This window comes from Pararge aegeria, chromosome 7 (assembly GCF_905163445.1).
Source record: "Pararge aegeria chromosome 7, ilParAegt1.1, whole genome shotgun sequence".
NCBI classification, from domain to species: domain Eukaryota; kingdom Metazoa; phylum Arthropoda; class Insecta; order Lepidoptera; family Nymphalidae; genus Pararge; species Pararge aegeria.
Window position 1 is genome coordinate 12,895,500 of NC_053186.1, and position 116,978 is coordinate 13,012,477.

The 116,978-nt window shown below is 35.3% G+C and overlaps 4 protein-coding genes and 1 long non-coding RNA gene across 5 annotated transcripts; 3 read left to right on the forward strand and 2 right to left on the reverse strand.

Moving 5' to 3' along the window:
- The first annotated feature begins 2,666 nt into the window (after positions 1 to 2,666).
- On the forward strand, positions 2,667 to 3,724 carry LOC120624967 (3-oxoacyl-[acyl-carrier-protein] reductase FabG-like). The gene has a single exon (XM_039891819.1). The coding sequence runs from the start codon at positions 2,811 to 2,813 to the stop codon at positions 3,555 to 3,557; it is 747 nt and encodes a 248-aa protein (XP_039747753.1). The 5' UTR covers positions 2,667 to 2,810; the 3' UTR covers positions 3,558 to 3,724.
- Positions 3,725 to 5,306: 1,582 nt separating this feature from the next.
- On the forward strand, positions 5,307 to 6,237 carry LOC120624966 (3-oxoacyl-[acyl-carrier-protein] reductase FabG-like). Its single transcript, XM_039891818.1, has one exon. It carries the CDS (start codon positions 5,325 to 5,327, stop codon positions 6,075 to 6,077), a length of 753 nt encoding a protein of 250 aa, XP_039747752.1. The 5' UTR covers positions 5,307 to 5,324; the 3' UTR covers positions 6,078 to 6,237.
- Positions 6,238 to 24,677: 18,440 nt separating this feature from the next.
- Positions 24,678 to 28,602, reverse strand: LOC120625158. Its single transcript, XR_005658786.1, has 3 exons — positions 28,323 to 28,602; positions 26,427 to 26,561; positions 24,678 to 25,638 (listed from the first exon to the last, which is right to left on the reverse strand). It is a non-coding gene; the product is annotated as an uncharacterized LOC120625158 (long non-coding RNA).
- Positions 28,603 to 29,500: 898 nt separating this feature from the next.
- On the reverse strand, positions 29,501 to 31,737 carry LOC120625210. Its single transcript, XM_039892198.1, has 6 exons — positions 31,494 to 31,737; positions 31,389 to 31,414; positions 30,967 to 31,052; positions 30,101 to 30,189; positions 29,900 to 30,023; positions 29,501 to 29,696 (listed from the first exon to the last, which is right to left on the reverse strand). Exons 1-6 carry the CDS (start codon positions 31,570 to 31,572, stop codon positions 29,546 to 29,548), a joined length of 555 nt encoding a protein of 184 aa, XP_039748132.1. The 5' UTR covers positions 31,573 to 31,737; the 3' UTR covers positions 29,501 to 29,545.
- A 1,435-nt stretch (positions 31,738 to 33,172) lies between these two features.
- On the forward strand, positions 33,173 to 88,909 carry LOC120625227. The gene is made up of 7 exons (XM_039892223.1): positions 33,173 to 33,571; positions 34,593 to 34,783; positions 57,419 to 57,529; positions 84,903 to 85,067; positions 85,539 to 85,630; positions 86,240 to 86,390; positions 87,319 to 88,909. Exons 2-7 carry the CDS (start codon positions 34,672 to 34,674, stop codon positions 87,597 to 87,599), a joined length of 912 nt encoding a protein of 303 aa, XP_039748157.1. The 5' UTR covers positions 33,173 to 33,571; positions 34,593 to 34,671; the 3' UTR covers positions 87,600 to 88,909.
- Positions 88,910 to 116,978: the final 28,069 nt, after the last annotated feature.

Here is a 116,978-nt window from a genome sequence, read left to right on the forward strand (position 1 = left end):
TGAATATATTACGAACTTTTACATTTGCTTTGTAAAAGTAATATTTTTGTTGTGAGGGGTAAATAATTACTCCATCTCACGCAATGCAGAGTGTGTAACTCTACAATAACTTGTATATAATATATAGGGTTGAAAAATATATATTATGAAAACTAGCCTGCTAACCTTGACATTGAACATAAACCATAAGCGCAGATATACTCGATTATTGTTTTTTTATTTCCTACGAAAATACACACATGGCCATCTAGCCTCCAAAGTAAGCGTTAGTTTATGTTACCCATAACATAAGTCAACTTAGTACCACCTGTCAGGTCGCCTGCCTACCCGTCTGTCTACCCATCTGCCTGCCTATTTACCATCCTGTCTGCCCACCTGCCTACCCGCCTGTCTGCCCGCCTGCCTGCCCGCCTGTCTACCCGCCTGCCTGCCCGCCTGTCTACCCACCTGCCTGCCCGCCTGTCTACCCGCCTGTCCAAATGCCTGCCTACCCGCCTGTCTTCCCACCGGTCTGCCCGCCTGCCTGCCCGAATGAAACCACGCAATAGTGGATAAATAATCTACCCACATTAAAAAAGTAATGAAAAAGCATATATTATTATTTTAGATTTCCACTTAAAATAAAACTACCCACATGATCTAGTATACTATACCTAAATTGCAGATCAAATACAATTTCTAAGAGCAAATTCAGACGGTGGAGTCACGAATCGCCCAGAGGAATTCGATTTGTTAAAGGAAGCCGGTAAAATTTCCCATTTCCGAAAATGCTTTACCCGTCAACGAGGTTTTGCTTTACAGAATTAACAAAATTTAACTGTACCGGGTACCGATTGTATGGCTTAGAGTTAGCTGTTACATCGCTTCTGCCGGCTAAGCAAGCCGACCTAAGTCGGTAACTGGATGGGTAACCGAAGTTCGGGGTTCAAAGAAGATGGAGACTGGACAAAGTAGATGGGGATGGGACAAGCTTAAAATGTTTGTACATTGACCAACTTTGGGGCTGGCGATGTGTGTACTGCCGTAGTATTTTTATATATTTATTTTATTACAATTACGTGTACCGATTTCTTCAGCGCCGGGAGCGGGGCCCAGCTAGCATACATTTTATACCAAGGAAGTTAGCTTTGACAAACTATAGCTATATTTATGCCCTGCCACGTGAAATTAGCCTATATGTTTATCCAGGGTAAAATCTATCTCCATTCTTAATTTGAGTCAAATCCATAGTTTTTACGTAAAAGAGTAACAAACATTCTTATCTCCTTATCTTTACAAACACACGTTTATATAATTAGTAGGATAGGATAGTAAAGAAGTGTAATATAAAGGAGTTTAAAAAAATTGAAGTCTTGTACAAATTTAATTTAAAAATTCTTTATTTATGTAGGCCTATATGGCGTATCATAGGCTCATAAGCGTTTCATAAGCGTTCATATTTCCGTTATTGCGTTAACTTAAAAATTAAACTAGGTGAGCACCAAACGCGCCCTGATCTAAGAAGAGCCCACAACAAATTTAACTGATAGCCTGCATCAAACATAGCCAAAAGTACTTACCATGTTCCTTAATTCGAAAGTTATTTTAAACTGACAGACTTACTGACTTAAGTAAAATCTAAGACTCCGCGTCGCTCATTTACAATTTCGCACTGTGTGCATTTTCTTATCTATCTATAACATTAAACAATCTTGTGTAATATTGTGTAATGGCAATGTATAATCATTAATTATTTATTTATAATTATCTTATCAACGTGAATTAGTTTATTTTGCTTCCTAAAAACAACTAATCATAACAACTCGAGATAGATCGAATAGTTGAAATTTATCACGCAATCCACACTAATATGTAAAAGAATAAATGGAACGTGTGAAATCGAATCCATATGAATTAATCGAATCAAACGTGGTATATATACTATCTTGACCCGTTTATTAACTTTTCCAACAAGGTGCCAACTGCTCATTTTCATACCAAACGCATAATTTGAACGTCAGTGGTCAACTGTTTAATCTGGTCTGATAAAAGATGGCTAAGACTGGATGACAACAGAAGAGACAGAAGCAACTATAGAAAAGTTTAGTGAATCGGGCAGTTTTAATCGTAGGGCATGAAACGAAAACGTCATACAAAATGCCGCCCTGTGACCTGAGGCATAGGGCCTCTTGTGTCTGTAATAAATAACATTGGCAACCATTTCGAAACACAGAAATGCTGCTTGATGCCAAGAATGAGCATGGTGTTAGTACTTCCTCGGACGATATTTGTCAGAAAAAGCTCTATTATTATTTACTAATTTACTTCCGATTAGAAATTATTACTCTTAAAAAGCGACGACTTTCTAACTGTATAATCGTAATATTGAAGATATCTTAACATTGGTAAACACATCACTTTACTTATATAGCCATTCAAGTTTACCAAGTTACCAATAGAACTTACATACAAAGTCCCTTGCAAAAGGCGTTGTTTTTGCAAGTAATTTGGAACTATAAATACACTATCCCTTCCGGGATAGTTCGGTTAAATTATAAATGTAATTAGTTACAACTTTACTGGCAGACAAATCCGGGGCCTTATATATTTATTTGTGCAATATTACCATAATAACCTACTCAATATGAACCGTGAATGTTTTCCTGATAAGCCTATTTCTACCTCAACATCCAGTATAAGTGCACTTACGTATCGATAAGGTAAGATATACCTAAGAAAAAAAAATCGCTGTTTTTCAAAGAAACTGCAGATATATAACTGCATTTGTCATTGTATACTAGTGCTAATCAACACACAGTGGTAAAAGGAAGATGAGTTTCAAGAATAAAGTAGTAATTGTAACTGGTGCCAGCTCCGGCATCGGGGCAGCAACCGCTGTGGAATTCAGTTCCCAGGGGGCAAAAGTGATTATGGTGGGTCGCAATGAGACCAAGCTGACTAAAGTGGCCTCCAAATGCTCGCATCCTCTTGTATTGCTTGCTGACATGGCCAAAGACGAAGACGTCAAACGCATTGTTGACCAAACTATCAAGAAATTTGGCCAAATAGACATCGTAGTTAACAATGCGGGACTTTCACGCAACGGTGGGCTCCTAGAAGACAACATTATGGAAGCATACGACACCATCATGAACGTCAACGTCCGTGGTCTTGTGTATCTCACATCCCTCGCAGCTCCATATCTCGCTAAAACTAAAGGTAACGTCGTCAACATATCCAGCGCTGCTGCATTTTTCACGCCACCAATAGCAGGAGCTATAAGTTATTATATCTCTAAAGCTGCTGTTTGCCACTTCGGGGCATGCGCTGCTGCAGAATTAGCACCTTACGGAATCAGAGTGAATACGGTTAGTCCGGGTCCAGTCAAGACAGATTTATTTGAGAACTGTAACATAGATATAAAATATAAAGACTTTGAGAAGCTGGTTGCCCTAGGCAGAGTGTCGGAGCCTAAGGAAATAGCGGATGTAATCCTATTTCTGGCAAGTGATAAAGCTAAAGGTATAACGGGATCTGATTTCTTGGCCGACAATGGTATGGTTATCAAACGTGGCTAAGTTACACTATATGTTTCTTAACAAGCAATACGAGAAGCGTAAAGGTTATTTGCCAATCCCATCTAAGGAATGAAGAAAAGGCCGTTTTCTTCACATTATATAATTCATCCACGTAATTAAGTGTCAGTTTATTTTTTTGGATTCAATAATTCCAATGTTCAATTAAAATATTGTTTTAAGTACTATAAAATAGCTTTTATTTCGTTTCTTTACCCTCGAGCAAATCACCTCCACATCCTTTCGTAAATAGGTCCAACACGTAGAGCTTTTGGGAGCGAATACATTTTTATGTTATGTTTTGTTACTGAAATTAATAAAACATAAAAATGAACAACAAGCGACGGTAACAAGTAAGATGGTTTTTGGGCCCTGATTCTCTACAGACAACTAAAATACTAACCAAATCGTAATTCAAATTAGTGACGTCAGTTATTATATTAAAAGGTGTCTAGTCACAAACTGCAATGCATTGTTACAATTGACGTAACATAGAGTGTTAGGACGTATTTTTAATTTTAAAAATGTTAAAACTAACTCCCACTATTCATTACATACCAATGAATACCTATTATTTATTTGTGGTTATTTACAAGCTGTGGAATACGTAAAATATTAGCACCTAGGTTATGTTTTTTGAGTTTTTTATACATGCATTGTTAGAATCTATGTTGGCTAATCATTGCCATTATTTTATTGTCTCAATAGCATTATGTATATTTATCTCTCAAAGTCTCTCTTAGAACCATATTATGTGTTGTGTCTCTTCCGTAAAATAACCTAGCACTTTGTATGTCAGTTTATATGTATATAGAAGAACTAAATACGTTACATAAATCAAATCCATTTATCACGATCAAGTTTATCATTAGACAAACAATAATCAAACTTCAAACATTCCGTAATTTACAACATTATCCTAATCGTAACATCGTAAGTAAAATTGAGTATCTCATTTTTTTTAATTTAACTATTGGTTTTAAACATTAGGTACATTTTTTGTAAAGTAAAATTTTAGCACCACAAAAACAACTAAGGTTTAACTACTCATTTTAAGACACGGAAATGAAATATTATTTTACCTTAATTCCATAACTGTAAACATGGCTGATTGAGGATTCTTACGTATGTGTAGCACCGGAATAACTGCTCAAAGTATTGAGGGTGTTGCCTACTTATTATATATGTATAATAAGGTACTACTAAAACGATACAATTCAAAACAGTTTGTGAATGAATACTAGTTCTACAGGTCAGTTGTATTCCTCAGGGTGTGTTTATTTCTTAATATGGTAAACGCACAAGCGCGTACAAAGTTCCTCTCGTATTAAATAATCTTGTTAAAGTACTCTTAATTCAGTCATTGTAAACCCATTTTTTTTTTAATAATACTGGATAGTTAGTTAGTTATTGTATAAAATAGAATACGTCACATACTGAATACACTAATTTAATGCTACTCAGAATTAGGGTCAGGTATAAGGCTTTGAAACTTATCCTACTTAGGTACTTTAAGCACTGCTAATAATTTCTTGATGTTATATCTCAAGCCCTTTACGACAAGTGCACTCACGTATCGATAAGGCTGGCTGGCTAATATGTCCCCAGGTAAATATAAACTAAACCCTATTACTTTACACTGAAGGTATATTTTACAATAAGACACATCATGTGTTATAACATATTATAACTGCATAGATATTGTACGCAGTAGTGTTTACTGAATATTATAAAATCCAGTCAATAGCGATATATTGTTGAGAATACACGATGAGTTTAAAGAATAAAGTTGTTATTATAACCGGTGCCAGCTCTGGCATAGGAGCAGCGACTGCTGTGGCGTTTAGTGCCCAGGGTGCTAACGTGGCAATGGTGGGTCGTAACGAGGCCAAGCTGACTAAAGTAGCCACCCAATGCTCCAAACCTCTTGTTTTAGCTGCAGACATGGCCAAAGATGATGACGTCAAACGCATAGTGGAGCAAACTATCAATAAGTTTGGCAAGATAGATATTTTGATAAATAACGCGGGAAAGACAGGACGTAGCAAGCTTCTCGATAATAGCATTGACATGATTAAAGCATATGACGCAATCATGAACGTCAACGTCCGTGGTCTTGTATATATCACCTCGCTTGCTGCTCCATATCTAGCTAAAACTAAAGGAAATATCGTTAATATATCGAGCACTGTTGCATTTTTTGCACCAGCAGAAGCTGGGGCGATAAATTATTATATTTCTAAAGCTGCTGTTCACCATTTTGGAGCATGTGCTGCTGCAAAATTAGCACCGCACGGAATTAGAGTTAACACGGTTAGTCCGGGTCCAGTCAAGACGGATTTATTTGAGAATAGTGGTAGAAATGCAAATTATGAAACCTTAGCAAAACTGGTCAGCCTCGGAAGGGTATCGGAGCCTGAAGAAATAGCAGATGTTATTCTTTTCCTGGCCAGTGATAAAGCTAAAGGAATTACGGGATCTGATTTCTTGGCTGACAATGGTATGTTAATAAAGCGCGGGTAAGTCTACGGCAAAGTCTCTACACACGCAAAGCGAGAAGTTATTATTCTACCATTTTCAATATTTTCTCCATGTTTGCCATTTTAAGTATTGAGATAAATTAAACCATGTAATCAATATAGAATGCTGAAATGTGATATAAATTTGGTTTGCAATCATTAAATTGGTTTTATTAATGGGTAGATTATTAACAGATCTAGTACCTGTGAAATGCTTCCCCGCGTTAGCTTGATAATTTAGCTTTACTGACTCTCTGATTAACATCCGCAAGCATGCCAGACTCAATCGATTCGATGCTTTTGCCGATTGCATCCTGATTAGATCACAAATCAATGAATCTCTGTCAATACTAACATCAACGCATATTCTGTAGCTATGAATACGGAAATATACGTAAACTTTTATATTATTCATTAGTATTGTGGTAACTATATAACTAAAGAAATAAATAGCGTGCGTTTCGCAAAAACACAAAAATGGCTACACCGATCTTTATTTTCGTTTCGTTCGCTTGAATATAATTCAGCGTAGGAGTGGTTTAAAAAAATTAAAAAACACAAAGCCATAGCCGACAAATCTTGAATATCTTTTGTATTTGGGATTTGGCACAATAGATCCATACATGCAGTTCTTTAGGTAGAACGGAGTGCACCTGCCAACCTGTTCCACCAGTATATATAATATACAAAAGGAAAAGATGACTGACAGATCTTTCAACGCACAACTCAAACCACTGGACGGAGTGGGTTGAAATTTCTGGCGTGTAGATCGATATCTTTTGTAACATAGGCGTTCTTTAATTAATGATTTTTGAAAATTCAACTTGTGAGGGTAAAATATATAAATCCAACTTCACGTAAAGCTGCTTTCTGACTTCTCCATATCTCCAATATTTCCAATGAGTATACAATCATTATATATCAACCGTTGCACATAATATAGAGTTTTCTATTTCCACTTACCCCGGTACTGAGCCGCTTGTATCCAGCGACTCCTTGCTTCTGGTTTTATGAAACTGTGTGAGATTAATAAATTCACAAATTAGCCTCCACTGAAAATTGAACCCAATGTCTTATAATAAATACAGCTAAAATTATATTCTCACTACCAAAGCACCTAAGTTAAATTATATTTATTCGAACAGTTATTTGCATTTAATGTTAAACATAGGTCGGACTTTAATTACTTTGAAAGCCATTTAAACTTAAGCGGAACTGGAATTTTCGTACTAAACGCTATTTCTCATGTTTTAGTCTGAGTTTTAAGTTGAGTCCTAAATGTCTTGTTTGTCTGTGGATTAAGTATCCAAGGTGAGGTCCAAGGACAAGAATTGTTCAGTACTGTATTTTTTCGGATCAGACGTGAAAATTACTTTACAAGAGAATTTACGAAAAACTTTACCTTTTTTTGTTACTTTTAAATTAATCAGTCTTTTTGAGCATCCGCATGATACAATTCCGGACTCTCTCAGGGAAATTCCTCTTCACCACCGACTCATTTGTGCTATGGTAATTTGTGAAATTCCTTTTCAGTCGAAAAAATATATGGTCGGTTTGAAATAATAGTAAAAAAAAGTTTTTTACTGGTTTAAACCACAAATAATCGCAAAACATGTGACGGATGTGATAGACATGTTACATATATATATTTTTCCATCATTTCGAGGAAGAAATTATTTGTTTATTTCGCCGCCTTGGACTTATGTGCAACTTTCGTCTGTTTAAATATTATATTCTGTGTCTCTTTTCATGATTTCTTTGTTATTGTTTAGTTAGAATATGGAGGGTAGAGGTAAGGAGAGTCATCTGTGTATATGAAAAAGTGTCGTCAAAATGTATTAAATTAGGATGGCGCCACATTTGCATCAGGGTAACTCTTAAAAGAAGCGCCAAATATAAATATTGTTAAGAGTAGGCTTGAAAAATAAACAAGGAAGTATGGAGATACAAGGAAGTAAGGTTATATTTACCACAATATTTTGTACAACGTAAGTTGTTGAAATTCTCAATAATTAACTACTTTAGTCGATAATGACATTAAATTTTTTAACTCGGCATACTTCAATTCATCTACGATTGCTACATTAATACCATACACTGTGCATCCACCAGCGCCATTGTGGAAGATTTTTGAACTGTTATTTAGCGCATACACTGGACACTTTTTCAACTTTTCTCCCATATAAGATGACTCTCCTTACCTCTACCCTCCATAAGTTAGAAGACGAAGATAAGGGGCTGGCTAAAAACCAGTGCTGCGCTTTTTAGTATGCAGCTATACTGAGCCAGTTTTGCCTTTGTCACACATTTTTATTTTTATTTAAACAATTTTATGATATAAATGTATCATTTTACACAAATTTTAATACGATTTTCTTTCTTTTTTTCTTTCTTTCTACTGGTAAGCGTCTTCGACTTCCGATCAAGAACTGATCTCAACAGGGAGATATAAGCTGAAGAATTCCAGCTGAATCATCAATCTTATAATATTATTTAACTTTCGGGAGGCAGAGTTCGAATCCCAACGGGCACCTTAAAAGGTACACGTTATGTGAGCAGCAATTAAAAAATAACTTACTGCAACGGTGAAAGAAAACATCGTGAGAAAACCTGCATGCCTAAGAGTTCTCCGTAATATTCTTAAAGGCATGGGGAGCCCACCAATCCGCACTAGGCCAGCGTGGTGGACTACGGCCTAAACCTTCTGGCCTTCTCATTCCCATATCAAATTACTTGAAATTTCTCGATCTCGTACGTTTTAGTAGGCGTTGTAAACTAAAGTCATTTAAAATTATTATTGTTCACAAACAGAGACGCTTTATATAAATTTTATGGCCATTTCCGTTTGTAGCCTCTCCTTTAATAACAAATTTCATGGAATTTGCGGGAATATAATACATTATTATAACCATTTCTCTAAATTGACCATTAGTGATTTTATTTTTTGGGTTTCCTTGCTAGTGATAGTACAACAATCTTTGTATACACCGTAAAAGTGAACCTCTGTCCAATGTCTACTATTTATTGTCAAAAAAAAATATTATCGAATATAAGTTAATAGTTCGGTGTATAAGAAACATCCTATATCGAGTGTCAGCTGAGCTGTGCGGCGGGGGTATCATATTCACGCGATCGTAACATAGCAGCAGAAAAAATATTCCAATAGAAAGAAGAAATTAATGTTTTATGTTAATATGCCTGGTGTGGTAAACTCAAATTATTATAAATATTGCTTAGTTCTGTAGATTAAAGGTGTGGTCGATATGATAAAAAATCACTATTTCTTGCAAAAGCGTATTGCTTAAAATTAAAATTCTTGAAAGGTAGAATTCTACGAAACTATGCCAATATTTTAATTCCTAAGTTGCCTTAAGTACATTTTAAGTTCTTTCAAGTTATAAAGAGAGAAAATTTTCACATAATTTTCCACAAAACATTCGCTTTAGCGAGCATCCGGTTTCAAAAGTTAAAGTCTCGAACAACAGTATTTAATTACAGGCACTTTGATCTTTTTAATGTAAGCGTCAGAAAATGTCTATAATCTATATAGTTATTGTTGAGTATCCAATTTTGTGCCGGGTGGTGACTGCAGATCGAAAACCGGAAAAAAATTCAAACCGGTTTCGGTCATTGACCCCGGTTTCGTTTTTTTAGCTGGCTAAACAGAGAAACCGGTTCTTATTTAATTTCACTCAATCGATCGAAAATAACCGGTTTTACTAACTTTAAGCGCGGTTTTACTTGCGCGCGCTGCTATTTAGTAGGTACGAGTTAAGTGAAGCTGCAAGACGTTTAAATGGTCATAAGTTATTACATGCACAACATTTTTCTTAAATTGCTTGCTTTTTCTTCGAAATTAGCCCAAAATCGAGTAAGTAAGTAATTTTTATTCCTAAAATTAAGCTTTTCTGCTTAAACATCTTGATTTATAAGACACAACAAGTCACAACCTACGACACAAATCTATTTACAAAGATGTATAATTTAAATCATTTTTGGTCTTTGCAGCGTAGTAGGTCTTGCACGCGTCTCGAACTAGGCTAGGCAATTGTCAAAGGGAAAACCGGCTAAATTAGTATTATCGTTATAAAATCGCTCAATTAGAATCATTATCTATAGCATTTCGGTTCGTTCAATCATTTAACCGCTCAAAAACAGAACATTATAATAAACCGTTAAACCAAAGTATCCTATGGGCATCCATAGGATACTTTAGTTCCTATGGATGAACCAAAGTTTTTGTTTGGTACATCCATAGGATACTTTGTAGCACAAAAAAAAACCGCTCTCAAAGTTACGAGCTTGTGCTATATTTTTTTGTAAATGTATAAAAAAATCTTGGTTGCGTATTATTAGCTAATAAGTTGTATTAGTTGTATAAGAGTAGAATCAAATAAACTACAGAAATATTCTGGCACCCTACGCGTTCAGGGAAAAGTGAGCAAACAAGTCGCTCCAATAACATGGTTTTGATCGAGTTTCAGCGAACTGTTTGCTTACGACATTGGAACTCTGTAACGCGGTAAGCTTTACAGCTTGTTCACATTATTCTAGTAGCAACTATATAATACTATTGTTATATGGCAGCTTGAATACGGTACCGGTTAAGTTATAAAAAAAATAAAAAAGTAAAACTTCTTTAGGCGCGACTAGGGAGTAACTTTATTTTACTTACTACACTTTGTTTTAGTTTTTTCTGACGCTTACGTCAGACGTCTGTGTAGTTTCCCCTAATTAAAAATAAAAATTTGGATTGATCGTAAGTATATGTCATATAGGCACTCCACGCTTCTTGACTTACACGCCAGCTAGTAGCAAATATCATTATCAATTAGGATTACTTAGTTCCAATATTTTCAAACGCATCAATCGTGAAAAGAAAAGTGAATAAAAATTCCAGTTTAAAAAAAAATTAAATTGCAAAGTTACAGGTACATTTTACTCTTTCATCAATAAATAATAATAAAAGTTTTACTTCAATCGCGCGTAAAGGTTACACACACACATTTTTATTTATTTTAGCATTTTATTGTGAAATAAAGGAAAACATACAATAGAACCACTTAAAATATAAAATATATACCACTAAGAATTGTGATTTAATAAAAAAAACCCCCGAAAGTACCAGCACGGAATTAGAAAATCAGAATATTACTATTATTAACAGTTTATTGATGTGATTAACACCGTTTCCTTCAATTCAGCGCTGGCAGAACTTTACTTGATTATTCAACTCGAACAGTGTAAGCGCGGCATTAGCTTAGTCGTTGCATATACTTATACGAGTATATGGAGCAAATAAGAACGATACCAACATTTAAGGCAATTTTAACTGACTTGCGGGAAAATTCGCCAGGGTTCGCAATTCAGTGCGTTTTTTAGGGTTCCGAACCCTAAGGGTAAAACGGTACCCTAATACTAAGACCTCTCTCCGCCCGTCTGTCAGACTGTCTGGCTGTCTGTCCTTCTGTCACCAGGGGTCCCATAAACCATTTTTTATTCATACTCTTTACATGCTCACTAAAAGTTAAAAACCAGAAGAAGAATAAAATAAAAACACAGACAGAAGCAGTATATAAAAGGCATCCTTATCGCTCTTTTGGTCTTGCGGAAGGCTTCGACCGTATTACTACCCTACCGACAAAGACTTGCTGCCAAGCGATCTAGCGCTCCGGTACGATCGTATAGAGTTTCATATAAACTGCCATTCCCTGACAGGTATCCGCTAACATCTTAGACTGCATCATCACACATTGTAGTGTTATAAAAACTAAAAATGTTGTCGATGTTCGACGATAATAGAAATTACTTTCGAGTACCATCTATAGTCTATTAACGTCCAACTGCTGATCCCGAGCCTACATCCTCATAGGACCGGCGTTTTTAGAGATGAACCCACAACGCTATTCCAATGTGGCTCGATCGGCATTAACGACTATTGTCACAAGCTAGGTGACTTAACGTGCTCTCCGAGTCACGGGGGTTTCCGCTAATTTCCCATCTCTGGTCTAGTACTGATACTTGTTTAACAGAAAAAACACAATAACTAGCAATTTTTGGCCCGACACGAAATTCGAACCCAGGACCGGACTAGACCGACAAGGCAGTCACAAAAGTAATGAATATGAACCATATATTATTTTAATTTCTATAACCATGAAATCTAAAACATTGAGAAGTCTTAAGTTTCTTCATAGGAACTGCTGAAACAATATTATCTACTTGGTGGCTAGAGACTTATATAAATAGTGCTTAGAATTCAGCACCTAAAATCTGGCCGCCAGTCCTAGATACTCCCCAAGTTTTCTAAAGACTCTACTTCCGTATTAGCGAAGTTGGAAGTAACTTCGACGCACTCTATAGAACAAGTTAGCGAGGTGCCAACTTCCAGAATTAACTGACTGTATATAATAGGCACTAAATACCCACTTCTTCGAAAGGAAGGTGATAGCCAAGTGCATGGGCGTACCCCATGGGGGGGCAAGTGAGATTTATTTTAGGTCAGAAAGTCCGCGGCTGTTTTGTCATACGCACTACACGAAGACTAAAGTGTATAGGATAAATACCCGTAAATCTGATTCGGCTTTATAGGTTGATTAACTTTACTTCTAATAAAAACGTAACGGGTCGAAATCTGTACGATGAAGATTCTTATGAATTTATTTTATACTGCCCTATATAACCTATAGGTATCTACATTTACGACTCCGAAAGCAAGGTCACTGCCCACTGCGCCAATCGGCTGTCAAAGTTACTTGCCGTTGTATGCATTGGTAATATTACCTACCTACATGCTACATATGTATAAAAATAAGTTCTAAACATTCTCATTAACTGAAATTGTAGTTTCTTTAAAAAAACAAACGTTAAAGACGTAGATTTTTCCAAAATCACAAATTTATCAAAAATATAAATCGGTATGCATTAAATACATGGCTTATTCATTAGCTCAAACGATAAATGCCCCGGTATAAAGTTCAAAAACTTTCTTTGTATCAAAATTTTTTTTATCGAAAATATAGAAGCTAATCTAGAAGCTCTGTAATAAGGTTATTATACTGAGGCGGCAACCTAAATTATTTTTTTATACCGCAATGATTATTTTTATGTAAGCAGCTTCCTTTTTCAGAAAACACAGTTCATTTTTTCGGCGTATTTAAATTAGGGCCTTTTGTTGGCGCTCGTGTTGCGGTCAAAGGGCAAAATGTAATCGCAAGTTGGGATCCACAAACCCAATTAGGAGTCCGGCATTTGTGGGGCGAATGTGTGAAATTACTCACTGGATTAAATACTTTAATAACAAAAGAAATTGCTTGCACGTGCAGCGAATCATGACTTTTTTATAGTAACAAAAGACGCAGAGCAAAACTTCGCAGTTAATGCAAGAAATATCTGGTGGGAGGCTTCGGCGTTGCTAGTTACCACCCGACAAAGACGTGCCGTTAAGCGATTTAGTGTTCCGGTACGATGTCGCCTAGAAACCGATTGGGGGTATCACTACCATACTCCCTAAAAGGTTAGCTAATATCTTAGACTGCATCATCACTTACCACTAGGCAATCAAGGGCTTAAATGTAGATAATAAAAAAAAAAAAAAACTGGTTGTCTGTAAAGTCGGCTTACTGACGATAGTTGAACGTGACAACATCGTAAGAAAATAATGATGGAATGGTTGCATTTTTCAAAAGAAAATTTTAATTTTATTTGTTTGATAGATATTATCGTTGCTATAAACTATTGACACCACATTCACTTTTCACTGCACTTCATCCTTGCCGAAAACATGTAAATGTATTATTGTATAGAAGCTGTCCACGCGGACGCATCGCTCACTCAAGAAGGAGAGAGACAGATGTCGAACGCGGAGGCCGGAGGCACTTCAAGCCTTGGATGGAACGCCTCAGAGCAAGGTAACGCCGAATACGTCATGTTTTTTCGTGCGTGCAGCCGGCTCCATCGAATTATAAGACGTTGTCACGTCAAAAAGAATCACGTCCTACAAATCGCCGCCCTTTGTCCGTCATAATCCCTGTAAATACACCGCCAAGCCAGCAAAGAATATGACGATCGTATTCCCCCGGAAGAGCGCTCCATGTCTACATGTTCTGCGATTTAAATAAATTCCATTCTACCCTAATGTAATTGAATAGGTTTTGATAACCTAAAACGACTTTCTAAACTAGGATCTCTAGGAAAAGAGCATTTTACCGCGATGCAGTTATAATATTTTTAACAAACTGAAACTGTAGTAAAGTAAGAGTATCACCAACCGAATTACCATAATTAAATTCGACACCAATCTAATTAACATAATAATTACGTTCGCTACCAGTCAAGTTAGCATAATCAAGTAGGTATAAGTACCGACAGATTGTTTATGTATAACTTTGTTAGTGTAGCTTTATATTGTCGATCTCTTTAAATTATGTAATCTATATTAATTATATCATAAAATACTGCGAACCAATTAATGGTCGATACGCCATTTTCAAGGTTATTTTTCACTGTAAATAATAGCATTAAATAATAATTTAAAATTTACATATAAGTGTCTCTAAATAAAGCACAGTACTCTGTAGGTTGTGCGGTTTTAGCAGCACTTTAATTTTACAACTGGTGAATGATAGAAAAATAGAAGTGGACTGTATTTATGTGTATAAATGAGAAATATTTTTCGACCCTCGCTCAAATCGGTGAATAATTAAACTGCACCAACCTTGGATAGAAGCAGGCGTTACTTTGCGGAAATCCATGATATATTATCAAAATTAAGCTTAATTTGCTATACTCCGCGAAAAAGTAAAGTCAACGATTATAAATTACACCACACAGATTCTCCTGCTTTTCGCGGAGTATAGCAAATTAAGCTTAATTTTCATAATGCACCAACCTTGTATTCACTTCACCCCAAATGAGATGAACAGCTGACGTCACGCACGGCGCTCTTACGGCTTTGCAGACTTGGCACAGCACTTTCCACTGTACCTATTTGTTTCTTGCAAGGGATGTCTCTTTCGCAACACCGAAGTATGGAAAAGCACGGCTATCCAACGACGATAAACCTTTGCATTACAACGTGAAACGTTCCACATAGAAATATCCACCGACAGCAATAACGTATTGCCGCGTATACTGTCGCAAAACAAGTTTTTTTGTTCGCTCACGCACTAAAATAAGAAGTTTGACCACACGGCTTGATGCAGTCATTTTATTTTCAAATTACCCACCAATTTATATGCAAATTGGTATTAATAATAAAAAAAGGAAATACGGATGGAATGAAGTGGTACAAATAATTTGGTTTGATTCTTTGGTTTTTTTTTTGGATTTTGTTTCATTCATCATATCAACCCATTACCGGCCAACAACGTATTATTTTCATTGCTGTAAACGCATATAACTTAGAAAAGTTAGAGGTGCGTGCCGGGATTCGAACTCGGACCCTCGAAATTGAAGTCGTATTCCTATCCACTGGGCTTTCACCGCTTCAAACGCATTAATCATAAATAATAATTAAACGCATTATTCTCTGGAATTACCTGTTGGATATATCCAACTAGTTATGCTATTAGGTATCCTGAAAAGTTTCTTATTTACTTAATATAAATATAATACAATTACTGATTCTTAGAAGAAAAACTAACAAGTCTAATAATTCTGTTAAGAAAACTTGGGATCTTCTCCATTTGTAATATAAAGTAATTTTACCCTTGCGTTTTTAGAAAAAAGGATAAGAATGGAATGTTCATATTTTCTAATATTCAATACACAAAACACCAATATATTCTAATACTAATCCAATATTCCAGAATCATTTTCCAATATTCTAAAAGGGGTGCTTCTCTCGGATTATTTATCTCGAATAATATTGGTTTTAAGTGCCCTTATCGGGACGAAGCCTATCGTAAACCGAGTGGTTTGCTTATTTTTCGTTTATTTCGATATTAACGTTCTTTCAAGGATGTCAACAATAATACTTATTGACTAATAATATGAGAGTTCGGATAAAAAGGTTGTTCATAAGAACATTATGATCATTTTTGTTGATTTCCCTGGCGCAGTCAATTTATAATTTCTAAATCTTTCCGGTCTGGTTGAAGGCTTCGGTCGTGGCTAGTTTCCACTCTACTGACGAAGATGAGCCGCAAAGTATATAAGCGTTCCAGTCGGTATGATGCCGCGTAAAAACCGATTAGGAGTATTATATACATATATATAGGGTTTAGTATAACAGCCATACCCCTTACAGGTTAGCCCCCTGCCATCTTAGACTGTATCGTCACTTACCAGGTGAGAGATTACAGTCAAGGGCTATCTTGTAGAGGGAGTAGTAAAATAAATAAAACTTGGGAGTTTAGAGCCTATACATCCCACTGATGGCCACAGTTGAGGAGACCTCTCAAAGGAGATAGGAAATTGACTCACCACGCTACTCTAATGCAGGTTGCCGGACTTAAACAGATTATTATCTCATATTACTTCATTTGCAAGATTTGAAACAAAAAAATCGAACATGGCAAGTAAAATATTGCTTGCTAAAAAACAATTCATATTGAGTATAGTGGATGGCTTAAATTCTTCAGATACCTACTGTTTACTCCGCACCCCATAATTCAACAAATTACCCTTATAAAATGTTGTGCGTCACATGAATTCATAAATTGTTTACTTCGTCGTTGAAAGAATTTCCTAGAATAGGTACGATAATAAAGGAAGCGGTGACAGCAAAGTGCTAAGAGCTTCGGCCTCCCTTTCGGGGGAAATGAGTTTGCCCGGCACGCAATTCTTACTTTGTGAGAAAGGTGAAAAGAGAAAGAAGAAGAGAAGAAGAGGTGAAAAGAAAAAGAAGGGTTGATAATGACGACAATATAAATGAAAATGAGTTGTTCATTTGTAACATCCCGCGAAACCATCTCCACGGATGTGGTAGGAGGCGTCGTAACGGATACCGAGCAGCAGAGTCCTCTAAGCTAACACTTGGACCATCTACTGCGACCATCACCTGTGTGCCCAGCGTGGTGATTGTGGTCAAGTCCGTTGGGAGCCTTTAGTGCAGCTGTGGACTGCAGGCTATTGATTGATTGGTGAATTTGTAACTTATATGTTCACGTCTCTAAGTCTGGACTGTTCTTGCCAAAATTTATCTCGGAAATCAAACGAGACTATTTTCCATGAGCAAAAATAGCATTTGTTACCAACTGTGTTGCAGATCTAGTTAGTATGCTCGACTCATGAAATCTTGATTTTTTTTTAATAATAAGTAGTTAAATACGACAATAATCGATCAAATTAGAATAATATCATAGATTATAGGTTTAAAATGAATTACGGGAGCGACATAATCACAAAGTGATAAAGCCCCCTTGAAAATAATAAAGATTTAAAAAAAAAAAGACAATACACACATCGCCACTGATGAATATTTTTATGAGTAATATACATAAATACTTAGAATATACATACAAACACCCAGACACTAAGAAATATTCACGCTCATCACACAAATGTTTTCCAGTAGTGGGAATCGAACCCACGGCCTTGGACTCAGAAAGCAGGGTCGCTGCAAACTGCGCCAATCGGCCGACAAAACTTCCAATAAAAACTGTAAGGTCCGAACCCTGTTAATATCACAATAATAGTCTAAGCTTTAAAACCTATGTAATTTGAGAAAGACCACGAGAGGGCACAATCTTATTTGAAATCCCATAAATTTACAACGGAAGATAACTGAAAAGTCATCCTTAAAATTTTTCATTGAGGTAACTTTATAATTTTTTTTAATTTTGTTACTGAATCGTTAAAAGTGGATAATGATCATTTAAGTCGAAAATGGGGTCAAGAAGTTCAAGAACAACATATCTTTATATCGCTGTGTAATCTACATATTTAGCACCACTCAGCTCCTTAAAGCATCTTTATTACAATCAATGGGGCCTGAATTTAAACGCCTCTTGTTTACTGCTCCAAAGAGTGATTAGAATTCAGTGTCAATTTTCTTAAGTGTTTACTCGTCCTTAATTCAAAATGGACTTTTTAGAAATGCGAGGAGAATCTTGCCTCTCTATACAAAAGTGTAGAGTAAGTATATATCTTCATCATCTTGAGCTGATTAGTTTCCCACTCCTGGTTACAGGACTCCCATAACATAGGAGAAAGAGGGAGATCTAGAACAGACCACCCGAGCAGTGCCTATGTGAGCAGGACCTCTTACAAGTCATCTTTATCAACCAAACCGAAGCCAAAGCCGTACAGGTGTTTTTTTTAAAACGTTTTTTTTATCTGATACTTATACGCTCAAGGACTCACCTACCTTCTTAGTCTCATAGGAAACCAAATGGGGACGAACTATGGGCATAGAGAAAATGGATTTTAACCGAATATTTAAGTATTTGATACCTTTGCAAAGCTCGGATGATTGTTTTCAGAGAAATTCAATATGTGTCCCACGCTATAATGAATTATATAGTATACGTATAAAAAACAAACTCGTTTCAACCAACAAGTGGGGCGCAAAGCTCGGAGAACCTTTGGACGTAGGTCTTAGGGTGCTGGAATGGCGACCCTAGCGTAGGTCGGCCCGCAATGATGTGGACAGGCGACATCAGGCCCAGGACCGTAAATTGTGGAACTTCCTACAAAAGATCTAAGTCCAGCAGTGGACATCAATTAGTTGAATTTATGATGATGATAAAAAAAACAAGTATAAGTAAACGTTGTTTCTACGCATTATAATAACAGATCATTACTTACTTAGTAATGAGTAGGTACTCGTAGTTTGTAAAATATATAGTTGATGTTATGGCCTTACCCATCAATCTAAACCTACCTACCCACTCAGTTCCCTTCCCTAATCGATCTAATGCTACCCACTTCAAACCAGTAATTAATTAAGAGTACTACCAAATCCGAGGGTTTCCGGGATGCCGTTTAAATACATTATTCAATTGGTAAATGACAACATGTTACCGCCGGACATTCGAGACAACTAGAATGCTCTTACTGCGTACGTTATTTTTACTGTAGGTACACTTAACACTATGTGACCAGCTATATGGTATCGAGGAAGCGCCATATAGTTACAATATTGGGAAACCGTCCTGTCACAGGACGTCTGTCTGTCCTAGTCAAATTTCACGCGATCGTATAAGTAAACTTAAGTAGAACATTTTTCTCCAAATTGTCTTATAATGTAAGCAACTTTTTAGTGTAGAGTATGTGTTTAAATGAATAAAGCAAGTGTAATAAAATAAATAACAAATAACCAAAAAAAAGACATTCTCGGTATGAAAGATTGTGTTTATAATTTTAACGATTGAAACTAAGCTTGAAGCTTAAAAGTAACGAAAAGAAACGTAAATTTCTTACAATGTAAACAACATTGTAAGAGATTTAAGGTAAAAAGACTAGTTATATCATGCTTTGAATATTAAGGTCAACTCGAAAACGACTACGATTACATCCGTTAATCTGTTTTAAACCAGGGCAGAGTTGATTCTGATAAATTTGCAAAAAGTGCCAAATAACTTCTGAGAAGCGACACAGTTACCTTTTTACGTACCAAGCATGGCACACTTGACGGTAAACAGATAGTTCCGATATAATGTCGCGTAGACAACAATAAGAGTCAGCTACTTGGATAGAATCAGGCGTTACTTTGCGGAAATCCATGATATATTATCAAAATTAAGCTTAATTTGCTATACTTAATTTCTTCAATCCTTATACTCCACACCAAACAGATCTTCGGCAATATACCCTCTACGCACGTTTCGCTCCGAAACCGGAGCATCCTCAGGAGATGTTGACTTTACAATGAATAATTGTTAAGTGTACGTTTAACAATTATTCATTGTAAAGCCAACATCTCTTGAGGATGCTCCGGTTTCGGAGCGAAACGTGCGTAGAGGGTATATTGCCGAAGATGCTTTTGATAATAAGAGTCAGCTACTACTATTTTAAACAGCATCATCATTTACCTAAGGTTGCTGTCAATGGTGCACTTGTTGCGGCATTAGAAGCCCTAAAGACGAACGCTTCTTAGAAACAGTAGATGAAAAGAAAATAAATATTATTATGGCACTTTTTATTTCCATTATACAAATAAAATAAGAACCAGTAAATTTCAGAGATACAAACATCAAAAAATGGCAGCGGGTTTCAAAACAGTAATTAAACTGACAAACGCATAAAATCTAATCAAGATAATTTTTAATAGAATATAATTATTGTAAAACTAATATAATTAATTTAAATTATGTATAATCATACATTTCTTACAAAAATATGAACTTTTGAATCGTGTTCCATTTTATTATTTATTTCTTTAATCTATCAAAATAAGACGTTACATAAATAGTTGTTACTACCTACCTCAGTAACACTTTTAGAAATAAACAAAATATATTATAAATAAGCTATAATATAATAGTATGAAAATAATAATTATTATAGTATGAAATCTAACTGGGAATCTGATCGCAGTTTAGGTTCCGCCAGTCAGATTAATTATAGCAGACTGATATCGTAATCTTTTTATTTCCAAGAATACAGTCCACTAAAAAAAAGGTTTTTTGTCTATAAAATATGTTTTTTTTTAAACTTGCTACGGAACTGTTGATCGAAAGTGCCTTGACGTATAATGATAGCTGCAGAGACTATCGCTAACACTCGCTATAGGCTGTTGCTGTACACCGAATTATTAATTTCCTTTTTTATCTAATGAAAGAAGATATAATTTATTAACACATTAACGAGGACGAATTGGTTTCGTAACGCGAATAAAAGTTGATAAAAGTAGTTGATCTCGAACTTTCCAAAAGATGTATCACACCAGTCCTACGTTGGAATTTACTTAGTGGATTACCAGATTGGATAAAAGTAAACCAAACCCTGGTAAATCTAAAGGCGCTGGCATTTTTGTGTCTCGTTTGTTTGTTTGAAGACTTTATTGCACACACTTTTTATACAAATTAAACGCAAATACAGAAGAAACTTAGAAAGTAAAATAGAGCGTGCAAAGGCGATCTTATCACTAAAGCGATCTCTTCCAGACAACCTTTGTGTTGGATACAAGTGATCTTTCGTTAATCAAACTGATGAGAACGAACATAGTTTCCAAATGTTACCAGTGTCCACAAGTAGCTACCAGCGACTGAGTCCAGTTGCTGTTACTGAACTTTTGCTCTTATAGTGTCCCGTGCCAGAAAACCTATGTCGGTAACGCAATAATTTAACTCGAGCTTCGCGTTAGTTTTCTTGAAAAAGTTGCATAAAACATACTTTTAATCTACTGTGCTATTATAAGATAGGAACTTTAAGAGTAAAAGAATGAAAAAATACTTAACTTTAGTTAAATACTTTATGGACAATCTAGACTATTTATTAACTTTAGATATTTAATTGCTAAGCGGGATATATTTAGAAATTCAGAGTCTATTCAATGAGGCAATCATATTTTGTTTCCGCTCAGTTTGAAATTGATATAACATACATAAGCTTATAGTAAAATCCAATTACAATATTAAGGATTTCATGTAGGTATGATATAAAAGCTTGGGTACGAATTGCATTGAAACTTCCCCCCTAGCTTTCGTTTTAAGTTAACGAAACTGCTTCTTTGTTGTATACCATACCCAGAAGAGCTTTGAGTGAGTCCAGAAGAGTTACCAAGGTAACCGATAATTATTTGGATTAAACAGGGTTTATCATTTGTTTCGCTCAAGCAAATTTCAGAAATCTATATCAAACCGCTGTCAGACCGATTATTGTACGTGTGCGCTTGACAAAGATCATCCCATTCTTGTTATAATTATATATATTCTAGAAAGACACGATAATATGTACTTCGTACTGTATATAACTGTGAACCTCCAATATTAATGAAAATTAAGATAAAATGTTGTATATCGATAAATAAATCAAACAAAATATTTTTCTTGTTAATACTACTATCGTTTAAAGCAGAACTTTTTTAATATGACGTATCTTGAAGACCCTAAAATAAGGTTTACAATTATTATGAAATAAGAGGTTTAACAATAATAAAGTAATGATGCTCCCTGTTTTCAGATGCTGTACCAAACTCATGGCTAAGTTGAGATCGTGGTTTGTCGTGATTAATGACCGACCACCAAAAAATCACTTATTTTCAGGATATTAACAAGAAATAAATAAGTGGTTATAAAAAATAAAACAAAGCTTGTAAACCTAACTTAAATTGAAAATAAATAAAGAAATTTACAAATCTAAGTACTCAGTAAAAGAGAATAAAATTTAATGGTCGACATACATCGATGCATTTTAACATACACTGCGCTTCATATATTACAAGATATACAATTTATATTTTAACATGAAACTTAGAAGCACAAAACATATAGCTCATACATTATATAACTAATAGGATTTGAATAAGTTAAACAATAAATAAGGACAAATATTAAGGATTTCTAAACAAAATATTTATTCCATCTTTATTACAAGTTGATTTAAAATAGATAAAGTCCTTTAGAAAATACTTAAACATATATAAAGTAGAAACTCGATCCCAGTATGGCCTATACAGATGCTGTATGACGAAATGACAAATCCATATAACTTAACAACAAATATGGCAACATTTTAATGACTAGTATTTTTTTTTGTTAACAATCATGTTTTTTTTTTTCAGTAATAAAGGGCTTTATTATTATTATTATTATTATTATTATTAAACGTGGCATGTCTGCTTGATTAATTATGTGTAGCGTTATTTCACGCCATGATATTGAAGTGTTACAAAACACTGCATAACTACTCCAACGTTATGCCAAATTTATTAATATGGTATGGGTATGGTATTTGAGTTTTACAAAAAAATAAGTTGACGACACTAACTTATACTAAACAAGTAGTCCGTTTGCGTTTGTGCAGGATTCTATAATATTTCTACTTTATCTAGCTATAAGGCAAGGGGAGTTAACCTAAGGTCTATCGGATATAGTCTCATGCATTTAGTAAAATAAGGATAGACAACAACAACATTTACCAATTTAGCGATTTATAGTATCAGAGATTACATCCGTCAGTCAAGAAAGCCTTTCGTATGAGATTCTAGAAGATTCTATTCAGTAATTTGTAAAAAGATTCTGTATTTTGAGTTACCAGCATATAGTTAATATACAACCATACTTAATAGAAAAGACACCAGGATAAGGCAGGCCTAAACTCTGATTAGGTACTTAATTTAGTAGTCCTTAATCTATTAACCTTATATTATACTTAAATAACAACTAAGAAATAATTCAGCTTAAATTTACTAGAAGGTCCTCATTTATGGCGCCTAGTGAGAGATTTACTGCATACGTTACCTAATACGATCGCATTTTAAAAGAGTTTCTATAGAATCGGATGAGCGCCATCTTGTGATCTGTTTCCCAGTACTCTAACTAGATCGCTCTCTTTCAGTTTCATTCAAATTGTAGTTAACTTTCACGTGATCTTCTAAGTAAACGTAGTTTGAAATTCTCACACTATTTTCACTAGATGGCACTTTTTCCATATCATGTAAATCATAGTTTACTTTCACGCGATCGAATAAGTAAACGTAGGTAGAAAACCTAACAATAGGCACCCAGAAGATCGTTCGTGTGAAGCAGTGCAAAGCTAGTTATAGCACAGACCAAATACGCGTGTGTAAATGCCTAACTATTTTTGCGCCGTCTAACGACCACGAGCTTTACGGACAAGTTTGAATTTTCGGGCATACACCATCAAAAAAAACACATGTAAAAATTTTTAATTTCTAGAAAGATGGTGCAGTTTTCATTACATAAAGATTATATACAAAAAAAATAACTGCCTCAGATTTTTGTTCTAGTTTGTAAAAAGTAATTATGTCTTTAAAAGTTAATTCTATGTTATAGAACATGTTCTACGGACTTTTAAGTTTAAAATCCCCCTTTTAAACTTAAAAGTTTTAAGTTTATTTCAAGTAAACTCAAAATTTGGTTATTCACTATTTAGAAGTTAGTAAAGTATTCTAAAAGTTACTACGAATAATGCCTAGAATGGTAGTCGTTTCTGCCATTTATCAAAGATTATACTACCAGCTACGTATGCTGCTAAGTATATAGTTCGCAAAAGCGTCTGTCTAGACGCCAAGGCTGTGTGTCTCCACGAGTAAAACAATCGTTATCATTGAAGTAAAACTTCTTGAGGCGCGACTAGGGAACAATTAAGATTATTCTGACGGAATCCTGAATTGATAATCAAAATTGATTATCAATTAGGATTATTTATTTCCAATATTTTTAAACGGATCAATTGTGACTAGCAAAGTAGATAAAAAACCGACAGTTTTAAAAAGAATATTTTAAATTGGAAAGTTTTTTGAAAGTCTCTAAACATACTTGTTTATAAATTTTCTTTCTTAATTATTAATAAAATTTTCTGACGATTGTGACATTCTATAATATTCAAAACTTAACCTTTAATTTTCTACTTAACAAATGAAAATATTTATAGAATGTAAAAGTGGTATTAATGAATTTTTAATAGAATATATAATGAAATAGTGAATATTAAATGAAATGGCGGAGTCCCAGGAACATTTTACTCTTTCATCAATAAATAATTATAAAAGTTTTACTTCAATGGCGCGTAAAGGTTACAACAATAATATACTAGATCATAGATGTCAGTCATCAAAAAGTATCTGTGAAAAATAAGAATACACTAACGAATTAACAGTCTATCTTCAGTAGTTGACTATAAAATAATTTTCACCAATACTCCGAAAGTGCCCGGGAAATTACGCCATCTATTGGCAATACAGTTTCCCAGAAATTTAACTAGATGGCGATCTTTCGATACCATAGAAATCGTAATTAACTTACACGCGATCAAATAAGTGAACATAGGTAGAAATCTCACACCGCCTAGTGTGAGATTTCTACCTATTTCTGTTGAATTTCTTAATAAAGTAAAGTATTTATAATAATATCCATTCAGTATTTTTAAACAATTAAAAGCTAGCGATTTAAAAACCCAAGCACTTTTTCTTCTAGATTATGCATGGGACTGCATAATACGGATCGTCGTTAACGTGTGTTCAAGTCCAGTGCGTTCGAAATCCAGTAGATATAATTAATAAAATTACTATTTGCTCAAGAGACAGCATAGTAGTTTCAAAGTAAGTAGAATATTGCAGTCAACTTCGAGTTCCTTGCGTTTTTTTTTTATCGTAGCTCATACATATAATGTGCAACAAATTCTTTAATCAATCCAATCTGAAGTCTGAAGAAGTGAAAACTCATATCTCACTTATGTACATTGCAGAGCTACATGCTCAAGTTTGGGTAAGACTACTTGTTTTGCGATCACTCTTGTAGCCAGGATAAGGATTTCTTAAAAATCCAATGATAATCATCCTCTACATAATAATAGCAACATCAGGTACAATGATGGTGCAGTTTTCATTAGCTAGTGGTGATTGGGGGCAGTACCTTGGACTTAGTTTGTCTAGATCCACATTCAGGCCCTTTTGCTTTGCAGTCTTCACAATATAACGTTGCAGTCTTAGGTCACTGAAAATAAAACATTGAAAAATTAGCATAACATACAAACTACAAAAGGGTAATCAAATAAAAAATATGTGTAGAAATATAATTGTGGAGAATTTGATATGTGTAGAAACATAAATAAATCTGTAATAACAATATGTATTAGCTATGTAGCTTGACTCGAACTAACCTTGTCATAAAATATCCAACATACCCACTTAATTCACTTTATTAGACAACAAAGCAAAGAAATACCTACCGTACATCAAACCTTAAATGTATATACTTCACTGTATACAACAGAATAGAATCCAAAATATTCAAGTATTATACTCAGATATATAAACTTAAAATGCATACGAAAATTTACAAATTCAACAGGACTTAAACGCAAGAGCAGTCTTAATATAAGACATAAAAAATGAGAAATCAGATACAATAACATTGGCATCATCAATAGCCTATAACATTCTGCTGCTGGGCTCCCAGGCTCAGGCCAGGACTAAAGGCCTCTACGTATACCCATGCTGAACAGAAGGTTTGGTCATTGCATTAGATGGTATTAGTATAGCAGTACAGAGGATGCAGCTGCCATTCTTTGTTGTGTTGTAGTCGCCTCGTACGACACCCACAGGAAGAAGAGGGGTGGTGAAAACCATATCCTTATCTGCAGTCACCACATGGCACAATGGCCCTTTTTTCCCCATAAACCATTCTGGCGTGATCGAGTAACAAACATTAATCTAATAAAAATACCTAACTAAATATGTCATAATAATCGTTTTATAGTCTTATGAAAAGAATAAACTCACCTCAACTTCATAAGCAGGCAGCAAAGGATACTCAACAGCAACATAACCAGGATTACCCCCACAGTTGTGAAGACCATGTCCATCAGATTCTCCGACATCCTTTAAGTGCAGCACCCACTTACTTTTGAAGTGGTACTGGAACAACCAACCATTTGTATAAAAAAGGTGTAAGAGCCAGTGGCAAATAATATAATCTGAGATCACATGAATTTGGTATTACACTTTTTATAATAAAATTAATTTATTATAAAAATTAAAAATTAATAAAAAAAAAAAAAACTTTGAATAACAAGGGCCAGTAGCAACTGCCAGACTCTATTAATTTATCCCTTGAATAATAGCATTATATTTTAAAAATAGATATATGAGTGATATTTGTGTAGTTTCTATTTAGATTTTTTCATCTATACTCAACCATACTAATCTTCAAAATAGGAGAAGTGCATCAGTTAGTTTATTTGTTTGTTTGTATGTTTTGTTATCTATGTTATTTTTATTATAACTACCATATTCAGTTATATATGCACATAATATATACACACACTTAGTATACTATAACAATAGTATACTATGTTTTATGTACTGCAAAATAATACCCATATAGTCCTCACGTTAACTCACCTTGAACTCTTGTACTATTAGGACCATTTTCTAATTGAATAATAAACTGTTGCTGAATTGAATGGGATTGTTAAGGTTTGAAGTCCATTGGAAGTCAGATTAATCAATTTTTATACTTGGTATTTCTTTTAAACATTTCATTTATGCAATGGTTTGTTGATCTAGTGGATTGCATGGATAGCATTCACTATGCTTCACAATTTCCCAGTTTAAGTCAAGAATTGTTATCCAGAATAGTTGTCAAGAAGCTTTCTGGACTAGACTAGATTAAGGGAGTTGGCATTACATTTCCTGCCTCAGAGAGCAGGTTTAGCTATTGGTGATTATCATTAAAGCATTCATATATCACCTTAGGTGATGGCATGTGCCAAGCAAGAAATGACATTATTTATGTTATCAAAAATAACCTCTCTGGTGTAACTGTGTAGCCTTATGGGTGACAGGTCTTTCTAAACTGACAAGCTTGAACTGCAATAGTTAATTAGTGCCTATTATGTACCCTAAAGTATGCCCTCATAGAAACCAATTAGAGGCATTGGCTTAAAAGTACTAAATCCCCTGTAAGTTAGTAAATTTTATTTGTAGCTTAAGCCCATAGTAGACGGCCGATTGGCGCAGTTTGCAGCGACCCTGCTTTCTGAGCCCAAGGCTGTGGGTTTGATTCCCACAACTGGAAAATGTTTGTGTGATGAACATGAATGTTTTTCAGTGTCTGGGTGTTTATATGTATATTCTAAGTATTTATGTATATTATTCATAAAAATATTCATCAGACGCCTTAGTACCCATAACACAAGTTACACTTACTTTGGGGCTAGATGGCGGTGTATGTATTGTCATAGTAAATAAAAAAAAAAGTATATATAGTAATGTACAAACATCAAGCTAAGCATAGGTTTCAAGTATTAGTCAATCTATGATTGAGAACAAAGTTGAGAACCTGTTTTTAGCTCATCGGTTTATTAATACAGATTTTTATCTTGGGTGGGGTTGCAGTCAAGTACTACTACGTAAGTAGTTACTAGTAGTAAGTACTACTCATAGAATATCAAAAGTTGAAAGAAATAAATATAATCTGCATAAAAGCTGTATAGAGAACAGTTTTATTTACCAGGGATAGATTAAACAATGTAAAGGGTAACCGCTACGCTCCTAAAGTTAATAAATAATATAATAACATCAGGTTACGGAAATTAAGTCAAAATTATGAAAACCTTGCAGTAAAGTAAATAAGTAAAAAATGTATGTTTTTAGTATTTTGAAACTTTTACTCACTTTATCAAAAACCATAACACTATTTAACAAATCGCGACGCTTCTTACTCGGGAACTATTAAATTCTCTCGGATTTCGGTTTCACACATGATTGATAATGAGGCACTATTTGTACTTGTGTATCTTAAAGTGTTTAATTAGATGAGTTTCAAAATTCAAATTTTTGTATTTTAATTCAAAACAAAAATTTAGCCAATTGAATATGTTCGTATTTTGCTGTCAAACTTATCGATTGTAACCATAGACAAATTTTTTCGTCGTAAAATACTTTTTATGACATAGACTATGTCTTTACTTCGTTTATATCATAACGTCATCGTAGTGTTAAATGAAATAATAGCTGCAAATATAAAAAAAATAATAGTATCAATATTTAACATGTCCATGCCATATTATTGTTGAACATTGGTGCTCTTTAGACGCGGCTGTATACATGCACTACACGCATTATAATAATAGCATCAAGATTATTATTGAATATGAAAATTGATTGTACAATAAGACATAAGTAGGTACCTATGATGCAAATAGGAATTTCTCCGAAAGGTTCAGGAATGTTAGTCAAATCATACACATACATACTGCTCCCTCCCCCTTTTTAATGGCAAACTCAGTCAGTCTTCCTTAGCATCCAAATAATATTTATCTTGACCACCTGATCCCTGAATTGAACTGAATCGTTGTGGTTATTCAAATTAACGTTTCTCCAAGTGGCCGAGGGGTCCTAGCACCTGGCTATTGGGTTATTTTAGGTTTTTAAAGGTAAAATTTTAAATTATTAAATTTATAAAATTTTATAAGTAAGTTGATCAGTCTTATTAAAAAAAAAATTATGAAAGTGATAGTTAATAGATGCATTTATTTAACATGTTTCTATTCTATTCTATTCGTAAGTTTACTGTAAAGAGGTATAGGCACCTAAGAATGGGCGCTCCGTACTAACGCATTTGTACCGATCGACCACCATCAAAAACGTTACCAAGGAATGGTAACGTCAGACAATCAACCTTATACCGTGATAAAAGGGCAAGGAGACTGGAAAAGAATGACTGTATGGCATTTGACATAACATATACAAACAGTGTAGATTGTAGAACAATATAATTATCATTGTAATGTATTTGGAAAGAGTTTGGTAAGAAGCTTTCACTCTTCGATAATGATAAATGAAACAAAGTCTGTTGGAACACCAATATATTATTCACAATAAAACAGTCCTATTTGTTAAACAACAAACACACCAGCTTCTTCAACGATTATATTGCAACTCTCTGCTTTTTGATCCGACGAAGGCGACTTTAAGGATTTTTTCAAACGACATTCTCTTTTTAATTTGGCGGCTAAAGCTTCTATATCGTTTTTCATCCGATTGTCTCTAAAATACAAATGTGTATATTAAAATCTAAGCACATATTATCAGCTTCTTGAACCCGTAATCGGTAACTCTTTGACTGGTCGTCTTCATAGCAATAGCAAACACACAATTTGACACACACAGTGGTCATTGAAATACTCTAAGTTTTTTGCCCCAACCAGTTATCAACTATTTCAAAAACTATAAGGACGGAGTATACTTACATATAATTTATACGAATGCAATAAATGCAAGATGTGCAAACGCAAACACCGACACACGTCATAAATAATATAACAGATACAGTAACCCCTTGGAATACTCTCACAACTTCCATGCGTAATTTTTCTAAAATAAAAAGTAGGTCAATAGATTATTTAGAAGCGTAATCAAATAATATATGTTAGATAGAGCTTTTCTCTCACCTTGAATGTTATATCTTTCTTGCAACGATTGTAAAAGTTTTTTCACATCAACTACACATGCGTCTAATGTTTCATTGTAGAATAAAACGCTGCAAAAAAATATGTTCATTACTACCTAGTTTAATAATTATCTATATAGCTAGATATTTTTTTACAATTTATTTATACCTAAAAAAGATATTTATTAGGTAAAACACCTTTGATTTGAAAGAAAATTTGTGAAATGCGATGCATGCAGACAATACGTATGTACCTAAACCATCCGCAAAAAAATATGATACTTAACGTGAAGCACAAGTGGCGGACCGACAGACAGCCCGTCAGAGTACTGCCTGTTCACTCACTCACATCTCTGTGTGAGTGAAAAATGAGCGTTCGGTCTGCTCTGAATATGATATTTATTTCCTACATATATAAAGTGTACATTTTGTAAAATAATATTTAATAAAACCGACTTAATAAACGTTTGGTTTGTGTCGCCTCGGTATCTTTAAATTTATTTATAAAGTCCGGTGAACATAAGAAGTGTCGGAATCGATGTCGATTACGTGAATTTAAAACTTGTAAGATAACGGGCCTTCAAGTCTAAATTGGATAAGTACTTTAGAGATTTGAATGCGCTATTACTGAAGGTCTGGGATTCTTCATAGGCCTTCAGGCCCCTCCGAGAGCCTTAGTACACGGAGGGTTACGGTACTGGTGTAAGTAGGTGTAAGATCACGGATCGCGTCATGGGTCAGCCTGTACAGGACGGAGCAATGCAGGGTACGGTAATCATTGCATAGACGCAGAAAAGGATTTGGGAGTCGTGAAGTCGGTTCTTAAAAGTCGGGCTTAATTATTTCTGAAATCTGTGAAATACTTACGCTGCTGAGGAATCACAACCACATTTGTTATCGCAGTCTTGACCAGCAATACAATCTCCAACCTCCCCACACCCAGAGCTTATTGCCTAAAATGATATGTGCATGAATAGATGTAAGCATGTCCGACTACGATTATCGAGGTCCTATGGGTAAATTCCTAGTCGGACCAAAAATTACTAGGTGTTGTTGGCGTTTTTCAACCCCATGCTTCGAATAGCATGCCAAGCCGTCGGTTCCAGTTATAATGACTTGCATCTTGACAACATTCCTTGTAGCAAACCTCGCAAACCTCTAAATCAATGTCTTAAGTGACAGAAGAAGCCAAGTGGGCACCAATAGATTGAGAATGGTTATGGTGATGATGACGAACAGATATTTATTAAATTCTTGGAAAAACTCATTAAAAATAGTCACATACTCACATTTTCCTCACCCATAGATGTTGCCTCTGATAATATAAAAACAATTTAAAAAAAAACCAATTTAATAAAGATTAAAAAAATATATTATTTCAAATTAAAACTTACTCGTATTTGAAAGTAAACAAAAAAATATCATAACCAACGTCTTACTGATACGCACGAATTTATAACGACACCCACTCATTATTTCGTTAGCGTTACGTTTCTAATACACCCTGAAATTGATTTATTTAATTCGATGTGTTTATTGTTTCGAAATTAGAATTCTGTTAACATAACTGAATTTAAGCTCAGTATAAATGCAGTGGATATGTATTTTCGCTGTTTGGGTGGCGACCAAAATAGACTGACCTCGAATTCGAATACGTTGAACAAATGACATTAGGCAATTTAATAGATAGGTACTTCATTACATGTTCAACATGATTTGTGAGTTTTTCAACGTATTTACAAGTTTTTTTCAATAAAAAATCGCTTAGAACCTATTTTTGTACTGTAAATATGAAAAGGTAGGTATATACCCTACCTTATATGAAATTTAAAGTTTTTTCAATATTATAAAAATTTTAAAAGCTACACTCTCATAATAATTGTAAATACTCGTGTTTATGTTAAATTATATTTCACGATAAAATTTCTACTACCACAACATATTTAAATTTATGCGCCTTTAATCGAAATTCATACCTCTACATTATCGATGACTCGTAGTCTATGGGTGAAAATAAACGAAATAAGCAGGTACACGAATTTTAGGGTAGTGCGGTGGCATGTCTGAATAAAAATAGGGTGATCTAGAGGCGTCAAATCTCTATAACGCTAATAATAATTATTATTACATTTATTATTATACTATGAATACAAACTCAATTTACATTTTTTGGTTGGATTTTCATTGATAACATACATTTTAATCTGTGGCTCTGTCAACACATTAAAAAGGATTCAATATAGAAAAAAAAATTAAAATGCTATTGTCGTTAAATGCCATCTGTCAGTTTCAACTCAGAAGTAGTGTTGCTAGCTATAGATCACTTCCGTTATTTAGGGTACTTATGTACTTTCAAGAATATTGCTTTACACCTTTTTTCTATATTTCACCTTGGATTTTCAATGTTAATAGTAATACAACATCACCTTTTGTATAATCTTTTACTGTCTTGTCAAATTCTGTTCTGCCGTTCTGAAAGTGAAAGCGAAACAAACAAAACAAGGAAAAAATAGAAAATGACTGTGTTGACTACATACTAGCTGTTCCTAAGGGTTAACGTAATAGCCAATTTAGGCTATTTTTTACAGTTTATATTATGGCTTAATTATGATAATATGATTTTTGTACGTAATAAAAAGTACCTATCTTTATAATGTAGATTATAAATTTTATTTAACATTATTATAGTTTTCTCAGCGCACGCCAAAATATGACGTTTACAGGCAAATGTTTCCCTAATTTGGGTTACGTTATTGTAATTTTACTAATTTCCACAATTTTTTACCATTACCGTGAAAACCGATTATTTTTCTGAGACAAAAATTAGCCTTTGCCAAAAAATTTACTGGTTGCTTGTTTTGGGTTTGAAGGATGGATACATGTACAAGCACTTTCACATTTATAATAGCATTGTATAAAGAATAATAATATATCTATATACATTTACAACATTCTTAAAGGTATATAGAAATTACATCTGGCAACATTGCTATGAAGATAGGCCCCTCTTTTCTACCTATAGATTACCTACTATCAAAAACCAGTTTATTTACCGATCACATTCGGTTTTCAGACGTCAGTTGGAAGTTGGACTTTTATTTAAGTCGCGCGGCAAAATTGTGATCGCATCGTGGTTCCCATAAGAATTCATTGTTTGCGCATTCCCATTATAGTTCTTAAAATATGGTTAAGTTACCGCTACGTGTTATTAAAATATTTATTTACAGTTATCGTAGTTTAGTGTGTTGAGCTTTGTTTTCTTTTTTTGAAAATACATAGTGTATGCGAAGGTGTGTCTGTCGTGCGAAGGTTTGAATTTCGAACCTAGTGATTGGTGCATTCGCGTGAAAACTAATGAAATGTGCAATTAATTTGTTAAAAGAGATGTTACCTGAACGTAAATTAGTTCTAAATCAGTTGTTTCATACTTGAGTGATTTGTGCCTGGCTGCGAGACGAGTTATCAAGTAAACGTGAGTAAAAGTATCAATTGAATAACTGTAACTCTGCTTTAGATATTGTAGTTTTTATGGTTGAATAAGCACTAGCAAAGTTTTCTTGTTAGAATTAAACGCACTTGACTGATATACCTACTCTCATACATTTTATAATAAAATATGTAAGAAAATCAAACCTAGTCAGGTTTATTATATACATTTTATTTACTAGTCTATCATAGAAAAATCTTATAAGTTTTTTTAAAACAAGGTAAATCTAAATAGAATCTTGTTAGCAAACCTAAGATTGTTGCACAAGGTTTTCATATTGTAAAAAAAATAAAAGCTTTTCGTCTCGAACGGTTTAGCATATTATATGCGTAGTCTTATGCAGTTTTTTAAAAGTAAGTCTAAGATTAAAAATCTGGATTTGGAATGTGGAACACTGTGGATTTTTACACAATGAAAATAAACTTCTGCATTACTCTCTGTAAGCTCAAAACATACCCATCAAGACCAATCGTAAGAGGCCTAAATCATGTGTTATAAGTTTCTAAGAAGCTAGGTTGCAGACATTCCTAAATGATTGCAAAACCAAATATGAAGTCTTTTAAACAAATTGTCCTCTCAGATCCCAAGGCAAAATGTACGCAAAAATTAACATTTGCGGGTCGGGAATATCAATACAAAAATGCATGGAATACCTACAACAACTGATGAAATTTCTGACAATCCTTGCACTATAGAACAGATAGTTTAGAACCATTGCAAAGCTCAGTTTTTTAAACAAGGAAAGGTGCTTTCTGTCAGATCTTGTTGACCCAAGTATATACGGAAAGATGTATGTGCATTGGCTATTGCAAGATTGGACCGGTAAAATCAATAAGGTTTCTAGGAAACATGAACATCTGCTATTCCCATGTTTAGAGTAAGAACCTGTAGGGAAGAAGTGTATAAGTAGAAGTGGGGCCCACCACAAGATAGTAGATCCCTGTGTTTAAATTCTGAACAATGTTTCATATAAACTGTAATTCATATGAGTTTGAAATTCTTTCAGATGTGCAGGATACTGGCAAGGAGAAACAACAGATCCTAATGTATACAAACGCCAAAGAGATAGGCTGAGTCATGCAGCCATGGCCAGCGGCAAGGTCCTTTATTCCATAGCTGTGGTGGTACTTGGCTTTATCTGCTTTGTCGTTGGAGCTGTAGCAGTGGGGTTGCCCGCTTGGGGACACTTTTATAGCTGTGAGTATTAATCATAGTCATTTCCTTTGAATTTACATCGTCATGTTCTGAACTTTTTTTAAAACATATGTTAAAAAAGTTTTTTAGGGAATATTAAGTGCTTCGTGATATCACACTGCAATCCATATATAGTAACCACAGTTAAAACCGCAGCTAGTATTATAACTTTGTATGGGAATCAATTTGATATTGAATGGTTTCTTTAACTTGTTTTGTTAATTATTTATTTGGAATCAATGCAGGGAATGTTTATTTAAAGGCATGATGCAATATAACTTGAAAGCAAGTTTTTGTTCATATATTGAATCAAACTATGATGACTCTACCCACATTGAGTAATTACTTAATATGAAGTAAAATATATATTCAATTAAAAAACGATTAAAACGACTTGAAATAACTTAGGTTTTATTCACAAATTTAAAATGGTTATTTTAAAGAAAATAATTAAATTAACAAGTTTAGGTAATAACATAGTGATTAGTGCTTACATTCTCTTTGACTTGTTTTTAATCTACTTATACTATATTCTTACATGCACTCAAACACCACTTTTTCGCATACAACTTTTGAAAAGTTATCCATACAAACTTTATCTGACTGATACCTCTGGAGTTTATTGCGTTCAGACAAATAAACTTCCTCCATGATGAACTTTTTACATTCGGGCTATTGAACACAAAAAAACAAAACAAACCCAAATGGTAGTTAGCACATTAAAAAAAACTGCATTTGTATCATAAGTACAAATAGTAAAGTCTACCTTGTCTCTATCTATTAAAGTTTAATAATTAAACAAACACGAAAATTGCGTAAGAATGATTTCATGGGACCTTTAAAATAATAACACAATCCAAAGCCAAATAACTTGTTAAAAAAATGAGGACACAAAAAACCGGACCCTACGAACGGAAGTTGGCACCCAGAAAAGTGGGGCAGGTATAGGGTTACCATAATCATTTCTAAATTTAGACTTTCCCTTTAATTAAGGTTTCAATGTATCGATTTCTCTATTTTCTTTGCAATTTTACCGGAAACTAAACCTATTATACCGCACCGCACCGCTAGTTTATATAATATACTATGTATTAATGTATGTATATGCGCCTTCGTTCGCGTAAAACTTCTGGTAAGTTTCCCATACAAACTTTCTTCCCCCTATTCCATACAATGTAACCCAACCCTCCGCGTTGTGTCACTCGGCTGTGCTATTTCTTTGTTTGCGAGATTTATTTGGCCGTAGCGCAATTTTAAATCGCGTATAATATTCCTCAAGATAGAATTTTAAAAAGATTTTTTAAAGAGAGTAGAGCCGGTTAGACACGTTGTTTGCAGCAATATGACATAAATAAGCTGATGATGATCAACATTATTGTATATTGTATTGTAGTAGTATAAATTTCGTAATTTCTTAACTGTGATTTTGCCGTCCTAGCATAGACTTTATCTTTTCTAATGATGAGTCTCTATTATTCTGAAAATAAAAAAGCGTTGAAACAAAAAAGAATTGGATATTCGCTCCAAAATTGAATAAACGCGTGCAACCTATTTTCTAGCGAACCAAGAATTCATTATTTCATAACACCCAACTGAATAAATACATTACGTTTGCTTGTGATGAAATGCGTCAATGACAATCAATTTCGAATTTATATTTTATTTTTCAAGAAATATTCGATGTTTGAAGTATATTTTTTGTCCTAATCTCAAAATATGTAATACTGTTTTTATCAAAAAACGTGAGATTTAATAAAAAATAATGCATCTGATAGCCCAAGAATTCGCTTCGATTTATTAATAAACCCTGCGGTTAATAAGTCATGCTATGATGTATCTTAATCTTTCGAATCTAAAATAACTGATGTCAGAGAGAGAGAGAAATCGGTCAAATTCGTTTAAGTATTCAATCTATCACCCTAAGTGGTAAAAGCCATGATAAAGGCTTCGGCTTCCTTTTCGGGGGAGCGGATTTTGAAATTCGCAAAGACGTGTTAGGTGACGTAGTGTAAATAAGTACAGCTCATAAAATCATTGCTGGTAAAAACAGAGAGAAAGGAATTAAAAAAAAAACTTGTTTTTTCGGTGACGCTGCTGACAAAAAATCATATTAGCTTGATAAGAGGTTATTAGAAATTCACCAGTAAAAAATGTTTAGTTTAAATATTTTATCTATTTTAGTTAAAATAATTAAAGACAAAAAAAACTCAAGATCTGTCCGCTAAAGTTCATCTAATAAGGTAACACTAATGAAAGAAGAGTCAAGTATCACGTACAATTATTTTTACCTTTCTAAAGCCCTAAACAGTTACAGAGATTAGCAGATCGGTTCATTGTGATTAATGAATTGAGTTCGATAAAAAATATTGATCGTTCAGATCTCTCTGTGCTGTAGCCCGCGTGTGCTGTTTTCATCTACTATTAACTATAAAGCGGTGATAGCCTAGTGGGTAGACTTACTTCCGGGGGCCCAGTTCGAATACCAGCTCGCACATCTAGAGTTATGTGCGTTTTAAGCGATTAAAAATAACTGGCTGCAACGGTGAACGAAAACGTCGTGAGGAAACCTGTATGCCTGAGAGTTCTCTTTCATATTCTCAAAGCTGTATGAAGTCCACCAATCGGCACTGGGCCAGCGTGGTGGACTACGGCCTTTACCTCTCATTATTGTGGGAGGAGACCCGTGCCCTGTAGTGGGCTGCTGGTGGGTTGTTGATGATGATGATGATGATTAATGCTCATATTTCTCTTCCCTACTAAAGTTATGAATGCGCAAGTTCTGCATGACAAAAATCATAAACCTGCAAAACATACTTTAACGTTTATTATATTAATAGCTTTTGCTCGCGTTGATGTAATTTTTCCATCCCTTGGGAATAATCCTTTTTTCCTTGATGTAAGGTGGTACCCTTTGGTCATGATCGGATGAGTGGTCAACGCATGAAAGCGTAACAAATGAAATCACACTCGAATTTATAATATTGGTGACAGTAGGATTTTCGTTTCTAAATACCTACAAAATATCCGGATCAATATCCGTTTAGTCTTTTTTTCTCATTGGGCCAACCAGGCTATTAATAATGGTGAAAATCATGTCAACCCTTTGCCCTGTTGCTGCGTAAAAATAGGACAAATCATCAAACAAACTATAGCTATACTCGATACAGCTAAGTGAAAGGTATAATTATGGTGGATGGCTATTTGAAATAAAGACGACAGTACAAATATATTAACGGAAACTTGATACCTATATTTGAGAGAATAAGAGTATTACATAGCTACATAACGACTTATATTACTTGATACTTATATAGGTACCAGGCCTGTTTCACTTTGCACTTTAGATACGAAATTATACCTCATCATCATCATCATCACATCAACCCCATCACAGAGCACGGGTCTCTCCACAATGAGAAAAGGTTAAAGTCGTAGTCTAACAAGCTGGCCAAGTGCTTATTGGTGGACTCCACACACCTTGGAGAACACTGACGAGAACTTTCAGGCAAGCAGGTTTCCTCACGATGTTTTCCTTCATTGTTGAAGCAAGTGATAATTTCATTATTTAAAACGCACGTAACTTAGAAAAGATAGAGTTGCGTGCTGGGATTCGACCCCGAAAGTACAGTCGAGGTCCTACCCAATTCGCTAATACCGCTTCAAACCATCCCTAATCATAACTAATTGAGTCATGGATAGATTACTCGTAATAATGCGCCTGTCTTGAAGTTGCGTTGTCACTGATGGAAGAAGACGGTCGGTACACGGGTAGCTTCCCTCTCTTTTCATGGTATGTCCTACAAGTTGGATAAAATATAAACAATATTATGTTAGCTGTCGACCGGCGAGTAATAACAGCCTGAGTTGTTCGTTAAATGGTGACGGCAGCGTTACGCGTGAGACGTTCATTCCTGCGTTGCTGTTGTGTCGGTAATCCGAATATTTCAATTTATTATCATCGCTATTCATGTTAAAGTCTAGGTCATAAAAGTCGCGGACAATTTGCAACTACAACTTAAAACTTATCACTGAGCAGTTGGAGTACTTCTGAAAACTAGTGTACTGAATACCTCAGGAATCAATAATTTCTAATCCCGTGAAAAATAGTTGTGACCAACTTATAATTGCAATAAGTTTCATGTACACTGTATGTAGTTAACCGCAAGTCTAAGTATGTCGTTAATAAAGATCCCTATTTTCTCATCCCGTATGGATGCCGTAATGATACGGAATCCTTTCATAACGCGCCTCCCATTCGCATTTGAGCCTTTTATTTTTTACCTGCGCTCACCGTTTGGGCTGTATAGAATTTTCTTGTGCTCAAAACTCACGGTGCATTTTAAAAATGTGGCTCGCCCGCCAAACGGGGCATTGACCCCGAGACCTTTGTGACAACACTATAAGATGCCACGAGCAGCTTATGGTGATTTGACTTGTTTTTGTAAATATTATTCCGGACATTAAACTCGTTTTGAGAATATAGACTTGCTTGGATTGAGTTCTTAGACAAATTGCTGTTAGATATATCCGTCACACTTATTAATTAGTTGCATTTGCACACACAATAAGATACATATATATCTAGTTATCTACTAGTTTTATTAACCTTTTTCCTTGTATTTTGGTGTGTTTTCTAATGTAAATAGCGATCAAAATAAAATCTAGTAATCTGATTTTAGGTTATCAGAAAACTCGCTAACATTTGCATCACCAGAGGGTGAAACCAACGCAATGCCTTGCTGACTTTTAAGGAATTTATTGTGTGGCACTAATGGTATTACTCTTATCTGAGAAAAAAACCAGGTGGCCCAGATCACGACTTTGTTTCTACGATGTGAGGTTAGAGAACAAGGATGGTGGTATCATTGCGTTCAAATCGTCGTAAGCACGGCTTATTCCCTGTTGCCGTGCTTTGGCAGATGGACAGATTAATCTTATCCCTTCTCAGGGAGGTAATAATCGGGAGATATTAATTAATATGTCCATCTGCCATAGCACGGCAACAGGAAATAAGAGAAGTTTATCCCCGTTTATTATTACACGTATTATTCGGATATTATTTCGCCAATGCCCCGAGCAATTGGCGAAATATAATATTAAATAAATTATTTAAATAAAGCGAAACACAAAGAGAGTAAACAATGTCGTCATGAAAAAAGTTAGATACGATTATAATAGTGATAATACGCCATTGCGGCCTAAACCCGTTGAATATATCTGAGAATCTGTCCAGCGATACGTACATAAAGTAACGTAAGAATCGTAAGCTAATCCGTCAACCCGTTTTAGCGATTTGCGAGGTAGCATCTAGCTAACTTTCTGATTGCATTGGTGGAGCAACGGCAAGGTTGCTAATTACAGTGTCTATATGACCTATTTTATTTATATAAAACTATGACCTATTTTGGAGGTTCAATAAAATTTACCCTAAACTTCACATTTTGAGGCATGGTCCTCGATTAAATTCGTTTTCAAGAAATTGACCCGAGAGAACTGCTTAGTAGGGTTCCCAAGATTTGTGTGATAATAGTAACAGTAATATAGATACAGATAATAATAATAGTAATAGCAACAGTAACTTTAGATTTTTTATTAAGTACTACCTAAGTACAGACAAAAATTGTATCCTCCGATTATATCCCCTGACAGGGGATATAGTTAACGTGTCCACCTGCTAAAGCACGGGAACATGGAATAGCAGAAGTTCACATCCGTTTATTATTACACATATATTGTTTGGATATTATAATGCTCATATGCCAATGAGTTGATAAAGCTGTGTTAGAAGTTAAATTTGAATCCTTTCCCCGGGGATATGATTGTCTCCTGCCCATGCTAGCCGTGGTGATTGACATTATTTTTGCATAGTTTAACAGTTCTATACGTTTATAGCCCGGAGAGCGACACATACAAATATATATTCATTAAATTTGTCGCAGCTATACATCGTCTTAAGGCTCGGCATTACGTTTGTTTTTCACGGCTCTTCATTTCTCACATAGATTCTCATAGTACGACTCGCCCAAATACGAAGTTAACTCTTCAAAAATAACGGTTCAAATGTTACGCTTACCGAAAAAATGTTACTGTACAATTATTATCATCGTTTCTTAGCGAAGGCCACGTTGTTTTAACGATTAAACAAACGTGAAGTTGTAAAAACGTTACACTGTTTTGGTCAATGAACAGCTATTATTTTTACCCACGACGGAACGGTGACGGTACATGCATTTGGAGTTGGACTAAGAGTGTGTGTGATTATGTTTGTGTGTACATAACATTTGCTCGAAAACTTCCGTTTCTATTTTTAATATTACCTCAGAGCTCATTCTTAAACTATAAGTTTAAGTTTCTCAGATAGTACGAGGTATACTCAAATACTGATTTTTTTTTTTTAAATATGGCCAATTAACACCAACTTATTCGCGTAGAATTACTGTTTACCCCCATTCCTGCAATATAAAAAAAAGTGTAGAACAATCCTTTCGAAGTCCGGTTTCGAAGGTATATGAAAAAGTTCGTCGGAATTATTCCAGCTTTTCCAACGGTAACGAATTGCCTAGAACAATCCTTTCAAAGTTTACCTGCTTATGTTATTGCCATAAGTCCCGTTTTCACTAAACCTAGGCATCGCCTAAATTTAAACCTAATGATTTATGTTTAAAGATGAAAAAACGTTGCTCCAACTCTTAGCTGATAACTATTGATGTATGTCTAGGAGCCACCTTAGATTCAGCTTTATTTAGGCATTGCCTTGTTCTTGTGATGATCATCGGTACTCCTATTTAGACTAGCTACTCTTCTAGGTTTCACCCGCGTTAACTATGGATCGTAAATCGTAACCAAAGGCGTAATAAAAGCCGCGCTAAATCATTTACTGTAAAAAACATTTTTTTAACGCATGCCGATAAAGCAGCACGTGAGTGGTTTTTATTTCTGGCATTTCTTGACGTTTCAAAGGGGTTTATGAATTAGGCCTACTAGAATTTTCAAATTTTTTTTGCATTAAAAAATATGCTAACATTCCAGACTGAAATCTTATCATTACTAAAATTAAATGTAACCTAAGTTACTTCTAGATAAAGACATACTTGACGTTTTAAAAGTAAATTTACTTGAAATAAATTAATTTGGAATACCTGAATATTTTTTTTTTTCCGGCCAAATGTTAGTAAATCTTATATTCGTCTTTAAGATGCAAGCTATCTATGTCCCGAATTCCATCAAGATCGGTGCAGCAAAGCCAAACATAGGTAACAAACATAGAACATTTTGCATTTACAATATTACGATGGATTATGTTATGGTTACACTGAACTTGACTGAATAAGTTTTATACTTGACTCTACTACGGGCATACAAACGATAGTAATCTACTTCTACAAGCCAAATTAGGAGCTCAATTACAATTTGCTACTAACTAATGCAACCGTGAAGCGGTTTTACCTTGTTAGTGGTTACGGCTACGGCTCCCTTTCGGGGGAGACCGAGTTCGATCCCCGGCACGCAACTTCAGTGTTTCGGAGTAATGTGCGTTTTTAATTTAAGCAATTATCATATCGCGGTGAAAGGAAACATCGTGAGGAAACTCAGTCTTAGAGGAGACACCAGCCCCATAGTGGTAGCCGGTAATGGGTTGATAACGGTGGTAAATCGATCTTTGGCATTACGAAACACATGACCCACTAACTTAAGGCGTCATTGAATTACGTTATAGTTATTGCAATTCACAAAGGCGAGCGTGATTTTCTTGTGGTAAACCGGTATCAGTAACACGAAACAATGACTGTTTGTGATGTTCTTAGTTAACTAAACGAATAAACTGATAGTCAAATTTAATTATTTCATTTTATTAGTTTACTAAGTCACTATAGATACTTCAAGTTACTTGGTAGTGAGCCAACCGGTTTCCAAATTCTGCTAAATAAGTAAGAGACTTAGACGTTGCGTTTCTTACTTATACTAACTCGAGGATGAAAAAAGCACCTTGTAGAGCTAACAGCTAACATACACGCCACGTGCTGATTATAAGAGATAATGGGTACACATAATTACCTGGTAGCGGGAATCTTGGCTCTTATAAAAAAACCCCATGTTAGCTACGCAGATTTTTCTTAATACCACCTCATCCAAAACTCTTTTACCACGCTTCTATATGCTTTGTATGGACTACTCAGTTGTTTTAACCACTGTAACCAGAAATCAGTAATAATAGTTTACAGCCTCAGAGTAGCGTTACGGGTTTATGATTAGTGCATGAACTTTCATCACTTCTTTCTATGAAACACATCTGACATTTATAAGGCTTATTTATTATAGAAAAATGTTTGAAAACCAAACTAAATAAAAAAAATATATATCCTAAGAAAAAGCATATCGTATAACTTAAATTTTTAGCCAGCCAGTCTTATTAGCACTTGAGTGTTTTTACTAATACTTCCATGCTCAAAGGTTTTGCTTGTTTGTTTGAAAACTTTATTGCACACACACATTTTATACAAAGTAAACACATACACAGAAGAAACTTAGAATATAAAATAGGGCGTGCAAAGGCGCTAAATCGATCTCTTTCAGACATCCTTTGATATTAGGAAAAACGATGGAACGGGTTGGTGCAGCAATTTAAGGTTAAAGTTATATATATGAATAAAAAAAAAATATATCCCAGTTTTGTGCATCTAAAAGCTGGTGTCACTAGTATAACGTAAAATATTATATAGCCAATACAATGGGATAACTGTTGCGCGGTTTGCCAACGCGTATCGCTCCATCAACGGTGGGTCGTGGGCATGACTTCGTCATTTTGACGGACAGCCAACGACCTCGCCTCGAGGAAAATGGGCCCGTGAAATAACTTCTTTGTGCATTGGTTAGTGGAAGTCGAGACTTTTAGGAAATCTATGATAAAGAAACGTAGGCGTCTGCAACTTAATCAAAATATAAATCAAATATGGATATAGTGAAAATAATGTAATAAAATATTTCGTAGTTTGTGTAATGTGTATAAAATATTTCTTAGTTTACTTGAAATGCATAAACTCTTGATTATGTACGCACGTAAATAAGTCATTTGGCGGTTCAGAATACTTCTCTGTATTCTGAGTTTGGCTATAATCACAAATAATATTATGCGCATTCCAACGATTTCGAAGCAATGAAGTACTATATATACGAAAGTGTGTCTATTTGTTTTTATGTCTGTTACCTACGTTAGGCTTAACTACTGCAGCAATCTCGATGTATTTTGGCACACATAGGAAAAGAAGTTTATTACTTGTTCTATTCCATTCCAAATTACAAGGGTACTACTACTATATACTTTTATGCCGAAAACTGAACGGTTCCATTGTTATTAAAAAAAAAACAAATGTAGAAGTTCCTGGCAACAACATTTTAAAATTCTTATTTAAGAGTGACGTCATGCTGCTTAACATCTGCGCGTGCAACTATTTCATTCGGATTCTTTAAAATAAATATTTAATGCAGACTATCACCCTAACAAGGAGTTTACCAAAGAAGTTATACCTATCGGTTAAAAAAACTACAAAAACAAATTATCCATATGTTATATAATCTCTATCCGTAATGGGGACTATTACGATAGCTTTTAATACGAACTAACAATAGATATGAGGAGTTCGAAAAAGATGTTAGTGAGCTATTTGAAACTATTGAGTCACAGCGTGGGGAAATAGTGGTGGCTGGAGACTTCAACGCGGCATCGAACGTTTGGTCCACTAAAACCGAAAATGCTAGGGGACGTCTTATTATGGAGCTTCTCGCGAGTGCAGACATGATCATAGTCAATAGGGGGTTTTCGCCAACGTTTCAAAGAGGCAGTAAGAATTCCACTCCAGACATTACCTTTGTAAGCCCAGGCCTAACACACAAAATATCGGAATGGCAAGTCCTTGATGAAGATAGCTTGAGTGGTCACAGATATATAAAGTTCCATATACTCCAAAAGGAAATGAAACCGACCACACCACGGCCAATAGGATGGAGACTTGACAAACTAGAGCAGCCGGTGTTTGAATGTGTTCTGAAGGAACAATATATTAATACACCAGATGAATTAGTAGCTGCCACTAGAAAAGCTTGTGATAAAGCGATGCCAAAAAAGGGATTACGGAAGAAAGCACCCGTTTATTGGTGGAACGAAAAAATTAGGGAGATAAGAGAGATCTGCACAAAGTGCCGTCGAAAATATACTCGGCAAAGGCGAAAAAAGGGTAAAAATAACTTTGGTATAGTTGAGATGGACCAAACAGAAAATAAACTAAGAGAAGAATATAAGTCTGCTAAACTCGTATTACAACTGGCGATAAAGAAATCAAAAGAACGACAGTGGAGAGAGCTTTGTGATGAAGTGGATAGGGATACTTGGGGCCTAGGTTACAAAATAGTAACTAAAAAATTGCGAAGTAGTCCTCCAAGCCTTAATATGGACCTAATCACATCTGTGGTCGACGTGCTGTTTCCGTCCCATAATGAATTCTGTCGAATTCTATCCGATGCTTCCCCAAAAGTAAATGTTGCTATAGAGGAGATAATGAAAGCAGCCCAAAGCCTTAAGCTGAAAAAGGCACCAGGGCCTGATCTCATATGCTCAGAGTTGGTAAAAATTGCAATTGAGGTCATTCCTGAAAAAGTGAAAACAGTAATAGATGCAGCCTTTACATCAGGCATATTCCCATCAGCCTGGAAGATAGCTACCCTTGTGCTTCTTAAAAAAACAAACAAACCAGCTGACGATCCGACTGGATACAGACCGGTTTGCTTGCTAGACAGCTATGGAAAGCTGATGGAAAGAGTTCTCCTAAATCGAATCGAGGAATTGCTTCCAGATCACGGTGGTCTCTCTTGCCATCAGTACGGCTTCAGAAAGGGTCGATCCACGATAATGGCGATACAAAAAGTCGTGGAAATCGCCTTGAAAGCGAAACTGGGTACACGGAGAACTAGAAAATTATGTGCTCTAATATGTCTAGATGTAAGAAATGCCTTTAACTCTGCCTCCTGGAAGGAAATAATCCTAGAACTTCGAAAGAGGCAATTTCCTGGATACATTCAAAACATGGTTGGCAGCTATCTCGAGGATAGATACATTAAAGTTAGGGATAACACGAGAAAGGAGAAAATTATAAAAGTTAGCTGCGGGGTACCCCAAGGGTCGATTCTCGGTCCAACTCTCTGGAACATCCTCTACGACGGGGTCTTCAAGATTAAACACGAGGAGGGTGTTCAACTGGTGGGCTTTGCAGACGATCTGGCATTGGTTGTCGTAGCTAAGACCGAGAAAACCCTCGTAACTAGGACAAATACAGCATTGGAACGACTCAATGGGTGGATGCGAGAGAAAAAACTGTCTTTAGCACCAGAGAAGACTGAAGCAATTGTTTTTAGCGGGAGGCGGAAGCTAGACCCTATAAAATTCCAAATCGAAGATGCGACAGTAGCTCAAAAGGAGCATATCAAATATCTTGGGGTATGGCTGGACAAATGCCTCAACTTTAAAAAACACATTGAGGAGGTAGCCAAAAAAGCGCAAAAGTTAACGGATGCGTTGCATAGACTTATGCCGACAAAGGGAGGTCCCAGAGCAAGCAAAAGAAGAGTTCTGGCATCAGTGGCTCATTCCGTTATCCTTTACGCTGCGCCAATTTTTGAGGGTGCAATGAAGATAGAACTCTACCGGAAAAAACTTGAAGCGGTCCAGAGACGAATGGCGATAGGTATCTGTGGAGCGTATAGAACAATCTCCACAGATGCTGTGCTTGTGATTGCAGGGCTTATTCCCATTGATAAAATGGTAAGAGAACGTGCCCAGCTGTACAGGGATAGAGAATTTACGCCACTAGAAGTACGGGGCAATGTCCTTACGGAATGGGATAAAGAGTGGTCTGGAGCGGGAAAAGGTGCCTGGACGAGGGAGTTAATTGGGGACCTTAAGAAGTGGCATAACAGGAAGCACGGAGAGGTGGACCGATGGATCACTCAGGCGCTCAGTGGCCACGGGGTGTTCAACACCTACCTTTTCGCAATTGGGAAAGCTCCAAGAGAGGAATGCTACTTTTGTGGAGAGGAAGACACCCCAAGACATGCTATTTTTGAATGTCCTGCTTGCACAGACTTGAGATCCGTAGCACAGGGAGCGAGTAGTAATGTAGACTCCCAGAGTCTGATAGCACGCATGCTCTCCAGTGAAGAGGAATGGCAAAAATATGCACAAATGTTAAGAAACATTATGGTGAGGAGAGAGGAACGAGAAAGAGATGAGAAGGAAAAGAGAGAAAACACTTAAAGAAGGTCGGCATGAAGTAATGCCCAGCGGTTCCGTGCAGACCTGGCAGATAGGGGGGGTTGTTTTAGTCCGTGCAAGTCGGACATGCCCTGCCATAAGGCAGAAGTCCGAAGGGATTTTTTCCTCCTCGTTTAAAAAAAAAAAAAAAAAAGCTTTTAATACGAAATTAAATATTGATTGACAAAATAGACATATTCTAGAAATTTCTGTATTTAAAAGTGTTCGGAAGTATGTTACTTGCAATACTATTTCTTGGGGCTACCTACTGGCCAGTTTAAAATCTTTTTTACATCTTCACCTACCTATAGAATAGTCAAATAAAAGAATCAAATCGGATCTCCCAATAAGTCTCACACCTCAACTATTTAAGTATGGTTAAAAAGTATCTAAGAGCAATAATTCTCTTTAGATACCTACTACAAAATCACGTACACTTACAATACAACCTTCACGTTAATACATTCAAGTGTCGTTGACTTTAGGCATCCTAACGTTTCTTAAAGAATGCGAGATTTTGGTAAAGATTCGTTGAGATATCTTTTCCATTTAAAATGTTTTTGTTTTTTATTACAAGGTGTGAATAAAAAAAGTGTTACCGACGCTACGTCGGTATGTATTGTGATTTTTCCAGAGTTGGTATCAGTAAAACATTATCCGTCTAAAATGGTTAAATTAACTTATGACGTCGATATCAACCACCTTGAGTTTTTTTTTTCATTAAATTGTGCCTTCAATTCTGTTGCACAAAAATAGTGCTTTTCTTTTCGACAAATACCATTGTAACAGTTAAAAGCGTACTAGTTTAGCTGTCAATTTAGTTTCATCTTAAGATTTGTGTACAAATAATTGGCACCAATATCAAGTTGGCACTTGAACACAGAGTGGTTTTTAAACAGAACAGAAGATTTACATGTACCCTGTCAATGAGAAAGCTACTTTAACAGCGCCGCGATAAGATGCAATTTGTTTAATATTATACTAACCTTCTATGATACCGTACCAAATGGATCATAACACACTGAAGTATCAAGACTGTAGAGTTAATGACAACTGCGTTAGAGAATGGTATAGAGCCGGCGCGGCGCGTGAAAGACGCTGCTGGCTCCATTTAGTGCACCGGTCTGATCGGAATCTCATTTTGGCGCCTTAACTCATAGGTTTGACGCTTTAATGCGGTTGTCTTAAGAAGAATTAATAAACACATTTATAATATTAGTTCCTGTTGAACAGCAGATCAGACTATAGTTTTCACCACCCCTCCTCTTCCTAAGGGTGTTGTACGGGGCGACTAAGGGAATATAACTGAGAACGGCCAGCAGCGTTTTCAGTTCTACTACCGTCCACTGTGATCACAAGTCCGTCTGCTTTGCGTTGTGGTCATATGCAAACCATGCACGGCTAGCATGGGCAGGTGACGATTATTTCCCCGGGGAAAGAATAAAAAAATATCTTCTCCCACAGTATGAATTCTCAGAGCAATGGCGCACAAGTGGAAATAGAATAGAATAGAATAGAAAAACTTTATTGCAACACAACACAATAGGAAAAATACATGGAAAACAGTAATAGTACTTAGTGCTAGGGTGCAAAGGCGGCTTTATCACTGAAAGTGATCTTTTAAAGGCAACCTGAGCGTGCGAAGCGGATAAAAAAGTGGAAAGTGGATAGTGCATCATAAAGTATGTTACAAAAAAGTAAAATAAACTTAATATCCAAAATAATATCCAAATAATATATGTGTAATCATAATTCTATGTTCCCGTGCTTTAGCAGGTGGGCACGTTAATTATATCCCTTGTCATGGGATATAATTTTTTTCTCCTGTCTGTCTCCCTGCTCGGAGGGTCTGCATGTAATCACCACGCTGGAAGAGGATTTAAGTTCAACAGTGGATTGTCATAGGCTATTGATGATTATTTCCTGTGACAACCTTACGGTAAATTGGAACCAAATATCAGCTGTCATTTGTATAACCACTGCCCAATCCCGTGTTAATAATAATAAAGTAATTAGATTAACACAACAATTTACTATATAATACTATATAGTAAATTGTGTTCGTAAAGGTAATTGAACTGTTAACCAAACGTTTTTCAATCTAGGCTATCAGTTAAACTAGGTAAGGCGTAACGGCGTAAGTTATCGCTAAGTTTATGACTTATTGTTGGTTCTTTAATGATCGTGCTTACTGTGAAGCTAGAAAATTGCTCCGTAGTCACGAATGCCTTTAAAATATTTATAAAACACTGTCAGCCATTGTCTTGGTTACGTAATCGGGTTTCAGTTTCTACAGTTCGAAACGGTGTTTTTATGAACAAACTGAAGATCTGGAGTATCGACGACGAATGATAATCAGACAGCGAGCGCTTCAACTCGAGAAGGGCCAATATTTCTTGGGTTTCGTCCACCTTACCACCGTAATGTATAGTAAACAATTATGTGTGGATCATACATGTTATAAAGTGAGTTACTTATTGATTTAATTTTTCGGTTAGTTGTTGGTAGCATCCTCGTATGCGTGCGTAGTAATTGCGGTTTAGATATGTCTTTATTATCTCCTTACCGCTGAACTACCACTATGCAAACATGTCGATCGGTCTTGCTCTGCGAAACGCAAAAAAAATATATATCAGGTTCTGACGTGATTGAGTAACAAACATAGGTAGGTACATCCAAAATTTTGCATTTATAATAGGTACAATATATATACAATACAATATATAACTATTCGATAGTACAATAGTACAGAGCAGGGGTTCCCAACATTAAAAAGCCAACGGCACTAACTACCAGAGTTAAAAAAATTGTCACGGCGACCGCGCCCTAACTTATTTAGTTGAAATACATAGGTACTTGCTAGTTAGGCAGATAGGAATTGTGTTTTTTTAAGTACAGAAGACCGCCTCGCGGTGCACCTCTGTGCTTTCTATTGAGCCTAGGTTGGGGAGCCCTGGTATAGAGTACTTTGTTCTAGCCACTAGATCTAAGAACCGTTGCATATGTCACAATATCAAAAACATGCGCATTTCAGTCACGTGCTAAATTACATATATACCTTGTGTGTACTGTCCAGTCAGTATCAATTGTATGGTAGGTGGGTACCTATTTATCTGCGTATTTTACCTCGTGGCTAATTGAGTCATGGCGAGATGTCATCATGTAAACGACACTAATAGTTTTACGCGACTTAGTCCGCCTAGAATTGCTGTTTTCCTCTTTTCTGCAATGTCAAGTAACCTAGAACACTCCATACAAAGTTCTTTACCCAGCTAACTTAAAAAGTTACGTCGGGATCAGTCCCGCGGTAATAAACTGCCTAGATTAATTTTTAAAGTTTACTACCTGCGGAACTGAGACATGGTCGCTACCTATGGGCCTCATAAGAAGGCTCAGAGTCACTCAGCGGGCGATGGAGAGAGCTATGCTAGGAGTATCTTTACGTGATCAAATGAGGAGATCCGTAGAAGAACTAGAGTTACCGACATATCTCAGCGAGTCGCGAGGCTGAAGTGGCAATGGGCAGGGCACATAGCTCGGAGAACCGATGGGCGTTGGGGTCTTAAGGTGCAGAAATGGCGACCCCGCAGCGGTAAACGCAGCGTAGGTCGGCCCCCAACGGGGTGGACAGATGACACCAGGCGAGTCGCTGGGAGCTCCCTACAAAAGACCTATGTCCAGCAGTGGACGTCGATTGGTTGACATGATGTACAACCGGCTTAGGGAAGTCCTGTTTGATGTCATTCCTGTCCGCTTTTCGGTTATGATGTATTTGTAATGACTGCATCGGAAGCAATTATTTCAAAATCACAGACATATACCTCTATTATAAATATACTATGTATTTGCATACTTAATATCTTGATCTTCAATTTTAAAGGAATAAATGAATATTTTGGATCAATGGCCATAAATGCCTCTCATTCTAAAGAAGCTTTAAAATATTAGTTATTAGTTGGCCTGATATTTTTTAGTATGAAATTTGATCAAATTTACCTTTCCTCATAAATTTTAATCGAAGCATGTGTAAAGATTTGGTAGGTACCATAAGTCGAATGAACGTTCATTTTGTCCCTTTCGCAAAACAACACCTTATAAAATGTTTTATTTGAAGTGTAATTAATCCCTCGAAGTGATGACTAACATAATTAGGGATCACCTCTGGATAATTTAGGTCACACTTGCAGGCAAGGTCACCTTAGTTAATTGACATGTACCGTGGTACGTGAGTCACTGTCAATGAGGTGTAAATGTGACGCGTCCCGACGGACTCCTGTCCTAGATACGTGTAATAATTAGCTGGGAGTTTAGGAGGATAAGTGGACTTTATTGCAATGGAAATTGATTCATAATTCTGATAGGACAAGGTCTGATTTTCAATAGATATACGAGTAGCTATGCGAGGATAAGAAGCTTAACTTTATCTTCTATACTATATGATACTATTTGCTTGTAAAAGCTAGAGATGCTGGGCTGGTTGTGGTCTTATAAGAAGTGAGTCCCGAGTTCGATCCCCGGTTAGGACTTCGGCCTTCATGCCGGAGGAACCGAGCAAGCTTTCCGACACGCACCTTAAACTTTTCGTTCATTTATTTCAATTAGACCTACTTTATAAGCACTTTTGAAACGTCAAGTATGTATGTATGTTTGTCGTGACTATACTACCGGTTGGTAAAGCAGATTCTACCGAGAATAGCCGGCAAGAAACTCAGTAGTTTCTCTTATCCAACATCAACATTGCCAATCACTTTTCTATCTTGCGGAGGAAGAGCGAGGCTGGCTGCTTCCAATCTACCTTGTTATTAAGAAATTCATCAAATGCATAGTAACCTCGCTGTATTAGATTTGTTTTTACACATTCTTTAAATGTCATGTATGTATTGGTAGGTGAAGAATTACCTTAGGAATCATGTTGTAAAAGCGTATGCTCATCGCCACAAAGGAGTTCTGCACCAGAGGTCACTAATTTATCTCAGTTTCTGGTATGTCGATTGTTAATATCAGCTTTTTGTTTATAAAGAGTAATATTTTGTCTCACAAAGACCATATTATTATAAATATATTGCGAAGCCACTGTAAGTATACGCTACGGCCTAATCCCTTGTTGTTCTGAGACTCGATCCCCGTAGTGGGTTATAATGGGTTGATAATGATGTTGAAAAGTAGTTCTGTGCCTTTTACACTATATCTCTTGGAAAAGTATAGCATTATTATTAGAATTGCCAATTTTTTTTTTTAATAGAATAGATGAATGAATGAATACACTATTAGTGTACACCACATAAACGTACAGGAAAATTCTAAAGACAATTTGGCGGATATTATATGGATATCAGTGGCGTGCAGAGTATGCAGATTATAAAAAATTAAGAAAATCTCCAGTACGAGTTACTCAAGGGTAGGCTTTTCATAACTTTTACAATGCCTATCCTTAAGTTTTTGAAAACTCTTATTGAAGATTTTTTTATTTTATAATCGCCAATCCACTTATTGCATAGGTACTCTGTTTAGACCCTGTATGTACGCCACTGATGGATATAAAGTAATACCAGAGCTAACAATAAATGGCGTATTATATCGACTGTTCTCGATGGAATTTAAAAAGCTTACATCGCATTATCGGTTTGACCTGAATGCTGATACGCCATGTTTATTAGTTATTACTGTACCTATGCGTATACTTTTTGTATAGCCTTTGATATGCAACTAACTACGAAGTTCGATGGCGCAACCGACGTAAGTGGATCTTGGCTTTGGCAATCAGTAAACCTGTTTTCCAACTCTGTTAATAACGGGCGCCAAATCTGTTATACCTACTTACACTTTCATCATACAAAATCATATTGAAGTTTGATATTTTGCAGTGTCGAATTCCTATGATATGGAGGCTTTCTCTAAAACAGTTCTGCACCTTAAGGGATTTACTGATAAACGCCGCAAAGCTGATGATACAAAGTTTTCTCTGTAACTGCCATCAGTAATTTGAATTTCGAAAGAAGAACACAAAATATTGCGTAGCTAAGCAATCAATTTACAACGGAATCCGAAGTTGACCACTAGACCAACGTGGCATTTTTATACCAAAAAGTATAAGGTTTATATGGAAAAAAAGTTAACAACTCTCTGATGATCCCACAGTGTGCATTTATACCTAGCAATATAATTCTTTAAGAACGCGGAATCTGACGTGTCCATTAAAATCAGAAAAAGGTCATCTCTATAACCCTAGAAAAAGCCGCGGGTTTTTTTTTTTTTTTCAAAGTTTTCTGTATGGTGTAAGCGGCAAAGCAGCACGCCATTTATAAAACCTTAATTTAGAACTAAGTAGAGTAAGTAGTTTAAATACAGAGTTTAATTTAAATTAAAACTCTCTAATTTTATTTACCCATAATCTAGGAATACCATATAGAGTAGACTTTATCGCTTTTTAGCGATAAGGTCGTCTATCGTACCTGCGTAATTTTTATTGATTTTAATTCTTAACTATTTTGTGTTGTTTTGGTGTACCCTAGTGTATTTTAATTTCATTTCATTAACCGACTTACAATATAGTAGCAAGGAAAGTACCAGAAATTTGGTACGGTTACTTGCCACCGGCTTATAAATGTTGTAGAAGATATTATTATTTCTTGCTTTTTAGTTGTTTAGCCAAGTCTGTTTATTTTTTGTTAAATACGCTTTTTAGTGGCTAGATTTGCAATTTTCCGTTTAATTTGCTAAAATGTCAACTGAAAAAAAAGATTGTAACACGAACCGCAACAATACGAATGTAACATACGGTGAACAATCGAGCTCGTAACGGTTTGTCATACTTGACCTAAAACCAAGATATGCAAAGTGCCAAGCTTTCGAGACGAGAGCCTAAATCCCATTACCCAATTAGCCAGCATCCAATTAGCATAACACTGTAAATTAAGTTGGCGTGCTACTGGCAAATCGTGATGGACAATGTTTCTCTACGTTGACCTTCGCTACTTGGCCTGAGAAAACATGAATCGTGAATTTATACAGCTAAGTCTTATCACGAACAGAAAGACAAGCTAAATGAAAATGTGAAAGAACTAATGTGAAAATCCATACAAATGTTATGTTGTTTAGTTGGACTTCTTTAACGCAGAAATGTTTTTTTGTTATTTGTTTTAGTTTTCTTGCATGGATGCAACACACTATGAAGTAGCTCTTATTCCGTTTTTCTTATAAGAGAGAAGATCTGGTTTAACGTAATCTCCGACAAACGGAGATAGAGAACTCTGAGCTTGTATTGGTACGATATTGGTCACAACCGGGAATCGAACCCAGGATTACAAAAATTGAGATCTGTAGTCGAACTAGACCATCAGAGCTGCATTTAGAATACTCTCTTCTGGCCCTTTTTTACACGCTTAATTGGTAACCGGTGTTCTCCCTACATTAGCTTCTAAAAACTGCCATCTCACAATCCTCTTTCACACATATATCCATCTCTTCTTTAATCTTCCTTTACTTCTTTGTCCTTCTGCACAATAATTGAACATTCTTCAAGTAACATAATTTTCTTCATTACGTGCGTTATTCACTTCTTATCATTTAGAAAATAGTTTTGAAATACTTTACAGAATTTAAACCTATGCTCAAGCGTTACTTGGAAAATAATTAACTATGTCTCGTGACGAATATCTATTAAGAGAGTATAGGGTGTGGCAGACATTTTGGCTCACATCATTTATGCCTCCTAAAAAGTTTTATTAAGTCCCTACCCATTCGTGACTTACCCAAGTTGCGTTCCTTGACAACCTGTTTTTAGGATATTTTATTAATAGTTTATTTGTGATGAACTTATATTGTATTATCTGAATACTACAATGTTTTTATTTTGACAATATCTCTAAAATACATATTGTATACCTGTCTTGGATTTCAAAATAGCTGAACTTTAAAATGGTTTAAATAGCGTAAAACTAAAACACGTTTTTTTATTCTTTTATGTGTAGATCTGTATTTGGGAGAGTTGAACTGTTAAATAAGTTAAATCTATAATATATATATCAGAATGTCCTATTTTATTGAAGATAAACGCATACAAATCTGCAATAATATAAATAACATTAGTTATATACTATTATAGTTGTGAAGCGATGATAGCCCAGTGGTGGTAGGGCTTCGACTTTAGTTAAGGGGCCCGAGTTCGAATCCCAGCTATATATTTTTTAAGTTGTGCACGTTTTTAAGCAATTAAAATATCACTTGCTTCAACGGTGAAGGAAAACATCGTGACCTGTATGCCTGAGAATTCTCCATAATATTCTCCAATATGTGTGAAGTCCTCCAATCCGCACTGAGCCAGCGTGGTGGAATACGGCCTTAAAACCCGTTCTCAGTATGGAAGGGACCTGTGCCCTGTAGTGGGCCCGTAATACATCATTCATCATTACATATCAACTGATATGTAATGATTATGAGAGTTGTACTACTTTTAAATTTACTATTATCAAAAGGTGTTGAATACTAGACGATTAATGTTAGAATGCTTTTACTTATTGTAAAATCATTAATACTATATAATGACAATCCGTAATACTTTGAAACCACGGTGCAAACCAATAGAACCTGCTTTATCCTTGAACTGCACACATTAATATGGATATATGTATATGTCTAGCTGATTTTGACATACTCTCAGCATGACTCAAAACCTGTAATCTAGGCGTATAGTACAATACCACTTCGAAACATTAATTCGGTTAAGTGTACCTAAAACATTTATTGTTGGACAGGATTATATTGTTATCATATCAGACTTATAATTCGCGTTTCTCTTTATAATTCTATTGGAAGTCAAAAGTTTAAGAATGATAAAGAGCGACCACAGAATTAAGAAAATACAGAAACCGTGTACACGACTAATATTGAGGCATCAAAAACCACTTCTCTGAAATAGAGCTTCTCGAACAGCCGGTAAGTAGCTTCATTCCAGTTAGCAGTTGACAGTAAATGTAATGTTACGTAACCTGTAATGTTCTCAGCGTTTACCGTAAAATGAGCAAAATGGAAAAAAAATGTGAGCTAGCAACATTCCGCTCGTAAGGTGAGACGCGGGGCGTTTTCCCTGTTTTTGGACACAATGCACTGCATACAATAATGGCTGGATGAGGGTTCTGTATGTTCTTAATTCTGTAAGTGCGACGTAGCTTTAGAAAATTTGGGACTAATGTATGTTTCAAAACTCTTATATAACAAAAGATAAATACAAAATCATTTAACGTTATAGACAGCTTGCATAAAATAGATTGTATGTAGTATACACAGTCAGTGTTTTCGTCCACATACAAATTGCTGTACTTTATAAACGTCTTTTTAGGGTTCCGTACCCGTGAAACGGTGAAACGGCGCTCTAGCACTAAGAAATCCACTGTCCGTCCACCTATCTGTCCGTCTGTCTGTCTGTCCGACGATCTGTCAGCAGGCTGTATCTCATGATCAGTGATAGTTAGACGGTTGAAATTATAACAGATGATGTATTTTTGTTGCCGCCATAACCACAAATAGTAAAAAAGCGGCTTTAAAAGATATTAAGGGGGGTTTAAAAAAAAATCACTCAACATCAGCCCTGCCATCTGCTTGGCCCGTCAATTATTGCTATAAAAATAATAATAATTATTATTATTAAACTCTTTATTTGTATACCACAACATTAACATATTTAAAATATAACAAAAACAGAAACATATCGAAAGAAGTAGTAATACAAAAGGCGGCCTTATCGCTTAATAGCGATCTCTGCCAGGCAACCTTAGAATTAGGAAAAAAAAGAAGAGGAGAATAGACTGCTGGTGGTACAAATATTGAAATACATAAATGCGAATAACTACATGCTAATACATAAACTAGTGTACACAAAAAGATAAAAAGTAAATAATATAATTAATAAATAAATATAAAAATAAACTAATATATATAATAACAACACTTACATATTTAAATACTATAACATACAATAAATGAGTAAGTATATACATACTATTAATAGTCGTCGTATGCTCAATGGAAGCGCATTCCACAATTCCACAGCTCGTACGCTAAACGAACGCTTATAAAATTTTGTCCTATGATAAGGCATACACAGCGTCAGCGCACGGCACGATCTTAAATAAGATTGCTCACCAAGAAAAGTGAACTTCTCTTTTAAATACGAGGGAGTTTTTAGATGAAATAACACACAGTACAGAAGTGAAAGTACATGCATATCCCGGCGACGACGAGTAGGAAGCCACTTGAGTTTTTGTAATAATCTGTATGTTAACATCCAAACTTCTATACTATTCTCGTTCTTGTCTTTAAATTGCTTTCATTGTCCACAGTTGATAACCCAAACTACGACCAGGGCTACTTCGGACCATGGCGTGTTTGCAAGAGACTGCTCTACTACAGGGAGAAATGCGGGACCGACGTCTCAAAGTTCCGGCCGTCTAGTAAGTCGTGATCAACGTTTTCTCTTTTATTTATAACCACACGATTTTAACCGCAATTTAATCGAATCTCTTCAGAGTACATCCTCTACTTAGTCTTTGAACAATAAATTTTCCCATGTCCATTCGACTAGATTCTCAGTAAGAGATACTATTTTATGTATCGAAGGTTCCGAGAGACAGAGATAGTATATAACTATTTAATGTGATACGGTAACTATACTAGCTAAACCCTACCATGCTTTGCTTTATTTTTTTTTACCAGTACAAGTTAGCCCTTGATTGCAATTTTACCTGGTGATAAGTGACGATGCAGTCTAAGATAGTAGCGGGCTAAACTGTTAGGGAGTATGGTAGTCCTACCCCTATTCGGTTTCGACGTCATCTCACCGGAACACTAAATCGATTAGCGGCACGACTTTGTTGGTAGGGTGGTAATTAGCCACGGCCAAAGCCTCCTACTAGACCAGACCAGACTAGAGAAAATTCAGATATTATATATTCCCAAACCTTTTATTAAATTTATCCACATATACACACAATATAACTCGCGGCATAAATACTACGTGAGGAAACTTGCATGCCTGGGAGTTTGCTATAATGTTCTCCTAGTCGTGTGAACTCTACCAATCCGCTCTTTGCCACAGTTTAGGTTACGGCCTAAATCCATCTCATTCCGAGAGGAGACCCGTGCCCCGTGGTGAGCTATCCATCCCACTGGCGGGTATTGACCTTCCCTGTTATTGAATACGCGCGCGGCGTACCTCAACTGATCAATCAACTTGAGTCTTTCAACAAAGGTCGTCTTCAGAGGTGATCGCTTAAAGCAATAAGACCGCCTTTTGTCGAAAGGGGTTTAAATCCGCATATCCTGTGCCCAGCTGTGGGTGCCTTTATGCTAAAGATCATGATCATGCATAGATATATAGATATATTAATGGATAGATATATTATGATATTAACGAAGGTTACGGAATTGAACGCAGTAAACTGTAATAGACAATTATACAGCATTATATAGCATTGATACACCAGTATCAATAACCATAACAGTCACGTATCCATTTGATGTAGTTAAAACAGTAATCGTCGATATCGGATCGTAACAATTAACTCCGCAACATGAGAGGTTTTAAGATGACGGCCGATTGGCGCAGTTTGCAGCGACCCTGCTGTCTGAGCCCAAGGCTATGGGTTCGATTCGCACTACTGGAAAATGTTTGTGTGATGAGCATGAATGTTTTTCAGTTTCCGGGTGGTTATATGTATTTTCTAAGTATTTATGTATATAATTCATAAAAATATTCATCAGGCATCTTAGTACCCATAACACAAGCTACGCTTACTTTGGGGCTAGACGGCGATGTGTGTATTGTCGTAGTATATTTATTTATTATTATTATTATAATTAGTCAGTGGTTATATTAACAATTTAACGCCAATAATTATTGCCATTTTAATTTTCCTTCCTTCCATTAATTATGTTGTACGTAAATCGCTGAACTAAACCTTTTCACCAGGTCTGCGAACAGTGCTATCCTTTTATGTGGGAAACATTGTAAATAGGGCGACACAACCTCTCTCATAGGGTTTTAAATCATGGACCCAACACGCTGCTCCATCATAACTACCAAGTAAACAAAAAACCAATTAACCTATGCAGAATAATCTTTTGGATGCAGATATGATTATGATTTATTAGAGAGCCACTAACACAGAATATGTTCCACGTAGTCTTGAATGTGTGTCTTGCCATGTTTGTCTCAGTATAATCTGCTCTCTGAACCGGTTGATTGAATTATTATATACTAGCGACCCCGGCTTGCCACGGGTGCCAATTTTTCATTACTTTTTAGAGAAGATAAACAAGCAGCTCCATCGAGAATTGGGTAGTTTCCACAGAATGTTTTTGGTGGGATAAAAAAATGACTTTTTGTGACTTAAATATAAAAGTCAGTTATATCCTGTCACTGACTCTTTTGTAGGCATTATCAAGCTCTACAACTTTTCTCTAGAACTCAATCATATATCTCTTCGACTACACGAAACAGTCGTTTAATTATTCGGGCTAATATTATATTTAAAACGTAGATTTCTATAGGTAAAAGAATTTTACCCCAACCCGCGCTAATATTAGTATAGATAACGGCCACTTGCCAAAAACAAGAGCTTGCTCTTATAATTACAATCATTGATGCATAACGTACTCAAGTTTTTATAGACTACGTTTTATCGCAATCATCTGCATTGCAATCATTGACATTGACCTCTGTAATAAGAAACTTTGTTGCAGTGCTCGCATTATTGGATTCATTAAAAGACCTTCAATAGAACTACTACCACATCTAAAACTTAATGTTATCTAATGGCTGAATACCGAGACGTTTTGTCTAGTAAAGAAGAATTCCGGACGTAGTATGGGATTTGGTTTCACATAGTACTTATAAGGTACCTTCATGGAATTTATCTGAGTTTGAAGGGTTTAATAATTGCAATATATTATATATTACCAAAAACATTAAAACTCTAATTTGCCGGATTTCAGAGTTTCAAGCAAATTAAGTTCGTGAATTAAGGTTATATTTGACACATACGATTATTGGACCTACCTATTGATGGTACTGTTCACAATATGTATTTTACGTTTTTTATTGTTTTTACGTACACAAGTGATTAGTAGATGACGAAAATAATAGAACCACTAATTTATTTCATTAAAAGATTTTTTAACCATCGTCGTAGGCAAGGGATTTTAGAGGTTTTTTTTTTTATTTTTAATAAAAACTTTTTTTAAATAAAATTTTTTTGATACAAATTTGAATGAGGCACCAAACGAAACCGTGTTTCGGCATTCTCCTTTGTAGTCAACTTAAGTCTAACTTTAAATAATTACTTTCTGACATATTGTTGTTATTTTTTTTTTTAAATGCCTAGTAATTATGGTATAGTACTTAAAGTAGACTATATAATTTATAGTAAACTATATGTTGACCATTGATATGTTTGATTAGTACTTAGTTTCGTTATACAGAAAGGTGTTTGCGAAAAGTCTATTCTTGAACTGATTGTAACAAAATTTATGATTTATATTTATCGTGTAATCAAAAACAACATCCGCTCGTAATTTATGGTTTAAATGTGAGTTTCAATGTAACTATGTAGTAACTTTTAAGACGTACAAAGCGTAACTGAGTAGGCTAACCTATTATTATGAACAGTTATATCAACCGCCTCGCTCCCGTTCCCGTTCAACATTAAAAGCAACGAGGAAAAGTAAATATAACATCCAATATTTGTGGTATAAAATATTGGATGTTATATTTTCAGCAAGAAAATATGTGTATTGTATTATTATTATTATTATTCGTAACTAGGAAAACCTGGCCCGTCTAATATTATTACTCGTTTTAGTGGAAACGGGAATAGAATACAATGCTTTTGAGTAGAAATGCAACGTTGTGTTAATTTCAAGCCAATTGACTACTTATTACTACTACGAATTTTACTATATTTATATATTGCAGAAAAGAGCTGTAATCTCGCACAAGATAGAAAAATGAATGTTAAAATGTAAAATGTTAACTTGTGATGTTGGAAAAGAGCAACTGCTGAGTTTCTTGCCGGCTTCTTCTCGGTAGAATCTACCTTCCGAACCGGTAGAGTCACTACAAACAGACAGACTTGACGTTTCAAAAGTACTTATATTTGACTACCTACCTACTTGAAATAAATGAATTTTGAATTTGAATTTACGGACACAAAGATAGCTGTTAATTATAATTATTATTTCAAAAATAACAAGTTTTTATTCTGGTTCTGATTACTTACTTTGTTTCAATCAATTACTTAACATTACCAGCTAGATAAGTGAATTTCACAAACTAGCCTGCACTGCGAAAAAAATCAATGCGATTTTCATTCGACGAACGAGAATTCGTTCGCTTCAAACCATAGAATATTTTACTACTTTAGTTTACCTACGTCGCGAGTGCGAGTATCTCTATATGATTGCAAGTGCTACAGAGTTGCGAAAAAAATTTAAGAATTCTTAGATCGCATTTATTTGACAGATATTTAAGATGACAAAGCTTCTTTTTTTTCTTAAAAAGCTAATTCGAGTAATATGGAATTCATATATTGTTGAAGTAACACGAAATCTTAAGCTAGATGCATTATTTTGTTTTTTAACTTTTTGTTTTCATTGAACAGGCCAATTGTATCTATTAACGATCCATAAACAATATTACACAATCGCTTTATAGATTAAGATTTTTCGCGATAAGATCAGGTAATAATAGTAAAAAAAGAATTTATGTACTTTATTGGTTTTTATGTACTTATTGTGGTGTACAATAAAACTATATTCATTCGTTTATTCAAAGAGTTCAAGTTAACCTAATCTATGGCTATGTTAACGTTTTAATGATACATTCTGGTATCTTTTTCCCCGATAGTTTAAGATGGCTATTAAACCATCAATCTCAGAACTTGTTTCAAATTGATCGTACAAATTTTAAATCTAGATTATATTCGGCGGTTTATTCGGCGTTGATATTTCTTGGAATAAATCAACACTTATTCTTGGAAGCCGTCGGTCCGGTCTCAAGAAAAAGAAAATAACGATTGTTAAATTATAGCGGTCATAGACTTCAGTTTAACTCTCGGAAGGACCGAGTTCTATCCCCGGCATGCACTTCTAACTTTATGCGTGATGAGTGTTATTAATTTAACCTTTTAAACATTCCTTGCATTAAAATTGAAGGAAAACATGAGAGTTCTCCATAACATTCTCAATAACATTCTCAATAGCGTGTAAAGTCTACCAATCCGACCTTGGTCAGCGTACTGGAATCCGGTCTAAACCCTTCTCATTCTGATGAGACCCGGCCCATGAATTTCAGTCATGGATTGATATTGATGACGATTATGTTATGATTGTAAAATGTTGGAAAAGAGGAAATGCAGATTTTTTTAGCCAACTTATTCTCAGAAGAATCAGCTAGGTATTTTTAATCTGTAAATGTTAAGACATAACTAATCATAGTAAGGTCAAAATCTCCCGAGGATGCTCCGGTGTCGGAGCGAAACGTGCGTAGAGAGTATAATACCGGATAATTGTTTGGTGTGAAGTATTAATATTGAAGAAATTAGTAAGTCAAGCAAATTAAGCTTAATTTTCATTAAATATTATTGAATATCGCAAAGTAATGCCTGCTTCTATCCAGTATGATGGGAAAAGTTGCCGGAAGAAGAGGGATTGGTCGCAGATAAAAGTCCTGGCTTCGTAACATCCGAGAGTGGAGTGGAATCGCGCGTGTAGCAGAATTATTTCACCTCGCGAAAAATAGGCAGAAATTTACGAAGCTAACTGCCAACCTTCGCTCTAATGTTACTTTTCGATTGAATTCTAGCGTGATCCGGTAATGGCCATGCGTAAAGGTAGAGACAGTCTAAACTCTAAACAATCACCAATAACATCTACGACGTTTGTATAAGATGTTTGCTACCGCAACTGGGTCACGTTAACCTTTATATTACGGGCGCATCGATCGTGTGCCATTTATTGCATACATTTTTTGATTTACCTGAAAGTGGAGATTCGGAACTTACACAAAGCAATTTGCAGTGCCCGGTTTCCTCGTTCTTACAACCTAGGTATCTTTAAACAAGAGGGAATAGGCATCTTCTAGGCAAGCGCGTCCAATCTTGGGTCATGTGGATGGTCTGTGGTCGCTGTCAAGCTGACATGTCGTGAAATCAGCTGCTCGTATTATTATTTTAATTTTTATTATAATATTTGTATAAATTGTGTTAAAATCACTGTGATTTAATGTATTTTCTATGTGTTAATCAAAGAAAAAAGTGTAACCTACACAGTGACCATATAAACCACGTAAATCGAAAATCCGTCTGACAGGAGGTTTCGTCCAACGGGAATTCAAAATCCAACGACTGTTATAAGCAAACGACGTACATTTTACGTCCATGGGATGTACCTGGGGAGTATTGCTTTCATTTTTCTTATGTTAATAACACTGCCATAACAATATCCTAGTTGATAACCAATTCCCTACTTCAAATTTTTGTTTTATTTTGTTATTCTCGTAACACTCACGAGAGACGTCCCTCCACACACTTAGACAGACTCATTCTCGCTTTACTTGACGGATTTGTGGAAGTATAGTTGAAGAATTAATTAAACTGTCTCAGACAAAAATACACAACCAAATAAACCTTATTTTACAAGTTGTGATTCAAAGTTTTCTTTGCTAAAATTGCTATTTCTATCACTTAAAGATATCCCTAATTAGTATGTTATTGTATTTCCTAGTATACTATCTGTAATATTCCTTAGTATTTATCTCTATTTCCTATAACTTTTTCATAATATATATACATATATTTTTGATCCTTTTCTCTTTCTTCTGTAGGTTATCTAATTTCCTTCACTCACATATATTGTTTGCTGTGTTTCAGGGCGAAGTGCTATAAAATGGTGCCAACAATGCTAACCAGAAGAGCGGCTGCATTGCAAGAGCAATTAAAACTTAAAAATGCCCTCAGTGAACTAAAGTCACTGAAACAAATAAATGCTGATTTAATGAGGGAACAAGATGACAGTGAAGTGGAACTGAGATCAATTATTGCCAAGAACTCCCAGCTAAAGGGTGAACTAGCTGACCTACATAGCGCTCACACTCTGGTCTTAGAGGAGCGCAACCAACTCCAGGAGGCAGTGCATTCTTTTAACCAATGCATATCTACTTATGATGAAGCTTTAGGAAGAATTACTATGTTGGAGGGTGAATTATGTAGTGCACATAAAACTATTGATGACCTTCAGTCACAATTACAAAATGTTGAAATGCAATCAACAAATAACTTGTATGATGAACTACTTACTTCATCCTCAACAATGCCAATGTGCATCGATCTGACTTGTGATAGCCCTTGTGTTAAAAAAACCAAGCCTCAAATAGATCTCCCCTTTTTAAATAGCCACAATAAAATAAAAAAATACATTAGAATTAGTAAAATAATAAAAAAAACTCAAAAATTAGTAAAAAACCAGAAGAAAAGCAGTGAAAACCTGATACTAAGAAAAGAACGTTCAGTTTTGTTAAATAAGTTAAATACCTTTTCTCTTTCTTTTCAAAGTAGCAGGGAAAAATATGAGAGTGAAATCCAAACCTTAAATGATGTTATTCAACAGCTGGAAGACTCACTTAAAACTATGACTATTAAATATGAGCTGTCAAAAAAGCAGATTGATGAACAAATTCTGGCAGCTGATGAGTTGTTAGCTCTAGGTACCTACAATATGGCTCGTTTTGAGTCATTGGCAAATAAATGTCAATGTTCTCAAGATATACCTACGGCTAACCTAGACTTAAGTAGTAGTATTTTGTCCTCTAATAAGCTAGAGACCTGCCAAGAGCAGTGTGAAAGTATTATTCCTGTCACTACATCCTTAGATTATAATTTATCAAGTAAGCATAAAAAACACACTTTAGTAATTTCAGACAAGCTAGGTAAAGGTTTTGGTCCTATTATGAACTGTTACCTAGATCACTCAGTGACTAATAGATGTTCACCGGGGGCTAATTTAGACTATCTTATTGATAGTTTGAACATAGACAGTTTAGATGTGAATAAAAATGTTATATTTTTGTTAGGAGACAGCTTAAATGTAAAAAAGACACAAATTATAAGATGTGTAGAAAAATTGCTGGCTTTGCATGAAAAATCTAAATGTAGATTTGTTATGTGTGCCTTTCCGTACTGTGGCACACTTAGTTCTAAGCGAAATAAGCAAATTTATAATTTAAATTTATTAATTTATAACTTGACATGCCGTCATAGTGAGGCAGTTTTTTATTTTGATGTGAATAAATTTATTTCACCACTGTTATTGACTAGGGATACTTTTTATCTGTCAAAAAAATGTAAGCAACATATAGCCTCATTATTAGCTTACAATTTAAATGATACAGTTACAAGTGTTGTAACTAAGTCTATTGACAACTTTACAAATTGTACTTTAGGTACCAATATTTCTGATAATGACCCAAGTACTTGTTCAAGTACTAAGAAAATTTCTTATAATTATTTAAACTAGATAGCCAGACAACGGAGAAGCTCTCCAATATGAACATTGTACATCAAAATATACAGAGCTTAACCGGCAAAGAAATTGAAATAGAACTGTTTGTGGAAAAACTCAATATACACATTCTGTGTATTACTGAGCATTGGCTCACTGGTGCACATCCAGCAGTTATCTTAAGGAATTTCAAAATGTCAAGTGTGTTCTTCAGAAGGACTGCAATTCATGGTGGGTCCTTAATTTTTGTACACAATAATATAACTTGTAAGGAGCGAAAAGACATAGTTAGTCTTTCTGTTGAACGCACTGTAGAACTATCTTGTGTGGAGCTGGAGCGATTTATAATAGTGTGTGTATATCGTCCCCCCTCAGGTGATTTTAGCCTTTTTGAGGATGTAATGGAAGATGTGCTTAAGCGATTGTCTGTATCCACAAAAAAAGCAATAGTATGCGGGGATTTTAATGTTGATATTTTACTTAGTAATGCAACTACGACTAGGTTGCTAAACTTATTTAAATGTTTTAATTTAAATTATGCTTTTAGTGAACCTACTAGAATCACAGCAACCTCAGCATCGTGTTTAGATAATATTTTTCACAACTGTGATATCTTAGGTAAATCGATAATAACCAACTTAAGATCAGATCATTGTGGCCAACAAATTACTGTTTTGAATAATATAAACAAAGATAAACATATCGTCAAGTGTAGGCCGATAACTAAGAGCAAATTGACGCGATTCAAAGGTGAAATATCATCCAAAATTCCTGCCCTTGTCTTTAAGAACGGTCATCCTGACAGCATTTATGGTACGCTCTTTAATATTATAGAAAATGAATTTAACAAAATATTCAATTTCAAACATATAGATTTCAATAAAAAAATAAAGTTTAGCGATTGGGCAACTATTGGCATATACAAAAGTAGAGATAATTTGTATGAGCTCTATGGTGAAAAACAATATAACCATACTCCAGCTTTCCTACAACACGTAAAAATGTACTCTAAAACGTTTAAGAACGTTTGCTTTCATGCTAAGTCGCTATACTTTAAGGATCAAATCATAAAATCGGATAACAAAGTACAAACAACCTGGAAAATTGTTAATAATGAAACTGGGAAAGCTAAATCTCGCAACGTAAACTTTGAATTAATTATTAATGATAATAAAGTTACCGCTGACAGTGAGGTTGCAAGTACCTTTGAAAACTTTTTTCAGAGTGTTCCTATTTTGTTGACTGATTCACTTAATTCTTCACCTACTGCAGCTCAGAGTTTATTGAGGAACAACGTTAATGAGTGCAACGTTTTATTTAATTTTAAACATATATCTGCATATGATATAATAAAGAATTTTAAGTTGTTGAAACAGAAAAAAACCGGTGATTTATGGGGTATGTCTGTAATGGTAATATCTAACATTATAGACGTTATTGCCCCTTACTTAGCCATACTTTTTAATGAATGTGTTGATAGAGGTACTTTTCCAAATTTAATGAAACATAGTAAACTTATACCTCTATTTAAATCTGGCAATAAAAACGACATTAACAATTACAGACCCATTTCAATCTTACCAGCTCTTAGTAAGGTCTTTGAAAAAATTATATTAAATCAACTTTTGAATCACTTCAATGTAAATAACTTACTACATCCGGAGCAGTACGGTTTTACTAAAGGTCGTAGCACCACGGATGCAGGCGCTAAACTTTTAAAACATGTGTACGATGCCTGGGAACGTTCGCAGAATGCCATTGGTGTTTTTTGTGATCTATCCAAAGCATTCGATTGTGTCGATCATAAAACCTTGCTTCTTAAACTAGCCCATTATGGTATCAAAAACGTTGCACTAAATTTGGTTGCCTCTTATCTCAGTGACAGAACCCAAAGGGTTTGCATAAAAGACATTAAGTCGCAGGGGTCGGCTACGTCAATGGGTGTCCCACAGGGTTCAATCTTGGGTCCCTTTCTATTTTTGGTGTATATAAATGATCTACCACACCATGTCAGTGAAACCTGTGACATTGTACTGTTTGCTGATGATACATCTCTAATTTTTAAAACTGATAGAGGTAGAGACAACTCTGACGATGTAAGCCGTGCTATGTCGCATGTGTCGCACTGGTTTACTGTCAATAATTTACTTTTAAATGCAAAAAAAACTAAGTGTGTGGAATTTATTTTACCAAATGTAAAGAAAGTTAATAAAAATATAATAATAAATGGAGAATCACTAAAAATGGAAGATTCCACAGTTTTTCTGGGCATGACCTTGGATTGTAAGCTTCAGTGGGGTACCCATATAGATACACTAGCAGGTAAACTAAGCTCGGCTGCCTACGCCGTCAGGAAAATTAGACAGATTACTGACGTAGAAACAGCAAGACTTGTTTACTTCGCGTACTTTCATAGTGTGATGTCTTACGGGATCTTATTATGGGGCAAAGCTGCTGATATTGAAACTATATTCATATTGCAGAAAAGAGCTGTACGGTCAATATATAAACTTAAATCACGTGAATCCCTCCGTGAAAAATTTAAAGAAATTGGTATACTTACGGTAGCCTCACAATACATTTATAACAATATAGTATTTGTAAGACAACATATTAGTCTTTATAAACAAAAAGTGGATATAAACAGTCGACTTACAAGAAATGGTCATAAATTAGTGACATCTGCATATCGTCTGCGAAAGGTGCAGAAGTCATTTGTGGGATTGAGTATACGCTTTTATAATATGATTCCTAAGGTAATTTTGGACCTACCAATCCATAAGTTTAAAGAATGTGTTAAAACACATTTATTACAGCGAGGTTATTATACAATTGATGAGTTTCTTAATGACAAGGTTGCTTGGAAGCATCCGGCTCCGCTTTCATCTCTCACAAGATAGAAAAATGAATGTTAAAATATAAAATGTAAATTTTTGATGTTGGAAAAGAGCAACTGCTGAGTTTCTTGCCGGCTTCTTCTCGGTAGAATCTGCCTTCCGAACCGGTGGTAGAGTCACTACACACGGACAGACTTGACGTTTCAAAAGTGCTTGTATTAGGCCTACTTGAAATAAATGAATTTTGAATTATTATCATGCGATCTTTCCATCAGGTGCGATTGTGGTCGAGCGCTAGTCTCATAATCATCACCTCAACCAATTGACGTCCACTGCTGGGCATAGGTCTTTTGATGGGAGTTCCACAACACACAGTCCTGGGCCGCTTGCCTCCAGCGGCTCCCAACTACTCGCCTGATGTCATCTGTCCACCTCGTTGGGGGCCGACCTACGTTGCGTTTACCGGTGCGGGATCGCCATTCCAGCACCTTAAGACCCAAAGTCTATCGGTTCTCCGAGCTATGTTCCCCGCCCGCTACAATAATACGAGTACTGATACGAAACTTAGTAAATAAGCAGTTATTTGTCAAATAAAATAAACTATAGAACCTGTGACAGAAATTATAGCTTAAAAATCATTGCCAATGCCGCTCGAAACGGAAACCGAATCATTAACAGTTTCCCGGGAGATTGAACAATGAAGAAGGTTATCAATAGAAAGGAAGGAAGCGGGTGGAAACAAGCTTATAAATCTTTTGTTAGTAATAATCGTATAGCTATTGATTATTTTCACTAGCTATCTGATCTGATCATCTACCTGGAATATTATTTCGTTAACGTCTATTAAAGTAGTACTTTTTCCGATAGGTATAACGTCGCGTTTCTTGGACTTTTCAAATTTTTAGTCTTACATTAGATTCCCTGCTATTGATATGTTTTTCGCTTGTTTTTATGTTTTCGAGCAAAGTGGGGATGTACTTATCAATCACTGCCTACATTAGCTTTTTTGTAAGCCTTTTCAGTAATTTTTTAAGGACTTCGTTTTGGTTATGAAGAATGCAAAACATTTTATGTTATTTATTTCAAAACATTATACTTGAATTTCTCTGTGAATATAAACTGAGACTCGTACAATCACTCTTGGATAAAACTTTGCCTGTTTGTCTGTCAGTCTGTTCGCCCTTGTGGCATAGATTCAAAATAAATTTATTTCAAGGAGTTATGACGAAGTTTTGAAAACGTCATGTTTGTCTGCTTGTGATTACTCTACCACCTGTTTGGAGCGCTGTAAAAGTTAAAACCTTGTAACTTAAACAAACATATGAATCTTATGAAAATTATTTTTAAGTGTTTACAAAACTTTGTTACTTTATGTCTTCGGTAATTGTGTACAGATTCGAGGGTTGCCCAACTTTTTTTTAGCATAACATAAACAGTGAGAGTTGAGACACGTGAAACGTCCACGTATTAGTAAATAATAAAGTGGCCATATCCTAAAAATATAGAATACCTTACTTACTTTACTTTGCAGTTAATAAGGTTAACAACTGCATTAACCGCTCCTTTGTTCTGTCTATTGATTATTTCCACTTGCCCGCTTGGGGCATCTACCGGAAAATTAAAGATGTACCTTATAGTAGCAAGCCAACAGGTTATCAGAGTGCGTATATAAAAACATATATATATATATATATATATATATATACATGGTGGTGGTGGTGAAATTAAGAAAAATAAATCAATATATATATATTTATTTATTTTTCTTTCTTAATTTCACCACAAGTTAGCCCTTGATTGCACTCTCACCTGCTGTAAGTGATGATGCAGTCCAAGATAGTAACGGGCTAATTGTAAGGGGTCTGGCAGTTAGCATTAAAACCATACTCCTACATGGTTTTCTACGCGAAATAGTACCGGGACGCTTAATCGCTTAGCGGCCCGTCGTTGTCGGTAGGATAGGTAGCCACGGCCGAAGCCATCTGAAACCACCTGACCAGACAAGAGCAAATTCTTAATTTCTGAGTTTTTCTAATAAATATTTTCTAATTTCTAATTTCCGATTTCTGAAATTGTAAATATTTGTATTACATAGCTCTAACATTTTGGTATCGGCCGTGGCTAGTTCCTATTGACAAGGACGTGCTCCCAAGCGATTTCGCGTTCCTGTACGATGCCGCGTAGAAATAAATTAGGCTTATGGGTGCAGCATCGCTTACGCGGTGAGATTGTAGTCTAGGCCCGGGCTAACTTGTAAAAGTATAAAAAAAAGTATCGCTCACGAGTTAATGGAAAAAGCGATGCTTCAGTGGGCCTTAGCCTATTCCATTACCTAAGTAATTAATGTTTTATCACAATTCGAGATTCAGCTTTATGCGAGAATACTACTTTAGTTTAGGTAGCTAGACATATCATATTATAATATTTTCGTAATATACAAACATCATTATGGTCGTTTAATGAGTTTGCATACCATAACTATCTACAAAAATAATTGGTAGCGATATAATATAATGAATACAGCTGCTTGTTTCTCTAAATAATGCCAATATAGAACAAGATAGAATTTTTCCGATGGACTGCTTTCGCAAAGTAAATTAAACGATAACGCCGACTTCAGTGTAAAAATTGTTTTCTTAACATTCGAGCGTCAAATGTACACTGTAGGGTAGACAATTAAAAGGATAGGGGGTGATACGACCTAGTTGCGTGTAGAACACAATAAATTCGGCTTTCGTGTTGACCTATTTCGGCTAACTGTTTTTGTTGACGTATTTCGGCAATTGGTGGACTTGAATCTCAGAATTAAGACCATACAGAACCCGCATTTAGCCATTATTACATGTAGTGCATTGAGTCCAAAAACATTGTAAATGCCCCAGCACGTCTCACTTCGCACCCGCGTAATGTTGCTAGCTCAAAACTTTTCCATTTTTTGTGGTAAGCGTTAAAACAACAGAGGTAAAATAATTACTGTCAACTGTGAAATTAGTACACAATAAATTCGGCTTTCCGACCCATTTCAGCTAACTGTTTTTGTTGACGTATTTCTGCAATTGGTGGAATTGAATCTCAGAAGTAAAACCATACAGAACCCGCATTCAGCCATTATTGCATGTAGAGCATTGTGTCCAAAAGCAGTGAAAACGCCCCGCGCACGTCTCACCCGCGTAATGTTGCTTTCCGCTAAATTTTCTTTTGTTCTTCATCTCACTAATATTTCCCATTTTCCCAATTTTATGGTAAGCGTTAAGATTAGAGATAATATAGGTATAATAATTACTGTCAACTTTTAAATAGAGTGAAGTAACTAATCTGTTCGAGCGACATTACTAAAGTGGATTGGTTTATAATGTTTCAATATAAGTCGTGTACGCGGCTTATGTATGTTCTTAATTCGGTGACTTGAATTTAATTCTACATTAGGAAAATTCAATATGTAGTCAGGGACACTAGACAAAGTTATTGTTTAGTACATCATATCTACGAATTTCCTTTACGAAAAAAAATATCGCGGGGAAACCTGCATACCTAAGCATATTCGAAGCACTTGTTCAGGGGCTGCACTGCGGCCTTAGAAACCTTTCTCAATTTGGAAGGCGACCCGGTAGTGGGCCGATAGGTTGATCTTCAAATTTCCTGTCGGTATAATACAACTTTAAACATTAAGCAAACAGTGGAATTCGCAGACCTTACCAAGGGTTATGGCGTAAGAGTTAGATTCATCGTAGAATAATTATCAACTCTTTGATAAACAAACAAGAATGTTGTATGTGCAATATGTTGCGTAAATCCATTAAACTTCTCAACAGATGGCTCGATGGCCCTTTGGCACGTGGGACTTTACATAACAAGATTCTTAAACAATAGAGACATACTTTAGATTTTGAGATTATGATCAATCATAATTTTGTGTAGTTTTTCAAACCGGAACAAAGCAATGCAAGCACTTCCTCGGACGAGCTCTGTCACAAAAAGTGATAGTCTATTAATACTAAGGGGTATACCGATTTAATAAACTGCCTTGTACTTAACTTTAAAGAATATGTATACTTTAAAGTTAACTGAAGAGATTTTTATAACAAGTTACCGCCTCACTCTGAAATAAAAGCGGGCAAAAAGTACAAGGCAGTTTAAATCGGTATACCCCTTAGTAGTAGTAGTAGAGCTTTCTGTGAAACATGCAATTACGTCAGAATAGTTATGTAGTATTTTATCAAGCTCTGACATCTGAAAGATGCCTTCAGTTGAAGTGTGACAAAACACTGAGACCCTTTTTGCACTCTTTTTATTAGCTTCACCTGTATGTTTATAACCGACTTGGACTTGATTTTGACCCTCTTCAAACGGTACGATTTCGTTCAAACCTTGTAGATATATCGTGGACCGATGACAATACACTGATTTAATAAGATTATTTCATTGTTTAATTTAGTTTTTTTTTTTAAATTAGATTTTTATTCATTTATTTAATTTTCATTTATAGTCGGTAAGGCTTTTGTGATGTTCATTTTAAATTCCAACGATTATCTTGAGTCGATTTCTCTTATATTAACAAATTTGACGGTGAATGGGTTACCGATTAATTTTGGTCTAATATCAATAGTAGTTTAAGAAAAACAAAATAAACACGCTTTTATAAATAAAAAAAACGTTTTTTTATACAAAGATTATTTTTTATCTTAATTGGTTCCCCATACCGTTTAATAGCAACATAGATGAATACGAAAAACAAAAACCATTAATTAGAGATCATCAGCTTAGGCATAGCAAAGCAAACGTCAAATCATACAAAACCGTCGTGCAAATTCATAAGATATCTGGACGTAGAAAACTGAAGTACGTATCGGCAATTCAAGATGAGTAAGGCTGAACCACAAGTACAACTTTCCAACAGGTGTGATCGTTCCCAAGCTAGGTCACCTGCTAACTTCCGGTGTCTTATGTGATTGATTAGGTACTTATATTGAGCAACATAAGCAGAACATAAGTTCTGGACAAGAGTACAGTTATTTTACTTTGCATATTATATGCTACGGCTGTGGACTAGGACTTCGGTAACAATTTCGGGTGACCGAATTCGTTCCCCGGCACGCACCCCTAACTTTGCGTTGTTAATTAACGATATTAAAATATCACTTGCTTCATCGGTGTAGGAAAACATTGTGAAGAAACCGTGCAGGTTTCTGAGAGTTCTCCATACATTATGCACACACACAGGCGTTTTAAGTGCACCGATCCGCACTTGGCCCGCTACCTCGGCCTAAACCTTTGTCGTTCTGAGAGGTGGACCAGTTATAGGTTGTTATGATGATGACGATCTTATTATTATTTATTCGAAATAAATATAAATCATTTGAACAAGTTAGATCGACCTATCATTCAGTTACAAATCAAGCGTGACTATAGTGATTATTGTACTTAGGGGGATAACAATAACAATTATGTCGCTACAGTTAACCGAAATTAGAAATTGATGTAAATGGGTTTGAAAAGCTTTAGACAACACAGTTCACCCATGCTATGAATAGATATTATTTAAAAAAGTTTATTTGATTGAGAGATAAATAAAGAAAAGTAAGAACAGTTAAAGTTAAAGTCTGTTTTCTGTTTCAACTGTAAACTATTCTCGAGTTAGTTGTTACTGACACTATTTGTTTAAGTTCTAAAACACTTGAAAATATGAGTACAATTTAATGTATAGAAATGTATTAAGGAAAAAATGGCTTTTATTCAAAACAAAACGTGTGTATACTTATGTACACGCGTTAGAAGTTATACTTCTAAGTTGGCGTAACAAGATAAAAATATTTTAAAATTTTTTATCTTTCGCCTTATCTTACGTTTGTAGAAAAAACGACACTAACAAAAGAAAAAAGGTATCGTTTGAATTATGAAAGTCAACTATCAAACCTTTTTTAGAAAAACTAAAATGTTGACTATAGCTAACTTCATGGTGTCGGTATTTGTGACGGTGTGCGCGCGCATCGTACAAATTTACTCTCACCATTTTTCCCTAACGCGCCAAAAGAAGTAGAACTTAAAAAAATAACAATAACCTAAGAGGACCGAGGAAATATAATTCCCACGATAAAACAAAATAATTTCGCGAAAGAAATTTTTAGCACAGCTGAGAAACAATAGTGTTTAATATATATGAGAATCAAACACAATGTCATACTATGACAGTCAGTTAATTTAGGTAATTATCATAGTGTGTAAATTCGGACGAGCGCGACTGTGTACCTCGTAGGTCATATTCATTAACACCTGATACATTTGACACTTACGTGCTTCAACATTTTGCACGTCACGAATGTGCCCAAATATATTTCGTCACAACGTTAGTTTAAGGGAAAGTGATTTATACGTATGCGATATTCGTCGAAGGTTTTGGCCTCCCTTTCCGAGTTCGACACGGACATGTAACTTTTCGGAGTTATGTGAGTTTTTAATTTAAGAAATTAAAATATCACCAGTTTTAACGGTGAAGGAAAACATTGCGTGGAAACCAGCATGCTTGGGAGTTGTCCATAACGTTCTCAAATGCATGTGAAGTCTACCAGTATGCACGTTGCCAGCGTGGTGGACTACGATCTAAACCTTTTTTGAGAGGAAAAGGGTGGTGGCAAATATATTCTGATCTGCCGTCACCACACCGCACAATTGTGCACATATCCTCTGTCTAATCTGACAGGTATCCAAAGTAGTTAATATTTTTAACAGGGGGCAGTCAGACACATTTATTTGCAGTTCATTTGTAGATTCTCTTGGTACAAAAATCCTAAGATGTCGATAACATTCAAGTAGATACATCAATATGTTTTTTAACCTTGCTTCCAATCGAAGACATAAAGTGGTTGAACAATTGTTGTTGATAGATATCTTACAGGAAGCGGCGTAGCAACTATTTTGAGTAGGTCTAAATAAAAAGTGATTTGTCTTTTAAAGCTTACCACGGTAAGCTTGTAACAGTAAATAATTTTCGTGGGAACAAAAACGTAGTGGCAAAGTTCACGAAATACAGCATAGATTCTATCGTTCAAGATTGCAAGATTGTTTGTTCTAAAGAATTTTAATCACACTTTTACGCGCTTTATAAACGAAAACTTTTAAGTCTGACCTTGATTCTTTATAATTAAATTCAACATTTACTGTTTATTTTAAAACTAATCTAGTTGTTGGCTTCCGCGGCGAAATTACTCCGTAATATTTTCTAACGAGGAAACGTTTTCAATTAGGTATATATATACCTACCATCTTGGATTCCTATCATCTAAACCCAGAGGGATTTCTTAATGTACGCTTTCAGACTAAAAATAGAAATTATTTATCTGTGCGTTTAAAAAAGCTTACTTAAATAACACCCTGTAAAACATCAGTGAGGTTTAATACTAGTTTCATTATTTCCATTGATTAAACTGTTAACATCATTTGCATATTTATGTGTGTCGTAGAAACTTGTTTGCCATACAGTCTATTAAGAATCTCTCTTCGGATATACAGGTATTCGCTAAACAGCAAAAAACGGAAATTGCTGAGACGCCGTCTAGTCGCATCTTTCACTACATTAGCAGTTTCCTCGATAGCATAGATATGCACTCGTTGAGATACAAAACATTCTTATTTCCGTAGATTATGACACTCGTCAATGCAATATTATTATCTTCCTTCTCCAGGACTAACGGTTACATTTGACTGTGAGTATATATCTGTTCATCATCATCATCATCTTCATATTGAAGTTTGGAAATCAGCCGGTGGAAAATCGAACGATGATGTGCCATCTTCTTCAATTCCGACTTGGTATGTCCGTTCCACTCTCTTATATCGTCGAACCACTTCTTCCTCGGTCTCCCAGGTGCTCTTTTCCCGTTAATTTTGCCTTCAAGGATCAACCTTGGAAACTCGAACAGGGATCCTCTCTGTAGGTGACCGAAAACGAAACCTTCATTTGTATGACGGTTGTCATTAGTTACAGTTGATATATCTGTTCCCCAAACTTATTCACTGGAATTTCATAATAATTTGATTCTGTTACAGAGTTGTGAATTTGTTATGACAAATATAAAAATGATATTGGTAAACAGAATAAGCAAAAAATACGAAATAACTTTATTTTAATCCCCTGAAAAAAGCAAATCACTCTGATAGCCTATCCAATGAAAGGATATCTGCACAAGACACCCACTTTTTTAGAAAATATTACAAAGTATACAATAAAAGCACCTGTCTTTACGTATTCTTTGGATAATACTCTGAGTGATAGAACTAACTTTGGGTGACTTTTATGAAGCAATCGCACTGAGCGTCAGTTCTGCACTGCTAGTGTGGGCAGGACAAAATTTTCTCCCCAGCGGATAGGAATATTATGTTGTCACACTGCCTTTGTCAACTCTCGAAGCATTGCCGCACAGGTGGAAATAATATCAAAATAATATGCATGTAATAAACGGCTTATATTAATCCCGATTGCCGTGCTTTGGCAGGTGGACACATTAACTTCATTCCTTGTCAGGGGATATTAATTTTATAATATTGCAGCCGTGGTGAAAAAAGTACGGCAAGTGTTGTGCTAGGAAGCCAAAAATTTATCCGTTATAACTTTCCCTTAACAAAAGGGATTGGCCCATTAGGTAACGTTACGCCATCCGTCAGATTTCTCAGTTTAACGTTTTGTTGCCGATAGTCTAACGCGTTAACCAATTATATTGTCGGTGATTTTCCAACATTGACTGATAACAATCCTAGGGACTTGAACCAAAACGTTTGTTTTCTTAAATTGAGTGTTGTCGTTGGCTTTAAGACACAGACTAGAAAGTTCAAGTGAGTACACCATTATCAGAAACCCATTACCGGCCCACTACCGGACACGGGTCTTCTACCAGAATAAGAAGGTGCCACCTCGCTGGCCAAGTCCAAGACAAGTGATATTTCGCTTATAACGCACATAAATTTGAAAAATTAAAGGCCTGCCTGAAAGCAATGCTGAAGTCCTAAACACTTTGCTATCACTTCAGTGTTTTCAGTGAGTAGGTACATACTGTAACTGATATCGAGTTTTGTATATTTATCCAAAGATTGTCTATTTTTTAATTCTGTCTGTACTTCCGTACAAGTCGGCCCGAAGCCAGTGGGTTGGGTCAAATAGCAAATAGGATTGAACCATCTTTAATCTTAGCACAAAATTAAAATACAAAGTTTTCATTTCAAAATTATTAACTTTAGCCAAACTCTGAAGCTGTAGATAAATCAAAACTATAGCTATTACCTGTTCTGTGTACAATAATAAAATTAATTGACGGTTGTCAAAGGTGCTGTTACAAAAACAGGTATATCTCAAACCCTAATCATTTTAATCGTATCCTGCACTCGAAAATCAAGTCCTCATATCAATATATTATTGCATATATGTATATTAAAGTTTGTTTCCGTTATTTCTCGTGTCTAGCTGGCCTGGCCTTACTTCAGGAGACCACGGATTGCCATTTCAAAAAGTTTTTACACTTTAGGTCTTTTAGAACTAAACTAACCATACCCACGACTTATAAATAATAGACTAAAAGTGTCATCATTTAGTGAGAAGGAAAGTTTTTTCAAAAGACATTTTGAAAGCGGTCACGATTTCGAGTCGTGTTTGTTTCTTAAGTTAACTCGCACGCGCCACTTAGCTTACAATGCAGACTAGCTCACACTCTTAACAAAAGATAATCGCTTAAATTGGAACAAGCAGCTTTAGGGTCGAATCTATGCTCCAAGTTTGCTGTTGCTTTTGCAATCACAAAAAGTATCAATGTGAAAATGTTTACAATTAAAAAAAAAAACTTCCTTTATTGTATCCGCACTACAGAAACCTGCATCGTAGGTTTGTATATTGTGGATATAATATATATTATTCTTTCCGTGATTTTGTTCGCTGAAATATATAGATAATACCAACCTTCACTATCATCTAAACTAAGACAGTACATTCCCATGTCACCTCTGCCCGTCATAAAACTGAACTAAACCGCATTAGGGCTCCAAACAAAGTGGGTGTAATGCATGAACACCCACATTGTTATAACATGGGTAACGTTTCCATTGTTTTCAATGCATCCTTTCTGACTCCACGCCTTTAAGAAGTTAACTTTTATAATATCCCATTCCATTTCTTCAAAATAAACAATATCTCAGATAATTTTATAATTTTTATAGTGTTTTTAATTTTTTATTTTAGTATAAGAATGTATTTCACTCAGATATAAGTATTTATTTATTTATACATATATATATACACTGAAAATTATATATAAATACCTAAATAAATTAAAAAGTAAACTTTACTTAAAAATAGACACTATTTAAAAGAAATAATAAAATAGTTTGCTGTTTCTTTTTTTTTAAATAACATTAATATACGGATCTTCAGTCGGTAAAAACTAGACGGGGAATTTATTTGAATTGTAAGGAAAATTATTGAACTTTACTTTTCTATGCATGATTTGATATTAAACTAAACAGGAAAAAAAATGTAGTCACCACCACCAAAGATTTTTATATAAACGAAACATAAGTTATTTTATCACTACTGCCCAATTTGTTAATACCACCGAAATATGATAAGATTCGTTTTTTTTTTGAATAAGATTTTATTGTGAGTACCTCAAATTGAGCAAACATGACCGCTAATTCACCTTTGAAATCACGTCAGTGTCATTGTACGTTTTCGTCCTGCAAATAAGGGTATTATTTGCTTCGAAGCACATAAAGGTGGATAACAAAGTAATAAAATAAAAAGTTCTTTATTCAAATGGCTTTACAAATTTATCTATTATTTCCATTTCCAAAATTGACCAAAAGGACAAAACGTTAATTTAACAAAAAGTGGTTATTAAAAGCATAACTATAAAACTGTCGTAAGCTGGTGACAACTGCATATCGCGAAATGAAAGATGTCTGCATATCGTCTGCAGATGTCATTTGCATAACATGATTCCTGCGGTTTTGATTTGCTGATTGCATTCAAAAAAATGTGTTAAAACTCATTTATTACATAACGGTCACAAAGGTTGCATGGAAGCGCAACTCTTTGTTTTCATCTCTTGGAAACATAATAATGATTGTGAAATGCTGTTGTTCGCAAAGAGAAACTTCAGAATTCCTTATCAGTTTTTTATCAGTAGGTAAAATCTGCCTTCCGTATTGGTGGAAGAATCACTACAAACAAATTTTGTGTACCAAAAATGTTTCTAATTGGCCTACTTATAATGAATATTGAAGAAGGCCACAAAAACCTTAGCCAAGCTACTATTGCTTACTAGTAATAGTGCATACGCGAGTGTACAAAAAGAAACAAATAAAATAAAGGCATCCGTAGGGAAGTCGAACAAAACGATGCATTATACAAAGAATGCAGTGGCGCATTCAAGACTGAAACAATAACAATCGCCATTAAAAACAGTTTCGCTTCACACCACAATCGCATTGTTTTGCGACATATATGGTGGGTGCAGAATACGCGCAAAGCATTCTAACACCTATCGATCGTAAACAGGTGCTCATATTGGATTAGGATTCGCCACGGATACCGTGGCTTATTTGGCACCGTATGATGTGAGACAGCGAATTATTGATGCATTCGAAATGTGCTGTGCTGGAGGCAAGCATACGCACATCGTGGACTGTGTATGACATCAATAGCTCCTCAAGTTACCCTTCATGTAACGGAACAACAGAAAATATAGGAATTTTATATTGACTGAACCATCGTTCCGATGACAAACTGCCTCATAGGTCTAGTGGTAATCAGTAAAATAACTCTTAGCACCAGACCGGAGTTAAGTAATAGACGGTGCCAACTCCTGTACCTTGGAGAGCATGGTAAGCCGTGGGCCCCGTTATTGTCGCTAATATTATATAATCGCAAAATTCAAAACCCGCAGCTTTATTTTTTCCGCAACCCTCAACATGGGTTTCACTACTAGAATAATGTACACTATATTGAAAGACGGGAGTTTTTTTTAATTACATATTTTTATAGGTTGTGTGGTTGTGTTGTGTGCAGGTATCGAATCATGATTATCTTGATATTAAGCTAAATTGGTCATGAGTAAGTTGAGTTGAGTCTACTTTAATTGTTTTTCTTATGACTATAATAATTATTGTTGCCTGGCATGACATCGAAATAAGAACGTAAATATTTCTCAATAAAATTTAATTGTTTTTATTTGCTTGTTATTTATTAATTATATTCGTTATAACTTATTAGCTCAGTGCATAACTCTGGTTTAGATATGACTCATGTCTCATAGGTATAGATAGCGTCACAGCAGCGCGGAACGTGCAAAAATGTCATCTAACTCCTATAGTCTGTTATGTATACAAAATCTAGAGTAGATTTTATAAACAGTGCCCTCTAGTGTACAAGTGAACGTATATCACAGTTACCACGACTATGCCATTTTTTACATTGGTCTTTCGATCGAATTGATCTAAAGTATTTCTAGACAAAATTGAAAGTAGAGTTTATTAGTATCCACAGGGATGTCAAATGAAACCTCAATGCAGTTTACAAAATTACAAATTTATTGTCCCACAACCTTAACTTACCCATTTTCATCCATCCGACCTAAAGTACTTGTAGGCAATATTGAAAATGTATACAGTACCTATACCTAGAAGGTTTAATAAAATTAAACTTAAATGCATTGTTAAGACAGCTGATTGAATTAAGTTAATTTTGTAAATATTTTTCGCTAGAATAATAATATTGACAGTATCAACCGCCGCCGCACCGCGTCTTTCGAACACGTATAGGGTGCTTCTAATTAACTGATTTAGTGATTATTTTCTTTGTTGCCATGAAGCTATTAGATGTGTGGTTTGATGTTACACAAAAAAGTACCCTATATTCTTCTTGCCATATTTTACCGATGTATGCTATTGAAAGGGTAACTAACATAGTTACTTTCAAATATGTTAATAATATAAGTATAGGATTAGAAATGCAAACCTAAAGTTTACACATAACCGGTGCTTTTCAATGTCATCGTATGAATCACTTAGGTTGGGTGTTATCTAGTCTGTTGTACTCGTAGTAAGTTTGTAAATATTAAATACCTAACAAGGTATTTGGCACACCTAGACCGAGACTCGCGACTTTGAAACCCACTTTGACTTGAAATAATATTGAAATATCTTTTTAAGTATCGAGAGGTAGATAGCAAGGCAGTAAAATCAAATAATATTGGCAAACAACCGTTTTGGGGAACAACTATAAAATGTTCGAATTAATTTACTAAAGGCCTCTCCCAATAGCGGCAAGCCCGGGTAAGCCCATCACCACGATGGACTAGATGGGTTGATCACAGTAGATGGAAGTAGTACTGTAGAAGACGCTGCTGTACACACCTTAGTCGCCGAGTACAACAACACCCGTGGTTGGTGACAACTGCATTCCGATCGGTTGTCAACTCAAGATTTTAATATTACATGTGAATAATAAAGGGGATGGTGGCTTGAGACACAGGTTTTACCTAGTTCAAGCATCCGTCCCCACACTATAACTGTGTAACAAAATAGCCCGTACCTAAGCAACAGTATTGTAGTTATATAAGTAATGTGGGGAAATAAATAAATCATTCATTCATTCATTTAATTTTGGAAACATCCACTGAATGTTAATTATTTAAACTAATTTTGTTTAGATCAAAGGAAAATAAATTTTCCTTAGTATTGCACAACATCAACTTGTAACGCTAAGATCTTCGAAACAATTACATGATTGTGTGTAGGTAGTTGGATGCAGTTTTTCAATGCCAACCCATTGTTTGATGAGTGGTATTTTTTCATTCGTGCCATTATAAACAAGGCAAAGTCGCCACGCATAATTTAATATAAAAATTGTTAGTCACATTTAATTTTGTATACCTACATTTACTTACTGCCTCGCTGGTCTAGTGGTCTCGAGGTCTCTGAAGGATTGTCTGAATGATTCCTGAGACTGAATTAATCCTCCAGAGACCAGGTGGTGGATCAAATCATGGCGGTGAATATGCAAGTGTAAACAATTCTGCAAACTACACTTAATCATCTGAATTTGAAAAGTTGTCATCCGCTTTAAAGTAAGACAGTCTCCCGGAACATCATCATCGCGTAACATCATTTATGACTATTAAGGCATCGTTCCTCTTACATGAGACTTGTGGTAATTAAAAGATCTCTAGAGTAATTTGAACAATAGAAAACGAACTATGTACTTTCACTACAATGGAGGTTATGGGCTGGGCACATAGCTCGGAGAACTGATAGAAGTTGGGGTCCAAAGGTGTGGGAATGGCAACCCCGCACCGGTAAACGCAGCGTTGAACCCCAATGAGGTGGACAGACTACAAACGGGTGGGGGGTCGGGAACCGCTGAAATCAAGTGGCTCAGAATCGTGCATTTGAAAGGTCTATGTCTAGCAGTGGACTTCAATCGGTTGAAGTGATGATGATGATTCTTTTACTAGTTATGAGTAGTTACTTCAGAGCACACCTACAAATTAAAAATAGGAGTGTTCCACTCCATAAGGTTACAATAGCAAGGCTAATTGCGTGTTTAATTAGACATCGTTACTTAACAAGAATTAAACAAATGAATACAAACATTAGCACAGGTACACCCATGTACTGACCCAAAAATACGCAATATGCAAATTAAACATTATACTAATTAGTAACAGTTAAACAAGTTGTTAGAGCACAGAATTTAGTCATGCGCGTAGTTGAATCTAGTCTGTGGTTCGATATCTTAAAAATGGAATTATTTTATTAATAAACCGTCTTTCTAACTGAGAATTAAGCATTTTCCCGGATCACATCATCATCATATCAACCTATTACCGGCCCACTACAGGAGACATATTTCCTCCCACAATGAGAAGGGGTTAAGGCCGTAGTCCACCACGCTGGCCCAGTGCGGATTGACTTCACTCACCTTTGAGAAAATTATGGAAAACTCTCAGGTATGCAGGTTTCCTCTCGATGTTTTCCTTCACCGTTGAAGCAAGTGATATTTTAATTCCTTAAAACACCCATTACTCGCCCCGAAAGTGAAGTCGAGGTCCTACCCACTGGGCTATCACCGGATAATCACTTCAGTATGACATGCCCAGTACAGTGCCACCCCCTGTCCCTCGTATAGTACGTTATGCCGTCGGGTCAGAGCCTGCAACCCGGTGTTAGGGATGCGTGGGAGTTCTGACTCTAGCACTAAATCCCTCTCTCCTCAGAGAGATTCCCTAATCTTAATCTGTTCAGAAAATGCCTAGAGGCATTAGGGGTTCTTGTACATTACCATCGTCAGATTTCTCAACCCATTACAGAGCACGAGTTTCTCCTCTTAATGAGCAGAGTTCATAGTCCACCATGCTGACTAAGTGCGAGTTGGTAGACACACGCCTTTGAAAACATTATGGAGTACTCTTAGGCATGCAGGTTTCCTCACGATGTTTTCCTTCACCGTTATATTTCCCAGAAAAATGATATTTAATTGCTTAATGTTTGAGGTGGTTGCGGGTGGTTGAACTTGGTCCCCAGAAACAGAGGCCGAAGTACTTGTCTATCAGCGCTTCACCGGTTTGTAAATAAATACACATTATGTAAATGTATTCGCAAACCGTATTCCTGAGGATATGTGTGATGTCGCATAATTAGCGAAGTTGTGGCTTAGTGAGTAATAGGAAAGTGGTGTACGCATGAGTCAGTTTATTCAGGGTCTGTCAGTCGCCCGTCTGGTCTGCTCACTGACACATCCTTTTGATACTTAATTTCTTAAGTGAAAATGTTAAATTTGCGCGTGTTTAATTTCTCGCGATGTAGTCGATATAATGCAATATGAAATGACGCGGAGTAGAAATTATTAAACTCCATAAAATAGTGTCTCAAGCAATTCTTGTATACAAAATCACTTACTAAAATTATAAATGCAATAGTGTCCGTTTGTTGGTTTGTTACCTATGTTCGGGTCAACCTATGAACAAATCTTCGTGAAATTCGGCACAAATTCAGCTTGCATCCTGGAAATGGAAATGGATAATATTTATCTCTGAAAGTGGTAGTAAAACTTACTCGCGGAATATAAGAATAATAGCTATTTTTTACTTGTGTATAATCAAATACGGGTTCGAGTGCCAAAAACAGCTCTTCTTTTGAGAGAAATTGTCGTATCTAAAGACGAAAAAATTGAGGTAAAAGGTCGGACGCTAGAATGCATTTCAGGTTTACTGAAATTCTTCTCCAGCACCAGTCTCGAGAGCGTCTATTATAGGACTATCTACTATAGGAAAAAGTTTACCCTTTTTCCTATAGTGCCAAAAGAAGTATAACTTCAATACACTTATATAATTTAGCCTTATCGGGAAGTCAATCAAAGCAGCATTAGTAAATAAAAATAAACCCCTTTCGTTTTCAGCGGCTGTTTACATAGCTGGTGTGGTGGCATCGATCAGTGTGTCAGTGCTGGGTGTGTTCTGCATACTATCTGTGCTGCAGCTGGCCATGATCTCCTCGAAGGAGCGCGTCGGCTTCAAGTACACCCACCTAGTAATGACAAAACTCGCCTTGTCGCTGTTGGCAAGTAAGTATAAATATCCAACATCATTTTTATATTCTTTCCTATCTTTTAAGGTCTCTAAAGCTTAACGGAAGCTATCTACGATAGACAATTATGGACTAATGCTGATGCGGATGTTGATGATGATTTTTTTCTTGTATTATTATTTATTTAGGCAATAACACTGTTATGGTAGTTACTATGTGTATATTTATAAAGAGTTAGGTTAGGCATAAAAAAGGCATTTTGTAGAATTATTGAAAAAGAGGTATTTATTTCTGATTTAAGAAGAAGAAACACTTTATTGCACGTATAATATACAGGAAAAGAAACACTCTCCTTACTATTTCTATACAGTACACAATGTAGACATGCAAAGGCGGCCTTATTGCTGCAAGCAATCTCTTACAGGCAACCTTTGTAGATAGGACTTACAGCAAGAGAACAGGATAGTGCCAAGAGTGTTTTAATTTATTTATCTTCTGTTTTTTACAGCGTTGCTGTCAATAGCAGCGGCCGGATTATTCGCAGTGCAAGACGATGACAAGGGATTCTATCTAGTGAGAGGCGAAGCTTTCTACGTACAGGTAAATTAAAAATTGTCTTGTTTTTACACCATACTGATAGACTTTGCGTTGCCCTCACGTGAAATCCTCCCACTTTTATATAATATTATTCTAAAACTATTTGTTTGTTGTCAAAGAACATAAGGTTGCATTCCTATTAAAATCACTTTTTTATAATGATAAAATATATTCTATGTCTAATAAGGGTGGTTGAAAATGCCTTTCGATTTGCAATTTTTCTCTAGGGGTTTCTTTTGTAGATCTAGTAAAAACCATTATTTTTTGTAGACTCTTTTACTAATTTTTATGTGTTCTTGTGAACACGTGTGTTATTTTTATTTTTTTAATTTTTTATCTTTCTAATCTTTTTTTCTATGGTTACCTTAAATTGAAACACAGCTGACGTCATGGTTGCCACTGCGCATTTTTTATTTGAACTTCCTACAGTTCTTTCGCTAATATAATTGATAGCATTAAAAAGTTTTTGCACAAAAGTTTCTCATTATTGCAAATAAGTACTGAATATCTCATCGGCATAGGTTTGCAACTCGCCTTGTGTAGTTGAATGTGACCTAGAAAAATAAATGCAGGGTTCTTTTGTGCTATAAAATTGTTCTGATTTACTTTCAGATAGTTTCTATAGTAATAAACTCTGCGCTCTTCATAATGTCTCTATACGACACGCTGTTTTCGCGACGGTTGGGCGGCGATCCGACCAATCCTTTGGGTGAACCAGAAAACGGCACTACTATTAATAACCCCGGGTTCAAAGAAGGCAAAGGTAAGGCAGTGACATCTGGCTCAAAAATAAAAGCCAAAAATATATTTATACTTAATCTGTAACTGGCCGATTCCCTTACATCATAGTACATTATGATACTAGTGTGATATGTTAAATCCTTACATTACTGCTTATTTAGAGCAATGTTCAGCGTCCAAATAAACTCATGTGAGTTTCAGGATGCGAAGAATACTAATTTTAGTAGTTTGAGTAACTAAAAAAAAATCAGAAGTACAACATTTGGGACTCTTAATTTAGTGACATTCGTCCATTTTACTTTGACGATACGATTGTAACAATCGAAAACGAACACTCGATTGAGTGTGAGAAAAACTTGTACTAAGGCTAGGGTATGCATGGAATTGTGTCGATCTCTTTCACTCCTGTGTGCCTGTGACGAACACGGATTTATGGAAGTTATTTGTTTATCTCATCGAGCGGTTAGTGTTATAATGGCTGCACTCGTGTCACACGTTGTTTGTTTGAGGACATGATGCGCAGTTAATCAATGCCCAAGTCTTACGTGCATCGTCAAGAGGGTTTTTATTATGAAATGTTCATTTTAAATTTGCGATTGACAAACAAAAATATATTTATACTTAATCTGTAACTGGCCGATTCCAGTGTATACTAGTGTGATATGTTAAATCCTTACGCTCGACTCTCAAGGCTATATGATATTTATCTGTTTTCGTTTCTCAAGTGGTAAGCATATTCGACAACGAATCGTTCGATCCCCGCATCAAAATAACAAATTGCTAGGCACTTATTGGGTTTAGTTAGCACGTTAAACGTGCATGCACAAAAGCACTGCCTAGGCAGAATTTTTCGATTTGATGCCCTCTTCCTGCATTATGCCCTGATCAAAAGCACGTGTGCACGCCATTGACGAAAAGCCATCGGTTAACATTTAAAATTTAAATTCCAGGCATATCAATGACTGATGCTTCAGGCAAGCCATACAGCACAAACGGTCACGGCAGTGTTGTGTCTATGAACACCACCGCCACAACTCTGACCGGTCTCTCCGATGCCAGCACTATAACCCGGTCTCCACTCCGGTCTTCATTGAAAAAACCGAGGCCGAGAGAAGGGGAACCAGGAGGGATGGGTATACAGAATCCTGGTTATTCGGGGCATTCACCCCCCTTAGGTAGGAATGGTAGCCAGAAAAAGGTACGAATACAAACTCACAGCACCGAAGTATGAATTTGAAGACTAATAATGTCTTGTAGATTATTAAACTGATTTTATGCCTTTCATTTTAATATCTATGGTTGTCTTTGAGGACCATAGTTGTATCAGTTTAGCAAAAAACCTGTTTTTATTTTAAAAAAAACCGAGAGGTTGTATATAAGAATAAACATTTTTTTAGAGATTCATTCTTAGCACCTTTTTTAACCTTGAGTACGTGTAGTGGTTATCTAAATGCTTAATGCGAGATTTTCTAGCTATTCAACTGTGTAAAAGTTAACTATGATTTGTATGCAATCGAAAACGCCATCTAGTGACAATAGTGTTTCCCAGTATTGTCACTAGATGGCGCTCTTCATATTCCTTACGAAACGTGGTTAACTTTCACGCGATTGTATAAGTATAAAATCTCACACTAGATACTCTGGCTGTAGAGATACCATAGCACACGACAAATTAGACTTTACTAGGGTATTTATTGAAAAAAAAAACAAATGTAGTTCTATCTAGCAAATAAAAAACCACAAAAATGCTCGAATCTAAATTCTACATTGCATTTTTGGACTGATATAGCAGTTTTGATTTGTTCTTTACAATGAAATCTCTCTGGTCTTTAAATGGCTTTGTGTTTCCACATTGCAAAAACTATAAAACTGTTATAAATGACCCCATAGGTTATGATTTAACAAAATACCTATAAAATATTACCGTATTAATTTTGTAAAAATGTTTTGTAGTTCCGTATACATTAATTATAAATTATTCTTAAATATAATATTGGAACATTTTCTAGGCTGGATCCTTAATCTAAATTAATTAAAATAGCACACGCTTCTTAGTTCTTTTACATACGCACTTTGCGGTTAGCTGTGCGTTTAATCGCAAGCAACAAATGTTTGTAGATTTTTTTTACAATTCTCAATTTTAACATAAAACGGCTTCACTCAAACAGTACTGGTCGCTCGGGAGGCAACTACCGCTAAGAAGTATAGTTGCATTGTGCATTAAGCTTGCTGCTTGATACAAAGCGTGTTGGGGTTGCGGCTATCTGCAACTTTAACCGCATCCTGCGCAAAACAAAAACTGCGTCTAACCGCACATATTTAAAAATAAAAATATGTGTAAAACCTAAAGTATCACACATAGAAGGAAAACTTACATAACATTGTCTAATTATAAATATTAGATATATTGTAATAAATTTATTTATCAAGCATGGTAAAAAAATACCATTGATTAAAAAGGGAACATTGTGGCACAATTTTACAACACAAAGAAAAGAATTTTACATTTTGTAAGCTTTTCGGTTTTTTTAATTATTATTTTAATACCCTTACACATTCAATAATAAAGTTTTAAATTTAATTTACTTTATTAATAAAATATTGTAAAATGTAAAGAAATGTTCCAAACTGATAACATACTATAAATTAAACTAAACAATAAAATAGTCATTAGATTGTTAACAATTATGTGGAGTAAGCTTTTTATAAAGCATTAAACACAGAACTTGGAGCGGAGAGAAGGTTTTCTCAATATCAACTTATTATCTTCCCACTCCTGGAAATAAAATACAGCGAGAAGGACTGAAATGACGATAAGAAACTTTCCGTCTATTTTCGCCCCAAGCTCTGTCTCTTTGCTTTTGCATATTTTTTACAAATTAATATTGTGAAAGACATTTACTGATGTAGTATTAAGCGTAACATTAAATTAGTTGTATTTATAAGCGATTCCAGATAAGTAGTGAAAATTTGACAAAAGCATGGACATTGAGATGGGATAGGGACATATTTTGATGCTATTGTAGGTATTCGATAGCTGATGTATAACACGCAATTAACGTCAATATATGTTATCATTAATTTTTATTTTATCTGTAACTTTAGACACTATAATTTTTGTTTTTTTTTTAGTAAGTAGTTTTTAAATATATCATGTATATTTTGTTTGAACATAGTTCTGAATATTATTTGTGTAGTATACACATGTAACTATACATACTGGCACAAAGTGTATAAAGGAATAAAAATATTTCTACAATTCTACTATAAGAGTATTTGACTATTTTCTATATTTATTATGTACTCGTTATATGAAAGTGGTGATAGCCTACAGGTTAGGGCTTCGGGTCCCTTTCGGGGGGGACCGAGTTCGATCCCCGGCAAGCGCCTCTACTTTTCGGAGGTATATTTGTTTTTAATTTTAGTAATTAAAATATCACTTACTTTGATTGCGAAGGAAACCTGCAAGTCGGAGAGATTTCTCCATAGTAGGACTCATTATATAATTTTGGCAAACCACTATTAATTGATAAAATGTGTCGAAACAACTTTCTTTTTTCTCTTATTTATTCTATAAAGCTGAAAATTTGAAATAAATATGTTTTGTCAGTTTGTTATACATAAAACACTCGATGAATAGCTATAACCAAATTTGATTACAATTATTCGTTCTATTTGTCTACTTGGTTTTCCCGAATGCATTGCATCTATAACAAACTATTATATTTAGACTAATGAAAGAAGCGGTTCCTGACTTCTGTCTTTAGGTTTTATTAAATAATACGAAACAATAACTAGAAATAACCGCGCTGTTTGAATTAAAAAGAAAATATATTGTTTTAAGGATTATCATTCGTTATATGGCAAAAAAAGAATGAAAACATATCTCCATCTATGATACATTTCTGTATTTGCTACAACTTTATGTAAACTAAAATGCTTTCTTCACAGAATATATTTTTGTTTGTGTAATGAAGTAAGGAAATATGCAATCATAAAATAGTCAAATACTCTATGTTTTTTTGTAAATCTTGCTATATAATCTCATAAACGTACATAAGAATATGTTGCAATAAAATAATTTGGTGTTCAGTTTCCAACCAATTGTATTTTCAAGCTATGTTAAGTGTTACATATTGTAACTTGCCATGAACAAATCTTACTAATATTGTGGTCGGCTACAAACCTGACTGGGGCATACTCTGGTTAGTCATGAACTAACTTGACCTCTTGTAAATTACTTATGTACCAATATTGCATATTATAGTCATAAAAATGTAATAGGCCCGTTTTGACATTTGTCATCGCGACGTAACTATTTATGGAACCATAAGACTCTGTACTCGATACTCACGATAAATCAATCCAAGTTTGTATCAGTACTTGATTGATATTATTATGTATTGTAAAGTGTTCGTTCGTTCAAAGTATTCCTTTAACTTCACAACCAATACGCGTGACTGGCTGTTGATTATACGTCCACTTTTCAACATGTTGAAACAGAGTTAGTACTATATAACAACAAACACAAAAATCGAGTCAAATCACTATGTTTAAATTAATGTCCAAAATAGAAGAGCCATAGTTAACGTAATAGTAAACAATATATATCAAACTTAAACGAGCGCACAGTCAACTTTACAAGATGAGGAACGAAAAACTGCGCAGTGCGCGCGGGGACGCTTCAGTCATGTGCCGCTTGGTCAGATACATAATCTCAGACTCATTATTTAGAACCCATTTTGAGAACCAAGCTCATTCTTTGCAGTAAAGATAACTACACAATATTTAATTTCGATATTCAGTAAAAAAATGGTTACAGCTCTAGTATAAAAAAAAAAGACTGAGAACGTAACTGTTTTCGGAACGTTTCGCAACAATTATAAATTGCATGCTACTATGAAGTAAGCGCAAAAAGAATACTCGCGATATATTCTTTCATATTATTTAACGTCCCAAAAAAAATTACGTATTTTTTAAAACACTGTATGTAATTGATTTTTATTTTTTTGTTTCTTTCAGTTTCGTTCCAAGTTACATTCTATGGTCTTGCACAAATGTCAAAACGGGCCTATTACATTTTTCCGACTATAGTGACTATTTTACTAATAAACAATAGATATATATCAACTGTCATATTTTACAAATTGGTTTGAAACTGACAGTTAGGTCGAAAACATATTTGTAAAACTGAACCTGTCACCAAGTCTCGTCTGTTGATGCTTGTTGAGTTAATAAGAAGAATACATATGCAAGTGATGCTTCGAAAACACGTATCACACGGTATACCGTGTGGCGGGTGTTATCACTCCGGGTGGCGAGTTAAAAGTATGTTTCCGGCATTGCGTGGCGTGTTATAAGTGTGCCGGGGGCATAATAGATGTAGAATTTATATAAGACGTTTGTATATACACGTATCGATATCATAAGAAAAACCCCACCAGGCTCGTTCCACGACCCATCACATTAATTAAGTTATATAATGATTACTTTTACTTTAAAAGGAACGATACAATACTTTCCCCCGGTTTCTACAAAACTGATCAAATTCACGGTACAATGATAAAGCTCAATTTTAATTGGATTACAGAAACCCTAATCACCATAATGTACAGCTTTCTTAGCGTTTGATAAACCCATTTATTAAATCAACTGGCTGGGAACATAATGATGATAAAAAAATTAAAAATCATATCTTAAAGTGTTACATACCTTAAACTAATAACTAAACTTTTTGAAATATATTGCCCTTTTGTTAATCCTATTTGGAATTTATTACCCATTCTGATATGCGTTTCAGAAACCGGGGTATCGTGTTATGCATATATTTATTTGTAATTATTAATTATTATTATATGGAAATTTTGTGCCTTGGCCTCCGAAATGTGCCTTGTCATTCGCCTTCTCACGTAATAATTTGGCAAAGTATGATCTTATTGGAGCAATGAAACTTATCAGTCATGCATGTGTAGCCCTTTTATTGAGTAACTTTTTCTAAGTTTCTAACTCCGCATACAAAACGTATTAATTGGATAGTGCTGGTTGTACACTCATTACAGATGACAGGTGGCTTCCGTTTAACAACTGTCAGAAATACAATTGAATTTGGGGAACTTTCACGCGCTTTTAAAACATCAACATCCTACTCTCTTACAGGGGTATTTGAGAGCATAGACACTTCAACTCTTTTAAAAAAATATTATGACATATTAGTAACAATAGCCAGCACAGACGGTTTAACATGCTTTTCAGGGCACGGGGTTAAAACAGCTAATCTTCTAACACGTGGGGATTAGTATTGCGAAATTTTAACAAAAATTGCCCCTTGTCAATTTTCTGTCTTTGCTTACGTATAACTTTAGACATTACTGGTAATTTTAAACCACCAAACATGTTGGTGATTTTAATTTTTAGGGGTTATACAGTGCGCCTCCTGGTGCTCCTTTAAATTTTTAGCACCAATGAGTGGGTGTCATTTTGTTGTAGTCAGTCTAAGCTTAAAGCAACATCGTTTCAGAGAGTATCATACCTAATCAAATTGTTCACGGAGTTTGATATTATAAGTTAAATATGGTCCGTCCAAAATCTGGTCCTTATTTAGTTTTTTGACCTTAAATATATCACTAATTGTAGTTATTGTAAGTTTGAACTTAAATCAGATTTTTATTATTGTTATGTTCTATCGTTGGTCTTGATTGCTTACGAAGCAAAAATGTTTTTGGATCTATATTATATGTTTATATGATTTTGAGACTAAAATCTTTGCCTATGTATATAAAGTCTATGCGGTAAAATTGCATTCTTGTATTTACATAGGATATCTAGGATTATGTGTGTCTAAATATTATATGTTGTCATTAGAAATAATAAGACACCCAGACAAGAAAATCAAGAAGAATAAGACACCATTCCTGTATTTATACTGGTATTTTACAATCTACATCTGTATTAAAAAACATTAGTATGAAGTATTACAGTGCATCCAAATTAAATGAAATTTTAGCTTATACAAATAAATGAAATTTGAGTATACCGGATTTCTCATTAACTATCTCTCAGGAAACTTTTACAATGTGTAACAGAATTACGAAATAATATTTTATAAGAAAACACCCTATAAAAATATTAAATCAAAAGAAGCATATTTATTTTTCCATTCAAACGAATTCAGAACATTCTAAGTGTTTACAATGAGTGTAGTGTCTGTTATGAACCAAAAACAACCCTATTGGAGATAAAATACCTTATAAAGTGACAGGCGTCACATGATTTTTATTTTCCATGTTATATCTGTATCTGATTTCTTTAAGTTAAAATATTGCAGTGGTTTATTCAATTATAGAAAAATTAGGTTTTCGGTTTCACAGATAACTCTCAGAGACAATACATGTACCTGTGAAGTATTATTTCGGTTTTCATTTACACTTTGTATAACATACTAAGCAAGATCCAGCTTAGGCTGCGTACTAACTCACAATTTGCTGTGATTGCAGTCACTGCTATTTTAAAAATAACTAGTGACCGCTCCATATAAACTGAGTAAGGCTGATTATATAAATAATTGAATTTTGAGTGATTTTTTTTCTAAAATACGTGAACACCTCATCAAAATCCGTTGCGTGGTTTAGGATTTAGCGGATAAAAAGACATTTTTTATACTATGTAGCGATAAAACATATATGTATTGGTTTTATTGAACGATAGCATAACGTTAAGTAATTTTTGTTTAACTGTTTCTGATTTCAAAACCTATACATTTTACACCGCTTAAGCTCAGTGAAATTTATTTGCATCCTGGAGACCGATATATTTTATCGACAGCAAATAATAAAAATATCGTCATCCTACAACCGAGACGGTGTGTTTGGAAGCATTGTGAGAATTCACTGTGTATATGTAACGTTTATGAATATGTGTATAAAACACCTGACCGCACAACATGTAAACCCTTATTCTTTTTTTTTATTACTTAGGTACCTGTCTTTTCATTTGAATTAAATAGTGTTTTCATTACTTTTCAAGTGTAAAGCATGTTTTATTTCTCTGACTTAATGGTTGTCCGGTTTACAAAATTCATTAAACTGAAAACACGACGACAACTAGAATGACATGAAAAATAGCAAATTGCAATGTGTCATACTGAAATAGAATTCGATCATGTCACAATTTTAATATAGTATGACTAAGACCATATATATATATATATTTTATACTATACCCTTTTACGTTATACGTTTTACGTAATGAAAAGATTGTTTATATTGTAAGATAGGTTCGAAACATTATATGCTCGATGGTTAGAAAAAAAGAGATAGTTTTAGGGCCTGTACAAAATATTTATTTTCGGTGACACAATAAACTTATTTTATTTTGTAATAATTTAAATAAAATAACATTGATACCTGTGCAATCTCAAAAGAGCAACGAACTGCCGACCAAAAAAATAATTTATATTGCTGTTAATTCCGAGTAAGAAAAAATTCCAAAAAGCATGCCACAAGGCCGCATTTAGAATGCACTGCATGTAATTACAACAATGAAAAATAATATTAAATTTGTATTGTTGATAACAGTAGAAGGAATTGCAATAATAAATATAAAATCCATGTTGGCATCTTTATCCATTGTTACCTCGTTGCATAGCAAATCAGGAAGAGAATATTTTTAAAAATTCTCGATAATAGTTAAACTGGTAATTACCACGATTATATTTTGAGATTTGTTGATATTTCGACCTAGTTACTTGGATCGTGGACTCGATAGAACCGTTTAACTACTTTCAAGGACCTACTCGTTGCCTTATCGGCCGGCCGAGTTAATTCACCCAAGTCACTAAATTTCAATTCAATCTATGAATTAATAAAGTAATGCGGAATCAAACTTTTTATATATGTAGATTTTCGTCGGCTGTTCGTAGCTTATATAGCATTTACAGAGAAAATCTGTAGATGCTTTTTAAATATTTTATAAGTTACGATTATGAAATCTCAAAATCGAGAATATTAGTTTACTTTAGTTTGTATTACTAATCTCCGTCCGCTGTTTAAATACTTAAATATTTATATTATGATAAATGAAATTTTGATTTCTGATAAATAATAAAAAAGATAATGCAATAGACTGGTTAAATTTTATTTAATTATGAAAGGGTATATCCTTCTTTACACTTTCATATGTAGGAGGATCGCGCCGAAATAAATTAGATAAGTGCTAATCTAAGATAGTTTATGTATTCGCTTTATAAACAACTTTCAAATTTAACTAAAATTAAATATAAACTCTTATGTATGAAATGAAAGACCCATCGGTCTTTCATCGTTTTTAGGGTTCCTTACCCAAAAAGGTAAACCGGGACCTTGTTACTGTTTCTGTCGATCACGAGGCTGTATCTCATGAACCATGATAGTAAGACGTTGAAATTTTCGCAGCTGTTGTATTTGTCACAACAAATATTAGAATAAAATAAATATTTAAGGGGGCTCACTCACAACAATGGTGATTTTTTGATCGATATTGATGCCGGCAACCGATAGACGCTTTTTTTGGAAACGATATTTACTGTGTCTCGACATACAAGACTCTTATAACTCATGTCCCCGTAAGTAGTTTAACGAGTCTTCTAGGGTTTTAAATGTAATCATTTCTTAAAAATAGCCAAAGTACTTTTGAAGCAGTCTGCGTTCGATTAAGGAATGCTCTACTTTTCACACTTCGCGCGACATTAAAATACATGTAAAATCAAGGTTAGTATATCGATTAAAACGATTTTTATCATACTTGTAGTGGGGATCATATTTCATGGATTTTTATTTTAATAATGTTTGTATCTCATTTTTAATCTAACTTGTAAATGCATTTTTCTTAAAGACCACATTTTTTTGTATCCATATGTACTAATAATATCTTTGCTATTATCAGACATTTCTGGAAGCAAACCTACATTGTACCGGTCAGCAAACCCTAACTTGTTGGTTGTTACTAAATAATCAGCAGCTGTTGTTCTATGGCTGCAGCCTGCCAACTAATTATATTTATACTACATATTGTATTGTAGTCTTTGTGGGTCTGTGGTAGTCCTGTCAGTGTCTGCAGGATGTTTTGTTTTTCACGTGGAAAGTTTCCTATTAAGTATTCCTATAATGAGTGATCAAAGTGTTTCTGGAAAAGAGAAAATGTTTTTAATTAAACCAAAAAATCTTTCGGAGAGGAACTCACGACAAACAAACGCAAAACATAACATGATTCCAGTAAGAAAAATGGGATAAGCTTGCTGGTAAGCTAAATAAATTTCAAGTTACGGCTTAATTTCTAGTTTTAATTGATTAATTGAAGTAATTTTTAGAGGGGCTAAGTTCGACCTCTAATATATCTCTTTCTTTAACGGTGAAGGGAAACATCGTTTGAAATTCAAATATATATATATTTTATAAACTTGTAATGTCCACATTAACCACTTAACTATTTACTTGAGTTATACGAGTCGCGGAACCCTAATGAAGGGTTTATTCGAGCCGCAGTAACCTTATCTTTAATCTCCTTGCTAAAAGCCAACCAGCAGGCAGAAACCAGGTCTGTAGTTGGGCAGCAATTTGACTGAAGAATAAGAACTCACTGGATTTGGCAAAATGTATCGATTTTATAGGCCCATATTGCTGATCGACAATTTAGCAAGCCAGCAATATGCAGCCAGTAGCTAGGGTTGTCACAGTACACTTCCTTTCTTGGTAAGTTGGATTAAATTTTCAGAAGCCTGTGGTCAATCTGATTTTCGGACTGAAAATCTTCTCGTTCAGGTGATTCTGATACGCGAATGTTATTTTGTTGTGAGTTCTCTATGAAATCAAAATCTGAATCAGAGTCGATAACACTACTTTTATATATATACTAAAATAATTTTTCGAAGAAAATAGAACGCAAGTCTTCAGATGTGGCCTTTATTTCTTAATGTGAAACCAGATTTTTAATAGCCCGTTAGACGCAAATGCTCATTTGCGTCTTGTTAACTTCCACTTAGAAATAGGGATGAGGAAATATACTTTAATACCTCATCAAATTTGTCTGAAAGTCAATGAATTGTAAGTTCAGGTTTCTTTGACACCGTTAAAAGAAAAAAAAAAATTTATTACAAAGTTTTTAAAATTTCAGACTTATTTATATTTTATAGAATAAAACAAATATAAAGTTAAAAAGAATCAGTCATTTATTTGAAATATTATTCTTACAATATTAATAGGAACTGATGTACAATGTTTACTTAAAAACAGTCAGGACATTAACAAATTAATTTTATAACAAAACAAATCAACATAATTATTTACATTTAAAAATACTCAAAAATATCAGTCTCTATCTTCGCATTGTTGGCATTCATATGACTTTTCTTGTCCCTGCATTGCAATGACCACAGACTCACTTCAAGCAGAGCTTTTCCAATACCTATTAAGTTGGTAATGACGACACATTAGCAAATAGTGCACAGGTTTCCATCCTCTTCATTTTCATAGGCTATGTTCCTCGCACTGTTCAATTCACTCAAAGGTGAGTCGTCTTTGTCCTAAGAAACATAAAATCGTTTTGGTATTAACCTTCTATTTTGCTGTGGTTCTGGTAATTTTGCCAATCCAGACGTTGAAGGACGTTCTGGAGTCGAGATCTACAAGGATACTCAGGATACTCAAGAACTCAGAACTACTTGTGTGTCAACAGCTTTGGTGAAATTTGCATCGCTAAAGCTTTTGTATTTCCCAGCACTGATCTTTCTTTTATAGGTTCTAACCATTATAATATATTTGTAGGTATATATCCTCCTCCTGGCCGTATCCGACCATAGAGACTCCTTCTAGATACCATTATGAGCGTACCTGATATGCTCTCAAGTGGCTGGCATAACCACTTGAGAGAGTAGCTTCAAAACCAATCAAGTGTAACGCCCTGTATTCCAAATTGGGTTTTTAGCTTTTCTAGGAGTCTCTTGACAGTATCGAAAGCTTTGGATAGGTCTAAGAATTCAGCATTACTGGTTTTATTATGGGCCAAATGGGCAGATATTGTAGTTGTGAACAAAGATGCCTAGAGGAGATTAAATTATTGGCTTCAATGAATTCCAAAATTTAAGTCCTTCACAAACCACTTTCTCGAGTAGTTTCGAGAAAGCGGTCAGCAAGGAGATCGATCGTTAGTTTTACGGAGAATTCTTAGTTCCAGCTTTGTTAATTTGTTTAATACACGCAATCAAATTGCTCGGGAAAGACACCAGTCAACAGACTTTGATTGAATATGGTAGTCAGAGGCAGACTAATAGCGTCTTAATTTCCTTTAGAAGAGCATTGCTTATGCCTTCGATACCCGGAGCTTTATCATTTTGAAGTGAAACAATAATGTTTTCTAGTTCGTGTTCGCCAGTCGGTGTCATAAAGAAAGAGTTCAGCATTTGATGTCTTGGATTAACTTTCGCTGCCAGTTTTTTCTCATCAGTTGGTAGTTCGTTCAATTTTTATTGATTTAAATGCCAAGATGAGAAAAAATATATATATAAAATGAGGGTACTTGTAACCTATTCGGTAATCATTGTGTAAACAAATTTCTACCTTATTTCAAAGTATACAATATAAAAATTACCTTGCTCATCCTGGTTAACCTCGTAGCTTTCTGACGACACAGACCGTCGTCGTTTCCTTGATTTGGAATCGATCTTCCTTATTTTTCGCAATATATCGTCGTAATCACGCTCTTGCTTTCGTTTTCCCATAATTACTTGCGAATTTGATAACACAAAAACATGTAATGAGTGGAGGAGGCGCTGGCGCAGACCAGATTTATCTGGGTCTCTGTTGCAACACGAAATATAATGAGGATATGATGTAATTGTTTTGGAATTGAGTTTTGTAGGATACATTTTAGCAGCAATGCACCATAAAAAGTAATAATCATCCAAATTATGAATATTTAAACATGATTTTGTACTTCCTATTTAAAACGATGGTAATGGCAAATTTGATCGAGCTTTAGCTCAAGCTAGTAGAGTATAAAATAGGTGATAGGGGAAAGTGGGGGAAATACGAACTGGTGTTCGTATTTCCCCCACTTCCACCTGCAAGGGAAAACTTAAATATAACAGTGGAATTTGATCACAGAGTTTCTTTATTGTTTAATTATAAAGTTTACTTATCTGTCTAACTAATTCACTTATCAACATTTATATTTTTAATTAATTGTAAAAAAAACCTTAGTGATCGGCTTCACCCGACATTAGGTGGGTAAACACAAACACCTAGTGGGGTAGTAACGTACTAAAATTAATAACGACAGTGATCTCATTTATAACCCAACGAAGTTGACTGTCCATCAGTACAATTCTCGTGAGCCCATTTTTGACACACGTAGCACATAATCCAGTCTTCTACGGGGGGGGGGGTTCTATATATTTATATAAATACAAAAGCAGTTTTGCTTTTTCATTAGTATTTTGACTAGGGTCTTGAAATTCTTTAATAATCTTTTAACCTCTTTATTTAAAGGTTTCTTATCACTACATTCCATTCTTCTTCTTTTTGATTTTTCCGTTTTTTTCTTGATTTCTTCTGCTTTAGCTCTTTTTCTGTTTTCCTTTTTCTCTAACAGATCTTAAATAGGTGAGCTCGTAAGAATAGTTGGTCTTTTCTTCTCGTCGAAGAACCATGGGGAAGAACAAGCCTGTTAGTTCTGGACTGAGTTGAGCCATGCGTCTCTCTACCCTGTTGAATGACAGTAGTAATAATGAACAATTTGTTTCATTTTATTATTAGAAATATTAATATTTTGTATTCACACACCTTCCTTACATTAGAGGGTGAAGATACTGGTGACACAGACTGTACTAGCAAAACTACCTGTGGAGATTGTTCTGTCTTATTTTCATCTCTATTCTGCGTGTACTTAGAAATCATTCTCATTTGATATATTTCATTCTTAGCTGCCAGTGTACGTAAAGAGGTCTGTAGTCTGGCTATTTGTGCTTCTAAGATCTGTGTGTCAGATTCATAACTCAATCTATTACTACCATCTAGCTGTGAACTATACTACATTTTTACTAGCAGACCCGGCCACGCGTTGCTGTGGCTAAAGTTATTGTTATATTACCCTGTAGTATACAATTTAAGAGGAACGGTAGGAGAACATCAGTCTAGGGGGCCACCATGCTTTTTTTTCTATAGATGGTATTTGAAAAAAAATGTGGTAAACTCCATGACGGATTTTCTACGACCCTTTAGTACAATGAAATTATTTACGAAACAAGACGGAAATTTTGAAGTTGGTACACAAATTCACGGGATTGGGATTTGAAGGGGAAGGACGTTGAACAAGATTAATCAAAATTTTCTTACAGATTATATTAAGCAAAAATCAATACAAAAGAATTAATTTTTAAATTTATTATTTCCATTTAATTTTGTAATATGCTCATTCGTCAAATGTCATATGTGACATTTAAACTTATGAATGAGGTAGGTAACGCAGATAGTCTTCAATCTTTAAGAGTAAAATTTATTATTTTAAATTATAAATACTTTCAATTTAATTTAGCACTAATCGATGCACAATATTTTTGGTTAACCTGTCTTTAGCTACAAATAGATTCGAAAGTTTCCCAACACGTGAAAATGAGAAAGAAAAGAAAAGCCCATAGGAAAAACCCGGATTTTCCAAATCTAAAGCACAAATTGACATTGTTTGGCCTTGAGACTTATTTATTGACATGGCAAAAGCTAAACGAATTGGAAACTAGCCGTTTGGAAGGTATGGTAGAATCTGACGGTAGCATTGGAATACTTGACAACAGGACCACTTTTCCTTTAAATTTGAGAAGTATTTTGAGAAGGCATCCGAGTGGCACGCCACTTGGTTGTCATGATGTTACATAATTCGCTAATAATTTTGTAATCGCAAGCTTTCTTGTAAGGATCAAAGTCAACCGGTACGACACGCACGGTTTTCTTATTTTTCTTGACGCGGTCGCATTGACCGTCTCTTCTGTTTGCAGACATATCAATCCCTGGATCATGCTAAACGGTTTCACAGCTCGAAGTTTTTAAACTTCCTAGTTAAAATGGTTGCCCGACCCGCATGTTTATGGTCAATCGAAGTGTTTCAACACTTCGCCATAAGAATGATTGTTTCAAACATGAATTAATCTCATCCGCGAACGTTGAGCGAGGTATAACCGGTAAGCTCTGACGGAAATCACCAGACAAAAGTAAGATAGTACCACCGAAAAGTTTATTATTGCTGTTTAAATCCTGCATAGTTCTATGCAATGCTTCAAGTGAATATTTGTGCGCCATTGTGCACTCATCCCAAATTATTATAGAACTCTTGCGCAAAACTGCAGCTATTCCACTATTCTTTTTGATGTTACACATTGCATCTGGTTTATGATGAATATCCAATGGCAGCTTGAATGTTGAATTTGCCGTTCGCCCACCATCCAGTAAAGTAGCCGCAATGCCTGACGATGCAACTGCCAATGCGATTTTCTGTTGCGACCGTATTTTGGCAAGAATCAACGATATTAAAAATGCCTTACCGGTTCCACCTGGTGCGTCCAAGTAAAAAATACCGCCTTGTTCAGCAGCAACAGCCAGCATAATCCGATCATAAATGTTTTTTTGTCCTGCTGTTAGTAATGGCGCACTATTCGTGATAGTCGTGGATAAATTTCTATGGTCATATTTTTGTTCTCGTTGTAAATCAGTATTGACTAAGTCAGTAGCTGGGCGATTAGGTGATAGCATATCATAATGATTAAGTGGTAAATTTGAAATTAGAACACATAAATCCTCGATCAACACCAATGCTTCAATATGCATCTCTGGCGTATAATCTTATGTTTTGGCATTGATCTGTTTGTCTAATACGGTGCAATATGTCTTCTGTCTTGCTATTTTTATATTTTTCCCACAAAGTTTGTGCTTGCGATGGATAACACTTCGTCAAAATAATTGCAAACAGCTGACGAATGTTATTGGGCATGTATGTCAACGCAGCATCAACAAGCGCAAGTCCCAATAGTTATCGTCTTCTAGCAATTGCAGTTCACGACACGCATCTTGATATTTATTGAATACTCGACCATTAACTGTTCGCAGAAATTCAAAAGACGTTGGTCCAGGCACATTCACCAATAACAAACGTAAAAAGAACTCACTCACGTTGCTTTGGATGTACTGTGTGAAGTCGCCCCAATGTCGCCCTTTGAATATGCCTGGAATGGAAGAATGTCGTTTTCCTTGATTTCGTGGTTCCCATTTTTTACTGGATTTGTTCCATGTGAAATAACGCGGAACATCACCATATAACAATGTCTTTGCGAATCGGCCAAAAATATCAAATCTTTGACACAATGTAAAAAATTCAGTTCGTGTCGTTTTTGGGGCCTCGAACGCTCTTTGGAGAAGATCTTCTTCAGTATATATACAGGGTGGGTCACGGGAATAGGGCCAATAACAAAAAGGCATAAATATGGATATTTTAGGAGTACAATAATTTTATTTACATTTTTTGGTTGAGAAATATCTGCAATTTCAAGTTTTAAAAATTACATCGCGCATATGGTGTCCATCTTGTTCATAGCATGAAGCAAGTCGATCCATGAAGTTATCGAGAACGCGCTGCAACAATGGTTCATCAATTGATGCGATGTTTTCTCTTATTGCATTCTTAAGTTCGTCCAAAGTTCGTGGTTTTGATTCATAAACTCGTGACTTGAGGTACCCCCAGAGGAAAAAGTCACACACCGTCAAGTCAGGTGACCTTGGAGGCCACAGCACATCCCCAAAACGTGATACGAGGCGGCCAGGAAACATTTCGCGTTAGACGTTCATTGTAACAGTGGCAGTGTGAGGTGGTGCCCCATCTTGTTGAAACCAAATATCCAAATGATTGACAAGTGCCCTTCTTCTGCGCAGCACGGGTCCCAAGAAGTTGTTAATCATGTCAATGTAACGGGCACTAGTGACTGTCACAGTGTTTCCTTGTTCTTCAAAGAAGAAGGGACCAATGATAAATGATTTTGAAACTGCACACCAAACGGTCACTTTGGGGCTATGCAATGGACGTTCGTGCATTGCATAGCCCCAAAGTGGTGTTTTCCAAGCTTCCTCGTTGTATCCAGTGTTGGAAAATGGCACATTATTGCCAGAAGGCGGTTTTGTACTGGGAGATGATGCTTTTCCTCTTAAGACGTACTTATTGAAACGCTATCCCAATGAGACTACGACAGCTGAAAAAACTTACAATTACAGATTCTCTAGGGCAAGACGCATAGTAGAAAATGGATTCGGTATTTTAGCATCTCGCTTTCGCGTTTTGGGAAAACCTATCCAGTTGCAAGAGGAGACCACAATAAAAATTATTCGAACTACATGCGTACTGCACAACTGGTTACGGAAATCTTCACCACACATCTACACTCCTCCTGGTAGTGTAGATTATGAAGATATTACAAATTTCACTGTCAACCTTGGAACGTGGAGATCAGGAAATAAATGCCGAAAAATTGAGAGAAAAATATAAAAACTACTTCTGTAATGACGGTGCTGTCTCCTGGCAAAGTCGTATGATTAATATCTAGAAATGTAACCAAGTACATTTATCAGTCAAATTTAGAATTAGGTACTCACCAGATTGGATGTTGTTTTCTTTTCTTTTAAATTAATTGTTTTCATTATATATTCCATTATATCAAACCATTTTATGGATGGTGTGTACACATCGTCTGCGCTAGCGCCACTCTTCTTGCTTTTTTCGATTTTATTTACTTCTTGATTGTAGGTGGACCGTAAATTTTTTATTTTCTAGGTTACCTCACCGGTGTTACCTAGGTGCATTTCTTTTGCGATATGTTCCAAAGATTCTTTTCTCATATCCCTATTTCGATAGTTTTTATCGAAACAATTCCATAGGTTTTCTTGTTCTCTGTAGAGTTTCATGAATGAAATATTATTGTCAGAAGACCATCTATCCGTACCCATTTCGAACTCGATTTAGTACATAGGCGTAGCACACAAAAAACACGGCTTCCACTCACAACTGTCCGGCTGGCACTGGCGAGCTACTGCCGAACGCGTCCAAACGATGCGAGCGACGCACGAGCCGCTGTCATGAGCGTGTTGCTGCCGGGCGAGCAGGCGAGTAAAAACAAAAAATGTTGAAGTAACTCGGATGCGAGCTACTGACCAACTCGCACGTACGAGTTACTCGTAAGTTACGTCCAAACAGTGCGAGTAACTGCAGTGCAGCTACTCGGAAGGCTTACTCGTACGCTAGCTCGCACTGTGTAAACCAGCCATAAGGCTAATGCGGCGATTTTGTTATTGATCTGCTAGCATAAGAATTCAACTTCTGCTTCGCATTCAATTTTTATTACGACTTTCGATAAGGGTGGCCCTATTTGCGAAAAAGGTTTCGTTTAATTACCTTGTAAACTTTTTTCATTTTGACTTTATGGTATTTTAAATACTGCTGGAGTGAATATTGTGCTGTCATGTCAATATCAGTCTGAGCTATGAACGCGAGTACAGAATATGGCATTAGGTTAATTAAGGACTCATCTCAGTGTTGTAATTTCAAAATGCGGGGATGTTCTTAAATTGTCGAATCAAACCGTTCAATATTATCATTTGTATTCGAAGAGGCAGCCAAGGTTTTACTATGGGGGATTTTATGAACACTACAAAACTCTGAAAACATCTGATTGGTAAATTCGGTCCCCCGATCTTTAATAGAGGTAAACGGTAAATTATGATGGGTGCTAAAAGTCAGGCGAGAGCCTGTATAACGCTAACCGCAGTGTTCTCTCTGAGTAGGTATACCTGACATATATAAAAAAAAAGACGTGTGGCACTCGGGGACTGCCGCGGTAAAGCTATTGCATAGCATTTTTTATCAACTTATTCAATTATAAATATTTATTTATTTTATTTATGGAGTATTTTTTTCTTTTTCTTTGATATTAATTCAAGTTACACTTTTTGAGCGTGGTGCCCGAGAATCAATATTAAAAATTTAAAATTATTTCTATATGCTTCAAGTTGGCCTATATGAAGTAGGCTAACTTAAAGATCTTATGACACGTCGTCCTAAAAGCTACAAGTTGGCCTTCATGAAACTTCTTCACCACCATCGTCCCTTTACCACCAGTTCGGAATTTGGAACAGATTCTGCTGAGAAGAGCCGGCAAGAAACTCAGCAGTTTATTATTTTTATTACAAATTATAGGAACCAAAAAACTAAAACCATAAATTTTAAACTTTAGAAACAAACGAAAACTAAATTAATATTTTTCTTATATATAATTTGTATGTGCTGTAAGTATACTTTCCACGCTACTAGCTCCCTGTTCCGTACCAGAGCTACTAATATGATCACTGCAGTGATCGTTCTCTAATTCAGAATTTGATTCTTCGGTAGAATTGTCTAGTACATCCTCTAACATAGATATGATACGTTCGTCGTCCATTTTGAAAAAAAAACTAAAAGAAAAAAAAGATGTAGGTACTCGTACTACAATAAAAACAATGTAATAAAAAACAAGTTTCAACAGCTATGTGGCAGGGTGAAACTTACCTAGAGCACGTTTGCGCACGTATAACTCCCGTGCCGGCGCACGCATAGCTGAGATCACGCCACTTTTCCCCCCCGTATTCGTCGTACTCGTCCTCCGTCCACCTCCAGCTACTGAGCGCCCCAAACGGATTCAGCGCGAAATGGAAAAGATATACAGTAGAACTCCAATTATCCGAATTAATGGGGACCGGGACCCATTCGGATAGCAAATATTCGGATAATCGGATTTTTTTTAAAAAAATTGCCATTGGAGAGAATAAAAGCTACGTTTTGATATTGCACTATTTTTTTATTGAATTAAATGAAAGAAACATGAAATTTTCACATGTTTTAAATATAAATAAAATGTACTTATGTACAAGTTTAGAAATAAAAATCATTGTTTTTTAAACATCTCCGTCAATGTAAGCTGTTTTGCGGTCTTCAACCGTTTTCGGGCAGCCAGGTCACGCATTCGCTTGACTGTGAGCAGTTGCAAGTGGTCACACTCGGGCTGACGCTCCATCCACTTCAAAGCAGTCTCGAGGCCGGCAAATGCTTCACTAGCTGATGGTCCAGCGTCTACTTCAACATCAGCAGAAAGTTCTTCTTCCACTTCCACTTCAACATCTTCTCTCACACTTACAACAATTTCATCGTCATTGAGAATTTGAAAACCAGGGTCAGACGTGTCACAAGCCATCCACTCTACTACATCTTCAGCACTTACTTCTGTACAACCAGGAATTTTTACAATCATAACTGAGTGGCCGGATATTATTTACCCTGTCACACTCTCGCCGGGTTAATCATCGGTCCACTTACCGGAACGTTTTTGTTACGAAGTTGCTTGACCCATGCTAGCAAACACTGTTCAAGTTCAGGATATTCTGATAAAAGTACACGTTTTAGTTTTCCTTGTCCTTCAGAACATTGTGATTCAATTTTATGTTTACTCTAAATTATTCTACAAAGAGTAGATTTTGGCACATTAAATTCGGCACAAACTTCTTCGCGTGTCTTCCCACTTTCATAAACGGATATTAACTTTTTCACGTAATGATAACGATTGTAGCTTCCGTTTTGGCATTTTTCAAATAAACATCTGTATGATAGTAAAGCGAAACTAAAACTGAAAGTAATTGAATCTCAAAATTACTTACGTACTTGGAATTACGTGTGGAATTTGTGTGTAGAATAAGAATGAGTAAAAAACAATGTTATCTCAGTTACAGAGGTTTATGCATATAAAATTTACTCGCTGTCTCAGTTATAGAGGTAACTATGATGATAAATCGAAAGAACAAATCCCAGACAGAGGCTTACCTCGTCCCACTAACAGAGGTAATTCAGTGCCAAAGTGTTGGGACCTCAGCATGAGTTCCAGTTATGGAGGTTTCTCACTTATCCAGGTACCACTTAACCAAGTTTCACTGTATTACAATATTAATGCATAGCTATCTTTGCACTAACTTTGTATTAACCACGACTTGACAAATGTATCTTTACGCATTGTTTAAACCTGTGCAATGGGAAATAAAGTAATTCCTTCAGGATCATATTATATAAACGTAGGGGAAGGTGGGGTAAAATGGGAAACGTAAAAAAAATCACGAATACGAAATCAACAGAATATTTTTTTTTTCAATTAGAAACAATAGTTTGATGCTTATTCATTATTTTAATTTGTAATTTTAGGCATAATCAACTAATTTTTCTAATTATGAGGAACTGTCACTTGAGAAACGATACTGTGTGTCAAATTTCTCATTTTGCCCTATGGTCGGGGCAAAACAGGAAACAGGCAAAGTGATGAAACAATTTAGTCAGGCAAACATTGTGCCTCGTCATCATAGTCGTCTACTCCGGCGCAGGAATTGAGTGCCCAACCGGCACAAGCAACTGCGAATACAAGTAACCACAATATATGCATGCACAGTCATCTTCGTCTTCTTCGGATGAAGTGGGAAATGTGGCTTAACTTTGCTTTTGTTTCTTAGCCTTTTTTTTTAAATTTGGTTTGGATATTTTTCTTCGGTCTTCTTTGGTGCAGTCTTTTTCTTATTTTCCTTACATTCCTTTGCATTATTTTCCTTAGTCAGGGCATTTTTGTACGGGGAATCCATAAGTATAGACGTTTTACCACGTTTTCTCTTTTGTCTTTCCTTACTTCTTAATTCTTTAGGAATTGCCATAATATTTTCAGGTGTAACTGTAAATGCACTATTTTCTTTTAAAATTTGCCTTTCAGGAGTTTTATCTTTAGCCCTTGAAGTGGATGCGAGAGGTTCAAATGGCTGTGTAGAAACTGAAACTATGGAGGTGGGGTCATAGCTTGTTGATTCAAGTGGTCTTGGACGGAGGGTATGATTGGTTCAGAAATGTTTTCATTAAGGTTTGAAATATACATATTTAATTGGACTGCTTGTGAAATTTGCCTTTCAGGACTTTTTTTTACTAGCCATTGAAGCTGAAACAGAACAGTTGGTAGGGATAGCATGTTCGTATAAGTTATTTGGGTTTGGTAGAGGCAGATTCAATTGAGCTGCTTTTGAAATTCCTGATGATGAAGGTTCGCAGTATGGTGTTGGTACGTCTCCTGCATTATGCGTATTTAGGCCTTCAATGACAAGGGTACCAGTGTTGGTGGTTTCCGCATCTCAAAAATCTGCTTCTGTGAAAACATTCCTGTCAACAGTATCAATCTTTCCCGAAAAGGTCTGCAACTTGGTAGGAAGCTAATACGCGTCTAGTGTGATCTCTTAACCACTTTTTTACTTCAGCACTGTAATACGTCTAAGGGTTGAATTCTATGAGTGCAATGTGGTGGTGTACACAACAATATAACACTGTTTTCTCTGGCATAATCTATGAGATCCAGATTTTTATTGTGGGAAGCGTGGCTGTCTAACATAAGCAAAACTGGATTGTCTTTAGAAGGCTTTGTAAATCCACGAAAGGTTTGAACCAATCGAAAAAAATTGGAAAAGTTATCCCGCCATTTTCGCTGCAGCCCAAAAGCATGCTGTTGCATCATCTAGAAGCTCATTCTTCATGCGTTGTCTGGCATAAATTAGCATTGGTGGCAAATATACTCCCGTCGCACTAAAACATATTTCAGCTGTCAGTAGCAGCCGTAGACTGAGTAATACATAGACCAAGGAACTGTGTAACCGCGACTGAGATGGAGATAACATGACGTAACGATGACGTCACATGACAAGGCTTGCGTTTAATGTTGCCAGAATAACTGCGCTCCCCTATTTACGTATTAGATGAAATAAGTTGAATGGATTTTATTTTTTAACCAAACCAATTGATGAATTTTTTAATGGGTAGGTTTGGTTGGAAGCATTATGATACGTATTCATCTCTCACAAATGTAAAAAAATGTTGATGTTGGAAAAGGGCAACTGCTGAGTTTATTGCCGGCTTATTCTCGGTTGAGTCTGCCTTCCGAACCGGTGGTAGAGTCACTACAAACAGACAGACTTGACGTTTCACACGTGCTTATAGAGTTAGCCTACTTGAAAAAAAATTCATTCTAAATTTAACATACATTTTTTAAAACGTGGAATAACAACACATGATGACTCTTGTGAAACTTTATTCTTCTCTACAATACAAGGTTCTAGAACACATTTATAATGGCAAAAGTAAAAACGCATTATTGATTAAGAAACAATGTCAATTTTGTGTATACATTTCATATTTTTCTGTGGGTTCTGACAATGCTTTTGTATATTTATATAACTGGACTTGAAGATTTCATAGTGATACCATTTATCAAAAGGATTATATGATCCTCTAGGGGAGAATGATCATGAAATACCATGTTCCTTAAAAATACTACCCTATAAGGCTTCATTATGCTTAAATACTTTTTCGGCAATTTCACAAACTGCTATTACGTCGTTTAAAGGATAGTGCAGACCACCTATTTTATGTTTCTTAAAAATAAATTTAATATGATTTTGTGAGACTGTATTTATCATAGATACTAAACAATCCTTACATTTTACAAATCAAATAATCTTTGGCAATCACAAAGTAGAATAAAAACACTTGTATGAAATAAGAATATATTTTGGATACCGGAGCATCCTAGATTTCAATATGTAATTTTTTTTTGAAAATCGGTATATTGTGTAGCTAAAGCTGGCAACATTCATAGATACTATATTTAAGTTATGAATAATAAAAACTTTAGATTTTTTTTCTATTTAGTGATTTTAAACCATTGTTTAATAGTCATTAGTAAATAACGTTATTTTTATTAAACTTTTTTATGTGAAAACAGTAAATAAATACAAATAATTTACTAACAAATATGATGTCACCACGAACTGTCAAAGTTTGTTTAGCAACTAAAGTTGCCGACCTTGAAAAAACCGGTTACACGATAAGAGACAAAAAATAGGATAGCTGCGTCTCTGTTTATTACACTAGTAACATATTCTATGCTCTCTTTGGAGTGCGAATGAGAGAGGAATCGTCATTGGGTCTATCTATTACTCAGTCTACGGTGGCAGCCCTCTTTCTCCTGACGTTAGACATCCAACTTGCTTCTGTCCTTTCAGTGATGAATTTTGGACTGGCTTTTTGGCACAGTACCTACTTATACTCGTTTCATCCACGTTATACATTCTATCTGCAGTCAGTGCATGTTTATTCACAACACTTTCTAATAAATCAAAAAAGCTAGAATCCTTTAGCTCTGTCCCAGTAATCCCGAATAATCGGGATTGCATCATTTTTACATAAGTGGCCAACTCTTCTTCTTGCTCTTTTGTAAACACTGGTTTGTAGTGCCCTAAACTTTTTTCCCGTAGTCATTTTCTCTATCTGTATCTGTATCTGCATCCTGAGACTGGCAAGTTTTTTTAAACTCTTCGTTCTAAAGTTTATTTTAGCACAGTATAAGAAGCAAAGCCCTGAGAAACCCAATTTGAATTGAGAAACACAGCAGACACTGCTCTTCTCATGTCTGCTTCGTCCCATTTTTGTCGATTAGTTTTTCTTTTGTACGTACAAACTAGAGTTGCCACGAATAGCGATTTAGCCGAATACCGAATGTTCTGCAACGCTATCGGCCGAAGCGCCGAATATTCGGTCGCCGAATATTCGGCACTAAGTACATGCTTGTCTAACGCAAAATCATGTCGCGACCTGTCTCACTCGGCCATTTGATTGTTTGTTTCTATTGGGAGTAGGCACGTCACGGCACGCTTTGTCAGATCATTATAAAAATAAAACATCACCTACGATTTTGTAGACAAGTTCATTAGTTCTTTTTCAATTGTTCGTGTATTAAAAAATTACACCAGTTATTAAGAAATCAGCCTATGGCAATACAGTGCAACCTCGATATAGCAAATCGGAGGGGAACAAGAAAATATTCGTACTATCAAGTAATTCGTTGAACGGCCCCAAGTCTGCTATTTTACAAGATTTGTCATTATGACACCATTCCATTGCAATCCAATTATCATTGTGCCAAAAGTTCGTAGTCTACTAAATTCACAATGGTCTTACAATTGGATTGTAATTGGATGATAATTGCATTGTGGTAGAAAGGGAATCAGTGTTGCCATTTGCTCAAAATGTGTTTGAGAAGTAAAATTTAAAAAACTACCATTAATTAATAATGTCCAATTAAGCGAATTTTTGATAAGAAATATTTTTAAATGTTATTGATTTGTGTTCTAAAGACGAACTTTGTATCACATTTAGTAAAACAATCAGGAATCCAAAAAACAAATATTTTGTGTGCCAAATTTTGTCAAAAATAATTATATTTAATCTGTAACTGTCGAATTGACATTAAATTTCATTGACGTTATTTCGTGCTAGTGAAAATATATAAATTATAATCAAAACAAACAAAATGCTCAACAAAGCAAACTTCGTCGCTGCTTTTGGAGAGTTAGACAAATCAGCCTGGACACTGCGGCTGTACCAATAACGGACGTTGCCCGGCGAAGCGGCATTGGGTTGCGTACCTACGCTCAAATTTTATAAATAAATTCCCACAGAAGAGCGAAAGTAAGTAATGAAATCTTGTACTGTTTAAGCATGATATCAAGTCTAAGTAGGTATCAAATTGGTGTGTTTTTTCAACAGTATCTCTGGTAATTTAATTTAAAAAAAACAAATATGGGGAGTAATCAAAAAATCAATAAATTTCTTAAATTCTTTATTCATGTACGCATATCACAGGTGCTTATGAACTTGTACTTATCATGGTGGTGCTAACTACATTTTTTAACTTAAAACTAAAGCTAGGAGGTTTTCATTCCATTCTATTTTCTTTTAAAATTTTTATCTTTTATTAACTTGTGGACCCATTTAAGGTATTGCACAAATTGTGACCAGCATCCCTGTAACAGAGTAAAAAATTGTTGTAGAATAATTAAAAACAATAGATTAATAGGACAAAACACTGTTTAACCCTTGGAACACATATACTCATAATATATGCCTTTGTCCACAGTCTTTTGACAAGAGCCTGCTGCAGTGCCCAACCTTCAAGCAGACCCTGGTTTACTCGTTGAAGTCTCTGTGAACCAAGTCCTTATGTGATAGAGCTGTCCAACTCGGCTCTAATCGTGAACAAAGTGATTTGCTGTTATCTGTTGAAGAATTCTGTCCTCTATCTATAAGGAACTTCATCAGATAAAATAAATAATTCTTGGAATGAATATAAAAAGGGTAACAATAAAGGTTTGGATTTCAAAATGAAATTTGCTATTTAAAGAAAAAATTATATCCTCCTGCTTTTATTGGAAGCCAGCTGAAGAGTCTTCATTTTTTACATGTATTCATATGTAAACTAAATTACTGTAAATAAAAATCATTGTTCAGTGTCTTATCTTTATGAACTTGTATTATTTGTCTCCTCATAGATTTATAAAAAAAAATTTAATAACACACAAAAGTTAAATGCCTCTTGCAGAAGAATTGCTTTAATTGTGTTGTGGCTTTTATATTGTGCCAAACACAACATGCATCTGCAATCTTGCCAGCAGTGCAATTGTTTAGAGCAAGTATGCATTACAATGCATACTTGCTCTAAACAATTACCAGAAAAAGATAAGAAAGATGGAAATAAAACACTTGACCATCAAACTATGTACATGATTTACTACAGTTTTCAATCTAGGAGACCCTAACATGCTATCTAAAGCATTTTATTTACTTTACCTGAAACATTCTTCCAATATACTTTTACAGCGCTCTACTGTATTGCATACAGTCACAAGTTTCATGCATAGAGTAGTGTGGTGTATCTCCCCTCTATAGTATTTAAGTTGTGGTCATCATAGTTTTCGAGAGGAAAAACTCACCTGAAAATCCAACCAATATTAACCTCTACAATTAAAAATCTATATTGGAATTAATTAAAAAAACCTTAAATAAGTAATACCTAAAAAAAACCTCATGCCCCATTATCATTTAATGGAGTTAAGTGTTGACTGAGTGGGTGACTCTGCCACACATTGGAGTTAAGAGCAGAGCCTGGGTTGCAGGCACAATATATTTAAATCTGAGTCACAGATTTTTAAATAAATTAAAGATTATTGGCTAGATATATCACATAATATTAAAATATGAGTTCAATATTTAAGTTACTATTATAACAGTTAGGGAATGGAATACCTTAGTGTTAAAATATTGCCTTTTATGAACATTTGGCCTTATTATTGCCTCATGTGTCCCATCTATGATATCTGAAGTAATTTTTTTCATAGAAGCTGAAAAAGCATACTTCTTGGTAAAGTACTCGGCATATAACTGGTAAAATATAATTTCTTAACTTAGCCTTAATGGCATCCTTATCACTCTGCACCTCCGTTATTTGTCCCACAGCTCTTGAGGCAGTGATCTGAGAAACATTGTGGAGGGCTCTCTGCCCAATCGTTATTTTTTAGAGCCCGATGCATAAAATGCTAGTGCTACCAGTAACTGCAACAGAAATACCTGCATTACAGCCATGCCATCATAACATATTCTGAGATGTGGGTACTATACTTAAAAAGCAACGAAAATTAAAGTTGTTTTCTTACCTTTGCCTCCGCCAATATTTCATCATTCCGACGTGGTTTGGGAATGCCTAAGTGGAGCGAGCTCCCACACTTGACTCATTACAGTCTGCTTCCCAAGCAACTCCTTTTTTTATAAATTCCGCATCGGGAATATGAAAGGGGTCTATATTGATCCTGAGTAAGCGGCGGGCTCGACGGCGCCTTCTACGCTCTGAAAGATGGTTTTGGGGAGCATCAACAGCATTAGCCATCTCCAGAATATTCCATCGCAGCCTTAACATTATCTGAACACTTTTATTTTTACACAAATTTTATTTCTATAACAATAATATTGCTAAAAGGCAATGACTGCAGAATTGCGTCTCAATGGTCTCACAATGATCAATAGAACTGTCAAAATATTAGCAGACTACCAATTCGTGCGATCATTGAATTGTCATTGTGCAGCAGACTAGCAAATGTTCATTGAAGTGTCAGTGGTTTTCCATCGGAAAATCATAATGACACCATAATGACACCATTGTGTTAGCAGACTACCAAATATGCCAAAATTGACAATTATGAAGTCACTGATCGATCACTGACACACAATTGTAATAGCAGACTTGGGGCCCAGAGGTGTGTTATGTTGAGGTAAAAGAATAGTTTTATTGACACATATAAATTTTTTTTCTTACATTAATAATCAAAAACAATTAACAATGTGGTTATATAGTAGCTTAATCTCAATTTTGTTCATTAATTAGAAAAAAAGACATTGATAGTTGTCTGTTTACCACCGGTATGAGTTATGACATCCAAAGCGCAATCTAATTTCGTGATGGATTTCACTACATCGTCACTCAAACCTCCCTTTTTGAGAAACACAGATTTTATTGTATTCAAAGCATTATAAGCATGTTTTATTGATAAGTTATGCTCATCAATTTCACCCTCTTCTTCCTCGTTTTCATCCGCTTCTGCATTAGTAACTGGCAACACAGATGTGACGATGTCAGCATCAGTTAGTTCTCCACAGATGGCCAAATCATTATCAAAGGTAACGAAGTCTTCGAAGTCAGTCTCTTGAAGGTGGAGTTCTTCTTGAACTCTTTGCCAGGTCCTAGCAAGTTCTGCGACTGGTAAATCGTCCTCCTCATCTTCGCATGTTACTTTAAACCCACTTTTCTTGAAGCAGTTTGCAATGGTCTTTTCAGTGACTAAATTCCAAGCTTTGGCGATCCTCCACATGGCTTGTAAAACGTCAATTGTAGTTGGTGTTTGACGTTCAACATCAGCGAGAAATCGTCTGACAACTTCCTTCCTATAATGCATTTTGAAGCTTTGGATGATGCCCTGATCCAGTGGTTGTAGTTTTGAAGTGGTATTTGGAGGTAAGTACTTTATTTTTATATTTTTCAGGTTAGGAATTTCTCCATGTGCAGTACAATTATCGATGAACATTAGAATTGTCTTGTTTTTTTCTTCATCTCTTTATCCAGACTTTTAAGCCTATTGCAAAAACCATCACTGGTCATCCAAGCCTTATGGTTGGACGTGTAATCTGTTGGCAGATTATTGACATTCTTAAAACATCGTGGTTTTGATATTTTCTGATGATGAGTGGCTTTAGTTTGTAAGTCCCAGTACAATTAGTTCCCAGCAGTACTGTTAAGCGATGTTTACTGTTTTTCCCACCATTACATTTATCGCTTTTGAATGATAAGGTTTTGTCAGGTAAACATTTATAGAATAGTCCAGTTTCATCGGCGTTAAAGATGTCTTCGGGATCGTATCCGGTGGTCAGCTCTGCCAGTTTGTCTTTCCAATCATCACATACTTGTTCATTAACACTACCAATTTCACCGCATATTTTTCGAAAAACAACCTCGTTTCGTTTTTTGAAGCCACCCGTTGCTAGCACGGGAACCCTTCATGTCACAATTCTACTGCAAACCGCTGAGCCTTTTCCTGAAGAATAGGGCCTGCGATTGGGATTTTTTTGTCTCGGCACTGTTTTAACCACTTTAACACACATTCCTCTACGTCTTTGAACTCGCATGATTTTAATCTTTTACTGTTTACATTCAAACCACTTTCTTCTGAAAACTTATCTTTAAATTTTGAAATTGTAGCCAATGTACTTGCGGGAATCCCGAACTTATTAGCTATGTCTAATTTTATCGTCATGGGATTTTGGTCAACATAATTAATGATGTTTCACTTTTCTGCGACCGATAAGGAACACCTTTTACGTTTCTGAGCCATTTTAACTTAAATCTTTAACAATAGTGACGTGCAGAGGTGTTTACATTACTTTCCATCAAAACAACAATGATTACTGTACAAACCAAAGCGTGTCGAAACATGTCGAGACATGATTCACATTATAAGATTAAGAGTTATATTATTGGTGGAAACTTTATATTAAGGTTTTGGGTTGGCAAAATTCGTTAATTAGAGGTATGAATACTTTTTTTTGATAGTTGAAAATTCGTTATAAAGAGGTTGTACGCAAAGAATGTTCGCAATGTAAAGGTATATTTTATATTTTCTCTTATGGACAATTCAAAGGGATTACGAAGAATTTGATAAATCGAGGAAGTCGTTTTATTGAGGTACGTTTTATTAAGGTTGCACTGTATTATGAGATTGATAGTGAAAATAATAATATTATTACTTTCATAATCATGTCACTGATCGATCACTGACACACAATTGTAATAGCAGACTTGGGGCCCTGGTGTTCAAAACCCCGCGGACTGTGTGTCTCGTGGCCTTATGCCCACACAGTTTTCAAAACACGACCTTTGGTTTAAGGGTCCCCCATGGTTGTCTTTATCTTCAGAAGAGTGGCCCATAACAAAGTTTTCCTCTCATCAGGTTTCTTCATTACCTGAGGAGAAAACTACAACGCACTTAATAATATCGCACGATGAATATACAATTATTAAAGCTTGGATCTAAATGTTCTTCTTGGACTAAATTTCTTCACGCCACGATTT

Bases quoted from the DNA above. Each gene is read 5' to 3' on its own strand.
- LOC120625210 (XM_039892198.1), bottom strand. From the start codon at position 31,572: ATGAGTGGGTGTCGTTATAAATTCGTGCGTATCAGTAAGACGTTGGTT. The intron at 31,415-31,493 runs GTAAGTTTTAAT...TTATATTATCAG, and splicing joins TTGTTTACTTTCAAATACGA to AGGCAACATCTATGGGTGAG. The intron at 29,697-29,899 runs GTAAGTATACTC...TTTGTATTTTAG, and splicing joins TGCATTCGTATAAATTATAT to AGACAATCGGATGAAAAACG.
- LOC120624966 (XM_039891818.1), top strand. From the start codon at position 5,325: ATGAGTTTAAAGAATAAAGTTGTTATTATAACCGGTGCCAGCTCTGGC.
- LOC120624967 (XM_039891819.1), top strand. From the start codon at position 2,811: ATGAGTTTCAAGAATAAAGTAGTAATTGTAACTGGTGCCAGCTCCGGC.
- LOC120625227 (XM_039892223.1), top strand. From the start codon at position 34,672: ATGGCCAGCGGCAAGGTCCTTTATTCCATAGCTGTGGTGGTACTTGGC. The intron at 85,068-85,538 runs GTAAGTATAAAT...TGTTTTTTACAG, and splicing joins CGCCTTGTCGCTGTTGGCAA to CGTTGCTGTCAATAGCAGCG. The intron at 86,391-87,318 runs GTAAGGCAGTGA...TTTAAATTCCAG, and splicing joins CGGGTTCAAAGAAGGCAAAG to GCATATCAATGACTGATGCT.